At 39.0% G+C, this 144179-nt stretch overlaps 6 protein-coding genes across 15 annotated transcripts in view; 5 read left to right on the plus strand and 1 right to left on the minus strand.

Moving 5' to 3' along the window:
- Positions 1–1123: 1123 nt before the first annotated feature.
- rnf213b (ring finger protein 213b) lies at positions 1124–58116 on the plus strand. Its single transcript, XM_023284733.3, has 65 exons — positions 1124–1191; positions 3177–3330; positions 3411–4144; positions 4958–5113; positions 5895–6064; positions 6158–6441; positions 6530–6777; positions 8067–8273; positions 8357–8570; positions 10101–10156; positions 10239–10404; positions 10496–10645; positions 12872–12970; positions 13076–13204; positions 15026–15191; positions 15273–15440; positions 15558–15707; positions 18133–18764; positions 19710–19869; positions 19944–20161; positions 21144–21287; positions 21382–21534; positions 21754–22996; positions 23293–23477; positions 23571–23723; positions 24242–28036; positions 28125–28261; positions 29970–30068; positions 30153–30265; positions 30347–30460; positions 31281–31339; positions 31423–31579; positions 31717–31852; positions 33101–33289; positions 34165–34298; positions 34383–34558; positions 35311–35514; positions 35634–35821; positions 35907–36027; positions 37204–37304; positions 37471–37650; positions 39173–39318; positions 39401–39500; positions 40162–40273; positions 41076–41271; positions 41401–41588; positions 42605–42727; positions 43845–43946; positions 44537–44779; positions 45219–45300; positions 45386–45420; positions 45499–45602; positions 46530–46674; positions 46762–46918; positions 46994–47088; positions 48381–48629; positions 50326–50458; positions 50534–50617; positions 51458–51641; positions 53670–53871; positions 53949–54026; positions 54154–54351; positions 55830–55919; positions 56308–56486; positions 56941–58116. The coding sequence occupies exons 2-65, from the start codon at positions 3235–3237 to the stop codon at positions 57077–57079; spliced, it is 15348 nt and encodes a 5115-aa protein (XP_023140501.2). The 5' UTR covers positions 1124–1191; positions 3177–3234; the 3' UTR covers positions 57080–58116.
- Positions 58117–58315: 199 nt separating this feature from the next.
- On the plus strand, positions 58316–97601 carry cep131 (centrosomal protein 131). Its single transcript, XM_023284738.3, has 30 exons — positions 58316–58471; positions 61213–61409; positions 61571–61665; positions 63974–64085; positions 67090–67217; positions 67593–67697; positions 68894–69073; positions 69167–69284; positions 69380–69496; positions 70017–70209; positions 70910–71004; positions 71095–71223; positions 71326–71515; positions 71631–71725; positions 72334–72513; positions 72597–72788; positions 73333–73470; positions 73555–73680; positions 75040–75156; positions 75380–75409; positions 75765–75867; positions 78716–78917; positions 80112–80219; positions 81677–81794; positions 81876–81950; positions 83586–83728; positions 85224–85401; positions 85701–85897; positions 90227–90287; positions 91672–97601. The coding sequence occupies exons 2-30, from the start codon at positions 61224–61226 to the stop codon at positions 91741–91743; spliced, it is 3783 nt and encodes a 1260-aa protein (XP_023140506.2). The 5' UTR covers positions 58316–58471; positions 61213–61223; the 3' UTR covers positions 91744–97601.
- A 1912-nt stretch (positions 97602–99513) lies between these two features.
- st6galnac (ST6 (alpha-N-acetyl-neuraminyl-2,3-beta-galactosyl-1,3)-N-acetylgalactosaminide alpha-2,6-sialyltransferase) lies at positions 99514–123191 on the plus strand. 2 transcript variants are annotated; one of them, XM_023284736.3, is made up of 10 exons: positions 99514–99695; positions 100419–100734; positions 109621–109903; positions 112392–112557; positions 113928–114102; positions 117465–117603; positions 117703–117806; positions 119607–119690; positions 119802–119898; positions 120206–123191. In XM_023284736.3, the coding sequence occupies exons 2-10, from the start codon at positions 100586–100588 to the stop codon at positions 120374–120376; spliced, it is 1368 nt and encodes a 455-aa protein (XP_023140504.2). In that variant the 5' UTR covers positions 99514–99695; positions 100419–100585; the 3' UTR covers positions 120377–123191. The 2 variants fall into 2 exon arrangements, with proteins under 2 accessions (XP_023140504.2, XP_054860403.1); XM_055004428.1 differs by lacking the exon at positions 99514–99695 and having other exon boundaries at positions 99759–100734.
- A 4870-nt stretch (positions 123192–128061) lies between these two features.
- On the minus strand, positions 128062–132219 carry LOC111578128 (gastrula zinc finger protein XlCGF57.1-like). Its single transcript, XM_035954815.2, has 2 exons — positions 131906–132219; positions 128062–130132 (listed from the first exon to the last, which is right to left on the minus strand). The coding sequence occupies exons 1-2, from the start codon at positions 132018–132020 to the stop codon at positions 128538–128540; spliced, it is 1710 nt and encodes a 569-aa protein (XP_035810708.2). The 5' UTR covers positions 132021–132219; the 3' UTR covers positions 128062–128537.
- A 1264-nt stretch (positions 132220–133483) lies between these two features.
- Positions 133484–137107, plus strand: LOC111578123 (zinc finger protein OZF-like). Its single transcript, XM_023284728.3, has 2 exons — positions 133484–133796; positions 135227–137107. Exons 1-2 carry the CDS (start codon positions 133682–133684, stop codon positions 136615–136617), a joined length of 1506 nt encoding a protein of 501 aa, XP_023140496.2. The 5' UTR covers positions 133484–133681; the 3' UTR covers positions 136618–137107.
- Positions 137108–140288: 3181 nt separating this feature from the next.
- Positions 140289–144179, plus strand: part of LOC111578125 (gastrula zinc finger protein XlCGF26.1-like) — a 22660-nt gene continuing 18769 nt past the window's right edge. For 2 of the 9 annotated variants that reach the window (XM_055004410.1, XM_055004413.1), the window contains exon 1: positions 140289–140568. The gene's annotated coding sequence lies outside the window, so the exon portion shown is untranslated. The remainder of the gene's footprint in view (positions 140569–144179) is intronic. The other 7 variants (XM_055004411.1, XM_055004414.1, XM_055004416.1 and 4 more) reach the window with 5 other exon arrangements.

Genomic DNA, 144179 nt, shown 5'->3' on the forward strand with positions numbered 1-144179 from the left:
TTTGTAACAGGAATAATACCATGTTTTGGGACATGCTGTGTGTTTTTCACATGTATCTGATGTGTTATTGTCTGTTTCTTCAAAATAAAAGCCTCTGTTTTGCCATAAAGTACATCTTGGTTTCGAGTATTTCTCACTCTCAGCTGTTATTTAACCCAGCTTAACGCTCAACATTTGTAATAGGAATGTTCACATTTTTAAAAATAAATTGAAACTCATTTAGTTTGGTTTTTAATAGATTTTTTCGATTCTAATTTTTTTTTACATGTCTAATTATACATATATTTTAGTCTGCTTTACTGTATTATCTGTCTTTCCACACATCACTTCTCTGCTATTGTCCTCTTTTGCTGTTTTTAAAAGCTTTTTTAATGTGATTTATTATAAAAATGCTTCCTAATTTCCTCTGTGTCCTTCATTTATAACTTCATCACTTATGAGGCTAAAGCACTGTGTAAATAAAGTCTGATTGTTTAGTTGATTGATAAAGTCAAAAGATATTTTATAATTTAGTTTTTTAAGAATCTAATATTATGATTATGATTATTATTATTATCCTTGTAATAGTCACACCTCGGTTTCGTTTTCCCCATACATTGTATTTCTAAGATGCTGTGTCATTCCCTGTGTACACTAAATGTTCCCTGGAAATTACAACAATACAGATTCCTTTAGAATTTTAAAATTAAGTTCTTGTCGTTTTAAAGCATCTCAATGAAATTATAACAAAACAAATTAAATTAGATGGTAATTTCACATCTAATAATTGATGTCTGGGTTTCCTCTGCGGGTATTGAAAGTGAAAACTACCGATGATCACGTGAACGCAGCATAAGTTTCTTGTCTGATGAGATTCTGACAGAAATGAAACTGAAACGGCGACTTTTCCGTTTAGGGATTGTAAAGAAATTACACCCTAAATCAGTAGCGACAAAATTGTAAATCACAGCACCAGTTGACGATTTATCGATCAGAACTGATTATTATTATTATATTGACACATATTTTAATAGTCAATACTTTTAGCTTACTTTGATAAGTCTGACTTTATAGAGAGATAACCGCCCGTCGAGGAGTCTATATATTTGTTGACGGTCCCTTACAGTTATTGAAGGCGTTTCTGCTGCAGCCTGATAAACTTCAGTTTGACTGATTTTTTCGTCTGTTTGTGCGACGCTGAAAATCAAGAAGGTAGGCAAAAATTGCTCAAAACTTCAAGTATTTTTAGTCTTTAATGCACTTCTTCACTTTAAGGTTTATTAAATATTACTATAGCTGAGCAGCATCCTCACTTAAGCAGGAATTATGGAGTTTGTGTCCCTAAATAACCACGAAACTAGCTTCAATTAGCTATAGCTAGCTTAAATTAGCTAGCTGAAACTAGCTAAAGTGTGGTTTTATGTCGTGTTTTTAATTGTTTTCTTATAATATTTAATATCACAGTAACTTCATGGTAGTCATTAGTGTCATTGCTGGTCATGTCAGTACACTACAGTGTGTTCAGTATTGGCTTATAAACCAGAAAAACCCTGAACAGAGTAGTTATTGCTAAAAATTATTTGATTAAAATGAAAAATCACCTGCCGAACAGCTATTGCTATTTTATTATTTACTCGTAAAATAAGTAAAATATCTCTGTTCTACTTTTTATTATTGTAAATTAAATAGTAAATTGATTTTCAGTTGTTGGTAGGATAAAACCAGTAATGTAAATCACTTTTATATCAGTTTCTGGCATTTTAAACCCTAAACAACTACTGTACTTAATTACAAATTTGAGATAATTGTACTTACACATAGAAAGCAAGTGAAAAAGTTTCTGGAAAATGTGAAGTTTTAATCACCTAAAGTGGAGTTTTTTAATTACAAGTACACACAAAATACAGGATTTGAATATTTTGAAGGACGATTCTCTGCTTTTTATGTAAATGAAATTATTTAATTCATGTAATTAAAATACAAAATACAGATTTAGTATTGCTCTCAGATGTGGAAAGTAACTAAATACATTCACTCAAGTACTGTACTTGAGTAAAAAAATATTAAAGTACTTGTGCTTTCCTTGAGTATTTCCATTTTATGCTACTTTAATATTCAGCTGTTTCAAAGGTAAATATTGCACTTTCTGCTCCTTACGTTTATTTGACAGCTTTTTAAAGAGGTAGATTTAACACAATGGATAATAAATAAAATGTGACACCTTAAAGGTTAAAGATTCCAAACTTTTTGGCCTTTTTTCCCCCCAAAATGTTATTTGTTATGTTTAAACTTGCAGCAGCTACAACAGGAACATGCTGCTAGTAATCTAATACTGACATATAATAATAACATTTATTGAGGTTGAAATAAAAACATTTTACTTTAATGCTTTAACTACATTTTGCTATGTATTTTTATTTAAGTAGGATTTCTAATGCACAAATTTAGCCTGTAATGGAGTATTTTTATACTGTTGTAGTGGTACTTTTCCACCACTGATGAAATAATTACCTTTGAGAAATGATTAAGTTATGAAACAAGATTTGTTGTGTGCCGTATTTTTAAATAATTTATACTGTGTATGAGTATAATACAGCGGCTCAACCTAAATAGTAAGCAGTGGTGTAAAACTAAGTACATTTACTCAAGTACTGTGCTTTAAGTACAATTTAGAATGGAATGAAATAGCTTTATTGTCATCATACATGGGGGCATGATGAAAATATAAATATTGCACTCGATCAGTGCATTGATAACAAGCTAAATGAAAAAACAACAATAAATATTAAAATAAAATCAAATGTACATATAAAACAAGACTATATTAAGAATTGCAACATAAGCAAAAGAGGCAAGATATATACAATGCAGTGTGGGAAGTAAATTAAATCAAATAAAAACTAATAAAATAGAATAAATAAATACATTTTGAGGTACTTGTACTTTACAAACTACCCAGCAGCTTGAAATCAGCTCACCTTTTCCATTGATTACAATCCAATAATTTAGTATACATTATTCTGAAATAAACAGTTTTTCATAATGAGTATTTCTACTTTTGGTACTTTAGGTCTATGTTAATGGTTTTCTAGAGAAGTAAAAATCTGAATGCAGGACTTTTACTTGTAGCAGAGTATTTCTGCTCTGTGGTATTTGTAATTTTACTTACCTACAAGTTGGAATACTTCTTCCACCAGGCTGTATTGTAGTTTTTATATATATATATATGGGAGCAGCGACTCCCCTGAGAAGGTCATGCAGATGGAGGAGGGCCCAGAAAACCGCGGATCGCCGCCGAAAACCAGGGAGACGGAGGATGCTGCGACCAATAGACAGAGGTGGAGAAATAAGGTAGAAACAGCATCAACTTTGAGTTTTGTATTTTAGATGTATTTGAGCGATTATGAAAGTTGTATTAATGTGTGTTCCAGGAACAAGGAGAAGGACATCCCAGCAGGAGAGGTCAAGACAAAGACCGGAGGAGGAGGAGGAGAAATCAAAGAAGGAAAAAGGGCTTCCCAAATGCAAACGAAGATGCAAATGTCAAAGATGAAGACACAGAAGAAGACAAGATGGAGGTTGTGGAGACTGAAGGCAGCCAAACTCAGGACAGTGTAGTTTCAGAAACACAGCATGTGGATGTCCAGGCTGAAGACAAGCAGCAGAAAGAGGAAAACAGCGGAGAACCACGGCAGAAATACACCAAGACGGTTGAAGCTCACACGCAAACAAGGAAACACAAAGGCGCAAACAAATTCACGCAGACTCAGGTTGTGTTTCAAAACAGCCAGGAAACACAGACCGACCTCACCATGATGGATCAAGAAGATGCAAGTGATAAAACAGCTCAACCTGCAAAGGAGACGAAGAAGAAACAAGAGCAGGAGGAAGACAACACTGTTCAGACGCCGTTAGGGCAAAATGAAAGTCCAGACAAAGACAGAGCTTCACCGGAGTCAGCCAAGAAGCAAAACACTGAGGAAGAGTCGAAGCCTAAAGAAGAAAACACTGCTGCAGGAATCTCAGGTGATGCAACGACATCTCAGGCAGAAAAAGATTCCAAACCAAAGTCTTACGCCAAAGCTGTGTCTGGAGAGGGAGGAGGTGGGAAACAGTCCGGAGTGGCAGCGTCTGAAACGGCAGATAAAACATCCAAAAGCACACGGTACGACTGAATTCTACTAGTATTGTGTCTAAAAAGTGACAAACCAACCCAGAAACCTCGGTGTCATTATTAACTCAGACCTGAACTTTAACAACCACTTGAAAGCTGTTACTAAATCTGCCTATTACCACCTGAAGAACATTGTAGAATCAATGCTTTCCTGTCTAGAGAAGACACAGATTATTGTTAGATTATTGTAATGGTGTCCTTACAGGTCTTAACAAGAAATCAGTCAAGCAGCTGCAGCTGATCCAGAATGTTGTTGCCAGAGTCCTAACTAACACCAGGAAACTCAAACCACTGCACTGGCTTCCTGTTAGTCAAAGGATAGAGTTCAAAATCTTACTCCTGGTCTACAAAACACTGAATGGTCTTGGACTTATTATCTCCATATGAAGCATCCAGGGCCCTCAGGTCGTCAGGAACAGGTTTTCTGTGTGTTCCCAAAACCAGAACCAAAAATAGTGAAGCAGCATTCAGCTATGATGCTCCTCACCTGTGGATCAAACTTCCTGAACACCTGAGGTTCTGCTCAAACTGTTTTAAATCAGGCCTGAAAACCAGATTGTTTACTGCAACTTTCTCTTAGGTGCTCAATCTGTTGGTTTTTTTGTTTTTTTAAAATGCATTTTTATGTTTTATTCTATGATTTTAATGTATATCTACCTTTAAATCATTTTTCTGAATGTATTTCTTTGCCATTGTAAAGCACCTTGAATTGCCTTGTGTATGAAATGTGCTATACAAATAAACTTGCCTTGCCTTGCCTAAACACAAACCTGAGATGTAAAGGTCTTTTTATTCCCTCCACAGTGACCGAAGCCCAGTGAGATCTCCTCCTGGTGTTCCCATGTTCACCTTCCACATGTACGCTGTCCTGGACAAAAGGTTTAGATTCAACCAAGAACACGACACGCTTGTGCTGTTTTATGAAGGAGAATTTTTACCCCTGGACATAACACATTTTGTGTGAGTATTAATGATGTTTGTACAAATTGTTAAACACGGGATGTAATGGCACAGTGAAATGTGTTTTATTGCTTTGTAGATTTGAAGTTTTGACTCACTTTAAAGCAGAGCTGAACAATTGGGGGAAAATAATTGTGATTCTTTTGGCAAATATTACCATTTGATCTGAGATATAATTTTCTGAAGTCAAGCTTTAATTCAGCAGCTAGATAGATAGATAGATAGATAGATAGATAGATAGATAGATAGATAGATAGATAGATAGATAGATAGATACTTAATTCATCAAATTCAAGATGCAGTTTTGATTCACTTTTACAATTCGATATATTGCCCAATACATGATGGAATATACACTACCATTCAAAAGTTTAGGGTCACTTAGAAATGTCCTTATTTTGAAAATAAAGCAGTTTTGTTTTCGATGCAGATAACATTAAATGAATGATAAATACAGTCCAGACATTGTTAATGTGGTAAATGACTATTCTAGCTGGAAACAGCTGATTTTTAATGGAATATCTCCATAGAGGTACAGAGGAACATTTCCAGCAACCATCACTCCTGTGTTCTAATGCTACATTGTGTTAGCTAATGGTGTTGAAAGGCTAATTGATGATTAGAAAACCCTTGTGCAGTTATGTTAGCACATGGATAAAAGTGTGAGTTTTCATGGAAAACATGAAATGATTATTTGGCACAACGTCTGTTTCATTCTGAGGTATTTGCTGCAGCTTCATTCAAATATTATTATAACAAATGTTCATTAATTTGTGTTTAGTGGACTAAAGCAGGGAGGATATCTGGTAGAAGCACGTCTCTCCGTTGAAGAAAGCAGCTTGACGAGGGGCATGTGGCTGAATTACTGGTATGGTGTAAAACAGAGAAACAAAGACATTGTGGGAGCAGCCTACAGAAATGTTCACATCCCACTGGACCCGACTATTCGAGGTAAAGCAAGCAAAGTGTTTCTTCTGAGAGTGTCAGTGCTCCACTGTTGGTTTCAGTCTTTTCACATCACACACCTGCTTGTGTTTCCTCCAGAAATGCACCTTTATGAAGGCTTCATTTGCCGCTATGATGCGCAAGGCTTTTTCCAAGCTGGTCTTCGTAAGGTGGGTCTGGGGAACCGCAGAGGTGTGGAGGTTTCAGATGCCTGGCAGGCTTCAGCGACAGCTCTGCTGAACAGAATCTTCCAGAAATGGACTCCATCTGACAAACAGAGCACCGAGAACCTCTGTCACAACCTGACGTGTTTTATGTGGAGCCTCGGTTCTGCTCATACAAGGATGAAGTATGAAGACAATTCACAACCTCCCATGGTTAAGGTTGGTTCAGTGAGAAGAGTGTAAATAAAAGCACTTGTTCAATATATTAGCATCCTTATCGTCATTGACCAAATGTTTTAATTTACAGACAGTCGAGCTGGTTTCAGAGAGTCTGGTTCAGATCTTAAGAGGAGAACCGAAGGAGAAAATCCCAGGAAGCTGCAGGAGCTGCAGTCCTCTTGTTCTGGGCCTGTCTGTGTTCAGGGTGACCAGAAGCCTGAACATCAGCCTTGGAGTTAAAGGTTGGGCCGAGCTGTGTGTCCTGGTGTCCTCAGAGACGGCGATGGACAACAAAAACCTGGACGGGCTGCGAGCTTCTTTGGAATATTCGCAGTTGTAAGTTTTGCAAAAGTGTGGAAGCTACGTGTCCACAGGGCCATTTTTTCTCCCGCTTCGTGGGTGTTTGAATTAAATTTTTTACTAGTGGGTCACTAGGTGGTCACATGACCTTCAATCTGGCAGAAGAGTCGGACCAACATGGCGGCTCAGTCACAAGCTTTCTCTTTTATGAAAACTGTTCAGCAAAAAGTATCTCTGAAAGCATTCGAGGCGAGAAATAAGCAGCTGAATCTGTCCTTGTTTTAGTTCAACGACGGCTAGTTTACACTTTTAATGAAAGTTTCGGGATGCTTCGGACCTCTGCTCCCTGCGCTGCATTTGCATAAAGTAGAAAGGAAACTACTTTATTCAAATGAGCTTCAAGACGATGCGCCGCAACACAACCTGAACGCAATGTAGTACGTTTCACACAGACAATGAATGGAATGCGACAATTTCTGGCGTCCCATTCATTACCGTAAGCTTTAAGTTAATGAAGTGAGTATGAAATATCATCATGGGCCAAGTTTGACTGCTGTTTCTCAGTCTTCCTCAGCTTGCTGCACAGTTTCCAAGTACATTACTGTTGGGTTTCATCCACCATTTATAAACACAGTACTACAATTCTACAGTTTAATTCAGGAGACGCTTTTATCCAAAGCGACGTACATCTGAGAGTAAAAACAACACAAGCAAGGATCTAGTCAGGAGGAAACAACCTGGATAAGAGCCATATAAAACAAGTTCAAGTGTGATAATAGAGCCGTGGTGCCAACAGGGAGTGTGGGAGGTAATAGGAATTTTATTTCTTTTTATTTTATTTTTTTAATGGCTTCACAGCGGTGCTGGTTAATGCGGAATATTTAGTTTTTTACAGAATCTGGTTAGAACAAAACGTTTATCATTAGCAAAATTTTAAATGAGACAAGTAGAATGAAGTGATTTTGATAAAATGGACCATTGGAAGGTAGAAAATCTGGTCATTCTGTCTGTTTTTACAGTTTCTGACTCTGAGAAATGGTGATTTTTGAAAAGATAATCTGTCTGTCGAACCCACTGGTGGGTTTTGGGCTTCAGACGGTTAATATAGTGGATCAAATTTATATTTTACTTAAATTATCAAATGCATTTATGTTTTTATTTACTGAGAATCAGCCTTCAGAACCTTCAAATCCTGTAGTTTATGTGAACTTACAAATATAACTCCACTTTGATTGAACCTGAACATTTATAACAATACAGAGGACTGAGGTGTATTTATCTGAGCTCGTATAAATCATCCTCACTCGACTGTTTCTTCTCCTCAGTACTGTGGTGGGTCTGATGAACCACTGTGTCCAGTCTTTGGTGTCGGAGCTCGTCCTGCTCGTTCCGCTGCTCTTTAAACTCAGAAAACCAGGAGCTAATGCAGCTAAAGTGGGTCCAACCATCGAGGAAAAGGACTGGTCAGGACTGAATGACATCAACTTCTTCATATTCAGAGAGAATATAAAGTCCCACTCGGATAAAAGAGAGTGCGTGTACCTCAAAGCCACTTCAACTTTCTTTATTTTCTTAAAATGATATTAATGGAAATCATCTTTTTCATAAATCACAGGCGGATGCTGTCTTTGATACGGAAGCAGTTACCAGTGGCCAAAGAAATGCCTCTGCTGCCGATGGGCTGGTTGTCTCTGGTTTCATTTGAGGATCTTCCCAAATTTTCAGACCTGACGGGAATTCCTGCAGAGCACCTGATCCAGAGTCTGCTGTACAGACTGCAAAGATGTGGAGGGAAAATGGAACTCAACCAAGCAGAGGAGAATGTAAAGGTGGGACAGAGGAACACTCTAGCATATTTACAGCACCAGTCAAATGTTTGGACCCACCTTCTCATTCATCCATCCGTTATCTATACGCTGCTTAGAGCTACACATAGAGACAAACAATCACACTCACAGTCACACCTACGGACAATTTAGAGTTACCTGTTAAGTTAACCTGAGCATGTTTTTGGACTGTGGGAGGAAGCCAGAAAACCCACGCATGCACAGGGAGAACAGGAAACTCCATGCAGAAAGATCCCAGGAAGGCGAACCGGGGATCTTCTAGTTGCAGGGTGAAAGTGCTCACCACCAAGCCACTGTGCAGCCCTCCTTGTCATTCAGTGTTTTTTATTTATTTTAATTATTTTCTACATCGCAGATTAAAACTGAAGACATCAATACTATGAAAGAATACATATGGAACTAGAAAAGCAGTCACAGAGCGCAGTACTCTGCCAAGGCTGTTCATTCCCCCATTTGGCATTGTCAGAAATGCTGCATTTGTTTATATATTTATTAGTTATTGATGAGAAATCACGCTAACATAGAATGTGGCCATTTGATATAGATGTACCCACAAAAAAAATGACATTGTGCTGAGCACAGGTGTGTGTTATGCATGTGTACGTTATGTACGGATACTGAATCGTGTGACCTAAATATGTAGCGAGCCGCGGGAACTGATGGGACTAAGAAACACCCCCACAATTTAATCAGTTGTTCCTTGTATCATTTCTGACTGATAAGTCCACAGCGGTGGATTTGTAGTTGGATCACAATCATGTGATCGTCAGCAGGCAACTGATGTAGTGTTCACTTGTTGTCATGGTTACAGTGGCGCCATGCTGCTTTCTGGCAATGATACAGCAATCTTCAACAAATCCGTGGATCCAGACTATAAGCTGCATCACTGCCAAAATCTAAACACTTGGTCCTTGTGTCATTTCTGACCTTCCAAGAAAATTTCATCTAAATCCATTAATCTGTTTTTGAGTAATGTTGCTAACAGATGGACAGACAAACGTATGCCGATTGTCACATAACTCCGCCGCATTCCTTAGTGGAGTAATTATATTGTCAACAAAACAGTGTTAAATGAACCAGACTATGTTTTATATTTTAAATTCCTAACAGTAGCCCCCTTTTGCTTTGATGACAGCTTTGCCTCGTCTTGGCGTTTTCTCAGTCAGCTTCACGAGGTAGTCTCCTGGAGGGTTTTAAAACAGTCTTGAAGGGCTTCCCAGCACTCCATCACTTTCCTTCTTGGTCAGATAGCCCTTTTGTAACCTGGAGGTGTGTTTAGGGTCATTGTCTGCTTGAAAAACAAATGATGGTCCCAGTAAGACCAAATCAGATGGCATGTCGCTGCAGGATACTGGTTAAGTGTGCCTTGAATTTTGAATAAATCACGAGCAGTGTCACCAGCAGAGCACCCCCACACCATCACAAGGTGTGTCCAAACTTGTGACTGGTACTGTACATTGTTTTATCTTTAAAATGATCATTTACATGAGTCCTTCTACTCTCTACTTGCAGCTTGCTGATAAATTGTTGACCCACATCCTGCTGAAGGTCGACAACGAGAAAGACAGGTGTGACGTAAGAAATGTGCTTTTTACTCCACTGTTGTCTTGCATTATTGTTCTCGCTGTACCTTTGTTGTTGTGTCTGCAGATTGATTGAATCTGGAAACATCCACCCAGCTTTCTTGAGCAGCATCATTGTGGTGAGGAGAACCTGTGATATTGTGCGAATCGTCCCATGGTACCCGACAGCAGTCCTGTCCTACCAGCTGGTGCTGAAATTAGCAGAGATTTTGGACGCTAAACTGAAAGAAGAGGTAGTATTTGTTTATTTATGTGCTTTTAAATCTACACAGACATACCCACCTCACTGTGGACCACTAATTGTCTTCGTTTTGTCTCTTTCAGTCCAAGGAAGATGAGTCTGAGACATTAAAGAAGCAGCTGTTCGAGAAGCTGTTTTCCACACAACAGCGAATCAGTGAGTGCAGAGATGAATTACTGCAAAAATCCCTTCTGACACCAGCGAAATACCTCTCCTACCCAAAGGAAATAGAGGTAAGCAGCAGACATAATTCATTATAGTGATATCTGTTAGTAGTTATTCATATTTTGGATGAGTTGATTAACCCTCAGAACCCTAAAGCAGGTGTGAAAGGTTCCAATTTGTCAGGAGTCGCAAACTGTAAAATGAGAACGAATCGTCAGATTTTATCATTTCAGACAGTCCTTGAATGTATCATGTGGGATCTATTGTTATAGGAGGAAAAAATAATTTAAAAAATCAGTTCAAAATTTCAAAAATTACCAAAAATAAACAGCTTTTTGACATTTCATCAAACTTTATTCAGTTTCAGTTTCAAGTCAGATGTGTCCAGAGAAGGCGAGGACTTCTATCAAAATACATTTTTTTGTACCAGATTCTGTTAAAAGAAAAGAAAAGAAAAATCTGAGCTCCTCAGCTGCCCTGAGAAGCTATGAATGACTCAACTGTGACAAAAAAATTCAGATATTTTTTTAGGTTGAACTGCAGGCAGTGTTTCCACAGAGAGCCTGAGAGGAAAATCCAACCTACTGGATCAATGTAATAAATGCATCAAGGCTCAGAAACAGTGAACAGAGAAGAAAGTTGTTGGAAGATATTTTCAGCATGATTAAACATCTTTCTACAGCTGATGAGCAGAGTAGAGATGAAAAGTCTAGAGAGGATGGAAACATGGAAATAATTAATAGTTTCATTACAATTTCATTGTACCCCTTACAATGACAATAAAGCTTCTTAATTAATCTTAATTAAATATCTATAGTAAGAGGAGACAAAATGACCATAAACAGATTAGACCCAAAATGAAAGCAGGGAGACAAAAATACGAGACAAAATTACCACAATGGGACACGAATCGACACAAAGGAGACAGAAAACAAGAAAACAATAAAAACAAGATGCAGAATGGCCACAAAGAGACACAGTCATTGTCCTTTTGTTTCTCATGTTCACCATTTTGTGTCTCATTTTGGTCATTTTTGTTTCGTTATCAGCAATTTGTGACACGCAGAGCAGAGTAATTTTGTCCAAGATGACTTAAAATATTTCCAAAATGACTTAAACTTGTCCAAAATTATTGAAAAAAATCTCCAAGATTGCTCCAGATTTGTCTAAGATGATCATGAGAGGAAAACAAAACATTCTGGATCAATACAATAAATGCAACATGGCTCAGAAACAGTGAAAAGAGGAGCAAGTTGTTGGAAGATACATTCAGCATGGTGAAGCATCTTTCTACAGATAATGAACAGAGTAGAAAGAAAAAGTCTGGAGAGGCTGGAAACATGAAAATATTCATTCAGTGACTCAAAATGTGTTTAAAATGACTCAGATTTGGTCCAAAGTGATTTAAGCTTGTCTAAAACAGTGAATAAAATTGTTCAATATGATGGAAACCTAGAAACTTCTCCAAAATAATTGAGAAAATTGTCTAAATTGGCTTCAAAATGTGTCCAAAGTGACTTAAACCTTCCTGACACCGAAAAAAAATGTCCAAAATGGCCCTAAACTCATCCAAATATCCTAAACTTGTCCATAAAATGGTCCAAAATAACTCAAAATTTGTCCAAATTGACTGAAACCGAGAAACATATCCAACAATGACTGAGAAAATGGTTGAAATTACTTTTAAAAATGTCCAAAACGATTTAAAATTTGTCCAAAATTACTCAAAATTGACCTAAATGGCTTTATACACTGGATCAGTAAATAAATGCAGCATGGCTCAGAAACAGTGAACAGAGGAGCAAGTTGTTGGAGATACATTCAGCATGGTGAAACATCTTTCTACTGATGATGAGCAGAGTAGAGAGAAAAACGGCAGAGTTTGTAAAGGTTGCATAAATGTAAAAAGTTAGGATGTAAACATACTATTGATAAATAATAAACATAGCACAAAGATCTTCAGGAAGACACTACATACTTTAACTGACTCATTTCTTCATGTCTTTGTCTTTATTTTCTTTCAGTCTTTCAGTCAGCAACAGTTTGTTATTCACTGTTCATATTCAGAATTTACAGACCACAGTTGAAAAAATGTTATCTGCTGATGTTAACATTTATAATATGCATCTGGTAATAATAAAAGGGGAGAGAACATTTTCAAAAGTGGAAATAAACCCCAAATGATTTACTTGCAGTTAGTTTCTACTTACCAGTTACAGATAAATATCATTCAGTTAAACCAGGTTTTCCTCACTATAATGTCATTTATGATAACGTCTGTGTTGGTTTATCAGATGTGGGATGCTCTCCTGAAGGTGGATTCACCTTTTGAAGAGGTTTCATCCAGCTGGAGGCAGAACCTGACAAAAGACCTGAAGAAAAGGATTTCTCAGGTCAGGGCTGCATATCGATCCTCCTTGAATCAACATAATTATTATCATAGTTCAAACTGAGATCCTAACAGCTCATTTAAGTTGTTTTTTTTTTTCTCTTTGCAGGCAAATGAGGAGGATAAAATTCTGGTCTGTTGCCTCGAATCATCTTTGGCAATCATAAGGAAAAGCCACAATGTTGTACAGTCCTGTTTCGACAAGTTGTGTCTCTCTGCAGTCAAGACAATCTGCCAGGTTGGTTCATGATTTCCTCAGAACAAGTTCAGTCTTCATTTTCTAAAGCTGCGTGGTGTCTAATTAAAGATCAGCTCTTCCCATGCAAAACCGCTTGAAGTTTTTGATAGTTCTTTTGGTTTCACATATTAATCATCTACTCAAGGCACATGGATTTTTATGTTAAACCAGCTATAAGGGATGTGTTTTACATAGTGGGATAAAAAATAGAGACCTCATGCCTTTATGAGAAATACATTTTCAGTCTGAGGAAACTCTTTTGTTGAACTATTTGTTGTGTTCGCTGTCATACCTTTAAAAAGCTGTCACTTTTCTTCTTCTCTTTGGGATAAATGCTCAACAAATTCAGCCTTCCTTCATATTACAATAGATTAAAATTCAGCACCATTTCTTGTGTTTTTATGGTCATAGTTTTTAAACAACGGCTCACAGTCTCTCCTGGGTTTAGAGTGGAATTTTTCCTGCTGTATTTATTTCTTCCACCTGAAACCTTTCCTGGCTGCTGCCCTACACAGTTCAGAAAAAAAGGGTTTAAAATGTGTGAAACAAGTTGTAAAAGCTTCACTTGGTGCCCCATTTGTATGATAGTTGTCACCGAAATTATGTAAAATTGTTCACAACAACATAAATGTCTCTCTTGTCTATTCATACTAAGGAGGTAGATTGTACATTAAAATGTGTCACGGAAAGGCAACTCAATCAGATAAAGTCTTATGCTAGTTAGCTTTTAGCTAGCTAGCTTTTAGGGCTGAACAATATGCAAAAAACACAGCTGATTTAACAGATATTATAGGTGCCACCATTTTAGCGTGTTTAGTGCGTCTTTCCCACTTGAACAAATAAAAATTTCTAATTTGCTCTTGGCCATATTTTGATAATATTTTAGTTAATTGTTTGGCTCTGTTAGCTTTTAACCTCTTAACATGAAGCTTCATTTGGTGTCCTATTTGTGTCATAATTGTCACAGAAGTTATGAAAAATCATTCACAACAACATAAATGTCTCTCTTGTCTTTTCATAGTAAGTTTGTACATTAAAATGTGACATGGAAAGGCAGCTCAACTAGGTAAAATCAATTAAAATCCTATCCTAGTTCGCTTTTAGCTAGCTAGCTTTTAGGTCTGAACAATATGCAAAAAATTTATTTTATTTATTTTTGAATTGAACAAATATAAATTGCTAATTTGATTTGAGAACCAAACAAGTTTCCTTATGTCTGAAGGATAAGGTTATTGCTCTTGGCCATAATCTGATGATATTTCAGTCATTTGTTCGGTTCTGTTAGCTTTTAACCTCTTAACCTAAACTTTTAAATTGAATTAGTCAGATGAATTTGTAATGTTAATCTTTGTTCTCTGTTGGAAAACACTTTGGGTCAGCGGCTGTTGTTTCTGCATTTTGCATTTTTGTTGTTTTAAATGTACTATATTAAAAAAATGACAGTTTGATTTGGCTGTTAGCAGGTCAAGTTTACCTTTTGTACTATTTATGCGGTTTAACAAACTTAGATTCTCCAAAAGCTGAGCATCAAAACTGAATTTTAAATTTATAAAACAGACAGAAAAAGTGGATGAATTGGGTCACTGCAGTTTGTTTCTAACCTGCGTTTCTTAGTTCTTTTTAATTAAATTTTTACAAAGATTTCCTGTCAAAAATTACAGTTTTCTGGGGTGATGAATGTTTTATGGTGTACAAAGATGTTTGAAAGTCTGTGTAGTTACTGTGTTTAGAGTATAAAGCACTTTGTACCAAGCAAGTGAGGTAAAAATTGCGCATAATAAACAACTAAAGTGTATTTAAGTATGGTATTTCTGTTTTCAGAGAGGGCAGGAGGGGGACCTGATGCGAACTCTCAGCTCCAAAGTGAAAAATCTTCCATCTGTCGTCATGTCTGCCGTTGTGATCGAGTCAGCAGGACGGTTTAAAGACAACATCATGGTCCAGCTGCTCGATCCACAGTCCGCCATGAACCACCTGCTGTCTAACGGTAATAAATCATCCATTTAATCATATTATCTTTATTGATTTCTCGAGGATCTCTGACGTCTACGGTGTTGCTTTTACCCAGGTGATTGGAGGTCGATCCAGGTGGACGACACCGCCGGTCACATGGTCCACAGCTGTGTGGAGGCTGTTCACACTCTGGTGGCGTCGCTGCTTCAAGGAGACGTTGCCCTGGGACACCTGCAGACCTGCCTGAAACACAAAGAGCAGTTTAAGAAGCTTTACCAGCAGTGTACGAGCCCTCATTAGCCTCAGCAGCGCAAACGGCCTTCTGTGAATACTAAATTATGTGTCACCTTAACAGATAAAACTGTATTAATTAACAACGGCTGCATTCTGTCCCCAACAGACAAGAGAAACACCAAATCTGAGATGGTTCCTGTCACTGCAGAGGCTGTTCTGGCTCAGAGAGAAAAGGACTTGAGCTCTTTCAATCAGCGCAAACAGCAGATGGACACACTGATAAAGATGATAGCAAAGGTTACAGAAAGCATCACAGGTGAGTATAGCTACCCCAGATAAATATTTGGTTCTTTTAATCCTATGAACCTCAAAACCCGCTGGCAACTTTCATGTGTATTGCCTCTGAGTATCTCACCAAAATGTCACCTTTTATCAGCCAGAAACTGCAAAAAAACAAAAACAATTGCTAGATTTTTAACTTTTCTCGTGTGAAAATGAGACAAATTTTAGCTTAATATCATGATATTTCATCAGGATCACTGTATTCTACATGTTTTGTTGTATGTTTTACAGCCATGTGACAAAATTCATTGACTGTCTGAATTACAGAGAGGAGACAAGAATAATACTAATAACTTTACTTGTGTAGCACCTTTCACAGCACACAGTTACCAAGTGCTTTACATTAAAAACAAATAAGATAAAACAGTAAAAATTAAAAACAGTAAGAGTGCAGAATGGAAGAATGGAAATGAATTAAGGGAGACTGAGAGGAAAATCAAAAATGAGACATAAAATGACCAAAAGAAAACAAAACCCTCCAAAAGACACATTAAACGACCAAAACGAGACCCTGAACAACAGAAAATTAGTCTTTAAGAGGCATGAAACGACACAAGGGAGACAGAAAACAATAAAAACAAGACGCAAAATGTCCACAAAGGGACACAGTTATTGTCCTTTTGTTTGCCATGTTCACCATTTTGTGTCTTGTTTTGGTCAGTTTTGTTTTGTTTTCATCAATTTGTGACACACAGAGCAGAGCAATTTTGTCCAAATAACTTAAAATATTTCCAAAATGGCTCAAATTTGTCCAAAATTATAGACAAAAATCTCCAAGTTGGTTCCAAATTTGGCTAAAATGATCATGAGAGGAAAATAAAACACTGGATCAAAACAATGAATGCAGCATGGCTCAGAAACAGTGAACAGAGGAGCAAGTTGTTGAAGATACATTCAGCATGGTGAAACATCTTTCTACAGATAATGAACAGAGTAGAGACAAAAAGTCTGGAAACATGGAAATATTCATACTCGAAGTGACCCAAAATGTGTTTAAAATTACTCAAATTTGGTCCAAAGTGACTTAAACTTGTCTAAAAGAGTGAAAAAAAATGTTCAAGATGATGAAAACCTAGAAACTTGTCCAAAATAATTGAGAAAATTGTCTTCAAAACATGTCCAAAGTGACTTAAACCTTTCTGACTCACTGAAAAACACGTCCGAAATGACCCTAAATTCATCCAAATGTCATAAAGTTGTCTGAATGCCCAAAAAATGGTCCAGAAAATAACTAAAAATTTGTCCACAGTGGCTCAAAATTTGTACAAATTGACCGAAACTGAGAAACATATCCAACAATGACTGAGAAAATGATCGATATGATTTTCAAAAATGTCCAAAACTATGTCCAAAATTACTCAAAATTGTCCTAAATGGTTTTACCTACTGGATGAATAAAATAAATGCAGCATGGCTCAGAAACAGTGAACAGAGGAGCAAGTTGTTGGAGATACATTCAGCATGGTGAAACGTCTTTCTACAGATGATGAGCAGAGTAGAGAGAAGTCTGGAGAGACTTGTACTCAAATTGACTTAAAATGTGTCCAAAATGTTTGTCTGAAAATTGTCCAAAAATCATCCAAAAGTGTTCTAATCTTGTCTGAATGCCCAAAAACAGTTCAAAATAACTCAAAGTTTGTCCAAAATGGCTCAAAATTCGTGACTGAAACCTGGAAACATGTTCAAATTAATAAATAAGTAATTGTAAGTTCTAAAATGGTTTTAAAATTGATCAAAAATAGCTCAAATTTCTGAATAATAAGTGAAAATTATCCAAAATGACTCAAAATTTTGGCGAAAGTGACTGAAACCTGGAAACTTGTTCAAAATGATTGAGAAAAATTGTCTAAAACAGCTTCAGAAAAAGTCAAAAATGGCTCCAATTTCTCCAAAATAATTGAAAAACTGTCGAAACACCTTACATTTCTCTGAATGTCTGAAAAAATAATGTCCAAAATGATTCAAAATTCATCTAAAATTATCATGAGAGGAAAACCAAAGCTACTATATCAATAAAATAAAGACAGTGTGGCTCAGAAACAGTGAACAGAGGAGCAAGTTGTTGGAGATACATTCAGCATTGTGAAACATCTTTCTACAGATGATGAGCAGAGTAGAGAGGAAAACGCCAAGTTTAGGATCACTTAAATGTAAATATCTGTATTTTTTATCATTGGTAGCACCTGTAGATGTTCTTGTGCATGTTGATTTCAAATTTTGACAAACAATCGAAAAAAATTATTTTTTTTATCATTAAAGACATTTTTGAGTTCTCTTTACTTGTAATCATGGTTTTTCATAGAGGTGCAGGACTTTATGTTGCAGTGAAAATTAGCCGACAACCAGGAAAAATATGACAAAAGCACTTTTCTTCACTAACATGTTTCTTCTTGAACCAGTTCCTGAGATGTTCACTCTGGAGGAGCAACACGCTGCAGATCTCCACGCTGTGAGTCTGAACAAGCTGGTGTTTGTTCAGTCCTTTGATGCTGAGGGGAAGCTGAAGGTGACGGGTCCTCCACAGGTCCTCTGGTACAAAACCAGCATGAATGTGTTGAAAATGGCCAGCGAGATGCACACGCTGCATCACAGCAGCCTGATTCTGTCCTCCTGGGCCAAAGGAGCCGCATCTTTGGCATCGACAAGGCATCCCTCCCCAGCTCCTGTTCCGGTAACCCTCACACAGATCTATGAAAACATCTGGAAACCTCTGGTGGCCGAGTTCCTTCAGCTGGGCGTCGACATCGCGGATGCGAACGTCACTTTTGAGCGGCTCGATCAGGTTCTGTCAGAGTCCGGTGACCAGGGCGACGGGAAGCTGCTGAAGAATGAGCTGAAACTGATGTCGAAGACGCTTTCGGAGGCGGGAGGGTTCAAAGCTGAGGAGAACTGGGTGGAACTGAGGCTTGGTCAGATTCAGGAGTATCGACAGCTGCATGACGCAGCAGCTGCAGCCAGCGCTGTGCTGAAAATAGCTGAGAAAATGAAGCTTTCTGGAAACTTCACAGAAATTGACACTCTTAGCCAGCTGGTAATTATCTTAAAATCTGTCATTACATTTAACAAACTGATTAAAGTAGTGCTTCTTTTGCTATTTGTGGTCATTGCTAATATTGTGTGATACTTTCCCCTTTTGAGGTGTTTACATAAGAGCAGATGCACTACTGTTCAAAAGTTTGAGGTCACTTAGAAATGCCCTTATTTTTGAAAGAAAAGCAGTTTTTGTCAATGAAGATAACAATAAATGAATGATAAATCTAGTCTAGGCACTGTTCATGTGGTAAATGACTATTCTAGGTGAAAACAGCTGATTTTTAATGGAATATCTACATAGGGGTACAGAGGAACATTTCCAGCAACCATCACTCCTGTGTTCTAATGCTACATTGTGTTAGTTAATGGTGCTGAAAGGCTAATTGAGATTAGAAAACCCTTGTGCAGTTATGTTAGCACCATGAATAGAAGTGTGAGTTTTCTTGGAAAACATGGAAGTGTCTGGGTGACCCTAAACTTTTGAACAGTAGTGTAGGTCAACTTCAACTAATATAAAGCAACTTTAACTCATTTTACAGCAACCTTAAGTAATATGGAGCATCTTTAACTCATTTTGAGCAACTTTAAATTATATAGAGCAACTTTAATTTATGTACATACATATTCAACTTGTCAAAAGCTTGCAAACACCTACTAAATCAACGGTTTTCTTTATTTTTTACTGTCTCTTTTCCACAGTCAGAACTATGGAATAACACATGCCCTGTCCACAAGATTGCTTTCTTGACTGTAGCAAACTCGTCTTTTCTCTACTATATGCGCTTTTTTTGGCCTTTATTTGACAGTTAAACGTGCGGAAAGAGACATTATCAGCAGAAATAGAAATGTGGATATTGCATTTTGTCGTAAGCTGCTATGGATGTGCAATTTTTGCTCTTAAAAAATATATATTTCTTGAATTTTATGCTTTACTATTTATCAGGAAGAGGACTCATTTAAGCAAAGGACCCTGGGGTCTCTTAGCGTCGATGTATTTCGTGCCAGAAAACAACTCTCCACGGTCACCAAGCAGCACACCGCCTGTCTGGAAGAGTTCCTAAAGAGCCAAACTCTCGTGAGCTGGGTCAAAGAGAACCTCAAAAGTAAGTAATTGCTCTTTTTTTGCCATCAGTGATCCCGCAGTGTTGCAGAACTCGCTTTCTTACCCCATCCACAGGTATGAGCGATGTGAAGGTTTATGTGGACCTCGCTTCCATATCTGCTGGAGAGAACGACACGGAGATTGACCAGGTGGCCTGTTTCCATGACGCAGTGATGGGATACGCTCCTCTGCTGTACTCCCTGTCACCTAATGCTGGCTTTGAGGAGTTCATGAAGTGTGCTCAGCAGGTGTGGGATACCCAGAGTCGAGATGAGAAGCTGCCCGACAAACTGGTATTTGCATCTTCACTGTCTGATGTATAAAAAGTATTTACCTCCTTAGACTTTTCCCCTTTTATTACTTCTCAACATGAAATATTGGTCAATAATTAGTTTGGTGTTTTTGACAAGAATTCACAAAAAAAGGCTTCACTAAGACTTCACATCATGATGCTGCCACCACCGTGCTTCACATCACGATGCTGCCACCACCATGCTTCACATCATGATGCTGTCACCACCGTGCTTCACATCACGATGCTGCCACCACCGTGCTTCACATCATGATGCTGCCACCACCGTGCTTCACATCATGATGCTACCACCACCGTGCTTCACATCATGATGCTGCCACCACCGCGCTTTACATCACGATGCTGCCACCACCGCGCTTCACATCATGATGCTGCCACCACCATGCTTCACATCATGATGCTGCCACCACCATGCTTCACATCACGATGCTGTCACCGCTGTGTTTCACATCATGATGCGGCCACCACCGCGCTTTACATCACGATGCTGCCACCACCAAACTTCACATCATGATGCTGCCACCACCATACTTAATGGTGGGGATGGTGTGTTTGTAATGATGTGCAGAGTTCATTGTCCACTCAACATACCATCTGGTCTGATGGCAAAAAAAGCTCCCTTCTGGTCTTATCAGACCAAACAACCTTCTCCCAGCTGACAGTCGGAGTCTCCACATGTCTCTAGTCCAGATTTAATTTGAGCTTTTTGTCCCTCTCCCATAAAGATTTGATAGGCAGAGAACAGATAATAGTTGTTATATTTCAGCTGCTGACACTTTTTTTTGGTAAATACTTGTCAAAAAAGCCAAATTAAATTAAATTGACCACGATTGAATATTGAAAAGCAATAAAAGGAGAATACTTTCAATGACGGTGAATACTTTCAATAGACATTGTAGACATAAAGTCCTTGTTTCTGTAGCAGAGTGATCAGTGTGTTCGGTGCTGTGTTTGCTTTTCAGAGAGAGTCTACTCGATTACTAAACTGGCTGAAAGCACTGAAGGAGACTCACGGCTCTGTGGAGCAGTCCTCGCTCTCTTTAGCTTCTTCTATTAACACTGATGGAGTTTATCACGTAGGGTGGTCTGATGGAAACGTGGAGAGGGTAAGTGGTCTGTCTTCACTAAAGCAAAAGATGTAACTTGAATGATTTTAGATATTTATTAAGCTTTGTTTTTGTGATTTTTACTCGTTGGCAGAGATGTCTTCAAAACATGGTGCAGGTCACAGTGAGAGGGACCAGAGAAGAGAAAAGCTACAAGCTCGAAGATCTGTTGGAGCTACAAAACAAACTCATGCTCATGTCGTCCAAAGGGGAACACGGCAGAGAACAAGTCAACAGGTTCACAGAGGTTGGTGACATTTGTTAATGCTATGAACTCTAAGCTGTTTCTGTGTGTAAACTGTAGGTGAACAAAAGAAACATGGGTTGATGAGCCCAAAAATTAAAAGAACTAACCAGTGCAAGTTGGCAACATGACTAGTAAATGGTCTAAAACTAAGGTATGCTAGGTGAGCTGAATGCAGATTAACTGTATACATTGCTAAACTCATGTCCACATGTGCTGCAGGTCTTTGAGGGAGTTCAGAGACTGGGTACCATCCTTCTCCAGATGCAAACATCTGGCAACATGCTCTTCAGGGACTGGCACGCTGAGATCCAGTGCTGCCCTAAACGTCAGCCCTGCATCAGAGTCACCTTCGTGTCCCTGCAGGGCAAAGAGATGTCGTACTACGGTGAGGTGATGGAGCAGCTGCAACATCTCGCTCACTCCATGGACACCTGCCAGAGAGAATGGTGTTCCTTCATTGGTGAGATGCGATCCAGCTTCAGTCTGCTGAACCACTACACCTCAGAGCAGATGGTGTATTTGTGCCACTGGATACACAAAGTGTGTCAACGGCAGGCGTCGGTTCCCCAACAGCTCTGGCACTTATTGTTTCCCATAAAGCCTCAGTGCACGCTAACTGATGTCAGAGTCGCCTACGCTAATGCAGCAAATCACCATGAGCTGGAGGAGTCTGATGACGATGAACCTTCAATGGACTCGATGGCAGCTTCACCAGAATACACTGAAGAAGACATGGAAGAGGCTCGTGATCTGATGGAGTTTTCTTCTTCAGAGGAAGAAGATGGTGCCACCGACGGGGACAGTCTTGAGAACCTCTGGGGGCGATTCAAGAACAACATGACCCAGTACCTCAGCGACTCACTGGACATCTCGATTCTGGCCCAATTCCTCTCCTGCCTCTCTGAAATGAACCAGCAACACATGATCAGAAACCTCCCACCGGCTCTCCAGGAGGGGAAGCCCAATCTTGTGCTTTGCCCAAGTGCAGAGGTTTTTACCACCACTCTGTCTTTTTACATGGAGAGTCCGGAGCAGCCTCTGCCATCTGCTGACGAGGTTCTGGTCTGCAGAGAGGAGACCTCAGAAGAAGAGGTGGAGATCTTTCTGCGCCGAGCACTCGGCCAAAGCTCCAAACGAAGCTGGCAGAAGATATACTCCCTGGTCAGTCCGGGACTGCTTGGATACGACGTCAGTGTGGCTTTAGGCGAGCTCTTTGAGGCACTGGAGAAAAGTGCCACCCCACATTATCGTCTGGTGATAGTCAGTCCAGTTATCCATCAGCACCGATATGTACCCTCCTTCTTCAGCAACGACAAAGTCCAGGCTGGTGTGAGTCTAACAGCAGAGACCGCCAGGAAGTACCTACATCACCACTTCACACAAAACATGGAAAACCCTGTCGCACTGGTTTCTCCTGATCAGCTCTTGGTGTGGATGGTGTCATCTACTCGCCCTGCAGTTGGTAAGGATAGCTCTAACTAAATATTAAAAAATTATGTGATTTTCACTGCACCAAACAAGCTTGTTCCCTTTCATTTGGAAAATATGATTTGTAGGCTGAGGTATCAGTTTGTTGTGAAACATCATACTTTTATCAAAAAACGTGCAGCCCTTTCAATTTGGATATCGCACTTGCCTGTATTGCAATTTTAATAGCATTTCTATTAGTTGTTCAGCCTTAATGTATAGTTAGTTTGAGTTCTAATATTCTAATTAAGTCTTACAATCATTTCTCAGCCATGTTTTTTCCGTTTATAGGGAAATCCCTTTATGTGGATCGTTTGTTTGAGAAGTTCAAGCAGACGTCTCCCAGAGCGAAACACATCAGGATGAAACTGATTGAGCCATGTGTTGACATCGACTCCTTGATCAAGAATCTGTCAGAGAAACTGGCACCGTTGAGAGAGCAGGACCCGGTTCTCCTGCACATTGACACTGCTGGAGTAAGTATACAAGCATTTATAACTGCAGATAGCTCGTTCTGTTGTCACTTAAGTTGACAATCTGTCTTCTGTTTCACTTTTATCACCTGCCAGGTTCGTTCAGGTCTGGAGGAGCTCCTCTTCCACCTGTTGGTTCTGGGTTGTTTGAGTGACACTCATGGTGTGCTATGGAGAAGGAATATAGCTCACCTGATCACCGTGGAGATCCTGAAAACAAACACGCCCTCTCAAAACCAGCCAAAAGAGGTAGAAATGTCTTTTCAGTATGGATGTGAAGCAAGATTTTCTTTGGTTGACTTTAGCCCTCATAAAGTCATGACTTTCAATAAAATATTTTCACATAAAGAATGAACAAAATCTGCCATAGGTGCCAGTGTGATTTAGTGACAAGGAATTAGTGATTAAAAGCATATTTAAGTTGCAAACAGAGATACTGCTGAGTATGTGCACTTTTGCCCTTGTAGCATAGTTTCCTTGCAGACACAAAATATCTGGTCTGTGCACACTCTTACGAACTTGAAATGAACACCACATAGACCCTTACATATCGACCTTACAAGAATAAAAACATTCTAAGACAGTGTATTAAAATGACTATATATTCCATAAGCAATATCCATGTTCTCATATTAGATCCTATACATATCTAAATTCAGTGCCTTAAATTTCCATGTATTTTGAGAAACACTTTGTCATTGTCCCTGGTATTGGGAAGCTTTTGTCCCCATGCCTAATCTATTCATGTGTTGAATTTGGTCACACAGATAAGGCTCGGGCTTCTTGATATCCTGCCCACCATTCACTGTCGACCTCCGAGAGAGGTTATGCAGCTGTTGGCTACTCGAAGGGGCTCAACAAAAAAGACCTTTGATCCACTCATGGATGAGCAGGAGTTTTGCAGTGAGGGGATTCAAAGACCCTATCAATACTTACAGCTCCACAACAGGAATCAGAATCTGGATCATTTTAACTACCAAGAAAGGTCCAGAAGAGGGAATCCCAGTGATTGTCTCAGTCATTTCCTGTCATTCTGTGGAATGCAGGACCCATCTTGGGGTGAACTTAAGAACTTCTCCTGGTTCCTAAACGTGCAACTGAAAGACTGTGAGAACTCAGTTTTCTGTGATCCAGATTTTCTTGCTGACCAGTTGCCCGGTTTCAAGGGCTTCATTGTGAAGTTCATGATTCTGATGGCAAGAGATTTTGCCTCGCCGTCTCTGGACACATCTGATGAAAGTCCTATGCTACGTATTGACAACAGTGTGGAAGATGATCTTCTTGCCCGTCTGACAATTCGTAAGCACTGGGAAAACGAGTCTCATCCCTATATTTTCTTCAACGCAGATCATTTCTCGATGTCTTTCCTTGGCTTTAATGTGCAGAAATGTCCGAGGCAAAAGACACTCAATGCAGTTGATCCCCACAGCAAAAAGGTCCTGATACAGAACGTCATGTCGCAAGAGCTTTTTGAAGGTTTGCAACGGCAAAGCATTTCTCTCACTGAGGACTTTGATCAGTTGTCCCGGCCAGATAAAATCAAAAGGATTTCATGTGTTGTTGGTGCACAGAGTGGCATTATGGACAGGAGATTCGATCCAGACCCAACATACGAGCTCACTGCTGACAATGTGATGAAGATGTTGGCCATACACATGAGATTCCGATGTGGAATTCCAGTTGTCATCATGGGAGAGACTGGCTGTGGAAAAACCAGACTGGTCCGTTTCCTCTGTACTCTGCAGAGGGAGGGAAGACCAGTGGAGAACATGGTGCTTGTGAAAGTACATGGTGGAACTACAGCAGAAATGATCTACAGAAAGGTGAGGGAGGCCGAGGCACTTGCTCACAAGAACCGAAAAATGCACAACCTGGACACCATTTTGTTCTTTGACGAAGCAAACACCACAGAGGCCATTTTTGCCATCAAGGAAATCCTGTGTGACCAAACAGTGAGAGGAGAACCTCTGAAGGTGCATAGTGGCTTGAAAATAATAGCTGCCTGCAATCCTTACAGGAAGCACTCCCCTGAAATGGTGGAACGCCTGGAACGTGCAGGACTGGGATACAGAGTGAAGGCAGATGAAACAGAAGACCGCCTTGGCAAAGTCCCTCTGAGGCAGCTAGTGTACAGAGTTCACCCTCTGCCTCCGAGCATGGCGTCTTTGGTCTGGGATTTTGGTCAACTCAGTGACTCCACTGAGCTTTCCTACATCAAACAGATTGTCCAGAAGAAAGTTGCTGACCATCGTTTGCCAGTAGCTTGCAAGAACATCGTTTCAAATGTGCTGGCTGCCTCCCAGAAATACATGAGAAGCCGGAAAAATGAGTGCAGCTTTGTGAGTCTCAGAGATGTGGAGAGGTCAATGAAAGTGCTTGTTTGGTTTTACCAGCATAGCGAGGTCCTGTTCAACAACTACACTCACCTCAGTGAGGATGATAAAACTCTCAAGTGCCTGATTCTTGCTGTTGGAGTCTGTTACTACCCGTCTCTGGTGGAAAAAGAGGAGTACCTGGCTGAAATTTGTAGGCACTTTCCCAACCCTCTCCGCTCCCCAGCTGCATTGCAACAAGAGATTTCATCCTGTCAAGACTTCTTCCTTCAGAACATACAAACAAGGGAGACAATAGCCAAAAATGTTGCACTCAAAGAGAATGTCTTCCTCATGGTGGTCTGCATAGAGCTCAGGATCCCACTCTTTCTAGTTGGGAAGCCAGGCAGCTCCAAGTCGCTCGCTAAAACGGTGGTTGCTGATGCAATGCAGGGCCAGAACTCCCACTGTGAACTATTCAAGAAACTCAAGCAAGTTCATATGGTCTCCTTCCAGTGCAGCCCTCACTCCAGTCCAGAGGGTATCATCGGGACATTCAGGAACTGTGCCCGATTTCAGAAGGACAAAAACATGGACGAGTATGTGTCAGTCGTGGTGCTTGATGAAATCGGACTGGCAGAAGATTCTCCTCAGATGCCACTGAAGACCCTTCATCCTCTCTTGGAGGATGGTTGCATCGACACAGACAGGCCAGATCCACACATGAAGGTTGGCTTTGTTGGCATCTCCAACTGGGCTCTTGACCCAGCAAAGATGAACCGAGGAATATTTGTGTCCAGATGGGATCCAAGTGAGGACGAACTCGTGGAGACTGCCAAGGGAATTTGTTCGTCTTCCAACCAAATCCTCCTGAAAATCAAACACCTCTTCCCATCTTTGGCAGGGGCCTTCTTGGACATCTGCAATGAGACCTCAAAGAACCAGTTCTTTGGTCTGAGGGATTATTACAGCCTTGTCAAAATGCTGTTTGCTGCAGTGAAATCCACACAACAAGAGCCAGATGGTGACCAGGTGGTCGAGGCCATCTTACGTAACTTCAGTGGACAGCCAGAGGGTTTTGACCCTGTCATATTTTTCCAGGAGGTTCTCCAAGACCTTACAGAAGTTCCTCGACCAAGCACCTTGCAAATGGTGAAAAAGAACCTCGATCGTGGAACCGATGAGGAGAGCCGTTACCTGCTTTTATTGACCACTAACAATGCAGCTCTGCACATCCTTCAGCAACAGGTCTTTGCCAAAGGAGACTATCCACCACCTGAAATTATCTTTGGCTCAGGATTCCCAAAAGACCAGGAATATGCCCAAATCTGCCGCAATGTCAACCGCGTGAAGACATGCATGGAGACTGGACGCACCGTCATCCTTCTCAACATGCAGAATCTTTACGAAAGCCTGTATGATGCCCTGAACCAGTACTATGTTTACCTCAGTAAGCAGCAGTATGTGGATCTCGGTCTTGGTTCCCACAGAGTTAAATGCCGTGTTCATACGAACTTTAGACTGGTGGTAGTGGAGGACCAGAAGAAGGTCTATGAGCACTTCCCCGTGCCCCTCATCAACAGACTGGAAAAACACAGGGTGGACAGGAGCACCGATCTGGAAACATGGCAACACAGGGTTCTTCACAAACTGAAGGAGTGGGTGAAGGAATTCTTAGGCGAGGCCACAAAGGATTTCAAGCTGTCCGACATTTTTGTTGGCTTCCATGGCGATGCCTGTGCCAGTGCTCTGTTGCAGGCTCTAGAAAGGAGAGCACAAAAAGCTGTAGACGTAAGACAGCAACAACAGGATGAACCAAACAAAGCACCTGAGGGCGACAGACAAAAAGAGGTGATGGAGATAGAGGACGATCCGCTGAGTGATGCGATGGCCATAGAGACTGCTGAAGAAGACCAAGAAATGACAGTAGTGGAAAAAAATGAGGATGAATCCACTGAGGAACGTGATGTCGACAAAGTGATGTCAGAAATTGAGGAGATGATGGAGACAGAAAATAATGTTGGGTCTGTGAGAGAAAATGAGGAAGACGAAGTCTTTGATTTAGCCAAATGCCTCTTGCTGAACTGTGCCACCCCTGACGCTGTAGTGAGACTCAAATACTCAGATTTAGCAAACCAGGAGAAGGAAAAACTCCAGAGATTGTACTTCCAGCAACAGCATCACCACTCACTGCGAGACTTTCTGGAAGATGGCCTCACCACGCACCAGGAGTCCAGCAGGTTCCTGGAGGTAAGGCACAGAGCTCTAGATTTTATCACAACCCTACACAGTCTTTACAAATTGTTGACCGCACTGTTGGCTTTGTGGTTTTGTGTAGATCACGACTTTCTCCAGCTTGTTGACCAGATCAGATGTGAGAGTTGTAGCTCACGCTCTGGAACTTCATACAGACAGAATCCTTCTGCTGTCGCTCCACCAGTTTGACACTGAAGTCTCCTTCTGCAACAAAATACGGTACAAAATATTCAGCGAGAGCAGCATGGCTGATGTTACTTTCTCTTTAGACCATCAAATTCATTTTTCATTCATGTGTATGTCATTTATTTTTTTCCAGTTAAGTATTGAGCTTCACAAAATAACAGCAATCTGGTGTCAAAATGTCAAAAATGACAGAAAAGCACCGTGCTGTGCTATGAAATGCAGTGGCGGAAGAAGCATTCAGATCTTTTACTAAAGTAAAATACTCGATTATAAGTGAGTCCTGCAAGGAAAATCCAACTTAAGTAAGATTACGCAACAGCAAAATGTAGTTAAAATATTTCAGTAGAAGTTCTGGTTTTGTCCTTCTGACTGATATATTTTCACTCCGCCAAGGAACGCGGCGAAGTTATGTGACGATCAGCGTACGTTTGTCTGTCTGTCTGTCTGTTTGTTAGTAACATTACTCAAAAATATACTAACAGCATGGAAATGATATAAGGAACAACTGATTAACTTGTGGGGGTGTTTCTGAGTCACATCGATTTCTGCCGCCCGCTACATACTTAGGTCACGCGATTTGGTATCTGTACATAATGTACACATGCATAACACATGCCTGTGCTCGGTGCAAGGTCATTTTTTATTAAAGATTTCAGCTGTCAGAAATGATATGACTGAGCAGTCTTGGCGGAGTACTGTGCTCTTTGAGTGCTTTTCTTGTTAGTTATGTGACAATCAACGTTGGTTTGTCTGTCTCTTAGCAACATTACTCAAAAACAGATTAATGGATTTTGATGAAATTTTCTTGGAAGGTCAGAAATAACACAAGGACCAAGTGATTAGATTTTGGCAGTGATGCGGTGTATAGTCTGGATCCATGGATTTGTTAAAGATTTCTGTGGCATTGCGAGACAGCGTCACTGTAACTATGACAACAAGTGAACACTACGTCAGCTGCCTGCTGACGATCACAGGATTGTGATCCTACTTCAAATCCACCACTGCAGACTTACTGGGACTTATCCGTTGGAAATGATACAAGGAACAATTGATTCAATTGTAGGGGTGTTTCTGTGTCCCATCAACTCTCGCCGCCCGCTACATATTTAGATCACTTATAGTCTGGATCCACAAATTTTTTTTAAGATTTCAGCTGTCGGAAATGATACAAGGAATGAGCAGCCTTGGCGTAGTACTGTGTTTTTTGAGTGCTTTTCGATGTGCCATCATTAGACTAATAATAGGGAAGCACAGCTGCTGCAGGTGGCGCTACTTTACATTAGATAAATCTGAGGGCTCGTCACGAGATTAACGGGAGAGGGAAAGAAGAAAAATCTTAATTTTTTTTAGTTGGGATATCAAATCATTGAAATATTTGCTCAAATCTGAGAACTTTAGAGGGAAAAGTCACTCTTTGGTGAGCTGTTCACCTTTAAAATCTGACTCTGACTAAAAACTGCTATTTGGAAGAAGCCACAAAGTTTGGATACTGTTGATTTAGTCTGTAACTGTGTTGTGTTTTCAAAGCTTGTTCTACTATCCATTGTGTTAAATGTACATCTTTAAAAAGCTATTAGATATATGTTTTGAGTAGAAAATACACTGTTACCCTTGGAAATGTAGTAGAGTGACAATGTAAAGTAGTAAAAATGGCAATACTTAAGTAAAGTAGAAGTAGAAGTACTTGTATGTTGGTATGTAATAATAATTTGAGCTTATTTCACTCGTCCATCTGTATCAGGGGCTTCCTTCAGAATGCCGGTCCGTCTCTTCACATCATGTTAATCCAGATGGACCTCGAGGAATCCCACTGCAGTGACGAGCTCATCGCATCAGCAAAGTAAAGCTCACTGTCAGCCTCCTGAACATGTGATTTTATGCTCAGTGGAATTCCAGATGTGTTTATGAATCTCTCTGCCAACAGATACTGTACCATGAATTACTTGACGTCTCTGGAGGATCAGACCTGCTGGGTGATCTTCATTGTGAAGGTTTCCAGGATCCCAAGTCAGTCCCAGTACATCGGTTTCCAAGGAGGTGAGGACCAAGAGGAATCAATACTGTGATGCAGCTATTTGTTTACTGCAGTAAAGCCATATTTTGTCTTTTCCATCAAAGGCGTCTGGCGCTCAGTGCATATCGATGACCTGAGGGATTCAGAGGACATGAGCCTGAACCTGTTGGTTTTCTGTGGAACTCTGATCAGCAACCTGCTCAAACCTGCACCACCAGGTAGAAACTGTACAGCTTTACGGCATTAGGAGAAGAATTATATCACAGATGCAGGGTTTTCCTGACTTACAATGGGACTATGCATGAAAGTTAAAGACTCTGTGTGACCTCATTTCATAGAAATCGATTCATTTTTCTGTTATGTCTGACAGTTTATTGAACAAAAATGTCTGTTTTGCTTGCGGAAATGAAACCTTAATTGACATAACTGGTGTGGCACCAACTTAAACCTGTTTTGGTCGTGCAATAACCTCCTCTGTGAAAACTCTTTCAGTTTTTAATTGTTGATCATAGCAGTCAGTCATGGGTTCACAGTTGCGCTGAAAAGTGTAGATTTTTTTTAAACAGTTTATTGGTAAATTTTTAAAATGAGATATATAGGATAAAATGATGTTTATGAAATATCACAATTTCAAGCTCAGATTTGATTAATTTTCTGTTTATGTCTCCCATGATGTGTGATGGGCCAATTCTTTCTGTTTTTTAACATTTCTGTCTGATGAATAGTGTGATTTCATTTTTTGTTCTATAAAGATAACATGTTTTTGAGTTTTGGGGTTCACAGGATTTTTCAAACAGTACAAACAGCAAAAATGTGTAAATGTGCTTTTTAATGAGCTTTATCATTGTAAGAAAAATACAGATTTCTATAGTATTTTAACATTTATGTTGTAATGTTGACATGGTAGGATGTAATTTAAAAAAGATTTAGGTCTCAACTCAGTTTTAATCAAGTATTTAGCTGTGTTTTGGCTCGGTAGGGCATTCCTGGCTGCAGTGTTTTTACCATAAAATAAACATTATTCTTGATCTTCAACAGAAAACCACAAAGACAGTGGAACAATGACAACAAGAAGAGACTCTGAAGAAGACAGAAACGTGAGTTGTTGTGTTGCATCTGTGCATTTGTGTTAATTAGAAACAAAAAACAAAGGAACAAATTTTTAATTCTCTACATGCAGGTGGACAAAGCCCACCTTCATAGTTTGTCTTTAGTGAGATCCTGCATCCAGAAAGCTGTGGGTTTGCTGAGGGACCCAGATGACGTGACATCGAGAAGCATACAGCGGATGCAAATCCTTCTGAATCTACTGGGAAATGGCCCAAAACACACAGCAGGTGAATATATATAGTGCAGATTTTAGCTTGAAAATTACTACAGTACAGAATGAGACCTGAGAGGGTTTGTCGTTTAACGTATCTTATTATCTCCTGTGTTGTATCTTCACTTGTTTCTAATACGATCTCTATTACAGCTCGCTTTCAGAGGGTGTTGTTGAGTAGACTTGCTGAGGCTTTGGCTCAGAGAGAAGAAAAGATGGGAGCTCCTAAAGAATGGGTGAACATAGAAGCCAAGAAACGCCAGGCCCTGCAGGAGGGAGGCACTCTCAGGTAAAATCTGCTTCTAACATGATCATAAACTTTAAAAAAATCATTGTGATATAATTAAATATATTAAAAGTAATTGTTCTGACCATGCAGCATTAATCTTTTCTTACAGTTTTTAAAATATACAGTCAGAGAGATGTGTTTGTGTATTAGCTAGCTGGAAAAACATCTGCAAAATCGCTCCGTTTTTAAACATGTTCTGATGAACTACTTCCCTTATATGAAGTAAAAAATATGTCCTATGATTGTCTGTTGCCGTTTTGCAGATCAGGATCCAGGTATAATTTAACTAATCCTAATTATTTTCTATTGTTTAAATTAGAGCTGATTAATTTAGAAAATTGCCTACTAATTGATTATTAGTTTCAATCAGTCAAAATATCAAACCTTTCCTTGTTTCAGCTTCACAACTGTGCAGATTAAGTGCTTTTGTTTGTCATATACCTCTGGAAACTAAAAGGTTTTAGACTTGTGTGGGCAAAACTAGACTTCTAAGGATGATGAAGTAATGTTTGTTATTTTTGTATTTTTTGTATATACAGCACAAGTTATCAAGAAATTACCTTATAATATCAATAATTATTAGTTTTCTCAAGGTGTAATCATTTTTAACTAATAGACTTCCACATTAAACTTCTCAAGTTTGTTATTTACAATAAGACAATGATTTTTTTGTGTAACTAGTTTTCAGAAATGTTATTATTAAACATATCAATGAGGTATTATGTATATTTAAAATGCCATAATTTGCATAAATTTTTAAAATTTTCACTCCATGAATACAAAAATACTGCCAACAACCATTAAAAACTTTTTTAGAGTGTTTTTAGGAATATAATGTTCTCTAAATCAAGCTGTGAATGATATAGGAACTAACCCCTCTGTAAAAACAGTCAAATTATAACCAGAAAAAAGTTTGGAGTATGTAAGTGCTGCTAAATAGAGATTTCTGACTTAAGAATAGGAGAAAAATGCCTTTAAAGATAAGTACTATAATCGAAATCTGAGAAGCACATAGACGAAATGTAGTCAAATAATTTTCTAAATGGATGTTGAATGTTTCCTTACCATTATTCTAAAAGAGGATGTGTTTTAGAAGCAAAATATCCCAAAATGGCAAAATTGGAGCACATAAAAAAACAATGTTTTTGCTTGCTTTGACTCACCTTAGGAGAGTCTTTGGTTAGAAGATGAAACATCAGCTGTATATTTATATAAAATCAACTTAATTGTGTTGTTTTTATTTGTTAGACACACCCTGTGGCGCTGTCTTCAGTCCACTGTGACGCCGATCTTGGCCAACATGTTGGAGTTTATGGACCGATACGGGAACCTGGACCTGCTGTCTGATGACCGGCTCAGTCAGGGGCTCATACAGCTCTGGTTGGACATCCTGGAAGATTCACAGACTTTACACCGAACACCGTTCCAAAACCCAAGGTACTGCGGATTACATTTTCTGTATACACACCAACAGGTCAAAACACTGTGACCACCCACCTATTATCCTGTCGGGCCTTCAAGTGGTATCAAACAAGCGCTAACCCACTGAGATCTTCAGACATCTAAACATATCCGGTTATATCAAGCAGCAGATCCTTTGAGTTCTGTATTTTTGTGAGTTTGATTTGCCACAGATCAGACAATATGGTTTCTGGTTTGTTCTTCACTCCCAACAAGCCTTGAAGTTTAGAGACGCTCTGACCAAGTCGTCTAATTCACTTTGTTCGAGTTCTCTCACAAAAAATCTAAAGCCACTGAATAACTAAATGAGAATATTAAGAAAATGAAATGACCAAGATAGCCAATAAAATATGTTAAACCAGACTCAGTAAAACAAGAATAAAATGTTCTTTTAAAGTGGTGGCAACAATAAAACATTTAAGTCCTAAAGGAGCCGAATTTATCCAGTACTAGGCCAATGTTGGTTTTATTTGGTGGGTTTTAATTTGGTCAGTGGGTCGGTTGTTTGGTTGGTTGGCTGGCTGGTTGTTTGGTGGGTTGGTCGGTTTGTTGGCTGTTTGGTCGGTCGGTCGGTCGGTCCGTTGGTTGTTTGGTGGGTTGGTCGGTTGGTTGATTGGTTGTTTGGCTGGTTGTTTGGTGGGTTGGTCGGTTTGTTGGTTGGTTGTTTGGCTGGTTGTTTGGTTGGCTCGTTGGTCAGTTATCTTCTAATATATCCCAGGAGTTGACATGTGCGCTGTTGTTACCAGATAATCAAAATTATTAATTTTTTCTGTGAGTGGTCTGAACTGTTTTGGTTCAGTGAATTTCACCAACAAAAAGCTGAATCTCTCCATGATTATTCTGTTTTCTAGTGATCCAGACCAGGAGGTTCTTGTGCAGCACTACTTCATGTTGGACGGTGAAGAACAGTCCTGCTCGGCTCCCTTCAGCTGGCTCATCAGAATCCACCTGGAGAGTCTGTGGGAAGAGTCTGAATTCATGCCAAGTTAGTAAATAAATATTTAATCTCACAAACACATCATTCATGGTGGTAAATACAGCACATTAATGCTGACTTTATATTCTTCAGTTACAAAAGCCGGTGGCACCGAGAGGATTCTGCAGTTTGTGAGCACCTTCAACAACAGCCGGCTGGGCAGTCACTTCCAGAAACTCTCTGAGGGGCAGCAATCGGAGTATGGACACTTCTATCTGCAGGACTTTGTGCTGCTTTCTCTGAAGATCAAATCAAAGGATGAGCTCAAGGTATAGACATTATTTTTTCTGTTTAAGTGCAACTAAAATGTGTAATTTTTACAAGTTGTCTGTTAGAAATCTGTATAAACAAGATCTCAAGGTCTTGGAACTGAAAAACTACTATCGCTGTAATTTCCTATCTGATGATCATTTCTTTTGCAGCGGAAATATTCAGTGTTTCCCGGTGATACAAAATTCTTAAGCTACCGCCTTTCCCATTTACCTCATTGAATTAAATTAGCTAGTCATGTAGTCCAGTGTTTTCCTGCATCGAGAAAACTTTGGCGCCCCCATAAAACTTTTATCCAGGCCCACAGGAAAATCCCCAGTTCCAAAATGATAAGAATTGAGACTAAAGATTGGAATTCAGTTTTTTTAAACTTGTTTTGTTAACTGGGGTTTCATTTACTCAAACATAACAGACATTTTTCTTTTTGAAAATGGGCAGAAAAAAAAAAGAAAATTCACAGATTTCTGTCAAATACTGCAACATAGACTCATTATTTTATAGTCAATACCCAAAGGTCAGTCTGAGCAGGAAAAGCCCTGTAACATTAAACTGTATGTTTAACTGCCTTCGCTAATTATTTACTTAACGTTTATCCTGTTTTTCTTTGCTTTTCTCCCGTGCTAATTTTACATGCTGTTGTTTTAATACCTAATTTGACATCCAGCAACAAGTCAAAAACTGTCATAAATTAGCTTGTTTGACTAACATCCTGCACATTTACAGTGATATTGACTATACGTGTCGTATTCAGGTGTTCACCAGGGCCTTGCTGGGCTGCGTATCTGAGCTTCAGACGTCGATGGGCGTCACAGCTGAACTCTCTCCTGCTTGGATAACGGCAGCTGCCAAACACTATGCAGCCCGACTGGACAGCCTCGGACACGTATTTCTGCTGCAGCCTCAGCTAACCGCCACCGTGTGTCAGCGAGGGTCAAAGAGGGAAACACAAGAAATGGTGATGTCTTTCTGAAAATCTTTATTTAGAATCCTCAAAAATGCCTGTGACTGCTGCATTGCTTAATTGGAATACAACCATAAGTGCAGGGAACATAAGTGCTTGCTTTACTTTGGCAGGTGGAGGACATTCTAGCTCTCGGTATCTGCGTTGAACAGACCAAACTTCTGACTGTAACTTCTCTACATGAGTGCAAGTCCTTTGTGAGCAGAGTGGAGTTACTGCAGCCGTGTTTGGACCGAGCATTTGCTCAGAAATACAGCGCCCTCTGCAGCCCCGGCTGTCTGCAACAACTGGACTCCATCAGGTGAGTCTGGCAAGATGTAGAAAAGAATGAAAGCTTTCTGTGTCGTTTTTTCTTTGTTTTTTATAATCTCATCTGTCTGTTTCAGATCTCTGTGGCATGGGATGCTGGTTGTTGCATCGTTCGTCCAACATGTGGCTTTCAAAGTTAAACAGGATGACTTGAGAATGAAAGAGCTGGCTCTCAAACACTGCAACCTGCACCTGAACGTACGTACAAATGTTTTACGCTTCTGTTTTGTTTTGAAATTGTTCAACAAGGTTCCGTATTCCTGAACTGGATTTCTCAAATTTATCTAACAGATAACTACCTGAACTACTTTCAGTTTGACATTTGCTGCATGAAATAACATCTCTATTCTTTTTACTTGAAGTTTAATCTAAGTTTTTTAGAAATATTGACAGTTTTTTTGTTACTGAATCCGAGGTGACCCATGTCTTTTGTAAAATACAGACTGTCCTAGCTTAGGCAACTATAAAATCAAGTAAAACATAGTTGTAAACTTCATAGCTTTTGAGTGAGACAATCCTAGATTTTCAGCAAAAAAATGCAGAGTGATTGCTGAAAGCCTTTGCAGCTTTCTTGCAGCTGCTATCTTGTAGTTTCTGCATCTTGCATCCAGCTGTGATGGGAGGCTGGCAGGTCTCACAATGCATTTACAGCTGTTAAAACTGTCCTGTAGATTTTACCTGCTGAGCAACCATTTACTGGCAGCATGGTTGTGTCTGAAAGGGGAAGGAGTGTGTTTAAGTTTCCAGAATCGTAGTGTTGCAACAGTGGTGCTATTGCAGCAGTTTGTGACTGTGTGAATCATCTCACCATGGGTCAGCTGTCTGCCAAGTTTCACTTCTGAAACCTTTCCAGCTTATGCCATATTAGAAACGTTAAGAAGTCGTTATTCATAACTTAATAACTAAATTATAAAAGCTGATATCAACAAACTGTTTTCAACCTAAAACAACCCATATGTATATGATGTTTTGAAAGCTGAACCATGTTTCTAGTAGTTGGAATGTGGAAATAGTGGCAATTTGTATTGAAACAATTTTCATGTATTTACTATAGCACCCCCTAGTGGCCAAACTACCTAAAACTGGGCACTTAAATTTGTGAATTATGTTTGTACGCTTGAGCCAAATTAGATGAAGCAGTCAAGTGTCATAGCAGTTAAAATTGGTTTGATCGCGCTCATAAAATGCTGTTAGCCAATCACAGAACAATAATACGTGACACCTCAAATCCAACATACTAACAATATTTGGGATCTTCCAAACATGGTGTGTACTGGGTTTCAGAGAGAATTAAAAGTGCAAAATAAATAAACAAAATAAAGAAACAAGAGCAAGGATGACACTAGCATGACTTTGTTTTATTTTTTCTAACAGCTGATGCAGGAGTCACCTGACATCAGAAGCGTCGACACGCTGCAGCAGCTGATTCGAATCCTTAATTCCTTCCATGATGAGTGTATCAGCAGAGATCTGAGGTCTGCTTTTATATGTTTGTATTCTAGACTTTACACTCGATGAGAACGTCTACCAAACTAAATTGTGATATAATTCAGTATAAACTTTTGTGAGTGTCTATTTTCTGATCTTTCATGTCTTACTTTGCAGTGACATGGTTATTCTCTCTTGATGTTTTCTGTAAAGGTTTGGTATTTCCTGCCCGGTTTGCCTGTCAGAGCTCCGTGAACCGTCCGTCCTGCCCTGCCAACACGTCTTCTGCCTGCCGTGTATCCAGCACTGCATCAGGTCTAACAGGCATTCATGCCCTTCATGTCGACATGAACTTCCAGCCGACTTCAATCCAACTGTTTCTCTCACCGTCAAGTGAGTTCAAGTAAAAAAATATACAGTATTATGTGAGTCTTTTAGTCAAAATGCATTCTTGGACTGTAAAATGTAAAACTTTGCATCCAAACCTGAATAATTTCTGGTGTTGTGTGTGAATTATTTTTACTTTTTAAAAATTTCCTCACTCCACTGAGGTAGAGGTACACTGGCTTTTGCCCTTTTTTTGTATGGATTGTAACAAAAAAACTGTTATTTTCAGTTTTTTATGACTGATAGATTTTGATAACTGATAATATTCAAATTCAAAGAGGAAAATAAATATGTATTATTTTAGTTTGAAGCTTATTTTTCTAATCCAATACTCATTTTTTAAAGAGCCTTCATCATCCCAACAGTAAAGTATACTTTCAGTTATTTTAAACTTGTTCGTAATAACCTTAATGTATTTGTTTTAATACGTAAATAAAGTACAGATACAGGCTTTTTAAATTCTATGTCATTGTGTAAATCCAATCAAATTTGTGATAGTTGAATTATTTTTTATTTATTTATTTTTGTTTAAATAATAATAATTTAATTAGTTACAATTATTTTTTTATTTTTATATATATATATATATATATATATATATATATAAAAATAAAGATAATTATAGTTATAAAATTTATTTAAATAATGACCAACTAACTGACGGACCGACCAACCGACCAACCAACCAACCAACTGACCAAACACCTAACCAATTAACCAAACAATTGACCAACTAACCAACCAACCAACTGACTAACCAATCAGCCAACCAACTAACCAACCAACCGACCAACCAACCGACCAACCAACTAACCAACCGACCGACTAACCAACCAACTATCCAACCAAACAACCAACCAAATAAGCAACCAACCAACCAAAATACCAACAAAGCAAGCAACCAGCCGACCTACTAACCAACGGACCAACATACCAATAGACCAACTAATCAATCAACCAAACAATCAACTAACCAACCAGTCAACTAACCAACCAACCAGCCAACTAAACTGAAACCAATATTGGCCAGTAGTGGATAAATTTGGTTCCTTTTTGGACTTAAATGTTTTTTTTGTTGGCACCACTTTTGTGAGAATGTTTTATTCCTGTTTTAGTGAGTCTCTTATAACTTCTTTTATTGACTGGCTTGGTCACTTACTATGTTAATTTATATATTCAGACAAAGTAAAGTCATGTCAAACCTTACCTCCTTATTAACTAGCTTGGCAACAATATTTAATTCATGGTTCCCGAAAAGTCAAGACCTTTGTATCAATAAACTGGTACTGCCTTGTTCAGCCATTACACATAACTAGAACTCTCTTAACCGAGTACTTACTGAGAAACAGTTAAAAACTAGTAGTTACAGTTGTTAGCAGTGGTAATTAGTGTAAAACTCTTTCTAATGAGTAGTGTTTGACTGGACAACATGCTGTACGACACCCTATAGAAGGTCTTTGGTGTTCCACATTGTTATTTTAGCTTCACAGTTTCCCTCCTCAGTAAATCTTTGCTCCACCTGGTTCAGGGCATCGCTGCAGCAGCAGGCTGCCGTCAGACACTGCTGTAACTCCTTCTTCCTGGAGGTGGTGTCCCGGTTCTGCCTGTCAGAGGGACGGACGCCTGAAGAGGGTGTAGTGGAGCTGCTGTTCTCTTTACTGGTCTCTGCTAACGGTCAGTGACACACAGTTAGTCAGTGATAATAACGGATGAGATAATGAGGGTTCATCTCTTGTTGTTGTTTGGTTTGATACAGGAGACATTTACAGGACCAGAGAGCTGACTCCCTTCCTGGAGTGTGTCGATAACAGTCCGGTGGTTCGATCTGTGCTGCCCAAACTGCTGCTGCAGTACAGGTGAGGGAGGAGGATTTAATATCAACACTACCACACTGAGGAAATACAAGTTTAATATGGGTCCATTTCAGATTATTGGTTTAAATATTTAATTTTATATTTTAAGTTCAGCTTTGGTTCATTTTCCCAACAGAACTGCACATCACACATGTATGTGTACAGAATTATATAATGCATACTGTAGTTATTTGTGGACAGCTCATACACTCATTCAAAATAGTATATGTGGTCCAGTGATACAATCTTCAGATAATGCAGAACCATGAAAATAAATTAGAACATCCAAATTTAAGCTCAACATCATTACATTGCAGTGTAACGCTTAAATCCCAAACTCCCAGTAAGTACTGCACAGTACTGAGGCTGCTGATTAGTTTAAGAACTGTTGTAAAGTTTAGAATCTCATGATTGGTTTTGGTTTTAAAGTTTCTGAATCTGAAAACTGATTTCATTTTGGTGATTTTTTTTTATAAAGATAAAATGACTTTCAAACAGTCTGAAATTTGACATTCAGAGGAATAAACTGAAATAACTCGTAAGGAAACTGGGAACAGGTGTGTGAATGGTCGAGATGGAGACTGGCAGTGGAAATAACAGAATCCCTGACAGTAAGACACTTCTCTATGATCTGTGTGATGGTTAAGTATCGTGTATCTCTCAGTTTTGACCAGGCGAAGGCTCACATTCAGACCTACCTGAAGAATCTGCAGGAGAACCTTCTAGACAAAGAGGACCACACTGAACTCTACCTGCTGTTTGTCAGCTGCTTCCAGGTGAAACAAAACAACTTCTACAGCCCATCTACATTAAAATCACCATCTTAGTTGCTTATTTTAAGTCAGTGTCATGTTAGTTTTTACCTGCATTTAGCAGAAAGCAACTAAACGATTCTGTTTTTAGCTGACAGTTTATTTATCCAAAGAAATGGCTGTTACTGCTTTCAGAATCAACCAACTGACCAACCAGCTAACCCACTAAGCAACCAACGAATCAACTAACCAACCAACTGACCAACTAACCAACCGACTAACCAAACAACTAACCAACTGACCAATTAACCAACCAACTAACCAACTGACCAACCAATCGACCAACTAACCAACCAACCAACCGACCAATTAACCTAACAACCAGCCAACCAACCAACCGACCAACTAACCTAACAACCAGCCACCAACCAACCAACCAACCAACCAACTGACTAACCAAACAACCAACCAACTGACTAACCAAACAATCAACCAACCAACTAACCAACTGACCAATTAACCAACCAACCGACCAACCAATCGACCAACTAACCAACCAGCCAGCCGACCAACCAACCAACCGACCGACCAATTAACCTAACAACCAGCCAACCAACCAACCACCCGACCAACCAACCAGCCAGCCAACCAACCAACCAACCAACCAACCAACCAACTGACTAACCAAACAATGAACTAACCAACTGACTAACCAAAGAACCAATTGACCAATCAAGCAATCAACTAACCAATCAACCCATCGAACAACCAACCAATTAAAATATCACCTCTTTGACACCCAAACTAATTCTATATTTTTATCCAGGACTCTCTGTTGTGCTCAAAAGCGAGAAAAGATGAGGAGAGCGGAGAACAGCAAACAGAAATCAGACTCCTGAGCCGGATCGCCAGGAAACAGACTCCAGACAGACGAGAGGATCCGGCAGAGTTCCTGCTCAACACAGCCAGACTGAGGATATGTCTGAACTCTGCTGCCAAGCTGCTGCAGGAAGCAGCTGAAGGTGTGTTTGAGTTCAACCACCACTTTATCATAGCTGCACACATTTAGTATCTAAGTCTAAATTGAGAAGTCCCATTAGGTGGAATTCAGTCCAAGTGTCTTTTTGTCTCTGTGTGAAATGTGTTCAAAGGTGCGGCGGTGGAGGCTGACCGGTTCCTGCAGCAGGTGAAGGCTGTGTGTGAGTACAGTGGAAACGACTGGTTCAGGGTTTACCTGCTGAGAGCGCTTCACAGGCGCTCAGGTATCGACTGCATCCTGTCAATGATGAACAGACCGGCCTGCTGGTGGATCTTCCCTCCAGAGCTGCTGCGACTTCAGGTAAAAACATGGAAAAATACAGTGAGGAAAAAGAGATGTGAGACTTTTTATTCAAAGTTTTATTTCCAGTTCCTGCAGCACAGATACATTTTTGCATATTAAGAGTAAAAAATAATTTTGTGTGAAGTTTGAAAGCAAGAAATTAAAAACTTTATGATCGGGAAGCTGCATCACTGCTTCTGTTGTGTTCCTATAACAAGAAAATTTCTGTTGTTGTGGAAGTTTTTCCAAAAAAAACCTGTATTTTTTTTAGAAATATTTTACCGAACAAAAGCAATTATTGCCTTGGTTTCATGATCTTAATGTACTGAATGCTCATCTTAAGAGCTGCAACTTGATTTTATTTTGTTATCATACATTTTTATTAATTGTCTGGATAAATAAATGTATCAGTGGACTATAAAATGTATGTACACCCAGACATATTTAATTCATACAAAACTAGGAAAATATTTTTAAAAATTAGTCAGATTTTTGGTAATTTTTACCTAAGCAAATGTCAGCAATTTTTGTGTTATCAAAATAATTGCCAGTTAACTTTCACTTAATAAAATCAACATTTTTTTCACATAAATTCGTAGAAATGAAGACTTTTTTTGAGTATAAAGTAGAATCTGACACTGTCAGCTACTTATCAACTATCTAACTAGTTAATAACCACACATCAGCAAACAATGCAGCCAAAACATAGATGTTACTTTTCATTTCACAGACACTAATTATAATAAACTTTCATTTTACAGTGCTTTTCAAAACACAAAGTGCTTTGCAATAATACAAACACGTCTGAGCATCTCATGGAGCAGGAAGGACAGAAACAGACCCGATAGATATCTTGGTGTGAGACATCTTCAGCGTTTTGGAATTTAAAAAAACAATAATTTAAAATCAGCTCCGAATGCGGCCATGTAAAGATGTTCACGATCAAGCTGCAGTTACTAACTTTTTACTAACTGGAGCTTTTAATTCTATTTTTTATTTAAAAGCCAACTCTAAAATGTTCTTTTTTCTCAAAGAGGATGATTCCGACCAACGTGGATCAGTTCCTCTGCTGTGGGACGTCTTACGGAACCATAAGAGACGCCGTGGCTCAGGTTCTACTGGAGAACAGATCCGACAACTTCCTGACAGAACTGCAGGTCAGAGACTCCAGAGCTCATGAAGATCTTAAGTTCACCTAATTTATGTAAAGAAAAAGTTCCTCAGCAATTTGTAGATGCTGTCATGTCTGCTGATGACCACTAGAGGTGACTGAGACTGTGTGAGTATATTCAAGTACTGTACTGAAGTACAAATACAAGGAACTTTACTGGACTCCTCGTGTTTTTCCGCTCCACTACAACTAAGAAGGAAATACTGTACTCGTTCCATTACATTACATTCATCTGACAGCTTTAATTAAATTCATTTATTGCAGAGAAAACACTATTAACTTCTTATGAATTAAAACTACCCAACAATTTATACAAATACAGCAAAATCAATTAGTGGATTGATCAATGGCAGCTATTTTGATAGTAAAAAAACTAAAGACAATAAGCAATAAAATACAACAAAAGCAAATTGTATAAAATATGCAAGAACATCCAAAAAATATGAATAAGTAAACTATACATGATACAGGATCATTTATTCAGTACTGCCATATTATTACCATCTCTTTTTTTCTAACATAAGGACATCTCTAAGTATTTTTATCAACATTTCACCTTTAAAGACATTTGTCTTAAAGAAAAATGTTAAAATGAGATCCGGAATGAAGTCAATTTAATTATAATTAATTGAAATTTAATGTGCAAAACCTGAGATTTTACCCTCAGTTCTAAAAAAACAGTGAGTTAGTTTCGGGGTTTTGCCTGCTGTCATTTGTTGGTTAAATTAAATATGAAATAAAATAAATAAAATGCACTTTAGTCTGTATAATTCTTTGAATTATAGCCTCAACTAAAACAGATTATTTTCTCATGGAAGATATTGGAAATAGTGGAAATATTTATAGTATTTGCATGATGCTTTGTCATTAATAAAAATGTTTTGCATCAATATTTGATCAATCAGTAGAATTTGTTCTTAGTCATGCTTTTATTTTCATGTCGTGTAATTCCATTACAGTTCCAAGGAAATAATTCTAAAATTCAGAAATATAAGATAATATAACCTTTTCTTAAGCATATTGAAACATCTTAGCTGCAGTGAACACCTGTCTTTATTTTTTATTCACTCTAATGTCATATTTGTTTTGTGTTTTCTCTGTAGAAGCTGAGAGGTTCTCAGAGCAGCCTGGTTGCCATGGCGATGTTCAGACACGTCACCTGCCGCTACAAGTCACCTGACCTCAGCCTGCGTCCGTCCGCACAGGTGAACGCCTCCATTGAAAACTGAAATGTTTTTTTTAGGTTATGTAGTGTTTAAATTAAATGTATTTCCGCATATGTATGGGATCTACCTCATAGCTGCTACTTAATGGCTAAAAATATGCACTTAATGTCTTAAATGTCAACATTTCAGCCTAATTTAGCTCAGTTTTAGCTTAGATATATTTCAATATTAGATTGAATTTAACTTTAGTGTCAATTCTGATGTACATGCCAGCACAGAAAATAAAGGTTTGACTTTAAAAGACTCGTATCTGAACTGAATAGCAGATAAATGTCATAAAATATTAATTAAATACTGTTGGAATGGAATATTAGTCATTGTTTGTTGTTGCTTTAACACAAATTAAGGCATTATTTTTTCTTTTTTATTCCAAAGAGTGCAGAAATAAATGAAATATGTTCTCAATTCAGTTTATTTCCTTCATTTTTTAAAATTAAATACATTTAAATATATGACTGCACTTGAACTGTATCGAATGAAATCATACAGACTTTAGTGACAGTTACTGCTTTAAAAAAATCTTGCATTTCTGACAGTTTTAGTAAATTTGCTGCAAATTTTGCTGCCAGGAGACGTCGAGACTAGAAGATCTTCTCAGAAACATCCAGTCGAGGGACTTCAGGGAGTTTTGCTCGTCGCTTCTGAAGAATCGCATCGGCGGACGGGACTCTCGTCTCCAAATCACCCCGAATCTGTCGGCTCAGAGACAAACCCTCCTGGAGCTGCTGGTCCATCTGGACTCGGTGCTGCTCGGTGGAAACAATCTGCTGCTTCCTCTTCGTCAGATCGCCTTCCAGACGGAGAACGTCACAGTAAGACTCTCAATCCACCGATTTTACACATAAATGTTAGTTTACACATGACAGAGGACACCATAATATAGAATTTTGTTGTTTTAAAGCTCAACAGATCCCTAAAAAGTCGTAAAAGATCTTAAACCTGCAGATCTTTTGTCTCCCCCTTCTGGCAGTGAGAGGTGTTACACAAACACTGCTCTTTTTTTTTTAGGCTGTAATTCTTCCTCTGAAGTTCCTTTCCTTCTGGAGCTTCAGAAACTTTTTCTGAACGCTCTTGAGGTTTTTATTAATATTTCTTAATTGCAATGTTTACCCACCATAGTGTGAAATACAGTTTTAAAATAAAATAAAATAGACGATATTACATTAAAGCAAGACTATAAAAACGGATTTTAAGAAGTGTTTTAAAAGAAAATGTTGATTAAAAGAAATCAAATGTCCTTTTTCCTCCCAGAACTCCTTTCTGCCGACGATGCCCGACGATCATTCATCTGAGGCCAGACAGTGGTTAAAAGAGAAGAAACTTGTACAGTACAGTAAGTATTTTACATTATAAAGCTTTTTATTTGTGTTATGTGTTTGGGCCTTTAACTAAATGTAATGTGTTTACATCATTTTCAGCCTGTGCCAATGGACACGTGTGCTTTGTGGGAGAGGTATGTTCATTTTTCACATCACACACTGAGAATAACATTTCTAAAATATGTATTAATATGTTTTTTGTTGTTGGACAGTGTGGAAGACCGGTCGTTCAATCCATATGTCCAGACTGTAGGCTTCCGATTGGTGGAGAGAGACACACTCCGGTGGCTGGGTTTACAAAGCAGACAGCCCAGAGGTAATATCAGTTCAGTTTATTTATTTATTATGTAGTTCTACTCTGGGATGGCCTGTTTTAGCCACAGAAATGTGCTGATCTTTACTCTTTACGTTCATGAGATCATTTGAGGAGGTTAGAAGCAGAGGGGTCTAACCTGCGAAAAATCTGTACTGAGTTTTACATCATTACTGTAATATTTTATGGTCTAAAGTAGACTAGCCCACAACCAAAATATAGCATTACAGTGAAATGTTAGACCATTCTTGAAAACACAAAAGTTTGAAACTATTTTTCTCAATAACTACAGCGAGCAGGTCAGACCACTCTGCTTCCAAAACCTTATTGTGCAAGATGCTTCAAAAATGATCCAAAATGATTCAAAATGTGTCCAAAATGACTTGAAAATTATCCACAATTGCAGAAAAATTCTCAGAAATGGTCTAAAACCACGAACATTTGTTCAGAATGACATGAAAATAGTCAAAAATGACCGGAAAATGATCCAAGGTCAGTCAAAATTCTCTCCAGTGATTAAAAATGATTCAGAATGACTGAAAATTTGCAGAATGACACAAATTTTGTCCAAGATGCTTTAAAAATCATCCAAAATGACTCAAAATATGTCTAAAATAACTTGGAAATGATCCAAAATTTGTATAAAATTACAGAAAAATTTTCAGACATGAGAAAAATCTTCCCACATTGACCAAAATGATTTCAAAATCAAAAAAATTATCTTTTTATTAGTTTTTCTTACTAGTGTTTTAACTATGTAATTACGTAATTGTTTATTATTTTCTGCTGCCTATACGGTCCAGGACTCCCTTGAAAAAAGATTCTTGATCTCAACCTGATTAAATAAAGATTAATGAATCAGTTCAGTTTAGCATCTTCTTGACATTCAGTCAAACATCTGTGTTTAATTTAATGTGTTTAAAATGTCAGAGATCAGACTCGGACTGGACACGTCCTTGGAGAAGCTCACCAGAGGTCTGAAGTTCCTGAGAGGCAGATGACTTACGCTCAGTCCTGCATCCTGAGGCTGTTAACTCACCTCGCCATGCTTCAGGGCGCCGCCAGGAATCCGAGAGTGAGACTCCACCTTCATCCGAATCTGACGTTTTCAATAAGAGCGTCGAGTGATAATTCACCTGTGTTGTTGTTTATTTGGATGTAGAGCGTTGGAGACATGATCCATCCCAGACCGTACGATGTCCTCGCCTTCCTGTGGAGCCACCTTGAAAAGGACATGAAAGTTCTGGGTCAGACTCTGGATAAGAACATGGACGACACGGCGGTTACAGTCCATCTGATTCTGACCAGACTCTCCACAGGTAGCGCTGACTTTATGAGCTTTACGTCTCTGCCGCTGCTGTAAAAAACACTAACTGTGCTGAATGTTGATGAAGGTTCCCGCGGTGGAGGAGCTGATCTGTCCTCCAGACAAGGACGGCAGCAGTGGGAGAAACTCATCTGTGATTCTGGCATCAACCCAGTTCTTCAAGTAAGGAGGAGGAGGTTTTTAAAAGTCTGTAACTAAGATGAGACAAAACTCTGTTGCTGGAAATCGCTCAAAAAACAAATTACACAATGTAGTCTAATAGTAAAGGAATAAAATATAAGTATGATAGATACCTGAAAACAAAAAATAAGGAAGCTAAATTAAGACTAGAATAGAAAAGTAATAAGTAGTGAAGTAATACTACACGTAAGTAAAGAAATATCGCTTACACATGGTAGTGAAACTGAAATATTACACAAGATAAAGAAATAATGCTAAGATAAATAATAAAAATATTTCACAAAATAAGAAGAAATTACACATGAAATTCAAATATTGCACCTGACAGATGAAATTTTACACATGGTAAAGAAATATTGGAAATAAAATTGAACTATTGCACCTAAAAGATTAAATATTACACATAAAATGGATTTATTACACTTGATAAAGGAAAATGGCACATGAAATTGAAATGTTGCACCCGACAGAGGAAATATTACACATTACATTGACATGTATTTGAAAATGAAATAAAGCACGTGAAACTGAATTGCTACCCATAATAAAGAAATATTGCAAATGAAATTTAAATGTTGCACCAAAAAAAACTAAAATGTTACACATAAAACTGAATTATTACACGAGGACTATTGCAAAAAAGATTGAAATGTTACACGTAATGAAATGTTATAAATGAAAGTGAAATGTCACATATGAAACTGAGATATTGCACATGATGAAGAAATATTGCAAATTAAAGTAAAATGTTACACATGATGAAGACCTATTGCTAAAGAGATTAACTGCACATGAAATTGAATTATTACAATGAATTACAAATATTGCAAATGAAACTGAAATATTAGACTTAATAAAGAAATACTGCAAATCTAATGGAGATGTTACATGTGGTAGTGAAATATTACATATGAAGAAATAGTGCTAATGAGATTGAAATATTACACATGAATAAGAAATATTGAAAAGGAAACTGAACATTACACCCAAAAGATGACATATTGCGTATTATATTGATATGTTGTACCTGTAAATGAAATATTGCACGTGAAATTTAAAAATTGCAACTTAAAAGTTAAGTATTCCACATTAAAGTAATATTGTAACTATTGAGAAATGGAATATTACACATTGATATTTTTATTCAGATTTAATTTTACATTTTTCCAAAGTGTGATTGTAGAAAAGTTCTCCTGTGATGAACCTCAGTGATGTGACAACTGGAACAGGCACTAAGACGTCTTCTGCTTCAACTTTCTTCTGCCTGTTTTCAGGATTTGCAGAAGAATCTGTCTGAAGCTCAGGACAGAATCTCTGCTGACGGTGGACTCTCTGGAAGCCCCCTGATGACTCTGCTGTTCGGGGATCCTGGAAACATGCTGCCGCTTCCCTCCGACTGTCCGACACATCGATCCTCCTTCTGGACGCTGCCGGAGACGATGACGGTGGAACGATTCTCTCAGCTGGTGGCAGAAACGCAGGGAGGAAGATCTTTACCGCTGCTCAGCCTGTTCATCAAAAAGGTATCGATCATCTGTTATAATCAGGCTAACGTGCACTACGTCTCACGAGTCCTGAGTGTCTGAGGGTGTTCGTTTTTTGGTATTTTCCCTTTTTTCATTAGCATTACTGAAGATAAAGACATGAAGTAAGGAGGACAAAGAGAGACATGACCAGTAACAAAGACCAGCTTTACCAGGGAGTTAGTTGTGTGTTTCTGGTGTTATACGGGTTAAAATAAGTACCGTTTCCAGGACAGGGTGTACATGGTCTGCAGTAAGGCTTAGCTAGGTGGTATGTGTCAAAGTAACATCCACATGGATGGCAAGACCCAAGGTTTCCCAGCAGAACATTGTCCAACGCATCACACTGCCTCCACCGGCTCAACTTCTTCCCATAATGCATCCTGGCACCATGTGTTCCCCAGGTAAATGACACGCACCTGGACATCCACGTGAATTCTGAGTCATTTTGGACAACTTTCAGTCATTTTGGACTAATTTTGGATAAACTTGAATAATTTTATATGGATTTCACCTAATTTTTAACCTATTTTAGGAATTTTGGATGAGTTTTTTGACAAGATTTAAGTAATTTTCAGCTAATTTTGAGTCATTTTGAGAACGTTGTAGTCATTTGAGTTATTTTAGACTTTTTTTCTGTCATTTTGGATCAATATTGGATAAACTTAAGTCATTTTAAATGCATTTCACCTAACTTCAGACACAATTTAGACAAAATTTAGGAATTTTGGAAAAGTTCTAATCATTTTGGACTATTTCTGGGTAATTGTTGACAACATTTATGTTATTGTGGACACATTTTGAGTCTAATGTTGTGTATTTGTAATGATGTGTGCAGCTAGAAGCAGAAGAGTGCACACAAGGACATGTTATTTTTGCTCCTTCTTTCTTCTATTTGCATGTTTTGGACTAACTTTGGGTCATTCGGGACAATTTTTATGCATTCTTGACAAATTGTAGTCATTTGGGACAGATTTCACATTCTGGGCGAATTTTAGGAATTTTAGGTATGTTTTAGTCATTTTGGAGTAATTTTGGACAAACAGGTCATTTTGGACATATTTCACCTAATTTTTGACACATTTTAGGAATTTTTGGATAAGCTTTAGTCATTTGGGACATTTAGAAAAATATTTTTGACAAGATTAATGTCATTTTGAGTCATTTTGAGAACGTTGTAGTCATTAAGGACACAATTTGACTTTATTTTGGACACATTTCAGTCGTTTTAGACTTTTTTCTGTCTGAATCAATTTTGGATAAACTTAAGTCATTTTAGACAGATTTCACCTAACTTCAGACACAATTCAGACAAATTTTAGGAATTTTGGAAAGTTCTAGTCATTTTGGACTATTTTTGGGTAATTGCTGACAAGATTTATGTCATTGTGGACACATTTTGAGTCTAGTTTTGTGTATTTGCAATGATGTGTGCAGCTAGAAGCTCATGTTGTGAATTGGTTCAATCTAAATAACATTTAACTGAATTATTAAGCGCAGCAAAACAGTAGTTTCTTGAATTTTCTGTCCTCCCACTGTGTGCTGCTTAATTTTTCACCACAAGAGTCAAAGCAACAAAAGATTTTCAAGCTTTTAGGATGTTAAATATTAAATTCCTCGTGTAATTCCATTGTTGTAAACTCTGTCTTCACGTGGATTTTAAAGCTTATCGTGTATTTCTTATTGTTTATTGCAGATCCACTGTGTGCGATGGTTACACCACCTACCTGAGCTGGCTGCTCTACAGTCCGATCTGCTCAGAGGGTTTCCTCTGACTTCAGAATCAAACCAACAGACGATCGCTCAGATGTTACAGCAGTTACCAGCAGGTACGTCATCCATCTGTTGTCTTTAATTTAACACCAGCAGCAGCACAAACTGAGCTTTATTTTCCTCCTCATCAGGATACCAGAAGAAGATTCTGGCTGAGAGAGTCGACACATTCATCACAGTGTGGAACTGTCTGAGAGCAGAGGTGGCAAACAACTGTAAGCACGATATGAATAAACACTATTCCTACTACAGTAATATGGATATTACAGCTACTAAAAGTCACAGCGTTATTTATGAGGCATTTGTCTGAGCTAAAATTGCTGTTAACTCTTGTTCTATTTACATAAATTGTAAAATAGTTAATATTTAGTCATTCTGAGTGCACTATACACCAGAAATATGTTTTTAAAAGTGATTTAAAAGAGGTAATTGACTTAAGTAAGCATCTGTTCCTACAGTAGGACTTTAAACTGAACATGCAGCAGCATGAATGCAAGTGGGCTTCATTTTTATGACTTATTATGACAACATAACAAGATATTCAGTGTTTGAAATCAAGTTCCACGTGTTTATTATAAACAGTCTGACATCTGGAGTGTTTGGTGTTTTAACATTTACTGTCAGAGTGGAAACATTACATTTTGTCTCTTATTTTACAATAATTTACGACACAATTCTTGTAAAACTGCACGTTTATTTTATGAATAAAGGACACATGTAAGGACAAGTACACCTGCAACATTTTCTAGCCTAGTAATGTGTTTTAAGGGAATATTTTGCATTTAAATCACAGTTTAAAAGCACTCGGCCAGTTTGACGTCCGTGTTTACTGTAAATAATGTGTTGTCTTTGGTGTTTGGTGTCAAAATATTTGGTGAAAATGTGGAAAGATTGCATTTTTTTGTCTTATTTTAGAAAAAAGTGAAGCCTATTTTTTTTTCTTTACATAGTATGAAAATAAGGAGTCTTGCATGTTAAATTAAAAGGTTAAAATACTGATTGTCATGACAAAGAAAACTCATAATTCACTTCTTGTATATTTATATTTCCTGCAGCAGCAGATCTGGGCGTGGATGTGAACTTGTGTGAGAAGGAGGTGACGTCTGACAGCTCTGGAGAGTTTCTGACGCCGAGCCGACGTGGACCAGGATCGATTCTCCGAACTCTGGTCGACTTTCTGTCCGAGACTCACAACAGTCTGGTGAGAGAAGCGAGGACAGCGAGTCGCCAGGAGGACAGGTCGGTCCATTTCTACACTGTCCCAAAATGCAGCTTTCTTCCATAATTTAATGACTATTAATTAGAATATTGGGGTAACGATGGCTCAAGTGGTTGTGGCCTGATTGTAAGCTCAGCGGTTCAATCCCGTGGCCTTAGACCAGACACTAAACCCCAAGTTGGTCCCAGTATTAGATGAGCACCTTACATGTCAGGTTTTCTACCATTAGTGTTAAAGTGTGTGTGAATATGTGAATTAAAATGGCACCGTGAAGCCCTTTATAGAACCTCGCTCAGATTAAAAAGGCTCCATATCAGTGTGGACCATCTACCGTTTGTTCCCACCTAAAATAAAACCAACTCCAGGCTCCATAGAGAGTCCGTTTATGTCCTGTAAATCCTGCCAAATAATACAATGTTAAGTGTCTACCTATTAAATAATTTAATCAGTATTTATTGACTTCAAAAATAAAAATATATGAATTTATACAGATATTTCGGCATATGTCACCGTTTCAATAAGCTCAGATGCAGGAAAGAGATGGAGACAAAACGATTCCAAAATCAATAGATTTACAAGGAAGTATAGGTACAAGAACTACAAATTAGAACCGGAAGACTACAACTGGTAGTGAACCTGGTTACTGGTGAAACAGGTACCGATAAACTCAAGGGTGCCTCTAGAGGCTGCTGGACTAAACCAAGAGGCTTCTATAAGGCAAGATAACTAACCCACTGCAGGCAACACTGTGGCAGGAAAGTTGAATCTATAAACACTAGGAATTACAAAGTACAAAAATCACAAATGATGAACCCGCTGCAGGTAACACCTAGGCAGGAAAGTAAGGCTTAAACATTCTAGGAAATACGGAGTTCAAGCACTGTTACAATAAGTAGAACTACAGATATAAACTGTGCCTGGAACAACGAGAGAGTGACTACACTCAAAGGAGGAATTCTGGATTACAATCCGCGGAATACTAAGACAAATATACTACCTGAACTAGAGACAAAGAATATGAACTAACTGGCGTACCAGACAGAATACGAAAGGGTGACTAAACCCACAGGAATACAGACTACTACGATGATATACTACCTGAACAAGAGACTAAGAATTACGGACTAGGCTGGCGAAACAGACTAAAGACAGAAGAGTGATTACACTCATGGAAGAAACTCAAACTCTACTAAGCTACAGAATTCAACAGGACGAGAACTCAAGCTAGTCTGCAGGGCACGGACTGAGACTTAGCTGGCAGCACAGATTTGGTGGAAACAGGAGAGCTGGGAAGCACGACAGAGGTAGTGGCTGGAGAAGGCTTGGTGTGAGACTGATGGTCGGAGGCTACAGCCTCTGTGCCAAACACACCTAATCAGGTAAAACAGAAAGGTGGGGGGAAGGAGGAGCCCTATCCAGAGCCTGTAGCAGCAGGCCTGACAGTATACATTGGAGATGAGAGTGATGAACAAATACCGTCTTATTGTTTCTATTGTAGTTAAGACCAGATTTGGAACCCATTTTTGAAAATATCTCAGTGATTTACAGCAAATTTTAAAATTATTTTTAAAGAAAACTTCCAAGAAATTACCTGACACATACAGGACCTTTAAAATAACTTGTTAAAACAATGCTACTATTGTCTTTTTTACTTTAAAGGCACTGCATTTGTTATATTATGTCATTTTTTTGCTTTTTCTGAGCAATGTCTGGCCCAAGAATTTCCTTTGGGATTAGTAAAATTTTATGTTGTCTTGTCTTGTCTTATCTTGTCTTAACATGTCTTGTCTTGTCTTGTCTTGGCTTGGCTTTGCTTAACGTATCTTGTCTTGTCTTAACTTATCTTGTCTTGTCTTAACTTGTCTTAACTTATCTTATTTTGCCTTATCTGTGATCATCAACACAAAGAATAAAATGATAACAGTCTGGAGATGCACTGTCCGGTCTCAAAGTATCACCTTCTGATTAAAGTTCCTATCATAGAAACTGCATATATTTGGGAGTCCTCTACAGTCGATCATGGATGTTCTGCTGTGTTCTCTCCTCAGTGAGTACAGCGTTCCTTTAGAGAGGGTTTCAGAGACCCAGCTGACTCTGTGCCACCCGGAGAGGGATCTGCTGCCGCTGGTTCTGGCCCACTGCCACTACACCTTAAAGAAGGGCGGTGAGACTGACAGCAGCTACGACCTGAGAGGCATCCAAACCCAGCTGAGCCGCCGCTTCCTGGCAGGAAAACCTCTCATCCAGGCGGTAAGAATCCAAACTAGTCCTGCGGCTGAATGTAGATTCACCAAACACTCTGTTGAATGATTTCTGTCTGTTATCAGGACACATCGAGGTACCTGAACAGACACCTGCAGGACTTCTCTGTGGTTCTAACGGAAGTCAGAGAAAAGATCCATCAGGTGAAACCATGTCACAGTACCAGTGTTTTCATGTGGAACTGACTGATACCAGCTGAAGAATGTTCACACTTTATTAGAGGTCACATTCCTTCCTTCCTCTCCTTTGAACGGTTTTTCTGTGTTGCAGGAGCCGCTGAAGGGTTCGGTGGGTGGCGCCATGAGGACCGTGCTGAGATCCTTCACCGACGTTTGCGACGCCGTCTACGTGGTGGAGATCGGTCTTCGCTTCCTCGGCAAGACGGGTGGAGATCCTCAGAGTCAACTGCTGTCATATCTGACTGATTCTCTGCAGATGGGGCCGCAGATCTCAAGCACTGTAGCAAAGGTAGAAACCCCCAGGTTACAGCACCTCCATGCAGAAAAGTGGGATTATGTTGATCTCATTTTCTACTAGTTACAGCACCCTTTGATGTTGTTTTTCTGTTCATGAAACCACCAATTCTGGATGAATTTTTTGACACCAGTGTGTTCTCTGGAATTAGCAAAATAGAAATGTTGATTGTGTCATAATTGGATCTTTGCCAGCTTTAAAAATGGAACATCAGCAACAGTTTTCATGTTTTAAGCCTTTAAAACACATCACATAGCAAATATTTTTCTCATATTGGGAATCTACCACTTTAGACAGCCTTTAGTGTGCAGGAAGTTCTTTCAAATATGAAAATCAACTTCTAAAACATGCATAAATTATGTACTTTGTCACTCTAGTTGAGTTGGTTTATTGTCACAATCACTTTATTAGTCTCTGCAGGGAAATTGCTTCATAAAGAGTTGCTCAAATATGTAAAAACTTTACAAGAAACAGTCTGGATACACTTCAGTTGTAACATCTTTAGATCTCACATTGAAACCTCCAAAGCTGATTATATACAAGAAGACAGCTATTTTGTTTTTATATTAAAGGTTTCCTCAAAATGTATTTTTTAATATGCATGTGAAGCATTATATATCTAAAAATGTCCTACTTTACATAGATATCCAGAACAGAAATATAAACATTGGATAAAACCATTAAAATCTAAATTTAGTTCCATTTTGTTGACGTTAGAGTTAAAGGTTTATACAGAGGGGATTGTTGAAGTCTCTTTTTATCGCTCCATAAATCAGAACATACTGCCAACAGTGTCTGTAAATGTCTATAAATCAGGCTGTGAATGATATCTGAACAAACCTCTCAGTATTAACCTTCAGAATACAGACGGGAGTTGAGATATCTAGGTCAGAGTAGGAGATTTTTTTTTTTTATGACACAAAGAGACAATGTGCAGTAAAATAAACACCTATATATCCTTTTTTGGGATGTTTTCTTTCCACTAGTCCAAAAGAAGAAATGTTCTGGAAGCAAAATAGCCCTAAAATCTTGAAATTGACCCGGCATAAAAAACTGTATTTTTCCTGTAATATCTCTTCTCATTTTGATTTATTTCCATTTACTCCAACTATTTGAAAGCCATCGATGTTAACAACAGGGTGTGGAGTATTTTTCTGTGGTCACACCTCTGGGAAACGTTTAACAGTACACTCAGGAAGTCCACTGGATTTCTGATAAATCAAATACTGCAGTAATGAATTGTTCTCAACGGCACACATACAAAATGACTGACTTGTTTCAAATGTCTGCAGTATGAACAAATGTAGGAACATCAATGACTGCGGCAGAAAAAATACAACAAAAACACTTAAGATTGTACAGTCTGCATTCCTTCAATCTAAAGTATACATGAGCTCTAACCGAGGGGCTAAAACTGTAAGAATAAAACCCACCACCATGACCTTATTAAACGTTAAACTGTTTCACTTCAGGGTCTCGGAGAGAGCAAACTGGAGCACAGCATATTCACCTGGCAGCTCCTGACTTGTTGGAAATCTGAACTTATGCTGCACAAGAAGCAAGTAAGTACCAATAAAATGTTAAACTCCAGGAATTTACTGAATGCGGTGTTGAAATACAGTCAGAACACAGAATCACACCGGGGTTTGGAAGCCGTGCCAGCGCTCTCCAGAAGTCCGTGAAGGAATCTCTGCCACGGTGACCGCCTAATTTATATCGGCGCTTCCACTCGTGACCTCTCATGACCTCACCACAGCTACTGACTAACCTCAAACCAAACCGCAGAGAGTGAAATTTTCTCGGCTGCGGTCCGTTGAAAGTGTGGCAGGAGCTCAGAGTTTGACGCCAATAAAAACTGAACGTCAGGAATTCTTTCTCCAGAAGCTGCAGCTATGAAGATTCAGAAAGCTTTGCACATTCTTTACACTTTGTTGGTGTTCTTTGTTGCAGGATCCGTTTCAGAAGCTGCCCTCTAAGTTCCAGGAGAGGCTGTCGGAGGAGGAGAGGAAGGCGCTGAAGGCTTTCCTCGCCGTCACGGACGTCGACGCTTTCTGTTTGGAGCTGCACGAAATCCTGCTGCTGAAGACGAGCAACGCCGTCCCCGACCAGGCCTACCAACCACACTGGGAGTAAGCATCTGCATCCACCTCTCTGTTGTCATTTTACCATTTGTGAGTTCAGTTCGAGGTTACACCAAATGGTAAAACAAGCCCAAAGCATTTCCATTATTGACATTCATTCTCTAGTTTAGCCTCGGGGTGTTTTTACAGATATCTCTTAAAAGAAGTGTGCCCATTCAGTTGACAGATTACCACCCTGGTCTGTAGGAATCCATTGATTCTGGGCAGCTTTAATCAGAGTAAAGTGTGGAGGTCTGTCCCCAGGGATTTGGAGCCTTTTGACTCCCAGGAGCAGAGCGTGACCCCTCCGGGCGGCCATCTGTCAGGAGAAAGCGGCTTTAGTCGTATCCCCCTCGGCCGCAGGTCGCTCCCATTGAAGCGGCAGCTGGGCAGTGAAAACAATGGTCGCAGCGCTAACAGTTGTTTTGTTGGTGTCCTCCCTCCCTGCTGTCTCTGTCTGCAGCATCAGGTCCACCTTAGAGATCCATTTGGAGCAGAAAGAACTTCCTCCTCTGCTGGGGCTCGAGGACTTACCCGAGGAGATCACCCTGGGTCGAGGCGCTGATGTGTGGAGGGCAGCTGTGGAGTTTAAGAGGAGATAAAGTGTTTGTGCCGAGAGCTCAAGTATTTCTGGAACATCTGGACTGAGACTGACTGTCAGTAATCCCATAATTAATTTCATGTGATATGATAGATTCCATTCCAATGTGCCTTTCCGCCAGTAGGCTCTGAATGTTTTATAAAAAGCCCTGGATCAAAAACCTTTTGTTTACATAAGAGCGAATAATTTAAAGAAACAGCTGTAGATCTATTATTGTCATTCCAATCACGTGTTGAATCTCTTGAAAATAATGTTAGTTGATGAAAAACATGAGGCTATATGAAAAGTCTTATCTGTTTGCTAAAATATTTTTCTCAGCATTTCATTACTAAGATTTTTTGTCTCTAATCAATAAAACTATGGCAACAGGTAGTCAAGTGGCAACGAAAACACATTTTATTGTTTTTATTGTAAGTTGCTGTGCTTAGGCAAGGTATTATTAGCTTAAGCATGCACAAAAGTTTCTGTTTTTTGTCTGCTTTGATTATTATTAGTTATTTATTTAGATTTATTGTGATATATGTTGAACTTTGTCTCCTCAACAGCACCTGCATCTCTAATTCTAGACTATTTAAAGGCTCAGTCACCTGTGTATTTCCAACGCACACCTCTATGTATAATTATAATTGCAAATCATCATAAATGCAACTTATCCCAAGGCACACAGCTCTAGTTTTAACTTTTCTGCTGTAACTATATTATTGTAAAACATTGGCTAATGACTTTGCTGGTATCTCACAATTTATATTTTATTTTGAAATAAGATAAAATGCTGCAATTGTCATGCTAAAATGTAAAAATTCCTGGGCTGACCTGAGCCTCCAGTGTTTCTAGATCCTTAAGACTCTAAAATGAGTTATTTCTGGAACATCTGGATTAAGATTAACAGTCAAGAATTAATTCATTCCTTATGAGAGGACAGATTCTGGTTGAATGTGATCTAACTGATGTAAACGGTTAAAATTGTGAGATGTCTTGTATTATGCCCGATCTGTTGATAAGACGTCAAGGAAGAAATAAAAAATGAACAAACTGGAATCCTGTTTTCTTTGGAAGTATTTCCCAACACTGGAAAAGTTGGAAAAATGTCAATTTGTCATCTCTTTGCAAAGTCAACCAAACCGTTGCTGCGACACTCCCCTTTGAATCCGCTCCGTAAACGGACGGCTCCGCTCAGCCAATAGGGTGCAAGAACGAAGAGACGTTGCTCGGTCTCCTCCAATCGGAGACGCTGAGGGGCGGAGCCTGTGCGTGTCGTTACCACAGAGATGGTGTTATTTATCCCAGTATTAGTCCCGACAGTCAGCGGACGCTTTCACCGCTTATCGGAGGATTTAACGGGAATTAAAACACAACCGGAGCTTCTCAGCTATGGTGGCATCCAGCTTTTGAAGTAAGTAGCTCCCATTTTTCTTTTTCCTTTCTTTTAAGGGGGCCTTGATGTGTTTTAGAACTGTTGGCTAGAAATGCTTTGACTACACCAGACTTCATTTTTATTTATTTTTTTTTTACTTTCGCGGTAACTGACGGCCGGAATATAACCGTTAGCTTAAGTTTGACACTTGAAGCGAGGCAGTAAATTAATAAATTGTCGTGTTTTCGCAGCGCTACGGTGCAAAATATCAAAAAACTAAAGCAGCTGGGATTAATTCGTCCCAGTCAACAAGGTAACGATGCAAAGCTTCGGTCTACGTTCACCGTTATTGACGGTATAACGGCTGTTAGCTTACCGAGAAGTTACCAATTTGCTAGCTAACGATTATTAATCTGTTATTTACTAGTGTCGGGTTTGTTTGTTTTCTTTATTTTGGAATAGGAAGATGGTAACGTTAGCTAACAGAGCTAGCAAACATACACCTGCCAAAGTGTAACTAGCTGGAGCAAGCCGAGTGTTAACTATAGTTCTGTGTTTTACTTTAGCAACCCCACAATGCTAACTACATTTTATACACAGCTTTAATTAAGCTTTAAAAAATTATAAACAGCTTAGATTTGCCATATTAAAAATACAGACCCCACAGTAGGTAATCGATGCACTAAAACTCAGTATACCTTCATTACTTAGATTCAACGCTTATATTTTCAATGTTTCATATGTCCATTTTTAATACTGATGGCAAACAATCCTCTTCATCATGCCACATATCAGATTTCTGGACAGATTTTCTGCCATTCTTTACAGACTCTATTTTTTCAGCTGCTCTTTGCTTTAGGGGTTGTTTTGCTCTACTTTTCGAGTCAAGCGACATACTTGGCCAGGTTGTAGTTTTCCTTCTTTCAAAAAACTCGTGTGATTTTGGCAGTGTGCTTTAGATGGTTATCATGTTAATATTCTTTTTCTGCCAAGCTTTTGCAAAGTGGGAGTTATCTTGTCCATCAATAAATGTCATCTCTCCAACACTTTTTCCTTTTGTGCTTCACTATCAGGACTATGCATTCACTGTTGTAGTCCTGGGCAACAGAGACAAAACGGACATAAACTGATGAAAACAACCACAAGAAGACACAAAATTACCACAAAGAGACCTCAATCAGCCACACAAAAAATGCCCCTGTGCTTCACTGACAGGACTATGCGTCTACTGTGGTAGTCCTGACCAGATTAATGCCAAATGTGTTGGACTCCAAATACATACTTGGCCAGGTAGTGTGCTTTTGGTTATCATGCTAATATTCTTTTTCTCCCAAGCTTTTGCAAAGTGGGAGTCATCTTGTCCATCTATAAATGTCATCTCCTCAACACCTTTTCCTTTTGTGCTTCACTGTCTGGACTATGCGTTCACTGTGGTAGTCTTGGGAAAACGAGACAAAATGGTCACAAACTGGATGAAAACAACCACAAAAAGACACAAAATGACCAGAAAGACACACAAAATTACCACAAAGAGACCCAAATCAACCACACACAACATGCCTCTGTGCTTCACTGTCAGGACTATGCGTCCACTGTGGTAGTCCTGACCAGATTAACACCAAACATGCTGGACTCCATCTGACACCAACAAATTTATCTGGATGAATGTGCTCCCAATACTCATCAGGTTTCTTTTTGTGATTGGTATTATGTTGCACTTTTGTGCCAAACAGCAAGTGAAGCTCTATTCTTGGCTCCCACCCATGTCACAGAAACTCTGATTTCCATCAATAACTCCCGTGTCAAGTTTCAAGCAGCTGCCAACTGGTTTTCACAGCTCGATTGTGAAAGTAGTTCGCTGTCTGTGGAGTTATTACAGTAGGAAGCCCTGATTAGTGGTACTTTGGTTCCTTCTGTACCTCCTCATTGCTGCTGCAACTGTTTCACTGATTTTTTTTTAAACTTTCACACTAACCTTTCTGTTTCCTTTTGCATATTTTTGTAGACCTCACAGTCAGATTTTTCACATTTTTGGCAATTCTTTATCAAATGGAGACATGCAAGTAGTATTACTTTTTTTTTTTAAATTTAATGCCTGTTGTATAATTGTGTTTTTTAAGTGCACTATGGTGAGATGCTCCCACCAACTTTGTTATACATTTTTTTTGTGTACAATGGCAATAAAGGTTATTTGATTCTATTCTATTCTAGACACAGCCCATAGGTCCAAAGGTGAGAAAGTTTAGCTGTTCATAGCTCATTTTATAACTATGTTCATGCAGTTTGGCTTATTGGAAATCACAGGTGGACCCCGTTTAGTTCCAATGCTCAGAGATTTTCTGCTATTGGTTCTTGTATTTTCAATGTGGTCTTTCTAAAGTATTTATTTTAGATTGTTCATAAGAGAAAACACTCAACTGTTCAGTTTAGAAATAATGCATTTATTGAGAGTTTATGCAATTTTGAATCAGTTGGCATTGAAGTGATATTGCACAGGATTTTACTCACTTCTGTTGTATACTGCAACCAGCTTGATTTGTAGCTAGCATGATAAACATTTAGCAGTAGTCAATTTGTACATCTGCCTCAGCACTGTCAGACTTTCCCAGCTGCTGTAAAAATAGTGGCTGCTTTTGTTGTTGGTTACTGTGGGAGACTAAACAGTCAGGGGAAAGTGGCTGTTATTTCCTCTGTTGTTGTGCTTGTACCCACTGAGTCTCCAGGGAAGTAGCTTGTGTGGCTTTCTGCGTCTTTCTAATATCTCATTTGCTCTATTCCAGGCTTTCAAAGGATGCATACAACACGCAGCCCTTCATCCATCCCCACAGGAGTGTCAGGAGATGCTCTGGACCTCAGCTTATCAGGCTCCCAGCTCTCTATGTCCAAGCGGCCGAGTAGCGCTTCACCAGGGAAGTACTTCTCTCGGTCGGTGTCGGTCTCTGTGGCGGGAGACAGCAGAGGGAAACGCAACACGTTGGTGAGTAACGGCTGATTCTTTATAAGATAATCAGATCAAGATGCCCGAATAAGAGAATCAGCATTGTCCTGTCAGCGGCTCGTTCCAGAATCCTCCAGCTGCATGATGTTTCACAACTAACTAGTCTTCTAATTCATCTACATTCAAATTTATATCCACAGGGCGACGCCAGCTTGAGTAGCTCCCGCTCCATCAAGAACCTGAGGCGCTCCAACAGCACCACTCAGGTCAACCAGCAGGCCAACATCAGCTTAAGGTGCCGACACACACTTTCACACACACTTCCTGATCCAGTAACACTTCAGATTCAACAGATAGATCAGCTTCAGGCGTCAAAACCAGCTTTTTTTCTCCACTATTTTAGCCCACATAAAGCCCTAACCCCCCCCCCCCAGAGATTTGGAAAAGTTTTTCACCACGTTGTCGGTCTATTGTGATTCTTAGACGAAATCGTTTAACATCAAGACTGTCCTCTATCTGCTTGCTCCTTGTTCGTTTCAGGATTGATTTTCAGATTTTATTGTTTTTAAAGTTTTAAGCGAATTAGCACCACCTTACTGTTCCAGCATCTTACTCCAGTTAGAGGTCGACCAACCAGGTGCTCCTGGACATAAAAAATAAAGGCAATGGAGCTGCTTAGAAACTTTTAAATCTCTGCTTAAGGCCCACTTTGATTCAGCTTGACACCCTGACTTCACCTCTTATTGTGTTGTTGTTCCTCTTAGTATTTGATTTCTTCTATTCGATTTGTCTTTTAGTCTTTGTGTGCACTTTGATCCAACTCATACACTCCATAAATTAGATTGACTTTGACTCAGTTCTCCGGCTCCAACCTATTTCCCTCATTTCTTATCGCTGACATTGACGCGCTAATGTGTATACAGAACAGAATGTGCTGATATATGAGATCTGCGAAGCCTCAGGCAGAACTTGCTCTTTGGTTCTCAATTAGATCATGAAGTGACCTTTACAGTAACGCACACGCTCCCGAGATACGAAGGACGTGTTTTTAGAAATGTCAGAAAAGAATGCGTTGGTTCTCAGATAATGAAGCGGTGCCGCTCGTGTTACCGGTGGACTATCCCTGCAGCTCCGGCTCTCTTAAAACCAGAGCGCCTCTCTTCAGCGAGCAACAGCTGGCAGCCCTGCAGCGCCGGCGGCTCGGACAATGGGAATTGTGGCGCGGCGGCTCCTGCATGATAAAGAGTGGAGGGAAGCCGGGTGGCTGTTGCTGGGGTCGCGGGGTGCAGGGACCGGCTTTGTTCCTGTTGGAGGGGGAGGGCCGAGACCTCTGGGGTCAGGTTACCCCCAGCACCAGGAGCCAGTGAAAGGAGAAGTGTGTGTGCACGCTCTGGTTCTATTGTCCGGCAGCTGCCTCCGTCCCCCCTCCTCGTTCTGCCTCCTGAGGATGCAGCGCTGAGGGGCTTTAAATTTAAAGACACTCTAAATACCCCCAGTGCCCCCCTGAGTCCCCTGCAGTCCTTCAGTCCTGTCATCAGGTCAGTCACCACCCCTCTCCACTGCTTCCTCCCCTCTGAGCATCACTCAGTTGTGGAGCAGAAAGTGGAGGAATGTGCTGCCTGAATAGTGTTGTCAGATTGCTTTTCATTGAGCCAGCTGGCTTCACTCCCCCCTCCAAAGACACACACTCTCATTTATACACTGACAGACAGAAACACCCTCCACAGATACCAGCAGAGGCCCGGCCAGACAGCAGGTCACCCTACATCTGTGCTCACGATGGAGCAAAAGGCTATTTGGAGGCCCAGCGACGGGCCGCTGGGATCAACATATGCATGCATTTACATGGAGTCCATAACAGAGTTCCCCTCAACGGAGAGTCAGCTGCTGGATTCCAGAGCTTCAGGGCTACCAGAGGAGGGGACCGGTTCCTGCAGCTGTCATTACAACATTTAATCACAAAAGCTGCCTGCCACTAAATGCCACAACTCGAAGTTGTGCTTTGTGTGGAGTTTATTAATAATGTGCTGCTACGCATCTTGTTGTGGGAAAACTGAGCCCAGAAACTGCTTTTACCCGCTTTTAGTAACAGATTTGAAACCTGTGGGTCAAAATTGTCTAAAACAACTAAATACCTGTCCAAAATTTGTGAAAATTGTATAGGAATAGTCAAAATTTGACCAAAATGATTTAAAACGTCCAAATTTAGCCCAAAATATCCAAAATGAGTTAAAACCCTTTTTAAAACTCCTCAAAATGACCTGAAGCTTTGCCAGAAACACTTCAATCATCTAAAATGACATTGCTGAATAATTATTGGTCTTCGCAAATGAAACAAAAAGTCCAAATTGTTTAATTGTGGGTGGTATAGTGTCTCCATAAAGTTCCTGTAAGCGCATGTATCTATGTATGTAATGTAATGTTATGTATACAGTTTTACAGACTTACTATTTGCAGTTAATGTCTGTAATTTTTACACTTTGCAAAGTCGGCCGTACGTTTGACAGCCCTGCGTTAAAGAGTCAGTTTTTGTCCCACCTCTCTGGTATCTGTCCATGCAGATAGTTTGGTTGTGATGACTGTCTTGTTCCTGTTTTCTCCAGTCAGGACCAGAGCGAGGACTACTTAACTCTGTTTGACAGCAGCTCAGATGGACGCAAGAAGCTGGCGAGTCTCAGCAAGACGTCACCGGACAGAACCACATGGAACATCCTGGTATTTACCATCAACAACTCTGATATTTGGTTTAATATACACCCAACAGCGCCGTAGTAAATCGTACCTACTCTTAAAGTAATAAATTGGTTCCTTGGAAAAAATAATCTGAATGTTATCTGCACATGATCTGTGAATCTACCTGCAGCCTTATCGGTGTAAATGAATTTGAAATCAACACGAAAAGCTGCTATTTAGAGCATGTTTTATCATTTGAGCCTGGTTATTTATTAGTGAACAGACTGGGAGCAGAACAGTTGCAAACAGAAAACAGAACTACATCAACTGGTGATCTCAAGTTAGCTGCTGTTTTTACGTGATCTGACATGTTGGTCGTGGAGCTAAGATCTGTGATACACAAACTGCTGTTTGCTGAGTTTACACCCAACTTTTGGCCACCAGTTTACACAAAATGCAGCCACTCTGACAACTTCTTTGATATTTGTCAGTTAGTTTGGAGCAAACTCAGAGTAAACATTCAGTGTATAGGTTAGACCTCGTGGGTTGTGTTAGGTTTGGCCGGTTTAAAGCTGTTAAAACATGGGAGTGTTGCCTCACAGATAGTCTGTTCCTCCTGCTGCCAAAAATACAGGTTTTATCCTGATTTTTCCTTATGAACGTAACACTGCAGATTGTGCAGCCAGTAAGGATTTGGTCTGATGGTATCATCTCAGTCGTATGAGCTACACTAAACTGCAGAGTCAATATAACAAGTATTAAAAAATATTACCAGGTTTACCCAGTGTTACTTCCTTTTGCTCCAAACATTAACATAATACAAAATCTGTCTGCAGCGAGGCAGACAGGACGAGGCTTCAGAGGGTAATTAAAGCAGCTCAGCAGATTGTTGGTTGCCCTCTGCCCTCCCTGACAGACATCTAGACCTCCTGCTGCCAGTTCACATCCTGGTTTTCCACTGTTCAACCTGTTGCCCTCTGGTAGGCGCTACAGGTGCATCAAATCCAGAACCAGTAGCAGGGGAGGGAGGGCTATAATTCTATAAAAAGCTGGTAATGAGTTCAAATTAACCAAATATCCATAAAAACTCAAATTTTCACCTTTATTTTGTATTTAGACTCAGCTTCTCTTGGCTACTAGCACATATGTGAAAACTGCAGATATGTGCAATTTAAATCACACACTGAGAGGTTATCATCAAAACCATGTTGGACGTTATGTGGCCAAACTGACAATCAATTACTCATTTGACTGCTGAATGTCTGTAAGATTGTGAGGAAAACTTGCCACTTGATAGAGCATAAACAATAATAAATTACCATATGACCAGTCACAAAACCCAGAATTCTCCATGTATTATATTGCTTGCATTGTTTTAAATTCAAACAGCATTTTCTAAACATTTTGTCAAAACTGCAAACGAGGTAATATATTTTTGTGTCCAGGCAGACCACACAACATCATACTAGCTTTGTAGCATGATTGACATCTGTGCTCTTTATTACTTTTTTTTTTTAAAAGGTGATTTGAAGTACTTCATTTCATTCATTCTTGGACACCTTGCAAGTTGCAAGTTTTGCTTTATTTTCAGGTAATTTGGGCAGGGTTAGGGTTAGAAATAATGTCTATGACACTGTTATTTCAGAAGTTTTTCCTCTGGTTGAAAAATTTCAGAAGGAGAAGTTACGAAGTTAAGGAACTTAGGTCAGGAAAAGGCCTATGATGAAGCTATTTCTGATGTGTCCTCTATTCTCCTGCAACACCGGGTTTCCAGAAACATATATACAGTTTCTAGGCTAATGATCACAACCAAATTGAGGGGAGATGTTGCCAGAGATACCTCAGTATCACTACCCAGAACAAGCCATGTCTTCAGGATGTTCAGCACTGAAGGACGAAAGCAGAAGATTCTTCCTCCTGAACAGTTTGGTGACAACCTTAAGGTTCTGTTTGGCAGAACCAAGGACAGGTCTACACTAAAAGACTTTTGTTTGGCCATGGAGCAACTCTCCTTATGTTAGGTCTTGGCTGAATGAGCATAGCCTTTCATGTGCCAGACATACAAGGATGCATATTGAACGTTCTCTGGAAAAATAACGATTTTGAGCATAATTGTGGTATTTAATAAAATGCCAGTAGCCGCAAGAACCAAAATTGCACAGAAAAATAAAGCTAGGATATCTTCAGGATCTTAGGATCTTAGGATCTTAGGATAGATCCAGGAGTAAATAAAATAAACTACGGTCAGCATAAAAGATGAGAATATGTATGTATGTATATATAATTTTTTTTCATTTTATTTTTTGAACAAGCTCATCTGAAAATGCAGTCAGCAGTTACATCACGGAGTGTAAATATTAGCTTAATGCTATCAATAGTTTACTCACGTTAGCGACACTGAGTTGGCACCGTGCCCAATTAACTGAAGCTACCGATATGCTACGTAACGTTAGCTGGACATCAGTATTTAGAGAATGTCTGTTTAACTTATAAAATCTATTATGAGTTATCTTAAGCTAATAACTTTCCTCTGGTAAGTCGCTGCCCTATTTTCCAAGACGACGCTCCTGTGACTCTGACCTGGTGCCTGGGTGCTTGATGTGACGTCACTTTCAAGGCTGCGCTCTCGCAAGTAATTAACGTCGTATTAATCCAACGTACAAAAGAGTAGATACTGAGCAAGATAGTTATCTGTAGTTTACCTTAGGACTTGGAAGTACCCGACCCAATGCAGAACTCTGCTGTGAAAGTGGAGACGTGGCGGTGGTGGATTTGTGACAATGAAAATAAAAAGAAATTTGAATGAGCAGCGGCTAGGATTTAGGAATGGCAGCCTACCACTCCTTAATTAATGTAGAGGAAACACAGAATATTGATACCAGATGAATGCAGACTGTTTATTGTGTAGTATTTATGTGTTTGCACTTTCAGGGGGCAGCTCTCCTTCTTGTTGTATAATAACAATAAAGCTGTTCTGTTCTAATATCAGCTGTAAGGTGTCAGGTTTTACACGAGTAATATGAGTGTTTGTTGTCCCTGTTTTCAGGACGACCAGCCCAGAGCCTTCCCCCTCCACTCCAGCTCCCGCAGCACCGGCAGCGTCGACTCCCCCACCGGCCTGAAGAAGAGAGAGCCTGGCATCGCTCTGGCCGCCACCTTCACCGCCAACAACAGGTGGGCAGCGTATCTCATCCACACACAAACAACACAATAGTCCAGGTGTCTACCTGCGCTGCTGCATTCTGTTTCCAGCTGCTCCTCGTGTTTCATACGTGTTGATCACAGCAGCTGATAGTAGCTTCAGGAATTTCCACCCACACACTTGAAGAGTCTCTCCTCTGTGGAAATAGTCAGAAAATCTGTGTGGGCCGAGTTTGTAACACGGTAAGAATCTGTGTCAAAGCATGTTCAGTGTCAGTTACTGTAACGCCTGGAGGAGGTGAAGTGGAAGGAAAGCAGCTGTGACATTCTCAGCATTTAGTTTAGCCCAGTTTATGATTCATTTCTGCATGCTGGAGAGTCTCATTGTTCCTCTTTCTGTTTCTTTAGGAGCAACAAGGGAGCTGTGGGGAACTCTGTCACCACCATCTTACACAACAACTATTCTGAGAAGCCGCTCACACCGAAGAGCTCCAACCAGAAGCCGTCCTTCAAGTACGTCCTGAAATTATCACAATCATTTGGCACGGGTTCAGTGATAAATCCTGATTATTCTTACATCACAGCTGATACAAACCTGCTCTCAATATCAGTTCATCTTCAGTTCACCTCAGTTGACCCCTGTGACATTTTTACTCACTCTGGGCTCAATTTTCACTGCAATGTAAAGTCCCGCACCTCTGTGGAAACAGAACAGCCATGAAGAAGAAGAGAGAACTCAGAAATGTCATCTGTGCAGTATGACACAGTTAGAAGGCCATAAATCATAAAAAAGACCAATGAAAGTTGAATTTCTTAGATTATTTGTTTTACAAATTTAAAGATATTGCAGTTAGCATGTACATTATTTTCCCAAATGCCCACAGGTGTTGCCTATACTGGGGGTAAAATTGGGGTACAGATATTACTTCAGTTTTTACAACCTGTCCAGACAACAACTATGTCCTCTGTTTACTGTTTCTGAGCTGTGCTGCATTATTTTATTGATTTAGTAATGTTTGATTTCCCTCTCTGCTCTGTGGAAACACTGCCTGCAGTTCAACCCAATAGTCCCTGAGCTTGTTGGTCACAGCTGAGTCCATCATGGCTTCTCAGTTGCTCTGATCAATTTTAGTTTTTACAGAATCTGATGCAAACAGTTTAATTTTAGATAGTTTTAAAAAGTGCCATGTAAAATAAAGTAGTTTTGGGCTGCCCAGATAGTTGTGCTGGTTGAGTGGGCGATCCATGAACAGGAGCTGTAGTCCCCAAAGCAGCAGTCATTGGTTAGTATCCAGCTCATGGCCATTTACTGCATGTCATTCCCCCACTCTTCTACTCATGTTTCCTGCCTCTCTTTCCACTGTTCTATATAATAAATGCAAAAAAAGGCCAAAAAAAACTCAGATTTGGATAATTTTCCAGAAGAAACTGCACAGTCCGGGATTAGTTTAAACATGGAAAGTTGAAAATTCAACAATAATTTCTATTTTTGCAGTTTCAGGCCCTGACAATGGTGTAATTTTGATGATTTTTTTTTTTTTTTTTTTTTTTTTTAAAAAAGGTAACATGCATTTCAAATCCGCCTCTAGAATTCCGGTTAAGACAGTTTAAAAGTTTTTCATGTGCATAAGAACAACTTCTCAATCAAATTTGGGTTTTTGGACCATGCTTGAAGTTTCTCTGATTTTCCCATGGTATTCTTCTTTCAGTAACATCCTGAAGGCCACAGCGAACGATGAGGTGTCGCTAGAAAATGGATCCCTCACTAAGTCCCAGAAGAATTTCTCCTCGGCGTCCTCCACCTCCATCAACAGGCCTCCGGTGTCGGCTCAGCGAGGCAGCCCTGTTCTGTCCCGGAGGAGGGAGGTCACAGAGGAGGAGGCTGAAAGGTCAGAAACACACAACACTGTTTCCACAGTTCTGCTGTTGTTACTGTTCTGTTCTGTTCTGTGGCTCACAGTGCTTCTCTTGTCTTACTGAAGGTTCATTCAGCAGGTGAACCAGGCAGCAGTCACTATTCAGCGCTGGTACAGACGCCAAGCCAAGCGACATCACACCAACCAGGCGACGCTCAAACGCATCCTTGCCAGTAAAAGAAAGGTATCTACCTCCCTCCAGGCTGTTTTGCTCCTTACCTTTCATTCCCCGTCGTCTTCACCGGTTTATATTTCTATCGTCTGTGTTTTCCTTCGTAGGAGTGGGAGGAGAGAACAGAGGAGGATGGTCGCCTGGAGCAGCAGCAGAAGAAGGACGAAGACAGAAAACGGATTCGTGAGGAGAAAGCTCGACTGGCTCGCCTCGCTGCCATCCAGGTGCCCAACTCTGATACACCTTGAAATCTCCAGGCTCTCCAGCCTGCAGACTTACAAGAGACGATTATGATAAACTGATACAGCAGAGGCTCAGATAGAGTCACTGTTAGTCCTTAATACAAGTGACACTAAATTCTACACTTCCCATAACACAACTCTCCTTCTTTGGTTAAAATCCACATCTTTGTAATCATGCCCAGTCTGTAGAACAAGCCTACTTTTAGAGGTTTTAGTGACTCTCTGTTAAATAGTTCCATAAACTTTTTGGACTGACATGAAAAGACTCTTCTGAAGCTAAACACTGATTAACTCCAGGTTTTGGAGGCAGTTTGGATCCACATCTTCTTTGTTAGATAGTCAAATGTCACTAAAACTCTGTGACCCCAAGATATACAAGATAATTTAGTTCATCTGCACATTATAACATAAACATTTGGTTCTGGCTCCAGTGTGGATGCCTTCTTTGGTTCATAGAGGTTTCTAACATTCTCCTTGCTCTCCCTCTGGTGGTGTCTTCTAGGAGCTGCAGCAGAAAAGAGCTCAGCGGGCTGCAGAGGTTCAACATGCAGCCGAGGTGGAGCTGGAAGGTCTGAGGCAGGCCGGTGTGGTGGGACGGAGGAAACCGCCAAAGATATCAGTGACCAACAAAAGTCTGGCCTCACCGAGTAACAACAGCCCGATGTCACCAACAGACATCAAGACTAAGAACACAGGTCTGTTAGTCTCTGTTTTAACTTCACAAACAAGTTTAATTTTTACTTGTTTGAAGATACAGTGCCTCATATTTATAGATTCTCTTTTCCTGCGTGACTAAAAATGATTAGATGGAAAGGGATTTGTAGACATTCAAATAAAATTTAAAAAAAACACTGTAGGTAAGTTTTTTGTTTTTTTTTCTTTTCCTGGAGCCTTGGAGTTGCAACGGCTTATCAATTAGTAGTCAACTTTTGAATTTATGGTCAAATATCTGATCTTTGATTGAGCAGTTTGTTTAAAAAGTCTGAATTCTGTGATTGGAGCTTTTAAAACATGAATATTTTCTGCCTTCTTTATTCTGCTGTGACAGTAAAGTTAAGATTTTGTGCTGTGTGAGACACTGGTTGACATTTTTCAGCATTTTCTGTCATTTTATAGACCAAACAACTAAATAAATCAATTGATAATATAAATGACGGATTAATTGACAATGAACATAATCATATGTTGCAGCACTACTGCACATAAATAGTGTTGCAATTTAGAAAGGCTTTGTATTAAACACTATGTACTGACACACGCTTCATTACAACGTCATATATATTACATCTAAAACATCTCTATATCCTCTAATAGCTGCCAGTAGAGATACATATCAAACATGAATAATGTAGCATGATTCTAATCAGTGTATTGATTAATTATGTGTTTCCACAGATTCCAATTTGAACATTGTGGCCGACATAGTTGAGCTGAGCTTCCGAGCCATTTCTCCTGCTTTATCCAGCCACAGAGGCTCCCAGTGTTCACAGGTAAATAACTATTTACCTTCTATTTTCACTGCTTTAAGTCTTCTCTTTCTCCCGATACTTTTAAAACCCTGTGTTACGTTTCCCTTGCAGGAGCAGGAGGTCAGAGCAGAGGAGGACGTTTCTGCGGAGCAGCAGCATCAGGAGAGCGACAGGAAACTGATCCGTAAAGAGAAAGCTCGTCTGGCTCGACTCGCCGCCGCTCAGGTCAACACATCCGATGTACGAACTGTTTTTAGACTCCAATCAGTGTTTCTGAGCTGGAGCTGCTTTATGATGATGCTGATGTCTTGTCCTTTGTCTCCCCCTGGTGGTGCGTTGCAGCTGCAGCAGAAAAGAGCAGCTCGAGCTGCAGAAGTTCATCATCCAGCCGAGGTGGATCTGGAAAACCTGAGGCCAGCCGCCGTGGTGGGACGGAAGAAGCCGCTCAAGATTTCTTTGACCAACAAAAGTCCGGCCTCACCGAGCAACAACAGCCTGATGTCACCGACAGACATCAAGACTAAGAACACAGGTCTGTACTGTGTGTCTGTATTAAAGCCAACTAATGCATATCAAACACCAAAAACATCTTCACATCAACTTAAAGCTGCTGAGTCATGGTAAAATGTGAACACGTGTTTCCACAGACTCCAATTTAAATGTCGTGGCTGATTTAGGTGAGCTGAGCTTCAGAGCGGTTTCTCCAGCTTTGTCCAACCGCCGAGGCTCCCAGTGTTCACAGGTAAATAACTGCACTCATTCATAATTATCAGAATAATAATGATCATAGTAAAATGTTTGTAGTAATTCTTGTTTGTCGTGACATTTTCACAAAACTTCAAAAGTTTCTGTCGTACTCAAAGTTTGGAAGACCAACAAGGAAGCAAATGGTTATGTGCTGTATCTGGTCGGTGCTTCTGCATGGAGCGGAAACTTGGACATTGAACAAAGAACTAACAAAAAGACTAGAAGCATTTGAGATGTGGTGCTGGAGGAGAACCTTAAACATCAGTTGGACAAGAAAGATCAGAATGCAGAGGCTTTGGAAATGAGAAGTGCAGATTAATGGACACCATCAAGTCAAGAAAGATCTTATATCCTGAGAAACAATGAACTGTTGTTATTGAAGGCAGTGTTTCTGGAAAGAAAAGAAGGGGTAGGCAGAGAAAGATGTATGCAGATATCTGCAGGAATGGACAGGGATTCAGAGAAAGAGTACAATCATTAGAAAACTGACAGAGAGAAGCTCTACGACAGCGGAACATGACCTCCTACCTCCGTTTTGAGGAGATGGAACTAAAATGAACCTGTGGTCAGATTTCAAGCATATTTGTGACCTTTGTGCTCCAGGAGATCCTGCAGAGGTCGGTGAGTGTGGAGGACCAGCGGCAGGGAACTCTGTCCAGCAGGGCTCAGTCCAAAACCACCCTCAACGAGCTGCTGGACACCCTGAAGCTGCTGGAGGAGGAACCAGAGAGGCTGTCGGAGCCAAAGTGTTACCGCAAAGAGAAATACGCCTGGATAGACGAGGTCAGGAATCAGTTCTTAGTCATTTAGCCTTTGTGTTTGGTGATATTTTTTTATTTCATGATTGTAATCAGCATCTCCTAAAGGACGGGGACTCCAACTCTCTGACCACCGACAACCTGGAGCGTCATGGACAGCTGAGCCACCATCCGGCGCTGCCAGATGGGGGCGCTCTGCTCTCTGAGGCCAAGCTGCAGAGCATCATGAGCTTCCTGGACGAGATGGAGAAGTCTGAACAGGAGAGGCCACGCTCGGTCACCTCCGGATCACACAGAGAGGTCAGATACTGTAGGACTTATCACGTAGCAAACTGACACTTACCTTTAGCTCCAAACAACCAGCTGTCTTTGTTTTTGATTCAGATATCTTGAAGTAAATATTGTGTTTTGTTCCTAGAAGTAATGAGGATCTTTTGGCTAAACCAGGAAATATTTCAGTGAAAGTCATGGATAGATGTTTGCAGTATATGATTATTCAGCTGCACTGGACATTCTGGTGTCAACATGAAGCAGGAGGTTAGAAAATAGTGCAGAGATCGAACAGCAATGATGAAAAGTAAGACCAGATGTTCCTTAACTGCACAACAGCTGCTAGTGGAGACAACAAGCTCAGCAACACCTGGAATTTTCACCCTAAAAGTGGGGTCAGCAACATTTCCAAAAGCCTCTCTTTTAAGGTCCTAAATCTTTGCAGCTGTGTGGTCGCTAGGCATAAACATAGCAGAAGTTATGTTTAAAAGGAAAGTGTGTTAGTGTGGATGGAGCCTGTGTTAATCCTGTTGTTGAGTTTTCAGATTAACGGATGGTTCCTGTGTGTTTTCAGGCTGTCCTGTCCGAGGAGGAGCTGGTCGGTGTCGAGCAGGCATCAGCCACCGCCGCTGAAGTCACCGGCTCCATGATGAGGATCAAAATGGAGCTGGAGGAGAAAAAACGCACCATTAACATGCTGCAAACGGCACTGGTGGGAAAGACACACCCATATTACTGTTTGTAACCCTGTTAGTTGCAGAATACGTCATTCACAGCTCTGTTTTCTGTCCATCAGGCCCAGCAGAGGGAGCTGACCGTCAGACATGTGAAGGAGACCGAGAAGGAGCTGAGCAGGAACTTCCGTCTCCAGAAGGAACAATATGAAGCCACCATCCAGAGACACCTCACCTTCATCGATCAGGTACGCATTAGGGATGGTAATGATTCATCCTTATTTAACCGATTTAAAAATATTTTAACCAATACAGTAGACGATGAGACATACGACATCAAAAAATATGTTGTCGATTAGCTGTAGTGCCTCCCTGCACCACCAGGTGGAGCCTTTTACTGCTTAATGAAATGAAAGACTGCAGCTTGTTTGTGTTTATTACTGTAGAGTGTTGGCAAGCAGGGAGCATTGTAGGGGTTTAGCTTGTAAGTGGTCACCATGACAAAGTCTTCAGTGGTGGTTAATGGGTTCTGGCCAAAGCTTTGATTTTCATTAGTAATACTGATAATATTTATATAGCACTCTATGAAAACTGCACAAGACAGATGTCAAATTAGAAAACAAATTCAACAAATATGTAAAATATGCTCCTTTTTTTCTGGTATAAAGTATGTTGTTACTCTCTTTGTCTGATCTAAGCAATGTGTCAATTTTCTCTTTCTAGTCTAAAATATCTTTAATCTTTTTTCTGTGGTCTAAAATACATTTTATCTTTTTCTGATCTAAATAATGTGTGATCTTTCTCTCTGTGGTCTAAAATGTATTGTGCATCTGTTTTTATTGTCTTAAAATATGTTTTATGTCTCGTTCTCTGGTCTAAATATTGTGTCATCCTTCTCTTTCTGCTCTAAAATATGTGATGCATCTGTTTCTCTTGTCTAAAATATGTTCTGTCTCTTTTTCTCTGGACTTAAAATATGATTTATATCTCTTTTTCCGGTCTAAAATGTGTTATTTGCTCTCTTCGTCTGATCTATGTAACGTGTCATCATCATGTTTCATCTCTTTTAAAATATATTCTCTCTTTCTCTGGTCTAAAATACTTTTCATCTCGCTTTGTCTGATCTAAATAATGCGTCATCTTTCTGTCTATGGTCTATAATGTATTATGCTTTTGTTTCTGTGGTTTAAAATATATCTCTTTTTCTCTGGTCTACATATTGTGTCATCCTTCTCTGTCTGGTCTAAAATATATGATGCATCTGTTTCTCTAGTCTAAAACACGTCTCATCTTTCTTTCTACGGTCTAAAATATGTTCTTTCTCTTTTTCTTTGATCTAAAATATGTTCTGTGTCTTTTTCTCTGGTCTTAAAATATGTTTTATCACTTTTTGTCTGGTCTAAATATTGTTTCATACTTCTCTTTCTGGTCTGAAATATGTTCTATCTCGGTTTCTCTGTTCTTAAATATGTCTCGTCTTTCTTTCTCTGGTCTAAAATATGCTCTATGTCTGTTTCTCTGGTCTAAAATATGCTCTATGTCTGTTTCTCTGGTCTAAAATATGCTCTGTGTCTGTTTCTCTGGTCTAAAATATGCTCTGTGTTCAGCTCATCAACGATAAAAAGGCTCTGAGTGAGCGCTGTGAAGGAGTGGTCGGAGAGCTGAAGCAGGTGGACCAGAAGTACACCAAGAAGATGGCACAAATGCAGGAGCAGCATGAAATGGTGAGACGGCTCAGATAAACTTTGAATTTTCCGCACGTACACTTCTGAGTTTTCACTGCTAATAGCTTCTGCTGCTCTGCTGCCGCTCTGCTTCTTGTTTGACTGTATCTGGCTTTCTAGCAGTGCTGCTTTTGTTTAACCATCTTTTCTCTCTTTCTCCCCTCCCTCCTTTCTCTTCACTCTCCGTTCTCGTCTTTATGTCTGTTTTTTTTCCCACCTTTAGGTGTGGCAAATTCTCGGTCCCTTGTGTGAGGTAACTCTTTTTTCCCTCCTCTAACTCAGTCATCTTTGGCACAATCATCTCCCTCATCCTACCGATTGTTTTTCATTTCATTTGTCTGTCCCTCATCACTTCTCTTGGACAGTCTGTCTGCATGTGAGTCTCCTTTCAGTCTTTATATCATTTATTTTTACATTTACATTTTATTCAGATTAATTTTCTCACCCATACGTTGCTACAGTTGTTTTAAAAAGTTACTTAAAAGTAGCTGCCTTGTGTTTAATGAGACAAATGCTTCACTGCTGCTGTAATAAAGGTCCTCATCACTTTAACATCACTTCACTGCGACACCATAATTCACCCTTTTTCCTCCCGACTCCCTCCACAGGAGATCAAGAAGTTAAAGGACCTAATGAGTGCCACGGAGAAGATCCGCCGGGAGAAATGGATTGATGAGAAAACCAAGAAGATCAAAGAGATCACAGTCAAAGGTCTGAAATCTGATATTAAACCGTCTTTACTGAAGCTCTGTTAAAGCAGATTAGGACAGGATGAGGAACGCTCCCTGTTGAAGCGTGACTTTCCCTGTCTTCTATCAATGATGCTTTTGTTCACGTCTGGATTCAGTCATGGTCGGGTTTTTACACATGATGTCACTGTAGCAGATATTACTGTAGAACTATGTGAGATGAAATGAATATGCAAATATTTAACAAGCAAACAATTATGGGGCTTAACTACAGTTCTTGGATGTTGTTTGCTCCCGTGGGCTCATTTTTCACAACAATATAAAGTCCTGCACTTTTGTAAAAACAGAACACCAATGGTTAACAGTAGGAACAACTCAAATACAGTGGTCCCTCGACATATCACGGTTCACTTTTCACAGTCTCACTGTATCGCAGGTTGTTAAACTGTATATATCGAATTTTGTATCGTGGATTTTTTGCTATATTTTGTGGTATATAGGTATTTTTTATATATTTATTATTTTAATTATTTTTGCAGTAAAATAAGCATTTTCTAGCCTAAAAAATTTAAAATAATATGTAAAAATATTTTGAAAAATGATGATTAAAGCATATTAAAAGAAAATTAAATTGAAATAAAATGCGTAGCGTACAACACTGGGCTCTGATTGGCTCAGCGACTGTAGCATCAGTGTCCTCTGTCTCATGTGTGTAGCAGCGTTCAGCATCTGGCCTTGTCCATTTCACATAGACGTCTGATCACTGCGCATAATGTTGGAGAGCATATGAAGTGCTTATAAGAGTGAGGGGAGGGTTTATAAAGCCTTAAAATATATATAAATAATAAATATAAGGTTGTTATTCACAGATTTTCATCTATTGCGGGATCATTCTGGAACCTAACCCCCGTGATAGACGAGGAACTACTGTATGTGTTTATTGTAGTATGACACGGTTCTATTGTCACAATTCTGAAAAAAGAAAGTAGTGGAATTTCTTTGATTATTTGTTTTGCAAGGAATGAAGAAACACAGAATTTGTGTTGCGTGACTGTTGGTCACTTTTGAGTCATGGCTTCACATGTTCCCTGAGAGACATCCATCATCTATACATATACGGGTAGTGGTCACATGGGATGTGCCTCTACAAAGTCACATCGCCGACTACCGGCCTGGCATGAACACTACAACGTTTTCAGTCCTTGCAGCATTCCGGTGTAAAGGCAGATTTTTTTCACTCCGTTGTCGTGTAAACCCAACAAGGCAAAGGAAATACTTTAGCGTTTTCGGGTGAAACGTTGTCGTGTAAACAGGGCCTTAGGATGAAGTACCCTCCATGCAGAAAGATCCCAAACCCGGGATCTTCTAGCTGTGAGGTGACAGCGCTCACCACTGAGCCACTGTGCAGCCCCCTGAGAAGCATGAAGATTTTAAACTTATATTTAATTGTTTTTCCTTACAGAACCACGTGTCACATTTGACACATTCACAGACTGTTTGAAAGTTGATTTTTCCACCATTATGCTGTTTTTACGCTTCTGTTTTTACACTCTGCCTCTGGTAAAATGGTATCATTTTGGCTTTTTTTCTTTCAAAAAAATCACATGGGTTCAAAGGACTAACTTATGAATCATTGTGATTCAGGCTCTTAGATGTTTAAATTTGCTATTTTTTCCTGGTCGTACATTAGTGTAAATTTAACATTCTATGTAATAAAATTAATAGTAACTTGCAGAAACACATGGGTAGCTTCTCCTCAATATAGTTTTACAAGACGTTTACAAGTCCTGAAAGACATTTTCTTTGTGAAATGACAAAAATATCAACTGCTGATTGGTTTTTTGTTTGGTTTTTTTTGTTTTTTTTAAATCTGGATTTTTTTCAGCTTCAGCTTTTTCTGCGCTCATATTGACTTTGTGCGAACTATGACTTTCCAGCAGCTTGACGTGGCAGCAGCCTCCATATCCCATGATCTCTATTACACTACGGTTCAAAGGTTTGGGGTCACCCAGACAATTTCATGTTTTCCATGAAAACTCACACTTTCATTCATGTGCTAACATAACTACAAAAGGGTTTTCTAATCATCAATGAGCCTTTCAGCACCATTAGCTAACACAATGTAGCATTAGAACACAGGAGTGATGGTTGCTGGAAATGTTCCTCTGTACCCCTATGGAGATATTCCATTAAAAATCAGCTGTTTCCAGCTAGAATAGTCATTTACCACATTAACAATGTCTACACTGGATTTATCATTCATTTACTTTCATCTTCATTGAAAAACACTGCTTTTCTTTCAAAAACGACATTTCTAAGTGACCCCAAGTCGTTGAACGGTAGCATATATACAGGAAACTTTTGCTTTTATGGACACTGAACTTGTAAAACACACCAAGTAATGTAAACTCAGCAGATGCTGAATATAGTTTGGGGTTTTTTAGGGGTTTTTGTTGCATTTTTTAGCTTATTAAGGATAAAATGAACAAAGAGCTTCTGTTCATTTTCCAGAAACTGATGTCGTTGTTCCACAGTTTTTTGTGATGAGTTGGTTCCATGAGACGTCAGTCAGCTGTCAGCCAGTTCTGATCAGCTGTTTGTTCAGTCACAGCCTGAACTTTTGTTTGTGTTTCTTTACTTGGTCCCTTCTCTGGTATGTTTAATTCAGTTGTCACCAATATGTGGCTTAAAAATAGCACTGCCTTACTGGAGTTTGAGGCAAGAATGTCTAGAATTGTAAAGAAAACATGCATCATGACATTTTTTTTTCCTCCCGGCGAATAGTTCCTTGTGAGCCGTAAATGTTGTGCAGGTCCTGACCAGCCCCAGAGCATGAACCCTGGTCTGTTCCTCCTCCTCCCCCTCCTCAGGTCTGGAGCCAGAGATCCAGAAGCTGATATCGAAGCACAAACAGGAGCTGAAGAAGCTGCGAACGCTCCACGAGGCGGAGCTGCTGCAGGCGGACGACCGGGCCGCCCAGCGATACGTCCGGCAGTGTGAGGAGCTCCGGCAGCAGCTGGAGAAGGAGAAGGAGGAGCAGTGCCAGAGAGAGAGGGAGCTGGCCAAGCAGAGGTACTGGTTTATTCATTTATAACAGCCCCTCTGCACAGGAACACAGCCATGTACACCTGCATTATAGCTAATATATGTTTTTATGGCTGATGTTCTGTTAAATGTGTGCTCTCTAAAGGCTGTGTGCAAGAAGTGCACAAATAAATACATGAATGATCACTGGAGCTGCAACACATGATTATTTTCAGTGATGCCACTTATCTTCTTGATTTATCTAATAGTTGTTTGGTCTGTAAAATGTCAGAAAATGGTAAAAAATGTCCATCAGTGTTTCCCAAAGCCAGAGAAGTTGTCCTCAAATATCTTGTTTTGTTGACAACCCAAAGATGTTCAGATTACCATCATAGAGGAGGAATGAAACCAGAAAATATTCACATGCAAGAAGCTGCAACCAGAAAATTTAGACTTTGTTTTCCTCAACAAAATACTCAAACTGGGTAAACAATTGTCAAAACAATTGCAGATTTATTTAATTTAAGTCAGTTTATCGAAAATCATTGATCAAGTTATGACTCTTGTTTGCAAGTCAGCCAAGCAGAAAAGTAACAGATTTATATTTATTGATTTAGCTTCTTGATTTACTCCTCTGTTTTTGAGTGTTTTTATGTGTAGAAGTGCTGTACTGTGGCCAAACATTTATTAGTAACATCCAAAATGCTGTCAGATGCAGTTAACTTGCTTTTATTTGGTTCACACCAGGCGAAGAAAACATTTGTCGCAGCTGTGTGACTCAGGGTAAATGTTCACATATACAACACTGGAATCAGAGAGTTTAGACCTTTTTCTCCATAAAAGGTTCCTCAAACCAATTCAAATTTGATTACAGAAATAGTTGGTGATTCGGCTTCTTCTGTCAGAAAAAGAAAAAATTAAGACGCCTGTGGTGAATTTAATGCATCCAAACCGTGAAGGAGGCTTCAGTCTCAACAGTTTATTTATGACTGTTTGTGGAAGTGTTGAAATCATGGTGACAGAGAAAGATGACGGCTTCTGATCTGACTTTGATCACAGCACGTGAGGAACAGTCTGACTCCATCTGCAGCGACACACTGATAGAATTAAAGAGTCTACCAGATGTTTGCAGCAGCTTAATGAAACGTGTTTGCTTCCTCCATCATTGTTTAATAAATACTGTTTATGTGAACAGCAGTGGCTCGTTCTCGTCACACTCAGTCGTGTTCATGTGTCCGTCAGATACGAGAAGCAGCTTCAGGAGGAGGAATTATCGCTGCAGCAGCAGAGGAGGCGACTCTACAAGGAGGTGTCCGACGAGAAGGAGAGGCTGGCCCAGCTGGCCGCGAGGTGAGCTCAGACGTCACCTGGAGAGACACCTGAGACTCTGATACGCTGTCCTCAGAATAAGAAGCTGAATCAGTGGAAAAATCCTGCAGGTGTCCGGTCCGGTGTTGTGCTTGTTTTCAGTTCAGCGACGCTGGCGTGAGAATTCAAAGTGCAGCTTAGAAAAGCTTCTTAGAGAGTAGATGAAGCTCCTCCCTCCTGCTTCTGTAGATCTTCTGGTCGTTCCTGCGTACAATCAGTCAACCAATTAAACAAACCTTTTCTGTATCATACTTTTCAAGCAAAAAAAAAATGCAGTTCAAAATGCTTTATAAGTGATTTAAATGTGTTAAAAACAGATTTAGAGACTTACACACACCAAAACAGCAAAATTTGACAAGATAAACTTCATTGATCCCTCAACGATGGTGTTTGCAGTTAATGTTAAAGCAGCTGGATACAGATGAGGGCAAAAAAAGAAGCAAGATGAGATTTACACTAGTACAAATAAAGATATAATAAAGGCATACTAAAGACAATGTATAAGCCTTGGTGAATATACATATGGATAAAATAAAATATAAATAAAAAGACAAAATTAGAGACAAGTAGTTAAGATGATTAAAATTAACACAAGTGATTAAAATGACAAAAACTAAATTCTGACATTTATAAATAACAACCACACGTCATGTTTTGACAAAAAATATTTCTTTTTTTGTCACAGACGAGGAAAGAAACCAGAAAATATTGACATTTAATAAGCTTAAATGTTGTAAAATGTTCTTCCACTATTTAATCATTTATTGGATTTTAAGGTGGAAACTAACAATTATTTTCATTGTAGATATTTTTTTAATTATCTGATTAGTTGTTTGCTCTATAAAATGTCAGAAAACGGTGGAAAATGCTGAAATATTTCAACAGTGTAAATGTTTGTGTGACTGCTTTGTTGCTTCGGCCTCTTTATGCACCACAGAACATCCCAGGCTTATTTCAGCAGCAGGATTTGTTCTAAAAGATGGAAAACAGACACTCAGAAATACAGATTCCATCTGAATTTGTCCGACGGACAAAGAACAAGTGACAGAAATGATGAAAACAAAATGATGAAATTTATCAATAACTAGGTTATGATGAAACGGTAAAATGTTGAAAATAAAAGAGTGTTTGGAAATGTGTCTCTCCGGCAGGGAATACAAAACAGATGAGATGCTTTTCTTAGAGAAATGTTTTTACAGCTGCTCAAGTGAATAAGTGCCATTAAAAGAAACAGAAACAGCTTGATGCACTGTTAACTAGAAGCCTTCATAATAGCAGCTTGTTGTTTGTTTAAATTTCATTCCACGTTGATCATAGTGACTAAATCTACATGGTTGTAGGATGTTATTTCCAAATACAGCTCTAGTGTCGCTTAAAGATCCTTAATAACGATAAATCGGCTGCTTTTTCACTGGTGATTTGTGTGTTTTGTGTTGCAGGCAGCGCGTCGAGCTGGAGGATCTGAGGCGGCAGCTGGAGGAGAACAGCTCTCTGGCCGGACGAGCTCTGAGAGAAGAGCTGGACAAAACCCGAGAGGAGCAGGAGAGGAGGCACCAGGTGATGGTTGTCAACACGGCAGAGTAACTTTAGATTCAGAAAGAGGCTGAAGCTCACGTTGAGTGTCGTTTGTGTAACCAGGTGGAGATGAAGGCGCTACAAGAGCGTCTGGACATTGAAAAGCAGACGTGGGAAGAAAACTACAAGAAGAAAGAGGTGTGTGAACACGCCTCTAGGACCTTTTTTTTTTTGTTCCGTATCTGTTGTCACCTATTCTTCCTTTCTGAACGATGCCAAACCGCTGAATACTCTGTAAATATAAAGAGTTGTGTTTTTAGACTGCAGGCATCTAGGTCAGCTCCAGTTTTCTTTGTGCAGCCATTTATACAAACAAGAAAAGAACAGGAACTGAGCTTTTCTGCCAAAAAACGGTCTTTTTGGAGCAATACAGGAAGGTGGCAGGTTTCCAGCGCCATCATGGAAAGACGCTGTAATTCTTACACCTAAAGAAACAAAAAAAAAAACCACACAAACACTTTGCTGAATAATTGGTGAATTTAATATCATCTGAAATAAGGAAAATGGCAAAGTTCAGGGTCTACGTAGGGAGTGAAAGCACAAATGATAACAGCTTTTATCGTCAACAGACAGCTGAAGAAATCCTTTTTTTTTGAGGGCGTTCAGAGATTTTTTTAAAGTTTAACCTCCTGATCAGTTTCCTGAACCGTATAATCCAACTTTCCAACGACAGAAAGGCTCTCAGGTGGACTTTCCCCTCTTTTCTTGGAACCTGCAGACAAACTTATGGAGCTAATTGAAAGTCACAAATCAATAATTAATATATAAATAAATGACAACCGAAGAGATTACAGTTGAGTTTGTTTTCACAGCTCTCTGGAATTTAACTTCCTATGGAAATGTCACTCATGTATATATAAAATGTAATGAGACAAAGATAACCTTGTGTCATTGTGTGTGGGTTTGCCCTAAGGTTAAAAGAATCTGGGGGGAGGTTAAACAAACAATAGAAAATATTATTTATGAAACAGTCTCAATAAATCTTGCTCACTTTATTTTGGGACTTTATCCAAAGCAGCATAAGTCCACCAACAGTGAGCATATAATAATAGATTCAAGCCTCCTGCATGCTACAAAACTACCTGCACTCTTTTGGAAAAAAACTTGCCAGTTTAGTACACTGGTGAGGCAAATGTTGATAACCTTCCCTGATGAGGTAGAATAAATATTTGTGATGTAAACCTCGTGGAATTACCAGAATGAAAGCAATGACAAGACTAGCTCCTGTTCTGTATAAAGTACTGTAACACATTAACGTGTCTGAGAAGGTGTGTGTTTGTTAGCCTTCTTTTTTTCCTTTTCTATTTTTTTTTCCTGTCTTCACACATGATTCTCTGTTTAATATGCATGTGCCATATTATGGATAATAATATTTGCACAGCTGAGTAAGTCTTGTAATGAATACTGCAGTGCATATTTGTACCTGCATACAGAAACTGTTAAATATATTGTTGATTGTTGAAGATGCAGATTGCAGGAAATATTGTTACATTAAGTAGCTTGTATATGATTAAATGCTTAAAATCAAAATGAAGCATTTTCTGTAATTTAAAACCAAAAAAATCACTCAGCTAAAACCTTCAGGATGTGAATGACACTGAGAAAGAACAGTGGGATTTGTAGGAAACACGTTCAGTCAGTGAAGAAGTAACTTTTATTGTGCAGCAATGACAGTAAATAATTAACTGTTAAGGACATAAAGACGGATGTGTGTGAACCTAGGTGTGTTTTATTGCTGATTTTTGAACTCGTATCACATGTAATGTTCTGCAGGAAGCCTGGCTGCTGAGCCGCGAGCGAGAACTGAAAGAAGGGCTGCGACGAGAACGTGACAAAGAGATCGAACTCGCCATCTGGACGCTGGAGGAGGAGACCAGCAAGGACAAGGAGGAGTGTGAGAGGGCAGCTGACAGCAGGTGTGTGTTCACCTGAAGCTGCTCTTAAACACAATATCATAACAATAATAGCTCAGTACAAACTAGGATTTGATCCATCAGACAAGAAGAAGGAATCCATCAATTCATATTTTTGTCATTTATTTTTGATGTTTAATCCTTTTTAATTGTCTGTAGAAAAGACCGAGCCGTTTACCGTCAAGTAATAAAATATCAAACAGGACAGCAACTTCATAATTCATCTAAATGAAGCCTTAAAGTCATTCTATACCGTATTTTTATGTGCATTTAAAGTATTCCATTAGACAGAAGTTCATGAAAACAGCAAAATTCCAAGAAACCTCCCTCAGTTTTGCAGAAAATTGTGTTTTGATTTCTTCTGAAAAGAGTTCATGTGCATAACAGGACATGGAAACAACAGATTCCTTTTCTGAATATATTCTGATGTAGTGAACATTTATTTCACACGACTGATCAGCTGGGTGTTTTACGTCGTCTTCGTCTTCATACAACATGGCCGACGCCACTGCAAAAAGAAAAAAAAACAATTCCTGAAGACTTGCAGGGGTCCTTGACTTACGTCGGAGTTCCGTTCCTACGGCCCGACGTAAGTCGATTTTCATCCTAAATCGGAACTCTGGCGAAAATGTAAACAAAGCCATTGAATACGAATATGAACACAACAGCAACAGAATAACAGTAACAGAATATGTTGCACTCTTTTTACAACTTCATCTGCTGACTTGGGTCTAGCAACCAGCCGATATTCGTCGGTGTTTCGCACTGTTCCGAGCGTTTTATTCTCTCTAATTTCACTTCCGGGGAGATGGCTTTCCTTTTCTTCCAAGCATCAGAAGAGTCTGACTTACGATTGGGAGCCATAATGAAGGACAAAAATTTAGTGAACGTAGCACAATCCAAGATGGTGTACAACCGGGCAATGTAAACAAAGCCGTCTTATAGCTCTGCATGACGACATATTCGTCTGCTCCACTCGTCAACTAATTCCACATAATCGGGTCTGATGTAACGACAGAGCGCCGTAGGTCGAGGACGTCGTAAACCGAGGACCCCTTGTATCTCAATTTCTTTCTAGCAGATGGATAAAGTTTTGTTTGTTTACAGCTTTAAAGGTTAATTCTATTCGACGTGAAACTCAAGAATATCTGTTTAGGAAGTCCACCAAGGGATGCACAGTTTATTGATGATCACATGTTTATTTTTATGTGGCATTTTCAGACAAAACTGGAAACTTTTAGCCTTTATTAGCGGATATTTCATTGTAAAGCCTCTTTTAGGTGATAGAAATGATGATGCAGAAATCATTATGCATTTCTAGTAATAACACATAAACTGTAAATATCTACAGTCACAACTCTTGCAAGAAAAATATTCAAGATTAATCAACTTCAGGCCCGTACTTTTTGGGATGTGCACATTCCTGCTGACTTTTTTTTGGCAACAGCTGTACCAAAAATGAAGTTGCATCAACCTGCAGCGCGCTTGGTTTTTACAGGGTGAAGCGAGTCAGAGAAAAGTACGAGTCGGAGCTGAGGGAGCTGGAGCGCTCTGAGAGGACGGCGGTGGAGAAACAGCAGGAGCTGAGGAAGCAGCAGATGGAGACGGAGGGAGAAATGATCCGACTTCAGGCTCTGCTCAGGCAGAAGGAGCAGGAGATAGAAGACGTCACGCAGGTAGGAAGCAAAACATTCCCATAACTTTTTCCAGCAGAATTTTGTTTAATGAAAGTTGATTTAAGGCTGCAACGAACAATTATTTTTATTGATTATCTGATTAGTTGTTTGGTCTGTAAAATGTCAGAAAATGATGAGAAATGTTGAAACATTTTAACAATTTTCCTCTGACTGCTTTTTTGCTTCGGCCTCTTTGTGCACCACAAAACATCGCAGGCTTATTTCAGCTGCATAATTTCTTTTAAAAGATGGAAAACCGACACTCTAAAATACAGATTCCACTTGAATTTGTCCGACAGACCAAGGACAAGCTTGCCGACGAGCGCCGCAGCCTGGCCGAGGTGATCCGGCAGGAGTTCGCCGACCGCCTGGTGGTGACGGAGGAGGAGAACCGGCGGATGAAGGTGGAGGTGTCGGAGGTCCGAGCGAGGCTGAGGTTGGAGGTGGAGAGGATCACCAGGGAGAAGGAGGAGGAGCTGGCTGAAGTCCACCAGCGGTAAGACAGAAGAGACGTTTGTGCTGTTTGGTCACACAGTTTCCAACCTGACAAACTGGATCAAAAGCACTGGTGTAGCTACTTTAGAAAAGGACAGAATTAACTTTCAACTGTGTCCAAATTGTAGGAGCTTCAGTAGATATCAACTGGACTTCTCTTGGAGGCTCTTGAAGAAACTTTATTCAAGAACCTCCAAGGGAAGTCCAGTTGATTTCTTTTTTCTAAATGTTTTGTCTTTTTTTTGGCCTTTTTCAGCTTTTTATTGGATAGGTGTAGTGAGAGACAGACAGGAAACGGGGGAGAAGAGTTGGGGGAAGACTTGCAGCAAAGAGCCGGAATCGAACGTGGGCTGCTGCGTAGGGAACCAGCCCCTGTACATGGGTCACCCACTTAACCTGTTGAGCTATACGGGCACCCGTCTAGTTGATTTCTAATGAAATGTACAGGTTCTTGAAGAAACCTTTTTCCAGAACCTACATAGAAGCTGTATTGTATATTAATTTCAGTAGACTGGACTTCCTTTGAAGGTTCTTGAAGATTTCTTGAAGAACCTGTACAGTTCAGTACAGATCAACTGGATTTCTCTTGTAGGTTCTTGAAGAAAGTTTATTGAAGAAGACTTCTTCAAGAACCTGTACATTTCAGTAGAAATCAACTAGATTTCTCTTGGAGATTTTTGAAGAAGGTGTCTACGAGAACCGTCTTTGAGAACCTTCTTCAAGAACCTACAAGAGAAGTCCAGAAACCTACAAGAGAAGCTCCTATGTTGACCTGGATGACTGAGAATCTACACAGACAAAGTGTGACCAAAGTAGCTTTAACTGTAGAAGCAGATCTTGCATGTTTATCTCCACTGAAGGCAAAGAGACGATGATAAGATTCCCTCTGAACTCAGGTGACCACTGCACGAGTCTGAAGGTTTTGAAGCCAAATCTTCCCAAAACTCTCCATAATTCGGCACCTGCAAACAATCAGGACCACTCTGGGTGGATTTAGGTCAGCGGCAGCCTCCCAACATTTAATAAGATTTGTCCGAGGCCAGCTGGCTGCTCACTGATCGGCTCTGTTGAAGGTGCAAAGAAGGAATGTTGGCACACAATTTAAAAGTGCAGCTTAAACCTAATAAAAGGTGGAAACTTTAGCACCCCGCTGGGCATCAGCCAGTTTGTAAGAGGAGAAACACGAAGAGGCTCAGAGCGAATTCTGAAGAAGACCTGAATAATGTTAGCGTAAAGTTCAACGTGGCTCTGAAACTTCTCAAACTCCTGAACTGGATATTTTAGTTAACAGACACCACAGTGTCTTTGTTCCATAGGTTATTGTTGAATATCGAGTTGAGCAACTGATCAATTAACTATTTTAAGAATCACTTTGTCATTTTTTAAAGAAAAAACTATCAAAATTGTCCGATTCTAGTTTCTACTCACACATTATTAAAGAGCAACTTATAACTATAAAGAAACAGATTGTTGATGTGGACGTTTTTTAAAATTTTGGTGTTTATTTCGTTTGGTTTGTTTTTACAGTCAGCAAGTAAATTAATACTTTTTTCTGGAATTTTACTAGTTTTAATCTGTAATGTGTTAACAGAAAAACCAAGAATAATCTGGACACTAACAGTTAATTATTTAGAATTTTTCTGTCTGTCGCAGACAGAATTTTTCTTTCAAATAATGATAAATATCTGTAGAATATTAATATATTTTGCAGATTTAAATGCAGTAGAAATTATGTAATGTCACGGTCAAACATTGCAAAAGAACAATAGTCCAACAGGGAACGTAATAGCTTCTTAAATGTGAATATTTTCTGGTTTCTTTCCTCCTGTATGACAGTAAACTGAATATATTTGGGTTGTGAGCACTAACTGACATTTTATCTAACTAAACTAACTTAAATTAACATGATGTCACCATGACATCCAACACTGATGCAGGTGGAAACAGGCTCAGAATCAACGTCCCGGTTGGTCTCCTTAATGTTGCATTGAAATTCTCCAATATCAAACTGTGAAGCTGGACTTTGTTCAGTCGTTCCGTGTTGAAACAGGAACTTTCTTTATTGTCGGTTGTATCATCTAAAACTGTATGACGTTGTGCAACAAGCATGAGGCCACTTCTCTGAAACACTCCTTCCAGTCTGTGTTCACTGTTTCTCACTGAACTAATAACTGTATTTAAACAAATGTGTGGCTTAATTTTCATTTTAATGACCCTTGGTGGAACGGGAGATTGGCATCATGGACGTTCAGCCAACAAATCTGCAGTAACTGTGTGATGCTATCATGTCAGTATGGACCAAAACCTCTGAGGAACGTTTCCAACAGCTTGTTGAAAGTATGAAATGAAGAATTAAGGCAGTTCTGAAGGCAAAAGGGGTCCAACCTTTTACTAGAAGGTGGACCTAATAAAGAGGCCACTGAGTGTATTTGTGCCATTCTGCTTCAATCTGAAAGCATTTCACTTTCTAGTAAGATTCTATATCCATACTTTAGAAATAAACCATTTTACACTTCTTCTTTTTCCATAATGGCTGATAAAGGATCTTACAAATTTGATGTATTTGCCCAAAATTTGGTTGAATTTATCGTTTTCAATCCCCAAAGAGAAGCTCGACTTTTCTATTTTAAATATTTCCAAAATGACACCAGTTTTCCAGTATAAATAATACTGCACTGAGCTGCTTTCTAGTAATGAATTTATTTAGTTAAAGCCTGCAGCAGCTTTTAAACGCAGACAAACGGTGTCAACGTTCCTGTGTTCTGTTAATGTCGTTCCAATATGAACCATTATATGAATCATTTATGCCAAACCTACAGTATATGAAAATGATTTGCATCCTCAGAGCAAGTCGACCTGATGTTTTAGTACTTCTCATGGTGTGGGATCCTTAAATATTTTCCGACAGTCTTCTTTTCCAAACACTGAAAGCTGCAGATTTCCCCCCAGATCTCCTCAGAAAGCACTCTGGCTTTTTTTCCCCCTCTTTTCTTTAGCGTTGTTCTCATTTTTAACATAAGACAGAGCCGATGTGTTTTTAATATTATCTGGACAACAGTGAAGCTCTACAGCACCGAGGATTAAGACATCAGGCTTTGATGCACAACAGGGATTGTTATTAGGAGGATTCTTTGTTGTTTTTTGCATTATTTGTTGGTGAGAAATATGGAATATGAACGTTACAGGCATCCACATATATTCATTTAACAGCTCTTGTATGAAGAAAATCAACCAAACTATTGATTAGTAAATGTATATTGTATATTTAACAGTGTGTTTATGCTTGAGTTGCATTTTTCCTCACTGTGGTTCATTTTTCACTGCAAATTAAAGTCCTTCCACTTCTATGAGAGTTAGAATTCTGCCATAAATCACCAAAAAATATGTTTAAAAAAAGAAGAAATTTTAATTTTAGGATTATTTTTTTTTACCAAAAAATGAAAAAAATCAACATGATTTTTCATTTGTTTCTATACTTGTGTCCTCTCTACACTGCCTGCAGTTCAGCTGACCGGCGTAGAATTTTTAGTTTTGTAGACTCTGCTGCAAACAATTTGTTTTAGGGGAATTATTAAATAGCGTGTGAAATAAAATGATTTTGAGTAAAATAGTTTCAGTTTTAAGCTTGAACTTTTCCAACAGAGCTACATTTTAATAGTTAAAGGACCTCCAGAAAGAAAAATCCAACAATTCCTTTTTATTTTACCAGTTTCTGACTCTGATTTATGGTGTTGATTTAGTGATTCTTTTGTTTTTTGTCATTTGTTTTGGGGGAATTATTAAATAAAGTGAAATTAAGTGATTTCAATTAAATATAGTTTCAGTTTTAAGCTTGATTTTTTTTTTTTCCCGACAAAACTATGTTTTAGTAGTTAAAGGACCTTTAGGAAGAAAAACCCAACAATTCTTCATATTTTTTACAGTTTCTGTCTCTGGTTTATGGTGTTGTTTTCGAGATTTTTGGGTTTTTTGTAGTTTGTTTGGGGGGACTTATTAAATAACACGTGGAATAAAGTGATGTAGATTAAATATAGTTTCAGTTTTAAGCTTGAACTTTTCCATTAGAGCGACATTTTAGTAATTAAAGGACCTTTAGGAAGAAAACCCAACAATTCTTTGTATTTTTACAGTTTCAGTTTCACCTATCTCTGATTTTTGGTGTTTGTTTTTTTTTTTAGAACTGCATGCCTTTGAAACTTGCCGTCCGGTTTTGTGGCTGAAAACCAAATTCATTTTATCTGAAACCGTGTTTACCTCCTGTGATTTTTGAGATGTGTGTGAAACCAACAGATCTCAGCTCTTTAACGTCTTCTTGTCTGTGAACTTTCAGGGTGAAGTCGGCCATCTTGAAGAAGGAGGAAACCGTCAGTAACCTCCGGAAGCAGCACGAGGTGAGTGGCCTGATGGAGGATCTACCTCATTGCCGTTTTGCACCAACATTGTTCATTTGTATTTGCAGTAGTATGTTAATAAGTTGTCTTCTTTTCTTTTTTCTTTTTTTTCATTTTCTTTTTATTCTTATTATGTTACTTTTTCTACATTTGTTTTTTTTTATTCATTTTCTTTTTATTGAACATTATAACGTATGTTTTGCATACAGCTGGTACATAATGGCTGAGTTTTTTTTTTTTCTTTTTTCTCCCCCTCTCTCCTCCAAATGCAATATCTTTAAATTAAACATGACACTCAAAAAAACGAAGAAAATACCAATAAAAAACCAAAGAAAGGTGAAGACTTCCTCATTCTTTGACTTTAAATCGAATTAAAGAATGACCGTACCTTTTCAAGTACACAAATGAAATTATGCCCAGGACTTCATGGTTCTTTGCATTCCACCATACATTTTGTGTGGTTAAACTAACAGAATTTTACTATGTTACCAGTGCTGCGAATATAGTAAAATAAAGTAAATAAACAAATAAAATAGACAGGAACAAACATTTCAACTTCTGTAGCTATGAACTAGGGTTTTTTTCCACAATGTACATCTCAGATAAAATCAGACCTAATCGGTTTTAAGTACTCTATCCAGTTTTCCCCAATTCTTTTAGATCTATCCACCTCCAGTCTCAAAGAAAAAGTGAGCTTTTCCATCACATATATATTATGTGTATTATGTATTACCTCAACCCAGTTCTCAACCTTCAGTAGCTCATTCTTCATCCATTTTCTGGTAATTGCTTTTTTGCTAGCAATCAGCATTATGCTATAAATATGTTTGTCCCCAAATCTAGGAAAGTTTATGTCCATCCAGTTTCCCCAGATATAGTACCTCAAATGTACGTGGAAGGTCTACCTTCACTATTTTATCCATGCAATTCTTAAGCTCCTGCCAGTAGCTACCAATGGAGGCACAACCCCAGAATATATGGAAATGGTCCACTTTATCTGCTCCACATAATCACCAACACTTTGTGTCATGATACTTTGTCTGTGCTGATGTTCTAAAAAGTCTTATGATGTTCTTCCATCCGTGTTCTCTCCATGTTGAGGAGCAAGTTGTTCTCCACTTCTGTCCATTTATCTCTTCCCATTCATCCACTGATAGGACAATATTTGCCTCCCTCTCCCACCTCTTTACTCTTTCTACATTTGTATATGTATTTATCCCTATTTGTTTTATTTATGTTGCTTATCTATCATTTCTTAGGTCATTGTTGCACTGCCTGCTCTACATGCCTTTTTAATTGCCCCTTGGGGACAACTAAAGTTTTCTTAATCTGAATCTGAGAGATGATTGACAGCCGGTTTAAACTCTCTCCTGTGCTCTGATAGGCTGCTCTGAAGAGGGCGGACCACCTGGAGGCCTTGTGGGAGCAGCAGAGGAAGCAGCTGCTGGAGAAGTGACTGACAGGACGGCCGGGTTTTCATCTCCGTGGACCTCCTCCCCCTCTCCTCCCCCTCCTCACCCTCCTCACCCTCCCGCTGCTATGAGCTGCATTGTGCTCATTGTGTCGCCGTGTTCCCCCCCGACCCCTCCTCTGGATGTCGTTCCTGCCAGCAAGACTGAACCTGTGCAGCTTCAGAAGATTGAGGCTGAGCTACCTCAGCTGATAAACACGAAAAAACGGGGGAAAGGAACGAAGGAACTGGGCCTCACTGTGTAGCCGCCTCCCCCCCAGACCAGGTGGCACCAGATAAAAGGCCTCAGACGGACCGGCCTGTCTTGTCCTTCCAAAAGGAGGGTTTGTGGTTGGTTAGTGCTGCTGTACCCCGTCCTCTTCCCTCCCACTACAGAGGCAGGAATGTGTTCCCCACAAAGCTGCCACACTGAACACTTCCAGATGTTCCCGACCAGCCCGGGCCTGCTGCTGGCGGTGGGGGCTGTTCTCCCTGCAGGACCCGAGACTCGGAGCATCAGAGCCCTAAACAAGCCACGGAGCGCCTTTATCTGTTGAGCCATGCGTTTTTGTCCCGGTGCCCCCTGCAGGCGAGCGCTAATTACTGGATCCAGAACCATAAATACCCCTCGCTGCCCCGCGGCCCGCTCTGAGCAAAACCAAACTCTTAACACGGCGGTTAGAAGCACTAACGCCGGTTACCGGGTTGAGTTAGAGTGTTTCTAGAAAGAGCGAGTTTGGGACTTGAAAGGAAAACGAAAGAAGAAAAATGGGACGTCTGAGGTCAGATGATTGCAGAGTGGCTTTGAGAAGTTTTTTTCTGAATGTAGGGAAGAAAAAGAGGTAGAAGGAGGGGGGGAGGAATGTGTAGAAAATGTTTATAGGATTAGGAAAGCAGAGCCGGGACAGAGCGGGGCGGCGGGTGGGTTAAAGGGGGCACCAGGCATGTGACCAGAGGGACCAAACGCATCCAAAGAGACGAGTCGCACACATTCACAAACTCCCAGGAGCCGCCGCCGTTTGTTTTTTTCGTCCCTCAACCCTTAATGAAGACATGTGGAAGCCCCTCTCGCAGACACAGAAAGTCTTTGTGGATAAGATTTCAGCGAGAGCCGGTCCATAGCTTGACTTGGCGACGGGTGGAGCAGCTGTAACCAGAGTTGGTGCTGCTCGGAGAAACTCTAAACCCCGAAGTAAGGCCTGTTATTTAGGTACAACGCGATGTGAAAGAGCACAGTGTGATGTGACTGTAAAGGCCTCCGGATTAGACCTCACTGTCACAGCCTATTTATTCTCTCTCCTTTATTTATTGTAGCGCTCGACCTTCGCGGCGCCACAGGAAGGTCGAGGATGTGAAGTAGTTTTTCTTAAACGTTGTCAAGACGTCGAGTGTTTATTTGTTGTTTTTTTAAATTGTTTTTATCCTTTCTGTCGCGGTTAGACGTTACAATGGTGCCATTTTTAGATGTTCTAAAAACTGTACGTCAGGTTTTTCTGACACGGAAGTCGTCCGAGCCACAACGAGTGAAACGTGAACTCGTAAGTAGAGCAGATTTAGTTTGGTTAGTTCCATTTAACTGTCGACCGAATGTAAACTTTTGAAGCATTTTTAAGAAAAAGAAAATGTGAATTAGTCTTGTTTGCCTTGGCTGCTTTGGAGCGAATAAACAGGAGGTGGCGCTGTAGACGACACGGCTGTAGAAAAGTTGTCTTCTTGGTGTTTTTACAAACTCGTACATCCGTCTGCAGCGACACTGAGCTCTTTTCTCTCAGCAGCTTGGTTTATTCTCACGCCAGATGTGTGACATCTTCTCCGCTGTGCAAAGGATTGTGGGTCAGAGGGGACAGGAAGTCGTGCTGCAGACTGGGAAATGAGACATCCTGGTGTCTGATACTTTCGTTTTCTAGCAAACTGTAGTGAACTGAAAAATTAAGCCGGTTAAAATCTAAATTTGAATCAGTGCAGTTAGACTATTATGGCTGTTAAATAAAGAGACTCGGCCTCTTCTGTGATTTAATTTAACTCGAATCTATTGGATCTTTAATGCTGAACGTTGATCATCGTACCGCTGTGATTCGACTGACGGAAACTTTACACCTCGGATGTCTTACAGAAACTATTTCAGTGGTTTTCTAAATTCTCACCGCCCTTCCTGTGTGACAGTCGCCTTCTGTAGTGGTGTCTAGTGTGTTTACGCTCTTAGTGAATATTATTGTACTGAAGCTTCACAACTTATATCAGCAATGAAACTTCAAAATCTATCAGAAAAATACAGTTTTCACAAATACATCCAGAAGGACTGACAGAATGACTGCAAAAACAGAGTAGAAAAGGATGCACAATAATCACAAGTAGACGCAAAACAACCACAAAAAGACGCAAATGGATGCAAAACCACTGTAAAGACACACAAACAGATAAAAAATAAACACAAATTGATGCACAAACAGACACAACCCAACCACAAAGACACACAACTTGATGAGAAAAAAAAGACCAAATGGACAAAAAATTAACACAAACTGATGTAAAACACCACAAATGAACACAACATGACTGCAAAGAGAGACCAGTTTATTTAAAGGATGCAAAGGTAACACAACACGACCAGAAAGGGACACACACTGAACACAAACGGACATAATGCAAACTAAAAGACACGTGCGTGATGTAAACAGTCAACAAAGAGCCAGAAAAAACGCATAATGACCACACAAAAACACAAAATGACCACAAAAGAGACAGAAAATGACCACAAAAAGCCAGAAACGCATAATGCCCACAAAAGAGACAGAAGAGAGCAAAAAATGACCACAAAACCCAGAAAGAACACAAAATGACCATAAAGACAAACAAAATGACCACAAAAGAGCAAAAAAATGACCACAAAAAGAAGAAACAACACAAAATGCCCACAAAACACACAAATTGACCCCAAAAACACACATAATGACCACAAAAAGACACAAAATGACCACAAGAGAGAAAATGAGCACAAAAACCAAAAACAACACATAATGACCACAAAACGCAAAATGACCGCAAAAGAGAGCAGAAAATGACCACAAAATCCAGAAACCACACAAAATGACCACAAAAGAAACAGAAAATGACCACAAAAAACACAAAATGACCACAAAGTTTCAGTGTAGGTGTGATTTTTATGTCTGTTGTTGGTTTGTGATGTAATTTGAAGACGTCATTATTTCCTAAAACCACTGAGATGACGGTTCAAAAACGTCCATCATGCCTTTTTATTAGTGCAGTAGTTTGGAGTTATTTTGTTCAGAGATCAGCTGAAACAATAGATGTTGATTTTTAACTGTCAAGGTAAAAATCAGCCTCCATGGTTTCACCTCATGCCTGAACAGAAGAACTCCAAACTACCACTGAGGTGACGGTTTGATTCCACATCAGGTAGATCCTGAATTACAGCCTTTCAGATCTGATGTCTGCAGTTTTTCAGATTCCAGTTTCAGTTTACAATCGGTTATTTGTTCAGCTCTAGTTAGAAGAACTTGCCCAGGAATCGTAAAACCTGACGATCTTTTGTTTAATTCTGTCCTTTTCAAGACCTTAAAACCGCTGAATTTTGATTCAAATATCTCCGTAATGGATTTAAAAGACGATGGAATTTAACAGTTTAAACGCTGGACCCTAAATTACAGACTTTCAGATTTGATAATTGCACTGTTTCAAACTAATTTAAATGTAGAAATGATTAATTGTTCAACTCTGGTTAGTCTTTTTTTGGAAAATGTCAAAAACTACATCAATCAGGTGTAAAAATTTGGGGAAAAAATTAGATTTTTTCTTGAATTTTTGGAACTTTTTCTAATGCGATGCTTCAAAACACAAACTTGGATTAATTTAGGATTTGATTTATGTGATTTTTAAAAGTTAAGCGTCAGTTTGATATTCACTGTAAAATAGATTTAAAACACATGAAAAAATTTAATTTTAATTTAAAATCATGTTTATTTAGATTTTTTTTGGAAAATGTCAAAAACTTTATCAAGCAAACATGAAAAAAAATTATTTTGAAATTTTGCCTTTTAGATGAACTCTTTCCATCACGATATTTCAAAATGCATAATTATTTCATTTTTTCATCTTTAATTAGTTATTTTTTGGATAAAGTCAAAAACTTTGTCAACCAAATAAAAAAGAGAATTTATTTATTATTTAGGTCAAACAACACGTCCTTAATTTTAAATTTTTTTTTTTAATATTGCATTTCCATGAATTCGATTTTTTCTTGAATTTTTGGAACTTTTTCTGCTGCGATCCTTCAAAACGAAACACAAACTTGGATTAATTTTGGATTTGATCTGTAATGATTTTTTTCAATATTCACTCAAATAGATTTTAAACATGAAAAAAATGTAATTTTGATTTAAAATCAGTAGTTTTTTCATCTTTAATTAGTTATTTTTTTGGAAAAAGTCAAAAACTTTATCAAGCAAACATAAAAAAACAGGAATTTGTTTTGGAATTTTGTCTTTTAGATGAACTCTATTTGGGATTTGATTTGTAATATGATTTTTAAAAGTCAAACTTCGGTTCAATATTTACTGTAAAATAGATTTAAAACACAAGAAACAACATGAAAAACTGGAAATTAAATTAATTTAAAATCAATAATTTTTTCGTCTTTAGTTCTTTTTTGGAAAAAGTCAAAAACTTTATCAAGCAAACACAAACAGAGAAAATATTTTTTAATTTTGCCTTTTAGATGAATTTTTTCTGTCACGATATTTCCAAATGCAGCCACAGATTTAAAACGTTTTATGGAGCATCAACAGCCTGAAAATCTATTAGTGTTCATTCCTCAATAGTTTGTTTTTAGAAAGTCAAACTCATCCTTATTTTTATTTTTTTTTAAATTATACTTTTTCTCTGAACTTTTTCCACTGCGTTGCTTCAGATTAACTCTAAACATGGAGGTCTAGACGTGATCTAGTGTTAGTTTGAGCCACATTTTTAACATTAATTCAGTTAAAACTCCTTTAAACTGGACCAAACCTCCGGTCGGAGCAGCTGCTGAGTCACTGCTTCGCTGTGAGTCACAGCAGACGAGGGATTGGTCCGGCGGGGCGGCGATGTGAGTTGGCATTCCTCATGCATGGCCGTCCTACGAGTGCCAGTGAGCCTTTCCTTTGTGTGTTTGTGCGACGCCATTCCTCCCATTGTGACCTGAACCGACCCCCAGACTCACCACAAACCATCCGGCTGCTGGCGCTCACTGTTCCCTTGAAAGGCTCGTTATCTTAAAAACAACGACCAGAATGACTCCAAAATTTAATTATTCACATTCAGATACACAGTCCTGCACAAACAAACACAGAATACTTATCAAGCTGGCAGAAACGTTTATTACAGACAGTTTATTTGCTCCTGAACGCACCATTTCACCCTCTGAACCACAAAAACCACCATTTAAAAGACGTGTTTTGTTGTAAAACCCACCACAAGTGATACCCATTGAAAGAAGAAAGAAGAAACTGCAAAAAACCTGATATTTTCAAATTTCCAACAGAACTTGAACCTGGCATATATTAGTGAGTTTCAAAGTCATGGTAGCTCTTTAAAAAATCACCAACATTACACCAATTTTTAGAAATTATTTCAGCTGCCATCGCAAAAAAACAGAATACTCATCAAGCTAGAAGAAATGTTTATTGCAAACTGTTTATTTGCTCCTGAACGCACCGTTTAACCCTCTGAACCACAAAACTCACCAAAAATGACACCAGTTATCAGAGGAAGAAACTGCAACAACACAGAATCGTCGGATTTTCAAGTTTCCAACAGTCCTTGAACTAGATGTATATTAGTGAGTTTCAAAGGCATGGTGTCTTTTTTTTTTTTTTAAAAATCCCCAAAATTACACCAATTATTAGAGCGAGAAGCTGCCAAAACCACAAGAATCGTCGGATTCAAAATTTTCTGACAGTCCTTGAACTAATCGTGCAGTTTCATCGGGGAAAAACAAGTTTGCAGAAATGTTTATTACAAACAGTTTGCTCCTGAACGCAACGTTTAACCTTCTGGACCACAAAAACTCACCATTTAAAAGGCATGTTTTGTTGTAAAATTCACCAAAAATGGCACCATTTATCATTTACTTATTAAGCAAATAGAAATGTTTATTACAAACTGTTTATTTGCTGCTCAACGCACCGTTTTCACTGTTTTTACAGTTTTGTTTTTTTTTCATGGCGACGTTTCGAACAAACTGTGAATAATCTTTTCAGCAACAACACAATAACACAATAAAAAGCGACGACTGCTCTGTGCTCCTCTGTTGTGTTTGTTTGAACAATTGTTTGCTTGTTTCTGGCCTCCGCCTTCCGTTGCTCTGAAGACGCCTCGGCTCTCTGGAATCCTCATCACGAGGCAGAATAGCTGCTGCTGTGGAGCCCGGAGCGAATCATTGGCTGTTTGTAATTACAGCATTTAATTTGGGTTTTTTAAAATAACGTTCATTTACTAAAAGTTTGTCTTAAACTCTCCTTTTTATATATATATATATATATATATATATGTGTGTATATATATATATATATATATATATATATATATATATATATATATATATATGTATATATAGAATATTAATTCTGTATTTTTTTTGAAACATCAAAAATTTTATCAAGCAAGCATGAAAATGAAAATTTTCTGTTTTTTTTTTTAAATTTTGCCTTTTAGATGAACTCTATTTGGGATTTTATTTGTAATATGAGCTTAAAGAGTCAAACTTCAGTTCAATATTCACTGTAAAATAGATTTAAAATACATGAAAAAATGTAATTTTAATTTAAAATCATGTTTAATTCTGTTTTTTTTTTTAAAAACCATCAAAAATTTTATCAAGCAAAAATGAAAAGGTGAAAAAACTTAATTTATTTGTTAATGTTGAATTTTAAATGAACTCTTTCTGTCACGATATTTCAAAATGCAAACTTATTGTTTTATTTTTTTCATCTTTAGTTAATTATTTTTGGTAAAATTTAAGAACTTTATGAAAAAAATGTATTTATTTTTGAATTTTGCATTTTAAATGAACTCTGGGATTTGATTTGTAATATGAGTTTAAAAACTCAAACTTTGTTTCAATATTTATTGTAAAATAGATTTAAAATTAATATGCAATTTTAATATAAAATCAATTATTTTTTCATTTTAAATTAAGTCTTTTTTGGGGAAAAAAATAGAATTCATTTTTGAAGTTTCCCATTTAGATGAACTCGATTTTTCAAAATGCAACAGAAGCAGATTTAAATAATTTTCTGGAGCATCAACAGCCTGAAAATCTATTAGTTGTTCATCCAGTCGTTCATTAAAAGTGTGTTTTAAACCCTCCTTTCAGTCTCTACATCTGGAATAACATCCAGCTCTTCTTCTTCTTCTTCTTCTTCTTCTTCTTCTTCTTCTTCTTCTTCTTCTTCTTCTTCTTCTTCTTCTTCTTCTTCTTCTTCTTCTTCTTCTTCTTCTTCTTCTTCTTCTTCTTCTTCTTCTTCTTCTTCTTCTTCTTCTTCTTCTTCTTCTTCTTCTTCTTCTTCTTCTTCTTCTTCTTCTTCTTCTTCTTCTTCTTCTCCTCCTTCTCCTCCTCCTCCTCCTCCTCCTCCTCCTCCTCCTCCTCCTCCTCCTCCTCCTCCTCCTCCTCCTTCTCCTCCTCCTTCTTCTTCTCCTTCTTCTTCTTAGGAGCGTCTCCCCTTTCAGGGTGGATTTCCTTTCTTTTCAGGGAGGAAACTGAAGCCAGAGGGCCCAGCTGACCGCCTGACTGCTGCAGCCTCCCCCCTCTTCTGGGGGAGTCGAAGGGGGAGAGTTGACCAATTGCCAGCAGCTGTTGCTCATTTCACAACGTCCCGCCCATCCAGCGCTGAGGCTGGCAGAGCGGCCGCTACACAGCAGATGATCAGCAGCACGAACACTGCGGAGGAAACCTTCCACCGGTGAGAGCAGCTCCACTTTTCTCTCTTTTAGACTCGCTTTTAGACACATTTCTGCTGCAGGAGAGGCTCAGAGGAGGAGCTGGAGGCTTGATTTGTCTCCTTCTTCTGTAATGTTCTGCTGTGAATCTTTGTTTCAGACATTTAGTTGTGTTTGAGGTAATTTTTAAAGAGCTGGAAACTTATTTTACTGCCTGTTTGTTTGGGAAAGTTGAGATTATCTCTGGATCTCTGCCACACATTCTTTCCATTCCCCGTTTAGCCCCAGACAGGACCACCTCCTCACAATCATCTGGGCCGTTACGTTTCTTCTTTTACATTCTCCAACTTTTTCTGATTTGAGGGAAGAAGCAGCTGGAGCCTGAGGAGAAGTTTAGGGGGCAGAGTTCAGCGCCTCGCCTCGGACTCCGTTTATTACTCTGCTTACAAAGAGGTGTGAAGTAGAGATGGGTGGCGCTCCCACAGCATGATAATGCCTCCAACTGCCGGTAGGACTTTAGAGACTCGAACGCCACACGAGGACAAGAAGTTTCCTTCCTGAGAGCTCCCTACATCCGGTTGTGGGCTGACATCAGTTTTTCTGTGCTGGTTCCTCTTTTGTGAGGCTGGAAATGCAGATTGTGACCCGACTCTGTGTGCTCGAGCTTTCATTAAAAAGGGATTATTTGGCTCGCAGATAAAGTTTCCACCTCCTGAGTCTTTGCCCTCTTGCTTTTCTGTCTTCAGCCGTGTTGAGAGACGTCCCGAGTGGAGCCCAGATCCTGCTGTGGGTTGATTCCCAGGGAGAGAAACCCCACCAGCGTCCTGAGCGGGACAGCATCCTCCCTCAGCCTCCATCCTCTGCCTCCTCATGTTCCTGCAGGTGGAGCAGAGGGCAGCTGGAACTCGTGGGGATGGCGCTGCACAGGAGGCTGCTGCTCGGCGTGTTGACCGTCGGCTCGCTGCTCTGCGTCTACATCCTGTGTTTGAACCTGGAGAGGAACTTCAGATGGTCCATGGCACCGCTCAAGCACTTCCACGGCTTCAGGCAGACCACCAGCAGGTCAGTTCACGAGCTCCGAGACGCTTTTGGCAACTTTATTCACGTTTCGTTCACATCAACGTCTGGTCCAGAGATCCAGAGAGGCACTTTAAAGGAATCTAATATGAAAACCAACATTTAAAAGGCACGTTCTGTTGTGAAACTAACTATTCATCAGAGGAAGAAACTGCAAAAAAGCAGAAAGAATCGCAGGATTCTCAAATTTCCAACAGTCCGTGAACTAGACGTATATTGGTGAGTTTCAAAGACATGGTAGCTTTTTAAAAAATCTCCAATTATTAGAGCAAGAAACTACCAAAACTGCCAAACTGTTTATTACAAACTGTTTATTTGCTCCTGAATGCACCGTTTAACCCTCTGAACCACAAAAAACACCTTTCATTCACATCAACATCTGCTCCAGAGAGGCACTTTAAAGGAATCTAATCTGGAAACCAACATTTAAAAGTCATGTTTTGTTGTGAAATTCGCCATTTTTCAGAGGAAGAAACAGCAGCAAAACCCGGAAAGAATCGTAGGATTTTCAAATTTCCAACAGTCCTTGAACTAGACATTGTTGTTGGAGATACATTCAGCATGGTGAAACATCTTTCTAGAGATGGAGTAGTCTGGAAACATGGAAATAGGTAAATATCTACAATATGTGGAGACAAAACCCAAAGGAAAACATAATAAAATGACAAGAAAGGAAACGAAACCCTCCCAAAACGAGAACCTAAACAACAGAAAATGAGTCTTAGAGAGACACAAAAAGACAAAACAATAAAAACAGAACAGAAAGAATCGTAGGATTTTCACATTTCTAATGGTCCTTGAACTAGACATATATTAGCGAGTTTCAAAGGCATCATATCTTTTAAAAAATCACCAAAATTACACCAATTATGAGAACAAATCTACCAAAATGAAAAATAAATTATGAAGTTGTAAAAATGGATACAATTCTGGAAGTGAGAACACATTTAAAGGCAAAAAAAACTTTAAACAGTTTAACCTCCTTCTCTAGTTTTAACATCAGAAACACCGAATGAAGCGACAGAAGAAGTCCTAGAAGTTAGTTTAAATTGCTAGAATGACTTGGTATAAATAATCTGATAAAATGACTTACTGATGGAATTTAAAATCTAATTTATGTTCCTCCTGTTTTTATTGGTCAATAAAAGTCATAACTAAGCAGCACACGTCCTGGTTTTTCATACTGCAGTGTGACCAACGACACAAATGTGAGTGTAGGTGATGGATCCAAGTCTGCTGTTTTCCCTGAAATACGTTTCTGCCAAGTGTTGAGTCTGTTTGGACAGTTTGAGCTTTAAATTTCATTTTTAAAACCCTACTAACCCCAACCTAAAACATGCTCCTTTCATTGTCTGGACTCTGGTGTCATTATGTGTCTTTTTGTGTCATTTTGTCCTAATTTTGTGTCTCTTTGTTGTCTTTTTATGTCTTTTGTGTTTCTTTGTTGTCATTTTGTGTTTCATTTCTGTCTCTCTGTTGTCATTTTGTGTGTCTTTTGTAGTTGTTCTGTGCATTTTTTGTTAGCTGAGTTGTGTAACTGTGTCAGTAGAAATGCTTCAGAGCTCCAGCAGACCCTTATTAGTCCGTCTGTGATGTTGTTAGTTTTGTGCGTGCTTTTTGGGTTTGTTTTTTTTTTACATTATTTTCATCGTTTAAGACTCGACAACCTTAGAAAATGAACAACTCTTCACATCTGAGACTTTGTGTGATTAAAACTGCTCCTGTTGGTGGTTTTGGTGCGTTGGAGACCACAGCGACGTCAGCACTGAATCCAGGTCAGTCGGGTTCGGGGGTTAAACTCAGAGCAGTGTGTAGCAGCACTTATCCTCCTCCTCCAGTTGTGCGATTGTGGTGTGAACAAAGCGGCCACACAGCGCTGCCGCCGCTCTAATGAACAAACTCCCCCGAGTTGTTTGGCTGCAGGTGGTTTCTCACACACGCTGCTCAAATGTGGCCTTTGTTGGGACGGCAGCAGCACTAAGGTTTAGGTTCTCTGGAATGTGAAAGGATGCGTTAGAAGCAGCACAGTACAGGACGAGCAGCGTGGACGAGCAGCGTGGACGAGCAGCGTGGACGAGCAGCGTGGACGAGCAGCGTGGACGAGCAGCGTGGACGAGCAGCGTGGACGAGCAGCGTGGACGAGCAGCGTGGACGAGCAGCGTGGACATACATGTAGCGTGTTAAAACACACGCAAGACCGGGAGCATGAACAGATGGAGAAAATAGAATAAATCTGAGGACAGAACGTCTGTCAGACTGAAGATGAATCAGTTTTATGTGGTGTTTGGGTTGTTTTGTGTAGTTCTATGCGTCTTTGCTGTCATTTTGTGTGTCTTGGGTGATGTTCTATGACTTTTTGGTGTAGTTTTGTTTCACTTTTGTGTTGGTTTATCTAATTTTTGTGTCTCTTTCGTGTCATTTTGTCACTTTGTTGTCATTTTGCATCTCCTTAGTGTTGTTTTGTGTCTCTTTGGTGTTTTGTCTCTCTTTGTGTCATTTTGTCTCTTTAGTGTAAGTTTTTGCCTCTTTGGTGTCATTTTGTGTCTCTTTTAGTGTTGTTTTGTGTCTCTTTGGTGTCATTTTGTGTCTCTTTCCTTTCATTTTGTGTGTTTTTGGTACTTTTGCATCTCCTTGGTGTCATTTTGTGTCTCCTGGGTGATGTTCTGTGTCTTTTTGGTGTAGTTTTGTTTCACTTTTGTGTTAGTTTATCAAATTTTTGTGTCTCTTTAGTGTTGTTTTGTGTTTCTTTAGTGTCATCTTGTGTCTCTTGGATGAAGTTTTGTGTCTCTTTAGTGTCATTTTGTGTCTCTTTCCTTTCATTTGTGTGCCTTTGGTAGTTTTGAATCTCCTTGGTGTCATTTTGTGTCTCTTGGGTAATGTTTTGTGTCACTTTGGTATTATTTGATGAAGTTTTATGTCTCTTTAGTGTCGTTTTGTGTCCCTTTAGTGTCATTTTGTGTCTCTTTAGTGTTGTTTTGTGTTTCTTTAGTGTCATTTTGTGTCTCTTGGGTAATGTTTTGTGTCACTTTGGTATTATTTGATGAAGTTTTATGTCTCTTTAGTGTCGTTTTGTGTCCCTTTAGTGTCGTTTTGTATCTCTTTAGCGTCGTTTTGTGTCACTTTGGTGTCATTTTGCGTCTCTTTCCTTTCATTTTGTGTGTCTTTGATAATTGTGCATCTCCTTGTTGTCATTTGTGTCCCTTGGGTGATGTTCTGTGTCTTTTTGGTGTTGTTTTATGTATTTTTTGTGTCTTTTTAGTGTCATTTTGTTTCTCTCTTGTGTTTTTTGTCATATTTTTGAGTCTGTTTGGTGTCATGTTGTCTCTTCTGTGTCAATTCATGTCGTTTTGTGTCTGTTTAGTGTCATTTTGTGTCTCTTTCTTGTATTTTTTGCATCTCTTCAGTATACTAACCCATTTTTCAGGACTCCAGACTATGTTTTACAGCCTTTTTTGACAGTGTGTGGGTTAAACTTTCAGCTGATCACATTGCATGAGGTCCTGATGATCGTTAATCTGTATTGGTGTCACTCTAACCAGCACAGACAGCTGCTGCCTTAACCACAGCGGTGGAACTTAAAAGTGTGGTTTCTCGTGAAATGTGAAATGTGAAACGCACCTACATGTAGAAAAAATCCCTCTGTTTCATCTGGCACAGATCTGACATTAGAACGCCTTCGTTTAACTCTTTTTAAAATCATTTCTGGTCACACGTCTGTCTGGGCACCGCAGCCTGAAGCGTGGGGCGTTTAGGGAACATCGGTAAATTCTAGCTTCTAATGTTCAGGAAGTGATGTGTTTTACCTGAGACAAGGTGAGGAAGTTGGTGGCACCAGTGAAAAGGTTAGTTTGAAGCTTTGTTTTGTTTCTCTTTAGTGCCACTTGTCTCATTTTTGTGTCATCTTGGTGTCATTTTGTCTCTTTGTCATGTCTCTGAAGTCGTCTTGTCTCTTTTGTGTAACTTTGTTTTAATTTTTTGTCCCTTTTGTGTGTCTGGTGTCAGTTTGCTGCTCTTTTTGTGTCTCTTCGTATTTGTTGACCTTTTTTAACTGAGTTGTGTGACTCTGATGGCAGAAACTCCAACACTTGGATGCATCGCTCTTTTCCTGAGTCTGTCCTGGTTAATGTCATATTTTTGTGTGTTTGTTTGACTTTGTCGTATTTTAAGACTCGACAATCTTGGAAAATGAGCAAATCTTCACATTTGTCTCTTTAGTGTAATTTTGTGTCTCTTTTGTGTGTCTTTCTTGTATTTTGTGACACTTTGATGTAATTTTGTCTCTTTGCTGTGTCTCTCGTGTCTGTTTGACTCTTTTGTGTAACTTTGGTTTCAGCTTGTGTCCCTTTTGTGTCAGTTTGTTGCTCTGTTGTGTCACACTCATGTCAGTTTGTCTCTTTTTGTGTCCCTTTGTCATTTTATGCCTCTTTAGTGTCAATTTTGTGTCTTTTGTGTGTTGTTGGTGTCATTTTGTGTCTCTTTGGTGCTATTTTCCATGTCTGTTTTCATTTAGTGTCTTTTTGGCATCATTTTGTGTCTCTTTGGGGTCATTTTGTGTCTATTTGGGGTCATTTTGTGTCTTTTGGTGTCATTTTGTGTCTTTTTGGTGTATTTTGTGTATCTTTGGTGCCATTTTCCATCTTTTGCTGTCATTTTGTGGATTTTGTGTCTGTCTGTGTCTCTTTGCTGTCATTTTGTGTCTTTTTGGTATTATTTTGCATCTTTTTGGTGTCATTTTGTGTCTTTGTGTGTCATTGGTGTCATTTTCTGTCTTTGGTGCTATTTTCCATGTCTTTGCTATCATTTTGTGTCTTTTTGGCATCATTTTGTGTCTTTTTGGGGTCATTTTGTCTCTCTCTGGGGTCATTTTCCATCTCTTTGCTGTCATTTCGTGTCTTTCTGGTGTTATTTTGCATCTCTTTGGTGTCATTTTGTGGATTTTGAATCTCTTCAAAGTCATTTTGTGTATCTTTGGTGCCATTTTATCTCTTTTTGTGTGTCTCTTTGTTGTGTGACTGATGGCAGAAACACACACTTGATGCGTGCATTGAGATGTTTTGTTCTGTTTGTGTTTGTGTTTGTAGAAACCGTCCTCCATGTAACGTCTGAACCGTCTGTTTAAAACTTTATTTCTTCTCTGCTGCTGAACTTTTGATCTTTGTTCAACGCAACTGTGTCCAGTTCCGTTTTATTTCTGCAGCTTTATGATGTTTGCTGCTCGTTAGCGTCTTTATGAGGTTTGTCCTCGGCCGGCGGCGAGCTTATAAACCCGGCAGCCAATCAGAGCGAAGCCCGGCGCCGTGGTTACCTGTTTCCCACCTGCTACACAACAGGACGAACACACAACACTGAGGGAGTGTTTCACATTTTATCAAGGGAATAAAGCTGCAGATCCACTGAGTAGCTTCATAAAACCTCCGACAGTCGGCTGTTAGCGAGTTTTTAACGATGTCCATGAATGTCGCAAAACGTGTTTTCAGTTCGTCGTAGTCGGTTTGAAATTAAATCTCTGGCACAATAAAAAGTAAAAGAATCCGTAATGAGATGTGGCTGAAAGATGCCCAAAAAACTAAGAAGTGGACTTTGGTGGTCTTTTATTTATTGTGAGGCTGCTGCTTGTTGTCATTTTGGTGTCGTTTTGTGTCTTTTGTGTCCATTTTTGGTCTTGTTTTGTCTATATGATGTAATTTTGTCTCTTGTGTGTCTTTGGTATCATTTTGTGTATTTTTGGTGCCATTTTCCATCTTTTCAGTGTCATTTTGTGTATTTTATGTCCTTGTAGTGTCATTTTGCATCTCTTTGTTCTAATTTTGCATCTCTTTGTTGTCATTTTGCGTCTCTTTGGTGTCACTTTGCAACTTTCTGATGTCATTTTGCATCTTTTTGGTGCCATTTTGCGTCTCTTTGTTGTACTTTGCGTCTCTTTGGTGTCACTTTGCATCTTTTTGGTGTCATTTTGTGTCTTTTTGGTGCCATTTTGCATCTCTTTGTTGTCATTTTGCATCTTTTGGTGTCTTTTGTGTCTCTTTGGTGTCATTTTGTGTCTCTTTGATGCCATTTTCCATCTCTTCAGTGTCATTTTGTGTATTTTCTGTCCTTGTAGTGTCATTTTGCATCTCTTTGTTCTAATTTTGCATCTCTTTGGTGTCATGTTGTGTCTTTTTGGTGTAATTTTGCTTTTTTTGGTGTCATTTTGTGTTGCTTTTGTGTCATTTTCCATCTCTTTGGTGTTACTTTGTGTATTTTGTGTCCCTGTGGTGTCATTTTGCATCTGTTTGGTGTAATTTTGCATGTTTTTGGTGTCATTTTGTGTCTGTTTGGGGTCATTTTGTCTATTTGGTATAATTTTGTTTCTCTTTGGTGCCGTTTTCCATCTCTTCAGTGTCATTTTGTGGATTTTGTGTCTCTTTGAGGTTATTTTGCGGCGCTTTTGTGTAATTTTGTGTGTCTTTGGTGCCATTTTCTATCTACTTGGTGTTATTTTGTGTCTTTTTGCATCTCTCTGGTCTCGTTTTGTCTATTTTTTGTGCATCTTTGGTGTCATTTTGTCCCCCTTTGTTGTGAAAAACCAATAAGTGGACGTTGAAGTAGTTTTATTTTTCATAAATACCTGATATTTATTTAGTAATTTATCAAAGAACCTACAATCATTGGCTCCTTCCAGCTCCTTGAATGTCTTTTTTCAGCTTCACATCATAATAAATGAAATGTTTTAGGGTTTTTGACCTGTTCTTACACTGTAACGGGGCGTTTTTCTCTGTTTTCTGATAATACTTTCTCGATTAAACATATTTACTTTGTTGTTTTTACAGAAAATGAAACTGATCATTAGCTGCTTCCTTTTTTTTTTAGAATAAACCCACATTCTGCCTCGTGGCCGTCATCAAAACATTATTCTGTTTTTTGGAAGTTACTTACTTCTCCTTCTTCTCTTCTGTGAAGGAAAAGTGAAAATGGCACAAATATAGAAACGGCCTCGTGTAAAATCACAAACATCGTCCTATAATGTTCCATCTCTTAAAACCAGAGGAGGAGGAAACATTTACTGTGACTTTAAATCTTAATTTATATGAAAAAAAGGTGACAAATTGAGTAATGGGTTTATGGATTTAATTAATCAGGTCATCTGTGTTCTCACATATAATTACTGTATTATTGTTCGGGAAGCTTAATTAAAGGTGTCCTTCTCCCAAATGACCAGAAAACCAAACTGATGTTCTCAAGCTGAGGTTTTGGCTTTGATCCGCAGAAACTCTGTCGACATTTTTCTGAGAAGAAGTTGTCACAAAAATTATTTTTATCTTTTCACAGCAGACAGCGTGGCTCAATGCAAATATACTTCATCATCTGCATAAAAAAACAACCAAAAGAAGTGAACAGACGGATCTGGTGACACAAACCTGACTTTAGTTATTAACTTCCATGTTTGTGAAGTCTTTATTAACTCTTTAGGCTTTAGAAATGTTTAATTCGCTGCTCTTTGTTTGTCATTTGATCCAAACAGAGTTTAACATCCATTTTTTAAATTTATTATTTCGTTATCTTTTACTCAGATTTGTCTCTCAGCCGTTGTGTTTTTCCATCTCATCAGCTGCATTTTGGTTCAGTTCCAGTTGTTTTTAAATGTGTTTTGATTGGTGTCTCTTTCAGGTCACATTGCTGTCATTTGCATCATTTTCATGTATTTTTGCGTCTCTTTTGTGTTTTTTTGCACCACTTTATTGTCCTTTTGCTGTTATTTTGTGTCTCTTTGGTGTCATTTTTCATCTTTATTTTTTTGGTGTTTCTTTAATACTGTTTGATGTTGCTTTAGTGTGATTTTGCATCTCTTTGGTGTCATATTGCACTTCTGGTGTCAGTTTTTTGTGTGTGTGTGATTTTGGTGTCGTTTTGTGTTTTTTTTGGTGTAATTTGGCATTTTGTGTCACTTCTGTCATTTTTTTTCCTTTAGTGTCTTTCTGTGACTCTTTAGTGTCATTTTGCATCATTTCCTGTATTTTTGCATCTCTTTTGTGTTTTTTGTGTCACTTCCGCATCCTTTTGCTGTTATTTTGCTCTTTGGTGTCATTTTGTGTTTCTGGTGTTGTTTCACATCATTCTGGTGTCATTTTGCATATTTGTTTTGCGTTCTGTGTCACTTTTGTGCCATTTTGAATTTTTTTAGTGTCACTTTTGTGTCATTTTGTGTTACTTGGGTGTCCTTTTGTGTCTCTTTGGTGAAGTTTTGCATTACATTATCATTTTGTGTTCCTTTGGTGTTGTTTTGTGTAACTTCAGTGTAGTTTTGTGTCCTTGAAGTCATTTTCCTTCTCTTTGCATTATCGCTGTTAGATATAGACACCAACAGACCTTCAACTTTTTCTGTTTTCAAGGCATATTTATCATATTTGTTCTTATGCAGCCTTGTGGAACAGTCACTTTGCACATCACTGCCTGTCCTGTTTTAGCGTGTGACAAATAAAACTGACGTGCACAGATGAACATGTCAGTTATTAGGTCAACTTTCCCCACTTGGATTCTGATGTACCTAGAAAAACGCCTGTTCGAGGAGGCTAATTTCTGTTTCCTTTATAATGACTCAACTGATTGCACAATAGACACAGTAATGGAAACACAGCAAGCTGAAAATAACTGGAAATATTCTTCAGCAGGTGTTTAAGTTTGATTTTAAAAGCAGAACTTGTAATCATAGTGTTTATATTGTGTTCTTCCACCGCTGGGATTCAATGTCCTCATTTCCCAAAATGCTGAAGGCCTCCATTAAGAAGTGCAGCTGACCACATGACATGACATGATGGAAAAAAAAGGTTTTCAGGTGATGTATTTTCAGCGCTGACCCACCGGGCTCATCGCCAACTGTTCTGTTTTCTGCAGAGACTCCTTGGAGCCTCCTGACAGACCGAACCTTGAAGACCTGTGGACCCAGCCGGCACCGACCCCCCACCCAGACAGACCCGCTCTGAATCCAGCTTTAAAGACTTACACAGCCGCTGCCACTGCTGTTAAACTGCAAGCACAAGCACAAAACGATGCCCCGGATCTATCCAAGTCCAACGGCACCAGAGGCCCAACAGTTCGGCCCGCAAAGCCTCCCGGACCCACAGAGCCTGCCTTCGTCGGAGACACTTACATGAACGACTACATCAATCCAGAAACAGTGAGTTCTAGCTGCAGCTGTCAAAGTAACATGAGACAATCCTGAAGAAAATTTTGAGTTTGCGTCCTGAAGTCTGCTGTAAATTAACATGTGGCTAAATTGTTCTCCAGTTGTGTTTCAGTGCAACATAATCGCTCCTGGTTAAAGTTATTCAACAGCCATCAAGTCACTGTGGACCTGACCCACTAATCAGAACCGTAAATAACAAATAACACTCTGATGGATGTTGTACTCCAAGATCTGACATGTCAGCATAAAAAAAAACCCTCGCAGCTCGCCAGCTTTGTTAATTAATAACACTTCCTCATTCTGTTAATGGAAAATTTCATCTGCTTGCAATGGGACACATTCAAAATTGATGTCATTTAAACTGAATATAAACATCTTTTAATGTGTGCAGAAAACAAGGGTGAAAGCACAATGCAGCAGGAAGTGAAAGTCTTATCACAGGACCTGGTTAATGATCTTCAGATCATCAAGTTGAGGTGGTCACACTGGTCTGGTTTTCCTCGAGATGCTGCCACTGTCAGACTGGGACGGGTCTGTTCACCAGTAAATGATTAGGAGGAAGTGGAGTCATGTTTTCTGGACTCGGTGTTCTCCACTCCCTGAACATGAAATCACAAAGTTTCCAAGAGCTAACAGAGGGAGGATGATTAAACACAAGAAGGAAAAACATTAGTCAGTTACGGCTCTGAGACTCTGAACGTAGGAGAAATCAGAAGGTTTTATGTCTGTAATTACTTCACATCATGAATAACAGTTTTCATGGGAATTTCCTGCTACGCACACTGTACTTAGTAATAACAAAGTTTTATTCATGCCACACCTTTAAAACAGCAATGTGGGTTAGCAACTAGCATTCCTAGTGTTGTCTCAAGCATTCCTTTGCTATTCACTTGTCTTTTCATGCTGGTGACTAGCATCCCTGGGTTAGTGACCTGCATGTAGTCACTAATGTTACCCATCTAGCATTCCTAGGCTAGCATCTTACATTTTAGACTAGCATCTTACTTTCCTAGGCTTGTGAATACCTTTCTCAGGCCAGTAACTAGCATTCCTAGACTATTCACTAGCATCCTTAGACTAGCAAATCACATTCCCAGGCTAGAAACTAGCATTTCTAGGCTAGCAACTAGCATTCTTAATGTAGTGACTAGCATTCCTAGAGTAGTGAACAACATTTTTCAAGAGCAAATGACATTTCAAGTTGAGCCACTAACACTACTGGAAATGTAGCTACAAACATTCTGAGGTTTGCAACTAACATTGCTAGCCTAGCATTGCAAGGTTAGCAATGCCATCTCAGCAAAGGACTAGCATTTCTAGCATCCTTGTGCTACTCATTTGTCTCTTTATGCTAGTGGCAAGCATCCCATGGCTGGTGACTTGCATTCCTATACTGTCACTAGCATTCCTAGCTTTCAAATTAGCATTTTTAGGCTTGTCACTTGCATTCTTAGGATTGCTATTAGCATTCCTGAGGTAGCTACTAGCATCCCAAGTCTAGTCATAAGCATTCCTAGGCTAGTGAATACCGTTAGTAGACTAACGACTAGCATCTGTAGGTAGCATTCCTAGCCTAGCTTTTCTAGGCTTTCCTGAGGTAGCACCTATCATTTCTAATCTGGTGATGCGCATTCGCTCCTAGACGTCCCAGATGTTACCAAGCAAATTATTAGCATTTCTAAGCTAGTCACTAGCGTTCCTTTGCTATTCACTTGCCTCTTTGTTAGTGACTAGCATCCTTAGGTTAATCACTTATTCCTCATTAACAAACCTAGCTTTGAAACTAGCATATTTATGATTGCCATTATCATTTTTGAGGTAGCCACTAGCATTCCAAGGCGAGCAACTAGCATTCCTAATTTAATGACTGGCATTCAGAGGCTAGTCATTAACATTCCCACACTAGAAGCTAGTAACTGGTATTTGTAAGGTAGGAACTAGCTTTCCTAAACTCGCAACTAGCATTTCAAAGGAGGAGAACATTCGTAATCTATCTACTTGTATTTATGATTTAGCATTTGTATGCTAATGACTAGCATTTCTACTGTTTTCACGAGTATTCACAGGCCAAATAGTAGCATTCAAAGGCTAGTGGTTAAATTCATTTTTATGCAGTGATTGTTTTCTCTTTTCACTGTTTTTTAAAACCAAACTAAAGGATCTGAGAGCATTTATTAATGGTATTGTATTTCTGAATATTTCCTCCAACTGAACTTTTTGATGCTTCTTTGTCTGCCTGCTTGTGGTTTTAGGTTTTATGCATCAGCACAGCGTGTTAGTGTACATTTCATAATGCGTCTCCATGGATGAAACCTCCAGCATCCTCTGTGTTGTCAGCGCTGTGTAGTTAATTATCGGATAATTGCGTCCGGTGAGAGTCTGGAGGTTAACGCTGAGGAACCAACGACCCTCTGGGACTCAGTAACTACATGTATCTGTGCTTTGATAAGCGTCCGGCTGTGTTATCTGCTCCCTGCAGGGCTGCACGGACACTATCAGGAGTCGGGTCAAAGAAACGGCATTTGGTGAGCGTTTCCTGGAACATATTCCGGTCCTGCAGTGGGCCAAACATGTGACTCCTGAGCAGCACCAGCGTCTGAGCCGATACCCGGGAACCCACGGCTGGGCGGTGATCGACTACCAGAGTGAGATTTTAATTCTGGACACATTTTTTTTGTATATATGCATTTTAATTTCCTTGTTCCCACGTTCTCACATCTCATTTTTCTTTTAATTTTAGCATAAAAAGTCTCCTACTTTTCTACTTTACCTGTTGCCATGCATGTATTTTAATCATTTTTTTTTTCATTTGATTCACATTCTCTATTTACATTCTTCACATTCTTGTTTATAAATCGTGCACCCACTTTATCTCAGATTTTATCAACTCCTCAATGGCTCACTTCCATCAAGTGTTCACTTAGAAACCCAGAAATGAAGATGTTCAATCCTCTGCGTCAGGGACACATTTAGTTGTTGTTTAACTCCAAAATGGTTGAGTCTGGAACTAGAAATGTAGCAAAACAGTTTATCGTCGAATAAAGTGCAGAATTTTACAAGAAAATATAAAATATGTTGGCTAGTTACAAAGATTTACTGCTTGCTTTGCTGTTCTCGGCAGTTTGAATATATACTGTACTCTTCTGGGGTTTTCCTCGTGCATCATTTGTCTTAAATGCAAACAACATTCAAAGTACATTCATGTTATCAAGCCGCTGTATTACTGCACCTTCTCTTAGTTTGCATGACAAATACAGCCTTGACCAGACATCCAGTTAGTCAAGAAATAACTTTCATTCACAAGAACGACCAAAACTCCTGCAGCAGACGGTCTGATATCTACACTACCGTTCCAAAGTTTGGGGTCATCCAGACAATTTCATGTTTTCCATGAAAAATCACACTTTTATTCATGTGCTAACATAACTGCACAAGGGTTTTCTAATCATCAATGAGCCTTTCAACACCATTAGCTAACACAATGTAGCATTAGAACACAGGAGTGATGGTTGCTGGAAATGTTCCTCTGTACCCCTATGGAGATATTCCATTAAAAATCAGCTGTTTCCAGCTAGAATAGTCATTTACCACATTGACAATGTCTAGACTGGATTTATGATTCATTTCATGTTATCTTCATTGAAAAAAAATGCTTTTCTTATAAAAATTAGGACATTTCTAAGTGACCCCAAACTTTTGAACAGTAGTGTAAATCCACAGAAGAACCGAGGAAAGTCCTCCAACCTGCACCTGAAACTGTTGCACAGCATCCAGACATCAGACGCTGAGTGTTTTGACTAATTTGAGTGAATATGGGTCTCATCGCAGCTAAGATGCTTATCGTGCAGAGATAAGAGCAGCTTCCTGCGTTGCTTCGAGGATTATCTTTCTATCAGACCGACTCGAAATAACTGAATCTGTGGGTGGAAGCAATTGCACAGGCACACAAAACAAACATGTTTTTGAATCACAAATAAAACACATTCAGATTAATTCAGTTTTTCTATGTCGACAGTGCTGCAGGACACTCTGCCTGTCCTCAACTCTTCTGCTAACTGGCAGCTGTTGGATGACTGGAGGAATCGCAGCAGCAAGCCGGAGTGCAGCCGCTGTGCTGTGGTGGGAAACGGAGGCATCCTGAAGAACTCCAAGAAAGGGAAGGAGATCGACAGTCATCACTACGTCTTCAGGTAGATTTAATCTGCACAGACAGTTTCTGCAGGGGGCCAGCATCGTTGGTTCAACAGCAATAACATGTTGTCTGCAGGATTTCCTCAAGTCTTTCTGGAGCCTGTGAAAGTTACAAATGTGCAAGGTGGCAGTTAATGAGTTTCAATACAAATAAACTCTCATGTTGTTACTCCGCTGTCTCTCTACAGCTGTCCTTATCGCTTAAAGGAAAAAGAAAACGTTTTACTAGCACTGCCTGCAGTTCAACCTAAACCTGACGAGCGCAGGATCTGCCAGTCCAGCGCAAAACTTTTTTTTGGTAATTTTGTTGATTTTAATCTTAGATTGGTTCATTTTTATGCCATCCCCTCGTTCTACAGTTTCGCTTTAGATGTCCGCATCTTATAAAGACAAAAAACCCGCTTTCAAATGTGAAAGTAACACTACCTGCAGTTCAACCTAGACCTGAAGAGTGCAGAATATTTTAGGTTTTTTTTGACAGAATCTGATGCAAATCATTTAATTTTGGTGATTTTGTTGATTTTAATCTTAGATTTGGTTCATTTTGATGTCATGCTGTCTTCCTACTGTCTCTTGTCAGCTGTCTTTATCTCATAAAGGGAAAAAAATGCTTCATTCTTGGTTCATTCTTGATTAACCCTCGAACACTGCCTGCAGAATCAAGGACATCAGATCCAGCCTTATATCCCAACAAGTTTTACCTGTTAACACACCTGATCTGCTGTCCTTGCCTGAGGAAACACTGGAGAGTTTTGCCCTGGTTGATGGAAGGACACTTGGTCAAGTTTTCTCCCAAGTAAACCCAACAATCTGCCTTTTAGATCCAATTCCCACACCACTCTTAAAATCATTTTATGGATTCTTTGAGGAGCAGATAGAAAGACATCACTCTGGTTTTAGGATGAACCACAGTACAGAGACAGCACTTTTAAAGATTTTAAATGACATCAGGTGGAATTTGGATCATAAAAAACTAACAGTGTTGATTCTACTGGATCTAAGTGCTGCTTTTGATACAGTAGACCATCACATTTTACTAAACAGACTTAGACACCTGGTCGGAATCCTCTGGTACTGTTTTTAACTTTTAACTGTTTTCAACTCTTACCTCACAGACCGATGTTTTTATGTAAGTATGGATACATGTTCCTCAGCAACCCAAGAAATTAGGTGTGGGGTTCCCCAAGGGTCAATTTTAGGTCCCATTCTTTTTAATCTTTATATGCTTCCTCTTGGGGACATCATCAGGAGACACAGCATCAGTTTCCATAGCTACGCTGATGATACACAGCTGTACATTGCCGTGTCTCCTGATGACACAGGGCCAATAGATACCCTTTTAAACTGTATTTTAGACATTAAGTCATGGATGGCGGTGAACTTCCTACAGCTCAACCAAGACAAAACTGAGGTTTTAGTTATAGGTCCTGAAGGCCAGAGAGAGAAACTTTTATCAAAATTACAAGATTTTAAACCAGCATAATCTGTAAAAAACCTGGGTGTGATTTTTGACTCTGAGCTGAATTTTAACACACATATTAAAAATAGAACAAAAATAGGTTTTTACTATCTGAAGAAAACAGACAGAGTTTATCTCTTCTTGTTTAGACTATTGTAATGCCCTGCTCTCTGGTCTTCCCCAAGAGTATTTTAAATCTCCAGTTATTACAAAACTCAGCCTTGCCGTGCTGACGAGGACCAGAGGGCGGGAACACATTACACCAGTTTTAAAGTCGCTGCATTGGCTCCCCGTCCGCTTCAGGATCAATTTTAAGGTTCTTTTATTAGTTTTTAAATGTCTTTACGGCCTTGCACCTTTTTATATATCTGATCCTCTTTTAACATATCGACCCTTGCGGATCCTGAGGTCCTCTGGCAGTGGCCTTTTATCCATACCACAAGCCAGGACAAAAACCCACGGCAAGGCAGCATTTAGCCACTATGGCCCCCACCTGTGGAACAGCCTGCTGGAGAACCTCAGGACTGCAGAGACTGTCGATGTTTTTAAAAGAAGGTTAAAGACTCACCTTTTTAATCAGGCTTTTAACTAACCTTTTAAATCCTTCTTATGTTCTTATCATTGTCTATTTATTAGCTTATGTATTTTTACTCTTTTAACTTTTGACCTTTTTTTTTGATGACAAACTGAAGGAAGAGAGAGACTTTGCTGTTAAAACCAGAGAAAAGACATCAAAAAGTTCTGCATCCTCCTGAGACTTGTCGAATAAAGTAATTTTGTTGATTTTAATCTTAGATTTGGTTAATTTTTATGTCATTCCATCTTTCTACAGTGTCGCTTTAGCTGTCTGTATCTCAAAAAGGAAAAAAAACTTGAAAAATGTTCTTTTTAAATGCTTCTGAGAGCCAATATGTTCAAACGGAGCCAGGTTGTCATATGAGGCACTGATTCATTCTTGATTAACTCTAAAGTCATGTTTTATTTTTAAAAAATCACCAAATTTCTGCGTAACTGATTTTCATCTGTTATGTGCAGCTCCATGAGCAAAAATCTAAACTTAAAATTTCATCAAAATCACTTTATTCTACATGTCTCGTTTAAAAAAGATCACCTCAAATAAACCATTTGCATCAGATTCTGTAAAAAAAAAACTAAAACTAAAAATTCTGTGTTTCTAAGTCTCTCAACACTTTTTCGACTGAACTGCAGGCAGTGTTTCCATAGAGCAAAGAGGAGACGGATATAGAAACAGACTGATGATGTAAAAAGTAACACTTTCTGGCTTCTTCTACTCTGTTTATTATGACTGTTTTGCGTATAGCGCCACCTTTTGATGACACTGCACAGCTGAGTTTAATCACTCCAAACCAGTTAATAGAGAAAAGTCTAATTCAAAGTTTCTTTCTGAAAATTTTCTTCAAATTCACTTGGAAAATCATATGGAAATACAGCTATTGTGTATTATAGAATAGTTTTACAGTGTTTGAGCAGAATCATTGGTGAGCTGGTGCTGCAAACATGAAGAGATGGGTTTAATAAAGAGCTGGAGACCTCGTGGATCTGCAGATTCTAGAAGAAGCAGCAGGGTAGAGTTACATGGGAACCATTTTCAGGCAGGAAGGGAATGTCTGCATGGGGAGCAAACTAAATATGATACACTGAGATGAGTTTTTAGGGGTTTAATGGGCAACCAGAGAAAGACTTTACAATTCCTAACAAGAATTTGGCCAGAAGAAGGTGAAGTGAGTTCACATTCTCAGCTGTTCTGGGGATGATGTGGTCTGCACAGCTGCTGAGTTCTGGCAGCTCTGCAGGGAAACCGAGCCTCTGTTGTATTCACTGATGGAACAAATGATCAGATCTTTGTGTTCATGTGGGTTTGTGGATCCTCCTGATCTCCAGGACCAACGGGGCGATCACTAAGGGCTTCGAGGAGGACGTGGGATCCCGGACCACCCACTACACCTTCTCCACCAACACTTTAATGAACTCCATGAGGAGCTACGGCCGCGCCGGCTACAGAGGGCCGCCTGTGTCCGAGGTGAGGACGAACTTTAAAGGTCTTTCCTGATTAAATGCTAAAACCGAGACGCGGGAGAATCCGGCCTGAGTCACGTGACGCTCTGCTGCTCCCCAACAGGAAACACGATACGTCTTCCTGCCGGATCATGACCGGGATTATCTGATGATGAAGGCGGCGGCGACGCACACGATGACGGCGAAGGGACCTGAAAGGACCAGAAAGTAAGTTCCTGTAAAGCTCATTTCGATTTCATTTGCACTGATGCATGTTTCTGAAGTTTTAACCTCCAGTTGAAAGAATCATCAGACTGATAAAGACGTAAACTATTTTTTTTTTCAGTCTGAATGATATGACAGAGATGCACTGTTTTGAGCTAAATGGTAATGTTAGCATGCTAATAAGCTAACAACGACAGCCCCAACAACTATGGTAACTATGGTTTACTGTTATTTTGATAAGTATCTTAGTTTGGAACAAATAAGGTTTTTCTGTGTTCATGTCCAACACTTTAGCGAGATATTTCTACTTGTGGTGGACAAGATTGCAGTCAAATTTGGACAGACATTCATGATTCCCAGAGGATGAATTCCTGACTTTCACCTGCCTTTAACTCAAGTAGCAGGTTTCCTGCATGACCTTCACATCCGACCTTCTTCACTGTGCACGAACAAGTTGAAATGCAAAATAAGTACAAATGCAAAAATAAAAAATACAACTGCAAAAATGTCTGTCTGTCTGCCAACAGAGAGACAGGTGCTGATCGTCACATAACTCTGCTATTCCTTGATGGAGTAATAACACGATTAGATTGTTAATAGTGGGTTTCAAGCATTATCAATGGCAGGGGAAACAAGAATAAACTCTGAAAGGGCCAAACAGTAAGTTCCTGTAAAGCTCATTTCGATTACATTTGCACTGACGTTGCATGTTTCGGAAGTTTTAACCTCCAGTTGGAAGAATCATCAGATGTAAGCTCCTTTTTTTTTTTTCAAACGGTCTGAATGATGTGACAGAGATGCACTGTTTTGAGCTAAATGCTAATGTTAGCATGCTAATAAGCTAACAGCGACAGCCCCAACAGTCTGTGATTTACTATTTACTTTGCTTAGCATCTTAGTTTAGCACAAATAAAGTTCTTCTGTGTGTTCATGTCCAACACTTTAGCAAGATTTCTCTACATGTAGTCGACAAGATTGCAGTCAAATTTGGACAGACATTCAGGATTCCCAGAGGATTAATTCCTGACTTTCACCTGTCTTTAACTCAAGTAGCAGGTTTCCTGCATGACCCTCATATACGACCTTCTTCACTGTGCACCAAAAAGTTGAAATGTAAAATAAGTACAAATGCAAAAATGAAAAGTACAAATATAAAACTCCAATTGTCACATAACTCCTCTATTCCTTGGCGGAGTAATAACACTATTAGATTGTTAACAGTGGGTTCCAAACATTATGAATGAGAGAGGAAACAAGAAAAAACTAAATTCAGTTCCACATATGTGTTTTCACTTTTTGTCTAATCTTTGATCTTTGCTGATAGTCGATAATAAGCTGAGATTTTTTTTTAATAAATAATCACTATTTGGTAGAGCATTTAGCTGAAACGTGAGTTCTACTACACACTAATTTCTGAAATAAGCCTAAAAGGTTGCGAGGTTTAGTCTGTGTGTTTTATTTTAAAAGCTCGTTGAATTATCCATTCTGTCAAAAGCTGCGAGGTAAATATAGTGACTAGAATGTGTGATATTTCCCTCTGAACTGTAGTGGAGCGGAAGGAAAATGGTGATTTTTCTTGTCACAACTAAACCAGCTGTGAGAAGTTTCCTGGCAGTGGATGTTTTTGTTCCTTCCTGTGGTTAGTTTAGTCTAATGGAGCCTAATCTTTGCCACTTATATCTACACAGTCTCTGCCTTCATGGCCTTCTGGAGAAAGGACTCGCTGTTCTCCAGCAATTAGATTTTCGGCTTTCCAATCTCCAAATGTTACACTTATTTGTTTCCACCAATTTCCCCCTGAAGGCCGACGGACTTGTTCGGGAAGGACGTGTCGGCGGCAAAGCTGAAGATGTATCACCCTGATTTCATCCGTTATCTCAGAAACAGGTGAGAGTTCACATTTCAAAAAGCTGGAAATGAGATTAAAGGGCTGAAAGCAGAGTGAGCTGCTGAGCGACATCCTCTGTTCCTGGGTCACTTTATCTGTACTCGTTCCAGGTTTCTTCGACCGCGAAGCCTTCAGAGGATCTACAACGTGTACCGTCCGTCTACGGGGTCTGTGATGTTGCTGGCTGCTATGCACACCTGTGACCAGGTATCATTACAGCGCTGCACGTTACTGTAACTCGGCTGCCCATCCACAATCAGACGAGGCTGCACTCGCCTGGTAGCGTGAGAATGTTTCGACCTTGTAGCAGCAGTGACTCAACACAGTTCTGCAGAAATACGCCTTCATCCTGATGATTCCCTCCTCATGTCATCACTGTCAAAACCTGTTATTCACGCCGTCTGCAGAGGGCAGGGGGATGAAAATAAGGGGCTCAAGTCAAAACATGAAGCTACAGAGCTGATCTGGTGAAGGCTGGTTTTAATCGTGACTTTTTTCCTCTGTTTTGACGAAGGTGAGTGCGTACGGCTTCATGACCCCCGACTACAAGAACTACTCTGACCACTACTTCGACAGCACATATCGCAAGGTGGGCTTCTACCTCAACCACGACCTTCGGTTGGAGATGAATCTGTGGCAGCAGCTGCACCAGGCGGGACTCATCCGGCTCTACATGCGCCCGTAAACGAGGGTCGACCGGATCTGAGTCGCCCACGAGCAGACGGGAATGTCTGAACTGAGCTAAAAGAAAAAGTAGCAGAAGTTTTCTTTTCATGAAGGAAACTAGAGTTGGGTTTTTTTGTTTTAAATGACAGCTGCTGTGATTGTTCGGGATGGAGGTTTACTTTTATTTATCAAACTTTGTTTTGACTTTTTAAAATAACATTTATTTATCCTGGAGAGCATGTTTTTGGTGATTTGTAGGTTCAGATGTGCGAACGAAATTGAGCCGAAATGGTGAAAAAAATGTTGCACTTCAGCTCAAAGCCCATTAAACCCATTCCAGCTGCATTTGGCATTCATCTCGTATAATCAAATTAACTACAGGAAAGTCAGAACGTCAAAATCTAGGATTCATCCTCTGAATCCGAATTGCAGTTCAATTTCATTGGAAAAAAGCGTCAAAATCAGCAATTTGTGTTGCTGATGTGGTGAAACCAACTACTAGATCCTGTTCTACATTAGAGGTCAGCAAATGGCCAACATTAACAATTAGTAATCAGGGAGACGAGGAGATGATAGAAATTTGGAAGCATCTGCAGCAAAAAATTAAAATTCAGGTGTCAAAATGTAGATCCCAACGCAAAATTCTACTCAAACACTTTTGTTTTACGTGTTTGATTAGAAAATAACTTTCCAACAGTTTGTTTGTAATGGTAATTGAAAAAATGCCAGATATCAGATTTGATAATCGACCTGGCTGATCATCGGTTGACTCTTATCCGGTACGTTAGGTGGTGATTTGCACCTAGTAGTTGGTCATCGTTGCAGGTAATGAAACTATTTTTTGCACCTTGAAAGAAGACGTCATTGAAGTACGTTTCTTGTTAGCATAAACTGTTTTGGAGATGTAGAATCTCAATTTAGCTTTATTTGGCTAGCTCTTTGTGCAGTCAAACAGGCCATTCAATAAGTTCAGATATTCATAATCCTCAGAGGATGAATACTTAAAAAGCTTCATTTTATACTTTTATGTTGCCATAATTTTGGTAAAAGAAACGGTTGATATTTATTAGCAGCATGATCCAGCGTAGAAAGCTCACCGCTTTCTAGCATTGTGCCGACAGTTTCATCTCAAGTCAACAAGAAGGCCAAAGTCTTGACGAAAAATGTTTGTTTTCCGTTTTTAGCATCTGAAATAGTTTTGTTTTTGTGCCATTATTGGGTCAAACCTTCAACATATTCATAAACCAAATTCCCATCAGCCTCTGCTACTGTGTGGTAATTAGCAAGTGCTAGCATGCAAACATGCTAAAGCAAAGTAAATAGTGAATCACGGATTGCTGGGGCTGTCATTGTTACCATATTAGCATGCTAACATTAGCATTTAGCTCAAAACAGTGTACTTTTGTCACATCATTCAGGCTGTTGGAGGAAAAAATGAGCTTTTGTCTTGATCAGAGTCTGATGATTCTTTCAACTGGAGGTTAAAACTTCAGAAACATGTAAAAATCAGTGGAAATCTAATCAAAAATAGCTATAAAGTCTGGTTCTTTGGAGTCACTTCTGGATATTCAAACCATGTTCAGATCCAGAAGTTGCAAACTGTAGTTTCCAAAGAAAGATGCACAACATTCAAGAAAATTCTGTCTTCATTGTTGCGTGAGAACGTCTTGCTCAAGTGCCAAAATATCCGGACAGTTATCAAAGGAGAAGAAGGTGACGCTCCGTTTAAAGCTGTAATTATCATATAATAATGATGAAACTGAGGAATACCATAATTTTAAAGGGAAAACAAAAGGAGAAACCATGTGTTAAAACGTTTAGATAAACACAGTGAAACTTAATTTAAATTTAAGTTGCATTTCATGAAGCGGAGAAGCTCAGGACTGAAACTGTTCTGTCGTATCTCATCGAGCCTTTTGTTTGAACAGTTGGTGTAAAAGTGGAAATTTCCACTATAAAGATGTTATTTGTCACCTCAGCGGACAGACTTCGGACTCTGCTGCTGGTGTTGTTTCCTTTCACTCACAGTTAAAACCTACAAATCACCAGGATCGTGTTTACTGCCGGACTTTGGAGCGTCTCGTACAATCAGCTTCTGGTTCTTTCCTGTAATTGTGCGACTCGGTGCGCTGACAAGGGACAAGACTGTAATTGAGTTGGCCGCTCGCTTAAAATATCCTGCGTCGCCACCCTGAATAGACCCTAAATAGACGGTCAGAGCACTGCTGGCATTGGCCGAGTTCTATTCTGACTCATGTTTTCTGTCTAATTTACTGTGGAAGGTGGAAGAAACGCCGACTGTGACTTTAAAGCTCGGCGGTGGGGAATATTTGTCTTTCCTTTAAGGGACTTAACTTATTATTGTTTGTCGAAGCACACGTTTGTTTTCTGTTTTTACAAGTTGCCACACTGTGACCATCCCGACACTGTGTGGGCTCTGCTGGACTTTTCAGTGCCTTTTAATGTGAATCGGCGGTTTCCACGGCAACGCAAGCAAATGCCGGTGGCCCTCCGTTTGGATCCACCGCCACACCTGGACTCCTCTGAGCCGCCGTGACGAAGAGTCACTGAGATTTACTGTCGAATCCTCCAAAACACGGGGCGTTAAGCATTTTTTTATCGTGTGACGACAAACCAAATAAAGACATGCAGCAAATCAGGGAATAGTTAAACTAACTTTTTGTGGTGTATTGAATCATATCCTGACAGTGATCCAGTCGTCTGAAACACTGGGTGGTGTTTAAACAGACTAACGGGGGAAGGGGAGGCCTTTTTATAGTGCAATTTCTGACTCTGATTTTCAAATTGTGTATTAAAGGAAAATTGTGATTTTATCTCTGTGGGTTTGTGACTCTTTTACACACTTTAATTTAAATGTTTGTGTAACTTCCGTAAGTGTAAACTCAGCTGGAAGGTTCCTGGAAGGGGATGGATAATTATAGAGGCAGAGTTCAGTTATTTATACAGCACATAAACAGCTGTTACAAATTAACCTAACGAGCTTAAACATTAAGGCTAAGACTCGACAGCGGTAATTATGGTGTGAGTTTAACTGAGTAGTCCTACAAAGATTATATAAAATACTAATTTACCCAACTATAGTGAATATTAAGGCTAAGACCCTACAGTATTAATAATTATGGAGATTAACTTAACCAAATTAAACATTAAGGCTAAGACATGAATTGTGGACTTTAAAATAATATACATATTAAGGCTAAGACCATACAATGTTATGAAATATAGATGTTAACCTAATTACACTATTAAGGCAAACGTCCTACAGTATTAACAATTGTATATTAGAGCTAAACCCCTACAAAGTTATGAAATATGGAGATTAACCTGACTAAATATTAAGGCTAAGACCCTACAGTTTTATTATTAATGGTGTTTAATCCAACTAAATTAACATTAAGGCTAAGACAGTACATTAATATTGATTATATTGCTTAACCTGATTCATTCACTTATTGAGGCCCTACACTGTTATGAAATATAGAGATTAGCCTAATTTCACTATTAGGCTGACACCTACAGTATTAATAATTCTGAGATTTACCTGGCTAAACATTAAGATTAAGACCCTACAATATATTTAATTACAGAGATGAATGAAACCATTTAAAATAGTAAAGCTAAGACCTTGAAATGCTATTAACTGTGGAGATTAACCTAACCGTAGTAAATACTAAGGCTAAGCCCCCACACTAGTTTTAGCTATGGAGAATGGCCTTAAGATAGTAAATATTAAGGCTAAGACCCTAAAGTATTATTAAATATGGAGATTAACCTGACTAATAAATATTAAGGCTAAGACCCCCCCACAGTATTTTTTAATTAAGAGATTAACCTGACTAATTTTACTAAGTCAAAGACCTTATAACATTGTTAATTATGGAGATTAACCTGGCTAAATATTCAGGCTAAGTCTACAGTATTATCTTGACAAATTTTCTTAAGGCTAACCACTACAATATTAATCAAGATGCGATGAACCTGACTAATTTTATCTAGTGTAAGACCCCACAGTATGAAGAATAACCTGACTATAGTAAACGTTAAGGCTAAGACTCTACAGTATTATTAGTTATGGAGAGTCTAACTAATAAAGTAATTTACATTAAAATCCAACAAATCCGTGGATTTCATGGATTATCTATGAGAAGACTTGCTTTTTCTTTTTATAATTTTTTAAACGTATTTGTCTTGCAGAATTTGGAAATATTTCACTTAGTAACTTGCATTAACTTTAGGTGCAGCCTTGAGAGTCTTTCAGTCTGTAGCTGCAGACAACAAGTTGAATAAACCTGCATAAGTCTTGAAATATTGCCAACAAGCAAACTCACAGTTGAACATCTAGTATTTTAAAATAATAAATACATGCTGACAGGTTACTTGCTCATTTAAGCTGACAGGTTCTTTCAGTAAACGTCTCATCGAAGCTGACTTTTTTCTGCCATTTGTGGAAGAGTTTCTGAGATAAAGAGTCGGCTAAACTTGAAACACGACCCTTGACTTTGTGCCGCCTCGCTGGGAAAATATATTGGGATGGCAGCTGTGTTCTAACGCCTCGTCTATAATTACAGCAGACAAACACACTCAGATCACAGGTCAGTCTTTAATCTGGAACAAAAAGTGTTTGGCAAATAAAGGAAACGCGTCTGTTTTTCTTTGAGCAAACTGTATCAAAGTCCTCAAAGTCCAGGATGAGCTGAAAATCTCTGCAGATGAACCTCTTTGGTTTCCTTTGGTATTTCTTTACCATCTAACGACTCCTTGAAAAGGAAAGGAACTTTGAAAAAAGATGGAATCGAAGTACGTTTCTTATTAGCATGAACTGTTTTGGAGACGTAGAATCGCAATGTAGCTTAATTTGGCTAGCTCTTTGTGCAGTCAAACAGGCTGTTCAGTTAGTTCAGATATTCAAGACCCTCTGAGGATGGGTACTTATAAAGCTTGAACCTTAAATGTTGCTGTAATTTTGGTAAGAGCAACCGTTGAATATTTATTAGCTCCAACTCTAACATGATCTGGCATAGAAACTCCACCGCTAACTAGCATTTTGCAGATGCAGTTTCATCTCGAGTCAGTAACAGATCAAGGTCTCGGCAGCTATTGAACAGATTGGAGAAAAATGTTTTCTGTTTGAAATAGTTTTGTTTTTATACCATTATTCAGTCAAACCTTCAACAAATTCGTAAGCCAAATTCCTTAAAGATGCAAAACATTTCCATCAGCGTCTGCAACATGTGTTTATTAGCAAGTGCTAACATGCTAACATGCTAAACTAAGATACTAAGTAAACACTAAATCACTACTGCCTTTGCTAGAATTTAACATTCAGACTGTTTGAGGAAAAATTTGCTTCTGTCTTAATCGGAGTCTGATGATTTATCCAATTGGAGGTTGAAACTTCAGAAACGTAAAAATCTAATCAAAAGGAGCTTTATGGTCTGATTCTTTGGAGTCACTCATGTGGATATCCATGTTTTCCATTTTAAGCGTCTGAAACAGTTTCGTTTTTGTGCCATTATTCAGTCAAACCTTCAACAAATTTGTAAACCAAATTCCTTAAAGATGCAAAACATTTCCATCAGCCTATGGTACTGTGTTAATTAGCAAGTGCTAGCATGCTAACATGCTAAACAAAGATGCTGATCACAGTAAACATTAAACCACTGATTGTAAGTAGTGTCATTTTTAGCATATTAGCATGCTAATATTAGCATTTAGCTCGGAACAGCACTTCTGTCACATCATTCGGAATGAGCTTCTGTCTTAAACAGAGTCTGATGATTCTTTCAGCTGGAGATTTAAGCTTGAGAAACGTGCAAATCTAATCAAAAGGAGCTTTACAGTCTGTTTTTTTGGAGTCACGTGTGGATATCCAAACTGTGTTCAGATCCACAATTTGCAAATTGTAGAGCAGATCTGAAATTTTCCAAATAAAAGTCAGGCTTTAGAAAAGATACAAAATTCATAGAAAATGCTTTGATTTGATTCTGGAGAAATTCTGTTTTAGTTTTTGACTGAGAAAGTGTTGTAAACGTGACCTCCTCGTCTTTCTTTACCACGTCTGAAGGGTACATGAGTGCCAGATGTTTTCAGGGTGGGGGTTGAGTTTCAGGCGGAGCAGCTGCCAACATGTCTGTCAGCAGGACGTAATAGTTCCATACTGCAGCTGCTGACGTGCAGCGCTGACATCTACCACTTTATTAGGAACACCTGTGGAGCCGGAAGCAGCCCAGAACGAAAACTGAGCTGTAAAATGTAACAGAACCAGTCACTGCAAACAGAACTTCACCTTTCTGACAACAGAAACCGACTGTGTTTAAGCTCAGATGTACATGAACTGATGAAATGATGATCGGTTTGCGTGATTCGTTTAAACACAGTGCATTTAACAGCAGCTGGCCTGCTTCTGGTAAACTGCGGTAAGTTGTTTGTTAAATCTTCTAAAGTTTAGAAAAGGGGAGCAAGTTTGGAGAAACCCAACACTGTAAAAAATGTGCAGATGAGGAAGAACAATGTGAGTGATAACCTCTTTACACGTTTCAGTTTTAACACTTTGGTCAGTATTTGTGAAATGTTTCCATCACTGAAATAGGAAATGCACGTTTAAGAAAAAAAGTCACTTCTGTAATGTTGAGTACAATCTTTTCATGAAGTTTTTGTCCCTATTGTTGTTGAATGAATGAAAAAAAACCTGATAATCTGGCAACAAGAGGGTCTGAAAAACATATGTTAAAAAGCGTTATAATACTGTACCATTCAAAAACTGTTAGAAATTACAATATAAATATTAAAATAAGCCGATTTATAACTGCAGTACAGCGATGTGGTTTCTATAGTTACACACTTTGAAAGAATGAACAACTGTTCATAAAATATGGCTTCATGTTTGCATTCAGTTGCACAGAATGTTTCATTTTGTACTAAATCTGGTTTATTTTGCGCATTTTTAAAAGACAAAACACATAGAATGAAGTGATTTTGACAAAATATCACAATTTAAAACTTAGATTTAATTAATTTTCTCATGTCCACATGTCATACATGATATGTTCATTCAGTAAATCCCAGAATCCTGTTTATTTTCAGTTTCTGGCTCTGATAAATGGTGTGTTTTTGATGGGTTTTTTTAGATTAGAGACTCCATGACTTTCAAACCCACCAGCAGTTTTTGGGGTTCAGACGCTTAAACCATCACACTTGGGGCAAAATCTTTTATTCCACATTTTAAAAAAAGATCAAATCCTTGAGCAGTATTTCTAATCATGGAACAAAAAGTCAACATGTGATTTGCCTTTAAAGGTCGTGATGCTTTCCTGCTCGCTGCTGCCTCTTAGTGGTGAAAACAGCTCAGCGCAGCGCAGACCTCAAGAACAGAACAGATACATGTGAGTATATAAATAACTCAGTCATAGCGTCACTCTTTAGTTGTGTAGTACTCTTGTGTGTTACATGTCTTTTAAATGACATCTCCACTGTTCATTAATAGTTTGTAGTAATGGCGCAACAAAACCTTCTCAGAACTACAGTTTTCTGGTAAGCACCAGTTCTAATGACTTTCTTTTTGTGCCACAAAGTAAGAAGTATTTTACGAAACCTACAACACAAGATGACCGACAGCAGACTTCAGTTCTGTCTTCAAAACAAACTGAATCAAACATTGACTGGAAATAAAACACATACTCAGACTAACTGCATTAAATTTTATTGTGCTATGACAATATTTGGTTGTTTGTTTTACAAAATTGGCGCCATTAAACTCATAATGTCAGAACTCAAAAGTCATAACTTGGTACATCATGTGCAAAAACTTCTCACATTTTACACCCATCTTTATATTGTATTATTTACAGTGTTAAATTACAATTCATAATTAGATTATGTACAGTTATTACATAAAATTAAGCCCTCTTTTCAACAGAGTAAGATCTATTATCTTTCACAGGTACTTAAAATACATTAATGTCATTAAATGTCTCTCTTAAAGTGCTTTAATTTTTAAAAAAATATGCACAAGATCAAGATTTCAAAAATGCACAAAAGGATGAAAACCAATGTGGTTCTTACCAACATATACCCACACAATTCATTTCGTACAACAAACCCTGTGGACTCTCATGTGAGCCTTCAGATGCGTCTTTTGGCTAAATCTTTTACCACAATCATTACAGCTGTATAGTTTCTCTCCTGTGGACTTTCATGTGTCTCTGCAGACTTCCTTGATGTCTAAATTTTTCACCACAATCATCGCACACAAATGGTTTCTCTCCTGTGTGAACTGTTAGGTGAGTTTTAAGATTACACTTACGTCTAAAACTTTTCCCGCAGTTATTGCAAATAAATGGTTTCTCTCCTGTGTGGACTCTTGTGTGTCTCTTCAAACTTCCTTGATGTCGAAACGTTTTACTACAAACGTCACAGCTGAATGATTTCTCTCCTGTGTGAACTGTCATGTGTGTTTTAAGATCCCCTTGCTGTGTATATCTTTTCCCACACATATCACAACTAAATAGTTTCTCTTCAGTGTGGATTCTCATGTGTCTTTTAATATTGTGTGGATGAATATACTGTTTCCCACAAAAACCACAACCAAATGGTTTCTCTCCCGTGTGAGCTCTTATGTGTGTCTTAAGATGTAATTTTCTGCTAAATGTTTTACCACAAACATGGCAACTAAAAAGTTTCTCTCCTGTGTGGATTCTAACGTGAGTCTTAAGATTGTACTGCTGTCTAAATCTTTTCCCACACACATCACAACCAAATGGTTTCTCTCCTGTGTGGACACACTCTTGTGTTTCCACATCTCCTTCTTGTGTAGATATTTTATTGCACACAGCACAATCAAAAGGTTTCTCTCCAGAGTGGACTCTCACATGTCTCTTAAAATTATAAAGCTGTCTAAATCTTTTCCCACACACGTCACAACCAAATGGTTTCTCTCCTGTGTGTACTCTCATGTGTGCTTTAAAACTATTCTGGTGTCTAAATCGTTCACCACAAACATCACAGTGAAAAGGTTTTTCTCCTGTGTGGACTCTCAAGTGTGTCTCGAGATTTGTTTTTCGGTTAAACGTTTGTCCACAAACATCACAGCCAAATGATTTCTCTGCTCTGTGAACTCTCCTCTGTGAATCAACATTTTGCTTCATTCTAAAACATTTCTTATGAACTGAACTTGCTGAATTTCCTGAATGACCCTTCATGTGTCTCTGAAGAGACTGCTTGTGGAGAAACTGTTTATCGCATTCAGAGCAGCCAAATGCTTTTTTGTCTTCAGTTTCAGGTCCAGGATCTGACAGAGGTTCCTGCCAACCATCATCTTCTTCATCCTCATCATCATCACTGATGTCAGTCTCAGAAGAGTCTGAAGCCTTTCCATCAACATTTGGTTGTAAATTACTATTTAAAGCTGGGCTTTCCACTGGTTTTGGTTCTCCACAGTCCTCTCCATCAGTGTCTGTTTTCATCTGCTTAACTGAGTTGTTGGTTTCCTCTCTGTCGTCTTCTGTTTGGCTCTGATGAAGCTGTGAGGACTGTGCTTTCTCTTCATCATCGTCATCATTTTTCACAGTGAATGTTAACCTGTTGATAACATTCTCCTCCTGCCCATTAAGCTGCTCTTCCTTCTGACTAGTCCACAGTTCCTCCTGTTCCTCCTTTATGTGGAGAAGTTCTGGGTTCTGCTGGTCCAAACTGGAGCTCCATTCATCAGGAACCTCTTCTTTAATAATCAACAGCTGCTGGACGTCTGCAGGAGACACTGAAACACACATGTACAGCATGAACAACTGCAACTAAGGGCTAAGACTGTGGAGTCTGAGCCTTAATATTTAAATTAGTTTGGTTGTGATGAGGCATCAGAAGATGTATAGTCACATCCTAACTAATGCAAATATTAAGGCTAAGACTCTGCAGTAATGTTAATAATGTATATTAACCCAACTAATTTAAATATTGAGAATAGGATAGTATTAATTATGGAAATTAGTGCAGCTGTTGTAATTGTCAAGACTAATTGTGATGACTAATTTTGACCTAAACTTCCACAAAAATATAAATGACAACCCAACAAATCCAAGATTTTCCTCTGAGCAAGCTTTGTTTTTATAATTTTATTTGTGTGTGTATTATTTTGTGTTTTGTATATAGCAGGGGTGTCAAACATGCGGCTCGCATGCCGAAACTGACCCGCCAGAGGGTCCAATTCGGCCTGTGGGACGATTTTGTAAAGACTAAAAATTACAGACATTAACTGCAGATTGTAAATTTGTAAAACTATAAATTTAAAATAATTTGTAGACAAGTTCTTTTAATCATAATGTGAAATATTATATTGCTTATTGTTCTTTTGTCGTTTTGTGTCTCATTTTTGTAATATTTTTTTGGTTTTTTGTCTTTTTTGTCTGACTTTTGTTGTTTGTCTTATGTTTTTGTCATTTTGTTTCCTTTTTGTCACACTTGTATTTTTTGTCTTATTTTTCTCATTTTGTGTTTCACTTTATTCATTGTTTTGTGCATTGTTTTGTGTAATTTTATGTCTTGTTTTTGTCATTTGTCCAGCTTTTTGGCGCTTTGTAACTTTTTTGCCTAATTTTTTGTCTCTTTTCTGTTTTGTTTCGTGTTGTTTGTCTAATTTTTTGTCGTTTTCTTCTCATTGTTGTCATTTTGTGTCTCATTTTTGTCATATTTTGTCTTGTTTTTTTTTTTTAATGTTTTTTGTCTTTTCTTGTCCAACTGTTGTTTTGATCATGACTAAATGTTTGGTGCCTTTGTAGACACTCTGTCATCTGAAAGTTGTAATGTGTAAATGATAAACTGAGGTATATTATTGTTGAAGTTGAATTTATTTTTCTGAAGAAACTTTAGGTTGTTCATAATGTTTTGTTCATTAAATGCAAACATTTGAAGAACATACTTTTTGGCCCAAAAACAAAGGAAAAATTTGGAGTTTTATTGCTTAATATGCTGTAATTTAACTGGTCCGGCCCACTTAAGATCAAATTGGGCTGAATGTGGCCCTTGAACTAGAATGAGTTTGACATCCCTGGTATACAGTATAGTTATTTTTTTTGCGGACTGAAAAAAAAATGTCGGAATGCACCTACGAGGGTCCAGTGTAGCACCCGGACGGATTACAGCGCGGACACATCACAGCTGTCTTGTAGTTTATCTTTAAAATTACAAATATTTGGCTAAATTAAGGTTTAATCGCTCAATCATTAGCTTTACAAGAAGAATGTAAGGAAATTTGTGAAAACATGATGGCAAAGTTTGATAAACTACTGTGATGTGTCGCGCTGTAAACCGTCCGGATGTAGCACTGAACCGTCACCGTTAAGTTCCGTCTATTCCCACCCAGTTATTAACCTTCTAACGTCATTAATGTGGCTGTTATTTCTCCATCAGTGGTCAGATTGAGGCGAACAGAAGCTCAGCAGCTCGGTTCTTCAGTGAATCGTCTCTTCCAGCCTCCCTCCCTCCCAGCAGCTAGCAGTTAGCAGTTTCCTCCACATCAGCTGTTAAATCTTCTTACCGGAGGTTTGCTTCAGAACGACGTCCTGCGGATGATGGAGGCGTTTCTTCTGCACTTTCTCCTCCAAACACACACTTCCAGTCCGCTGCTGCTGGACAGAATCCACTTGGTTCATGGTGTCGCTCTGCTGCTCTTCTTTAAAACTAACCGGAGGCTCCTTTACGGAAGAATGAGGCCCGAAATTAATCGATTATCGACGGTAACATTTCTGTCTGAGTTGATCGTGAATGTATTAGAGGAGCTGATGTAAACAGTACGCCCGTTCTGTTTTTATAAATATTATTGACGTGTCTGTTGCATTTTTAATCAGGCATCTGCACGGACACCTTCACCGGCCGTCACCATGGTAACCACAGCCTCCGTAGTTGTCAGTTATCTGCTTTGTGTTAAAGTTTAATTTTCTTCTTCCTGTTAACGAATTAATATCTGCCACACGTTATAACTGCGTTTCTAACGTTATTTGGTTTGAATTTTTAAAAAATATTTTATTTAAGGACACAACCTTACCTGCATTTAATCTTTTATTGCGATTTTTATCTTCTACCTCTAAAAAAACAATAGAGCCCCTAGTGGTCGTTTGATGTACACAGTCAATAATTCACAAAAAAATCACAACACAAACATAATTCAACTGCTGCAATCATTTTAACTCCCTCCCTCAACATATTTTGGAAAAATAATGTAAAAAAAAAAAAAAAAAGCAGAATAATAAATAAAAAACAACACCAAAGACTATCTAGAGCTGCTAAAACATTTAAATTTACAAGAAAAAAAGCAAAAAATTTATCTCAGCTGGTGACGTTAAGTTTCTTCTTGATTGTTTTCTTTGACCACGCTTTATTTGTTTATTGTATTATTATTATTATTATTATTATTATTATTATTATTATTATTATTATTATTATTATTATTATTATTATTATTATTATTATTATTATTATTATTATTATTATTATTTCTAACTGTGTCTGTCTGGAGTTGGTCCAATTAAGCAAAAGAGCAAAAAATAATATTAACAGTTATAAATAAATAATATAATGAATAAATAGTATTATTATTATTATTATTAGTAGTAGTAGTAAAAGTAGAATTTATCTTATTTATGGAGGTTTAAAGCTCTAATTACATGTAAAAGTGTGTGAAGTTATAATTGAAGCTGTTATATTAGATTACATAGATGTTACTAATAAAGTGAGTGATGAGTTTAATCAGCTAAATTAACAAGAAGGAAGAAAAGAAATGATTCAGGTGTGAAACTTCAACTCCCGTTTTACTAAATAAACTTCTTAGAGTTTATTTATTTACTAATATATTTGTATTTTTGTGCTGTTCAATTGTTTATCTATATTTGAATATTTACTGTCTTTTATTACTGTGAATTTTCAGATTTTGTTCAATAAAGCCAAAATTGTTGTCATTTTTCACTGCTGTGTTTATATATTCCTTTCTAGCTTGTGAATATCTGTATATATTGTTATATTTATTTTATTACTACTATTTTTTCCCTCTTCTTCTTTCTATAGTTTATTTTTATTCTTCTCTTTCTTTTTTCCTAGGATGACACTAACAGCTGACACCAAATTCCTTGTATGATGTGTGCATACTTGGCCATTAAACCTGATTCTGATTAAAAAAAAAAAAAAAATTAAAACATTAAAAAACTACAAAAAAGGTGTCCGTGCGGATGCCTGTCAGAAATGTGACGCGTTCTGCGCAGGCGCGGTTCCTCCGTCCGAGCCTCCGGTTAGTTTTAAAGAAGAGAAGCAGAGCGACACCATGAACCAAGTGGATTCTGTCCAGCAGCAGCGGACTGGAAGTGTGTGTTTGGAGGAGAAAGTGCAGAAGAAACGCCTCCATCATCCGCAGGACGTCGTTCTGAAGCAAACCTCCGGTAAGAACATTTAACAGCTGATGTGGAGGAAACTGCTAATGCTCATGCTAATGTTTATTTACGGTTCAGACAGAAGCAGAATCTGTGGGTTAAAAGGACGAGCAGTTTACCTTTAACTCGACCTACACTATGAGACACAACTGCTGCGGACTAAAACAGGATTTGAACGTTGTTTTGCCGCATAAATCTCCACAGTTTGACGCTGAACATGATCGTGTTACCATGACAACTGCGCCTGGACAGGAAGTGTCAGAGGTCCGAACAGGGACAGTTGACAGCTGCGTCAGAAATATTCAGTGTTATAGTTGCGCAAAATTAACGAAATTAACAGAGTCAGGACATAGAGTGTCTCCCCTTTTTGCTGTTGGGTTTCACAGGAACATGTTTCCACATTTAACAACCATGTTGAGAAGTCAAATTGTTAATTATGCATGTTATTTGTGTAAGGGAACATTTTAATGCTCGTCAATTGACTGGAGGGTTTTTCTGATTACCTCCTAGCAGAATAAAGCAGCATCATTGCAAATGATCCTGGTCCATGTTCCTAATTAACAGAACCCGTGTTACTCAAAAGTACAACTGGTTTCACATAAACAGATTTATTAAAACGTTATCAGACACCAGAATCAGTTTGTTGTGACAGGATAGCCACAACACCAATCTCAGAGCAGTCTACCACCCTGAAAATGTAAAGTTTTGCATAGGATTTGGATTGTGCAGTAAGGCAGCCCTGGTGGGTTGTGCATTTTAATGACAGTTCTTCTTGCCCTGTGTTATTCCACTCGTCACTATATTGAAGGTACTCTGAAGCTGCATCCGTCTCTTAGCCCTGCGTATGATAACTGTGATTTGTCTAAAGATAAAGAAACAAGTTTTTTCCCATAGCATCATAATCTGATTATTTTAGTACCAAAATCTAACCACAACCATGTGAGATTAGAAGATTTCGATGCTCTATCTATCGTAATAGTTACTAAGAGAACATCGTCTTGTTAATCATAATTTATTCTCTGCTGGCATTTTCTGCACTTTTACATTCATTCCACAAGCCACTTTTTGCTGGTGTCATTTATTTATAGTGTAGTAATACTCTATTTATTCATTTTTCATCCTTCATTTTTGTATAAGTTGTATATATTATTGTTATTACAATTAATGTCTTACTGTACATATAAAAGATTTTTGCTGCTGTAACACGGGAAATTTCCCCCGACGTGGGGAGTAATAAAGGATTATCTTATCTTATCTCTTATCTTATTTATTGTTTTAATATTTCACAGAAAGAAATCTACCAACAAAATGTTTTGGAATATTTAGATAAAGTTAACAGAGCTGCACAAAGTCATCTCTCATCTCACTAATGCAAAGTATCTGTGGTATCTGTGTGAATATGACGTGACTGTTGTCTATCATGTACTTGTGTGTTTCAGTTTTGCCTGCAGATGTCCAGAAGGTGTTGGTGATTAAAGAAGAAGTCCCCTATGAGTGGAGCTCCAGTCTGGACCAACAGGACCCGGAACCCCTCCACATAATGGAGGAACAGGAGGAACTGTGCACCAGTCAGGAGGACTCTTATATCAGCAGGTTTCCATTCATTGCTGTTTCTGTGAAGAGCGAAGATGATGAAGAGGAGCCTCAGTCTTCACAGCTTCATCAGAGCCAAAGTAAAGGCAATAACGAGGAAACCAGCAGCTCAATTAAACAGATGAAAACAGAAACTAATAGAGAGGACTGTGGAGGACCAGAAGCTGATCCAAATAATAATTTACAGTCAAACGCTGACGGAAAGTCTTCAGACTGGACTGAGATCGAAGTCAGTATTGATGGTTACGCTGAGGAAGACATAGAGGAAGATGAGGATGAGTGGCAGGAACCTTTGTCAGACTCTGGACCTGAAACTGAAAACAGAGACAATGACTGGAAAGAGACCAGAGGACCTGAATCAGCTGTAAATAGTGATGTTGGATGTAGCACTCAGAAAAAACCCTTTAGCTGCTCCGAGTGTGATAAACAATTTGTCTATAAACAGTCACTTCAGAGACACATGGCGTGTCATACAGAAAAAATGTTTTCCAGCTGTTTAGGTAATGAGCAATATTTTGGAGTGAAACAAAACGTAGACTCACAGATGAGAGTCCTCCAGCGTGAGAAACTATTTGGCTGTAATGAATGTAATAAAAGATTTCGATATCATTGTGAACTGAAGTTGCACATGACAGAGCACACAGGAGAGAAACCGTTCGGCTGTAGTGAATGTGGTAGAAGATTCATAGAACAGGGATCTCTGAAGAAACACATGACCATTCACACAGGAGAGAAACGATTTGGCTGTGATGTCTGTGGTAAAAGGTTTAGCCAACAGGGAACGCTGAAGACACACATGACGGTTCACACAGGAGAGAAACCATTCAGCTGTTACGTTTGTGGGAAAAGATTTAGCCGTCAGTGGGACCTTAAAGCGCACATGTCGGCCCACATGGAAGAGAAACCGTTTAGCTGTGACGATTGTGGCAAAAGATTTTTAGATCAGAAGAATCTGAAGAGACATGTGACAGTTCACACGGGAGAGAAACCATTTGGTTGCAACACTTGTGGGAAAAGATTTAGATTTCCACATGACCTTCAAGTACATACAAGAGTTCACACGGGTGAGAAACCATTTGTTTGCGGTGACTGTGGGGAAACATTTAGCCAACAGGGAACTCTGCTGAGACACATGACTGTCCACTCAGGAGAAAGACCATTTAGCTGCGATGACTGCGGTAAAACATTTACCCGTAAGGCACATCTTAAAAGACACATGGCAGTTCACACGAGTTAAGAAACAAACTTTATCACTCTCTTTTGCATGTTTAATTTACTAGAGAGAGGTTTGTTTCACACGTTTGAATACTGTTCCACATTTCGTACAGTTAATGATGAAACAACATTAAGTTTTCTACCACAACTGATATTTCTGAGCTTTAAATTGGTGCAATTCGTTCAGTTTCTGTAGTTTAAACTTGACTAAGATGCTGAACAAAGCAGCTGTTTGCACTGTGAATATGTTAGCATGCTAACGTAGCATTTAGGTAAAAGTCGTGCTGTGCATAATTCTGCACTCCTGTTATATTATTCAGACTATATTGGAATAATTGTCGAAGAATAACTGCTCATGTCTGCCTCTGAGTTTTAATCAGAGTCTGTCGCCTTTCTTTTGTGTTTGCATTTCCAGTCATCTGAAATACTGGGCTGTATTTGCATAGAGATCTTTTTAAAGTGCAATTTCTGACTCTAATTTTCCAATCGTGTATTAAAAAAGACTAAATTTATCTAAGCGGATTTGGGAATTCTTTCTCGATGAAATCTTTAAATCTGTCATATTGTGAACATTTATGACGTTGACGCTGAAGGTGTGGATGCTGTATAAACTTCAGTACATCACTTTAAATTAACTATAAATTCATGGTTGAAACACGATGTGTGTGTGGAGATAAGTTTTGTTGCCAGTTTGGACTTTTCCGTCTTCTCTTTTTTTGACTTCAAGAGAAGAAAATGTTGGTAAATGAAGTATAAAATTCTCACGAAGCAAAAGATGATGCATGCACAGAAGCAACAATAGATAACTTGAAAATGAGAGTCATTTGAGCCAATGAACTGTCAGAGTACTGCCTGAACTCAAAGCCTTTTTGTCACATTTTTCCTCACTGTGGGTTCATTTTTCACTGCAGCATAAAGTCCTGAACCTCTATGGAAACAGAACAACCGTGAAGAAGGAAAAAGAATTCAGAAATGCCTTCTGTCAGTATGACACAGAATGACATAAATCTTAAAAAAGAATACAGTTGAATTTTCACAAACATGGAGAAGATGCTATCAACCACAGTGGAAAAACATGGGGAAAAAACAGTGGTGGTTCTACAGTCAGTCAGTATTGATCTATTTCCATGTTTCCAGACTTTTTCTCTCTACTCTGCTCATTATCCGTAGAAAGATGTTTCACCATGCTGAATGTGTCTTCCAACAACCTGCTCCTCTGCTCACTGTTTCTGAGGCCTGCTGCTTTTATTTTATTCATCTAGTAACGTTTGGTTTCCCTCTCATGATCATTTTGGACAAATTTTGGGTCATTTTGGATAATTTTTCAATTGTTTTGGAGAAGTTTGAGCCATTTTTGACCAATTTTCACAATCATTTTGAACAAATCTCCAGGTTTCAGCCATGTTTAACTCATTTTGAGTCATTTTGGGCAGTTCTTTAAAATATTTTAACAATTTTAAATAACTTTGGACAAATTTTGAGTAGTATTGGACTATTTTTTTCAGGCACTCAAATAAGTTTGTCATTTTGGACAATGTTTCAATTATTTTGGAAAAAATTCAGCCATTTTTGACCAATTCTGAAACCATTTCAGACAATTTCATCAACATCACCATGCTGAATGTACCTTCAACAACTTCCTCCTCTGTTCACTGTTTCTGAGCCATGCTCCATTTATTTTATTCATCCAGTAATGTTGAATTTTCCTTCATGTCTCACTCGTCGTCTCATATTTTTTTTTATAGAATCTGCTTAGTACAAGTGGTTTATTTGTAGGATTTATAGAATTAAGTGGTTTTGATTAATTATCACGATTTTGAAGTGTAGATTTGGATGATTTTCCAGATGGAATGTTAGAGATGATTTGTTCAAGGACTATGAAAAAGTTTAAAATCTGTCGCTTCTTTCTTTTTATACAGTTTGTGGCTCTGATGAATGGTGACATTTTGGTGATTTTTAAAAAGACATCATGCCATTAAACCAGCCAGCGTGTTTTGGGATTTAGATGGTTAATATTTTTTATGTATTGATCATACATTGAAGGTATCAGACGGTTGAAACAGGCACTTGTTAGTTTGTTTTGTGTCGCTGGATGCCACATAACAACCTCTGACTCTGTGATCCTGAGATGCAGTTTTTGGTGTTTGATGAGGAAACTTTTCACTGAGTTTGGTAAGAACCTCCAGTTATTTAGTCCTGATTTGAATCTGCACTGAAGGAGAGTAAAGCTGAATTCCAGACCTCCTGTTGTTCCTCAGAGACAGTTTCTAGCTGCTTCTTACCTCCTTAGTTCCTCTGTGGGGTCGTTAATGGGGGAAGGTTTGTTGGTAAAGAGATGAAGAGTTTCCAGGATTTAAAACCTTCACAGTTTCTTTAATAAAACAACAGTCTGAATGAACTCTCATCAGTCTGCTGATGAAACTCAGTTTAACGCTGCACAGAATTGTTTGACTCAGTGGCTCCAATTATTGTGCCCATTAGTTCTTTGTTGTAAATCTTTTTGTCATGTTTAGAGATTTTTCCCCTGAGAACCAAAGTGGTTTTTCTGTTCTGCATCATGTCAAAGTGACAGTTTGATGCTGACTCCACCTCCAACCTTCATTCCAACCAAACAGCAGCTTCTTCTACATCTATCAGACACACAGAACTTCTTCATCTTCGTCCATTTTCTTGTGAAAATATTGTTATTATCAGCCAAATACTAAATCCACACATTTTCCTTTGTCAAACTTCTGATTCCTGTTTTCTTAGAGGAGTTTTAACTCTCATATCTTAACAAAGAGGCTTCAACAACTTTACCTGTGTTAGAATTATCATTTGTTTATCTAATGTTATTTTTTATATATAATCCTCAACAGTAATTTTTGTGCATAATTGGTTTCATAAATTTTGTCACAGACTGTCTCTGTGTAACTTTAACTCATAAAATTTTGTTTAAGAAGATGTATTTAAATTCAGAAATAAAAATAAACTCCTCTGGCTTCTATCAGAAACTTGCAATGTAGAAAATGTGTTTTTCTCTCTTTCTCTTCATTTAGAAATCAGTAAAAGATGTCTTGCTCCACCACAGTTACTCACTTGGAACGACCACAGCAAAAAAAAAAAATTAATAAAAATAAGCAAAGATATAAAAGTAACACCATTAACTGATCTAGGCCACTAAAACCCCCTTTTAAATAACAACAACAACAACAACAACAACAACAATAATAATAATAATAATAATAATAATAATAATAATAATAATAATAATAATAATAATAATAATAAAAACAATAATGATGATGATAATCGTAATAATAATAACGTTAATAAAAAATGATAATAATTAAATGGCTGACTCCTCGTATAAATATCATTTTAAAATGTTGTCAAGTAATATGTAATGACATTTATTTGTTTTAGTCGGGTAAGTTTGTATTTTGTTTATAATTGACAATTGGTTTAAAACCATAATGTTATTACATTAAATAATTCAGACAGATTTACATAATAAAAAACGATATTATTTTAATTATTTATTGGTTGTTTATGTGTTTCTTTAGGACTCTAGGCGGGAAGTTACGTACCGTTACTTCAACAACGCAGCGGCCGTGGTTACTATGGTGACGGAGAATGAAGGTGTCCGTGTAGGTGCCTGATTAAAAGTCAACAAACACGACGATAAATATATTTTTTTAAAAAACAAACCAGTCTCGCTTTTTGAGTTTTATATCAGCTAATATAATACTTCCATGACCAGCTCCGACAGAAACATAACCGGCATGCACTGCGAGACGACCCGCGGTGGTGGATTCTGCGCAGGCGCGGCTCCTCCGATCCTCCAGTTATTACTTTTAAAGAAGAGAAGCAGAAAAAGCGACAGTGAGAGATTCTGTCCGACAGCAGCGGACTGGAAGTGTGTGTTTGGAGGAGAAAGTACAGAAGAAACGCCTCCATCAGCCGCAGGACGTCGTTCTGAAGCAAACCGCCGGTAAGAAGATTTAACTGTTGATGCTAAACTGCTAGCTGTTGCTAACTGCTGGGACGCTGAAAAACCAAAACACAGAAGAGCAGAAACCAAAACTTCTAGTTTTATTAACTTTTTTGGCTAAGAAACGTTTCCAGACATCCTGACTTATACATCAGAAACATAAACAGCATCTGACAGATACGGAACTGTAGATAAGAAGCAGAAAAATGTAAAATTATAGTCATATGTTACGCTTGAATTTGATATTTTTCTTATTGTTTGGATTTACTTCCTGCATGTTTTTTTTAAAAACTTATTTATCTGTATTTATGGTGGTGGGAACTGTAATCTTTTTGCTGTAACAACAGAATTTCCCCTCAGGGATTAATAGAGTAATTCTGATAGTAGTAGAATAAAATGCATGGAAATGAGAAAAGTAAATTAGCATCTGTGTTCCTTTCTATTTCCACCAGAGAGACTTCTAATTTAAAGTGTAATTCTTTTACGTTTGGTTTTATTTTATCCTTTTTTAAAAATCTAGTACACTCGTTTCTATGCATGCCACACTGCGTTTGACTAATTTATGTTTATTTTTATTTGTTTCTTCATTTGGTAGGGACAGTGCACATTAATAAACGCCTATTTATACAGCAATGGACGTAAATATGCCGGATTATAGCAACAGTGCTAATTTACATCCGCAGTCCCGAGGTAAAAAGAAAAAAATACATAACAGTGATACATAAAACAATAAGTCACAATAAAAGCACATTGCAAAAAGTACACAAAGAAAACATAACAGTGAAACATACAATAAAACATAGGACAATAGGTCACAAGAAAAAGGTAATAGGTCCCAATAAAAGGACATCACAAAGTGTACACAATTTATGTTCAGTGTAAACTGCAGCCGGTTGAACCTGTGGACAGTAGAAATGATCCTGAGATGCAGTTTTTGATGTCTGATGAGGAAACTTTTTTCCCTGAGTGTTGTAAACTAAATAGAAAGGCCACAAAGAGAGAACCTCCACTTATTAGCGCTGATTTAAATCTGCAGTGAGGGAGAGGAAAGATGAATTCCAGACCTCCTGTTGTTCCTCGGAGAGAGTTTCTAGCTGCTTCTTATCCTCTTGTTGTTTTAAGGTCTGAAACTGCCCAAACACAAGTTTTTCTGTAGGTTGCGTGATGTTTTCCTCCAGAATATAAACAACCTCCTTGTTTCTTATGATCTTGTTTACTTAGACGAGTTTATCTGGATTATTGGCTGGAAAAACGGTGCCAAAACATCACATTTCTATCAATGTGTTTGACTGTGTTGATGGAGTTCTTAGGATTTTCCTCTTTGTCCAGCCGTAGAAGTTTCGTCCTCCTTGGTCTTCATGGAGATCAGCCTTGATCAATGTCGAACTGAGATGTTGGTGCCACAGTGTCTCAGATTCAGGACAATTTAGTGCTGATCTTTGGATTCTTCTTGGCTAGGGATCGTTAGTGGGAGAAAGTTTGTTTGCTAAGAGATGAAGAGTTTTCATGAACAGAGAGGGACGAGGATTTAACTTCACAGTCTGTAATTTAACACACTGTTTGACTTTAGGGGGTCCATTTGTTGATCCCATTGTCGCAAATCTCTTTGTTTTGTTATTGATGGTGCCAAAAAATGCAGATTTTTCCTTTCAAAATCTGAATAAAGAAAAGCAAATATTAAAAACAAAGTTTAGATTTACTAGTAACAGTCATTATTGTGATTAAAGTGTTTTTTCTTATGTCCACATTTATTTTTGAAGACAGACTCGATCCCCTCAGCATGAAAGGTACCAGATTTCTGCAGAGATGTTCTGTCATTCTTTAGAGATGTTTTTCTCTTCAGCTGCTCTCTGCTGGAGGGGTTGTGTCATTCTACCAGGTCTCTCTAAAATATGCCAAAGTTTTTCTTTTGGATTCCAGTCAAGCAGCCATACATGTCCAGGTCATAGTTCTTACTTTGTTTTTGTTTAGAATGTCTTGTGTGATTCTGGCAGTTTGTTTCAGATGGTTTTCATGCTGCACCAATTATGATATATGGCAATGCTTTTTCATAATAATAATAATAATAATAATAATAATAATAATAATAATAATAATAATAATAATAATAATAATAAATTTATTTGTAATGCACTTTTCATTTAGGCAAAATCTAAAAGTGCTACATTTAAGATATAAAACTGATAAAAACAAAACAATCATGTAATAAAAACAGAGCAATCAGATAAAATAACAATAAAAAAATAAAAATAAAATAAAAAATATTCAGGGGCATGTTTAATTAAAAGCTTTGTTAAAAAGAAAAGTCTTTGGGCCTTTTCTAATAACATCCACTGTCTGTGGTGCTCTGAGGTGCTCAGGGAGGGAGTTCCAGATGTGAGGGCGGCTGAGGTGAACTCTCTGTCGCCCGTGGTCTGGAGTTTGGTTCTGGGCAGGCGGAGGAGGTGGCAGCTGTTGGTGCGGAGATTTCTTTTTGATGACTGATGAGTTCTTTGAGGTAATCCTGGGCGTTGCCATGAATGCACTGATAGGTGAGAAGGATGATTTTGTAGTGAATTCTGGAGGATATGGGGAGCCAGTGGAGTGAACGGAGGATGGGTGTGATATATTGTTGCTTCCGCACTCTCATCAGGACCCTAGCAGCGCTGTTTTGAATATACTGCAGCTTCTGCAGGCTCTTGCTAGGGATCCCAATGAGCAGTGCGTTGCAATAGTACAGCCTGGAGGAGACAAACGCGTGGATGAGTTTCTCTGTATCAGAAAGGGTGAGGGTGGGACGGAGTATAGCAATATTTTTGAGGTGGAAAAATGAAGATTTGCACAGATGTTTTATGTGGTTGTTGAATGTTGGGTGAGGGTCCAGTCTCACACCAAGGTTGGTAACTGTCGATGAGATGGGAATGTCTTGTCCAGAAATGGGGATGGTGGTTATTGGAAGATGTTTGGACCCGTTGAGGGGTGCCGACAAGAATTCAGTTTTGGAACTGTTTAGCTGAAAAAAGTTTTGACTCATCCAGGCCTTTGTCTCCTCCAAGCAGGTGGTCAGGGTGGACAGTGCTGATGAGGTTGATGATGATGATGGCAATGATGATGAAGACGGCGGGGTAACAGATGGGTTTGGGACAGTCCTGAGATAAAGCTGTGTGTCATCAGTGTAGCAGTGGAAAGAGATTCCATGCCGACTGATGACACGGTCAAGGGGGAGCATGTATAAAATAAACAGGGTTGACCGAGGACAGATCCTTGGGGGACACCGCAGGTGACAGGAAGTGTCTGTGACTTGGCACCTCCCAGGCTGACATAGTCGGTCCTTCCAGACAAGTATGACATAAACCAGTCCAAGGCAGTACCAGAAAGTCCTATGTCAAGGTGGAGGCGATTGAGGATGATATGGTGATCAACAGTGTCAAAAGCTGCTGTTAGGTCGAGGAGAATGAGGAGTGAAGGAGAGCTAGCATCCGCCGCCATCAAAAGGTCATTTGCGACCCTGACCAGTGCTGTCTCAGTGCTGTGGGCAGAGCGGAAACCTGACTGGAATTTTTCAAAGAGATTGTGTTGATGTAAATAGTCCTGAAGTTGGACAGCAACAACTTTTTCCATTACCTTTGAAA

Source organism: Amphiprion ocellaris, chromosome 18, assembly GCF_022539595.1.
Source record: "Amphiprion ocellaris isolate individual 3 ecotype Okinawa chromosome 18, ASM2253959v1, whole genome shotgun sequence".
NCBI lineage: Eukaryota > Metazoa > Chordata > Actinopteri > Pomacentridae > Amphiprion > Amphiprion ocellaris.

Excerpts from the sequence above, each read along its gene's own strand:
- rnf213b (XM_023284733.3), top strand. The coding sequence starts at position 3,235 with ATGCAGATGGAGGAGGGCCCAGAAAACCGCGGATCGCCGCCGAAAACC. Across the intron at positions 10,646-12,871 it reads CCTACCCAAAGGAAATAGAG|ATGTGGGATGCTCTCCTGAA; the intron begins GTAAGCAGCAGA and ends TTGGTTTATCAG. Across the intron at positions 20,162-21,143 it reads AGAAGCTGCCCGACAAACTG|AGAGAGTCTACTCGATTACT; the intron begins GTATTTGCATCT and ends TTTGCTTTTCAG.
- cep131 (XM_023284738.3), top strand. The coding sequence starts at position 61,224 with ATGCATACAACACGCAGCCCTTCATCCATCCCCACAGGAGTGTCAGGA. Across the intron at positions 71,726-72,333 it reads GAGGCTCCCAGTGTTCACAG|GAGATCCTGCAGAGGTCGGT; the intron begins GTAAATAACTGC and ends TTTGTGCTCCAG. Across the intron at positions 85,898-90,226 it reads CTGGCTGAAGTCCACCAGCG|GGTGAAGTCGGCCATCTTGA; the intron begins GTAAGACAGAAG and ends GTGAACTTTCAG.
- st6galnac (XM_023284736.3), top strand. The coding sequence starts at position 100,586 with ATGGCGCTGCACAGGAGGCTGCTGCTCGGCGTGTTGACCGTCGGCTCG. Across the intron at positions 117,807-119,606 it reads GGACCTGAAAGGACCAGAAA|GCCGACGGACTTGTTCGGGA; the intron begins GTAAGTTCCTGT and ends TTCCCCCTGAAG. Across the intron at positions 119,899-120,205 it reads CTATGCACACCTGTGACCAG|GTGAGTGCGTACGGCTTCAT; the intron begins GTATCATTACAG and ends GTTTTGACGAAG.
- LOC111578128 (XM_035954815.2), bottom strand. The coding sequence starts at position 132,020 with ATGAACCAAGTGGATTCTGTCCAGCAGCAGCGGACTGGAAGTGTGTGT. Across the intron at positions 130,133-131,905 it reads CGTTCTGAAGCAAACCTCCG|TGTCTCCTGCAGACGTCCAG; the intron begins GTAAGAAGATTT and ends TGTGTGTTTCAG.
- LOC111578123 (XM_023284728.3), top strand. The coding sequence starts at position 133,682 with ATGAACCAAGTGGATTCTGTCCAGCAGCAGCGGACTGGAAGTGTGTGT. Across the intron at positions 133,797-135,226 it reads CGTTCTGAAGCAAACCTCCG|TTTTGCCTGCAGATGTCCAG; the intron begins GTAAGAACATTT and ends TGTGTGTTTCAG.